Source organism: Ascidia mentula, chromosome 9 (genome assembly GCF_947561715.1).
Source record: "Ascidia mentula chromosome 9, kaAscMent1.1, whole genome shotgun sequence".
Lineage (NCBI taxonomy): Eukaryota > Metazoa > Chordata > Ascidiacea > Phlebobranchia > Ascidiidae > Ascidia > Ascidia mentula.
The window spans coordinates 4,793,349-4,895,716 of record NC_138574.1 but is presented as its reverse complement, the minus strand read 5'-3'; the positions used below and the strand labels follow the sequence as shown (position 1 = coordinate 4,895,716).

The following is a 102,368-nucleotide window of genomic DNA, read 5'->3' as shown; positions in this document are numbered from 1 at the left end:
CATGAGTAATTTCCCCAATCATGTCTGGTTAAATTTGTTAGCTTTAGCAAAGGATGATATGCATCAACGATACGACTTGGGCAAGGTATTGTCCACTTAAATGTCGTATCCAGTTCTTCATGATAAGGAATACTGCAATTCAAGTCAAGGTTTTCTCCTGTCAAGGATGGCCCATTTTCCAAAGACACAATTTTAACTTCGTTGGACCCTGAAACAAACAAAAACTACAAAATCTGCCATTCTTGCATCGCTAAATATTAAGGTAATAAACTTACATTTAGATTTTTATAACGTGTAACCTAGCAGCTGCAAGTTTGTTACCTCAATAATACTGTACACATGAACATGGTAACGCAAGCAAATCAAAACTACTTACGTGTGTTATCCAAAACAAGCACTTGAACAGGTGAAGAAATTCCAACATTTCCAATACTATTGTTGGCCATACATGCTATACTGGATGATTCATTGAAATTTCGTGTTGTTTCACATGAGCTTTGAACGTAATTGTTGCCACCGATGGCAAATTTGCATTCAGCTTTTGGATTTGCATCGTTTTCACATTTCATTGTAACATTTTGGGCAAAATTTAATAAAATTTGGTTTCCGGACGTGACAACGTTCTTTGATACTTGTGCGGATAATAGTGTGTTGTAAGGTTGATCTGTGCATAAAATATAAATGTTTAATTAACACTGCTGCGTTATTGTGATGTTAGTGCAACTTACAATGCACATTAACGAATATTTTGTTGCAAGTGATTCCAAACAGATCAGACACAGTACATGTATATGTTCCAATGTCATGTCGAGTGACGTTTTTAATGAATAATGTTTTGTTCTGATGGAAAATTTTTGGCGTCGTCCAATGAAATGTTGCGTGAAGTTCTTTTTCATAAATTGTATCACAAGACAACGTCAACGAATCTCCTTCTTGTACTGGTTCGTCATTACCGTCAATTACAGGATGTCCTGTATAATCAATTGTTACCGACAAAAGCACCAGAACAAAATATATTAACTTTGGTTTATACATACTTTCTTCAACCACGACAAAATAAACACTTTCACTTTTGTCAAATCCAGCGCAGTTGCTTGCATTGCATGAAATCGTTTGTGATTGTTGAAATTCATGGTGAATTTGGCAGACGTTAGAAAAAGTATATTCCTCATTTTGCCATGAACAATCGTAAACACTCTCAAGTGCATCTTTACAGTTTAAATTGATAGTTTGCTTGTTATTTAGTAATATGTTAGTTGTTGTTGTTACGATATTTTCGTCGTCCTTGTACACAATCTTCACGTTACTTGGTGTTTCTGAATATTATCGTTATGATATTCAGAAAATGAGAGCACAAATAAATCTCAAAAATTTACCGAATACTTCAACTGTTTCATTTTGTGATCGACCAGTTTCGCTGCGAATTTCAGTAAAAGGTGTTAAAGCTTGGCAGGAAATTGTTAGTTCGGAGATGGTTGTTTGAAAAACAACTGATTCGTCCTGCAATAAAAATTTAAATGCAAAGATATAAGTTACATTATACATAAGTGTTAGAAATTACTTTTTGAACGGTGGTTGAATTGTCCTCAAAGTAATAAATGGTTTTGTTTCCTTTTGGAATTGTATCTTCATACGAGCAGTACATCGAAATTTCGCTTCCATGTTTTGGGCAACTTGGAGTGCTAAATTCCAACTGAACCTTGGGTGCTATAAACCGATTTTACTTTGCTGGCGCAGTTACAGGGCACAAAAATCAGTATATTTATTAGATTTACCTTCCCAACATTCAACAATGTGAGAGTTTTTCCATTGACTGTTTTCCAAACATTGAGTTTTGTTGTTGGTGAGATGTGTTGAGTTTGATGGGAAAAACAACTTCCCAACTCCATTACAATAAAACTCCCCGTCAGATTGATAGGAATAATTTTGTGAAGAAACCTTCAGGTTTCCTTCCAAATCATTTGGACATTCTGTCCAAAAACAGCTAAATTTCCTATAGTAGGATATGCGATATAAACCGTAGTTACCTTTAACGGTGATAACAAATTGACATGAAAAGCTGGAAACAGTCGCAAAAGTTATTTGTGTTTGATTTTCCTTTAAACTTAGAGGCCGAAAAGCCATCAACAAAATTTGTACAAAACCATTTTTTCGATTGCATTCCGTTAAAAACGATGTGGTGTTGAGTGCGTTTTCTGTCCTCTCACAAGTATTTGTATAGATATCCTGTTGGTTGACCCCAGTGATATTGATCGTAATTGTATAAGCCACTGTTTTGGATTGTACGGTCGTGTTGTATGTATAAAGAAGACCTTTAAAATTCAGTGACCAATCGAGTTGACTTGGAACAATCCATGGGTCGGATTGATTAAAACAATCTGGAAGCAAACGATAAAGATTCGTTTTCAAAACTGACAATACTCCGCGAAATTAAGTATAAACAACAACATATAAAATCTTTGTAATATTTTTTGTTACATGTACTTACCTGTGTTTGTGTTCTGTGATAAAACCTGATACGTGAACAGAAACAGTACAAACACACCTATGTACATTTTGAAAGTAATCTTATGTTGTTCTTCAACTATAGTGGAAAACTGATATTTGTACCAAATTTATTGTTAATGATATAATTTATAGCACGTTCTTTATCTGTTTAATAAATAATTTAGTAGGAATGCACCGAAAGTTCGGTTTGACGAATTTATTCGGCTGCAACTAAGGTTTTTTTTAAAGGGATCTCACATTTTCGCAGACGCATGCATGGTGCTTTTGCTCGGGTTTTTCAGAATACCGGCGTGCGTGTCTGTAATAGAGGTAGTTGCGTTACGTTACTTAAAAATTGTGTAATTTTCACTGTATACCGGTACAGTTTAAACGTTGTCAGGTGGTAACAAAAAATGTACGGCGCACAAAAATGAACACCTACAGACGTTGGTACACATGCCAAAAAATTTTTGCTTTTATAATATTTGCTGTAACATAGACATAGTTAGAATCTTTAATTTTCCGAACAATGTGATGTGTTTGGTAACAATACTTCGTATTTGACAACAATTAAATATAAATTATTAATCAAAAAAAATAATGTGTAAACTGCACATAAAGCGAAACGACGAACCAACTTGTTTTTTTTTTCCTGTTCCAACCAACGTGTTTCATCAATTTAATCGTGCTGCAATGAGTAATCATGAGACATGTGTTTATACTTCAACCCACTTTCGCTTTACGCTAGTGAGTAAATACAACTTTTATTATGCGGGACTAATCATTTACAGAAAATGTCTTTCACATATATTCCTATTTAATTAATCCGATCACATTACTGGCTAAACGTTTTGTACAAAAAATAAAACATGAAAATGTTTCCCTACTAAAATAACTACTGGAAGCTAGTTGTCCATATTGCATTCCCTGGTCTTTTGTCATATTTTTTAAGATCAGTATTTAATGTTTGTTCATGCTAATGTTTAATGTAAACAATCAACTTTACAGCATAACATATCAAGTATAATATGAAAAGTTCTGCAGAAATGTTACATACTAAGCATTCGTCTCCAGAAAGTTTGCATTAATTACATACCTAATAGTTAATTAGTTTTCAGGCGCTAAAAATTAGTTCATAAGTGAAGCTATGTGAAAACTCTTTTGATTAAAATTATCTATTTGGAATAGGTTAACTATTGTTAATTCAAAAAAACTAAACACCACTTTGTACCGATCGATTAACGCAATTTAACCCCAGTGAGTCCCAGCAAAATGACAAAATGTGGTTTTTAGTTGATTATCTGCTTTAGGTAAATTTTTAATAGTTAAACGGTTAAATTCTTTACAAAATGAACAATTTTTGTATGCAAACACTTCCTGGTTGTGGCTCATGTTGCAATAAACTATAGTCACCTTAGGCATATTGTGCGAAAAAGAATTGCAACAAACAAAACTAAGATAAGTCATGGAACTGGCAAAAATATACGTTTTCCAATTGAAGTACAAACTGCCGCCTAAAATTATGTGAGACCGACCGTTTCAAGCACTGTAACTCCAACTTCACTATACATGCTGATGCTGTCACTCATTGTAACTTTCTAAATTGACCTCCTGGCATAAAAGATACGTGGATTTTATTTTAACCTAGAAGGACAGTTCTTCTAAAAAAAGGGGGCTACGACCTTGAAATGTAACTCATGCGCCACATTGTAATGCTTACGTGATGCAATCATTTCGCGCTGTGTGATTTGAAAAAGGGACCATTTTTCTACTTACGTCACACGATTTATCGGGTCATCGATGTCACAAATTTACTTTCTGTTTTACAAACGACATACAGATCATGTTACTTCAATTCCAAACCAGCGAGCGCACGATTAATTATTTCAATATTTATTTTTATTTATCTATTGATTGGAGAAATGTTTTTACCACCTTGTCTGACCATTAACCATCAGCGAATTGTTTGAACGTTAAATACCAGTACATTACCTCAGGTGCAGGGAAATTTGCTGTACCATAAAAAACTTACCGTAGATATGTTCATTTTTATTTATGTGTTGTTGTTGAACCTTCGGGCTTGCTTAATCATGTTCCACTTCAGGTATCCAGGATATGGAAAATAATATGTACATGAGAACATAAAACCCAAACAATGAACGCTTCCACCTCAGTTTTAATCACGCTATATCTCCACAACGCATTTCTTGCACGAAGTGACGTTAATGCTTTGCTGCGTTTTTTTTACCTCGCCAAAACATTCGACATTTCAGTGAAACTCAAACGATTTTGAAGAAGCTTACTATTTATAATTTGTAATTGAATATACACTTGAACATGGCAAGTGAATTTACAGTTTTCCTTTATTAATAGCGTTTCAGGAACGTTGAATGAGTAAACGTAACTCTTCTTCATTTAATTTTATACTTTAATATGTTAAGTTGGCAACAACTGGTAAGTCTAAAGTTGTTAATTATCGTTGCCTCGCGACTTAGAGTAGCCTAATCAGTCACTTTTCAAGAGCTAAGTGCAAACAAATGTACAGCGTAAAAATGTTTACGACAAAGTTTAATTTGAAAGGTTGAAGTCGGTTTATGGCAATTATGTGAATGAACCTTTTTGTGGCTTTGTTATTTAAGACAATATTAAGCCTCTACTGTCCAAACATCCATTGCTAGTTACTAGCAAAAGTCAGTCTACTGCGACAATTACTCTGTTACACCATCTAGTGTAGGAATCAATTTCACACATTACTTAATCTAACCATTATTCTACCTACTGAGCTACACAATAGTTCGCGGGTGCTGCATCATCACACTCATACAGATGCTGTATCGGCTTGTCAAATTCAATCCAGTGGTCTTCTGATACCTTTTGCAATTAACTGCTACACTTTCGACGTTTAATTCACAGAATGGGGCTATTCATCAAGTGTTCAAGTGTATCTGTTTATTGTATATATAAGCATGACAAACACATAAGGATAAATCACGAAGTTAACAGTTAATGTCATCTTCTTAGGGAAGAATGGTGATGAATAATCCGTTACTGAGATAAGAATTTGCTTATCCGTTACTGAGTCTCTGTCAGTCATAGAGAATATACAGGTGATTCCAAGAAATCAAACTCTCATTCTTCTCAGGGAAGATTTGGATTCCTGGGATAAAAAAGACGAATTTTAGTCGGGTTCACATTCTAATTCTCTGTTGACCCGGATGCTAAAGGCGATAAACTTTGGTTTGTTGTTGATTAAAACTACACATTTTTCTTTTTACCTTGGCAGAATTTGGCTATGATGACTAACAAAGTTTACATGTCTTCCTGCACGAGTTCTTGACGTGATTAAAGTGGCACCAGATAATAAAAGATGGACAAGCACTGCATTGAAAAACGGCTATCATTAATTTGAAAAATGCAGAATATATGTGCCTCTTACGGGTCTACGTCGATGCATGCGGTGGTAGCAGTTTGGGCCGCTGTGGTTGTAGTTTGAGCTACAGTGGTGGTCGTTCGATTTCGAAAGTATGCTGCACAAAAACAAATATTTTTTATGCTTTGAAAAGTCTTTGACTACGGAACGCGTTACCTGTGCAGCCATATTTTGCATTGATCTGATGGAGGTCTTCAGACGAAAAGCCATTTCGTTGGGCCACTACAGACTGGTTTCTTCTACAAATGTATACTGGTTCTTGATTAGTTGTTAAGATAACCAAAAGATCGGCGCTCCGCAACCATTTTTTCACTTTTGAAATTTGGCGTCAAACATTAAACAATATGTAACATTAAACACAGATATATCTGGAGATCTGGATTAGTTGGCGAATCGTTCAACTGTTGCAAAGTCCAAAGTTGCCAAATACAACAAGTTATTTGCAACATTTTCGAAAAATCAAAAAATCTACGGTTGTTTTAACCTCACGGTACACCTGGCTTCGTCTTGCAGTATACCAGTTCCTTAAAACAAACCTTCGTGTGTCCTCATGGGAGTTTATGAATAGTTATATATCGAATGTTTTATGAGTCAGCAAAACGTTTTACAATGACTTGTCAAAAAATTGTGACTGTTGCTGTGAAATGAAACAAATGCAGGGTTAGAAATTTTGACGAAGTTTAACAATCATTTTTGACCTTAAATTTCTTGGACGTATGGAAGATTCTCGAAATACTTAAAACTGTACTTGAAAGAGTCACCTATTGCAAATTTAGTCCTAATATTCTTACAAGGCATCCACGATAGTAGGCAAGTGAGTTCTATTTTTGCTGAAGTAATATCCACCGTAGTGCATCACCGACCCAAAGTCATAAGGCGAACCATACGAATTCCAAACGCTCGGCGACATCTTTTGAAAGCTTCCCGCATGTCCTGCATGATGCCAACAATTTCACTCGAACCACAATTAACCGATAAAATAAACACACAAACTGCGCAAAACCTGCTTGTATATTGTTCCAAAGGATTCTTACGTAGTTATCTCTGTCCGGACGTGACTGTTCGTGCCAGAAACCGAGTGCGTGCATCAGCTCATGTAAGACTATACCAATTATTTCACAACCCGGCGAAATCCAAACCTGTTAACACTATTGGTATAATGTAAAAAGTCATTTATCTCGTTCTTTTGTGCCCGTTTTGTATGTTTTTTGAAAAGTATTTGGTAACTTTATCTTTTTTGTTGTAATTTAAAATTTTATAATATCCGTTAAATTAATCAGATAATTCTCGATAAAACCCATTACTTTTTGTTTTCCTCCAACCATTCCAATGAACGATGAGCATTCGTTAATACCGCTGGTAAACTCAATATAATTTCTTTCAGTCGTCCTTTGAACGAATCTGATGCAGGTTTTATTATGATACTCCTCCATAGCTCTCATGATAACGTTGTGTTTCCGGCTACCTGAAAATGGAAATTTATATATTTATGTATGCTTTTGTCAATGCTTAATCCCCTTCCTTACGAATACGCCCTTAGTGGCTTTAAGGCAGCTTACCTATTGGGATTAAGCTGTCAAAAGTGTATGGTACTGCAACACTGTTGAATGATGGCCAATCTTTTGTGGAATTCGAACTTCCCCTGTTTGTTTTAGCCGGATTAAAGCTTTGCCCTTTATACTGTCGTTCAAGGTCGCCGTAAGTTCTTCCTGTAAGAGCATGACAATCTATATTTTAAAGCATGATGGTGTATCGTACGGTCTAGGAAGCTTCAATTGCCCCTACCAAATATGTTCGTCCTATGCGTAGTAAAGAAGTTGATTAGAAATTATTTGTACTATATGTAATGAAATCATTTGCTACTTCTATTTAATGCTTTTGGTCATCTTTGGATAACGTCGTCAGGAGACACGTCATATCATAGTTTACTTGCCATCAATCCTGATATCAGATTCAAAGATTCCTTCCGTCTCGCACTCGCACATAGGGCAGCCACGTTTATCTTTTTTGTAATCCAAGAGGCACACGTTAGTGCATTCTGGAGTGGTGGGACACTCATGCAAATATGCAGTTCATATATTCATGCAATTTGTTCATGAATCAAACAGTTGTGGGCGTGGCTGTGGGCGTCATCCAGTAAATGGGGTAGCTTCAATTTCATACAGCTGATTTTTTCCTTGTCTTTTTTATACATTGTCTCTGTTATTTCATGGAAAAGCTTTATATGCACTGGCAGAAGGCTTGTCTATTCAATTATCAATATATATTGATGTTATGCCTTTTTTTTCATCAACTTGCTGACATACACTACCAGTTGAACACATAAAGAAACAAACAAAATTTTTTTTTTTAGAAGTGCTGTCAAATTCATCTGCTATCAGTTAGCAAACGTCTGAGCTGTGTAACAAAGCTTACAAGCCTTTTTACAAGCAATAACTAACAGTATATATATAACTTATACCAAAATAACTCTCCAAAATTTCAGTTTACTAGACAGTACCGTCGCTCAAAAATTTCAAATGTAGCGATCCGTTTTTTTCGCTTCATTGCGTCTTGGTGTTCACATTGATTCAGGCAACAGTCAAATTATTTTAAAATTCGCACAATTTCGGGAGTTATGGACGTTTTTATAAAGGGTACTATGGCTTGAAAGCTGTTTTAGTAGGGGTGGTTGTATTTTTAGGTATAACTACACGAAAACATGGAGTTATTGAACTGGAAAAGCGATGATTGTGTAGAGTATGAATTTTCCTATCATTTTTGTGTTGAAATTTTTAGTCTAGCGTTTGTAGAAATAAAGTTATAGGTACCTGAACTTAAGAAAAATTTTTTTTCAAAAATTTTTAATTTTTGAAAAGTGATTGCGGGGCTTAAAGGGTTAATTAACTCCTTAGCTAAGCGCGACTTAACTTTTGGCGGGAAATTTTTGGTGAATTGACATTGTTTTCAGGTTACAGGGCACTTCTTTCGAAGATGCTGTGCAAGAAAATTTAAAAATATAACTTTTTAAGAGTGTAGTGAATTAAATTTCAAGACTTTTTATTATTTTACCATAGGTGAGCTACAAATTAGGGCTTAACTTTTAAGCACTATGCCGAAACCCCGCTTGACTTTAAGTTCTAGGGTAAATGGCAAACACGCAAATAATTTGGATTACTTTTGTTGGATTTTTGAAAACATTTTAATATTTCCACAGTGAAAAGTACAAGCAGCACAGATATGTTAGTAGGTGCAGATGCATTACTATGACAATACATAAAATAGTATTTTAGGTAATTTAAACTGAAACAGCAATGTACTCACAGATCCAGTGGAAGGTTACTTGTGATTACCATGGGTTGAGGTTGAAAACCGAATATTTTAATACAAAAGGTTCATTTGCTGTATATACGAAAAGGAATCCTGTGCTTTATGAAGAGATATACTCCCAAGTCTCAACCTATGAAAATTTTTGTAAATCAACTTGTTAGATCTCAGCTGTTGTAAGTTAACACAGGATTTCCCATCACGCCCAAAGAGGCATCCTGTTCTGTGATCGTTGGAATTTTTGATTCAACCCAGACGCCTCGCCAGTACCCATATGAAACTGGGTATTAAAAATAAAAGTGCATATGCCAGATATAGTTATCACAGTTACAAGCATGTATCTGCTTAAATCATATATTTACATCATAATTACTTTAAATGTAACATCATTACACAATCCGCAATTGTGAACAAAAATGCTCACTACCTAAAAAAATGTGCATAATGGTGGAGTTTGGGTTTTAGTCAGTTAAGGTTAGCCACACTTATGTAAGCGTTCAGCTGACATTGGGTCACCCCATACTAGCTAGTCGGCAACCACACAAAGCGTTCAAGCACAATACAAAGTAATGGCCTAACGGTCAACCACATTGATACACAAGGGACGTTCAATTTTGTGATGGAACTTGGGATGTTATTTGTATGTAAAAATCCACTAGGTGTCGCACACGCATACACACAAAGAGTACTCGTGGGGTCATTGTTTTCAGCTTCACATGCTTTGCAGGTGTCTTTATCATTTGTGCCATTAAGGGATTTTCCAACGATTACTTTTAACATTTCTGATCTGTAGTTGTGCGTACAAACAATTCGTATGAGACTTTCTCCAGTTGCTAGCCATTTGGCGTACACACATATCATAACTCCACAGCTTGATTTATCAGGCTGTTTTGTCTCTGTGGAGTTTCCAAAGTGGAAATTTTCCCACCAAATTTTAGCGGGGGGAAAGATTTGTCGCACAATTCGATGGAGGGAAGCATTTGTTGACTATTCTGACCGTACAAATAACAAAGTACATGCAACAAACAATGCAAAGGGGCTAATGGAGGGAAGGATTTGACGCAGAATTTAGCGCAGGGAAAGATTTGTCGCACAATTCAATGGAGGGAAGCATTTGTTGACCATTCTGACCGTACATAATACAAAGTAGAAGTAATGCCATGCTTACGCATAGCAAGGCGGGATCGCCCCACTGCGCAGGCCCTTTATATGCAACAAACAATGTCCAGGTACTTATAGAGGGAAGGATTTGTCGCAGAATTTAACAGAGGGAAATATTTGTCGCACAATTCGATGGAGGAAAGGATTTGTTGACCATCAAATGTCAAACCTTATGAACGAACAAAAAGTATATGCAACAAAAAAATGTGGTGGCGTTGATGTAAGAAAGGATTTTTTCATATCATTTCCGAATAAACTGTAAATACTTGTAAAATATTATGTACAGGGACATTTACATCCCGATCCTAACTTGCAAAGACACCCTTTTCGTTATGCATGTCTATCATTCACTATAGCCTAGCACAGTGCTTTTCAACCCTTTTACAATCTGTCCGCACTTTTCCGTGTCACGAAAGTGTCTAACCCATAAATTGTACTTTCAAATTAACCTATAGTTCAACACCAGAATATTTTAGATGCGTAAAGAGCATTACTACAAATAATAGGTCAAACCACTACTGCCTGCTGCAGTTACAAATTGAATTTGATTAACGTAGGAGGAACAGCAAAATTATATTCGCTGATTAACCCATATTGCATCAAAATATCCAAATGTCGTGAATAACGATTTCAATCTTTCGAGAACCGACGACTCAACCAAATTTTGTGATGATGCGCTTAAAGTTTGCCGATTTGCTTCGTACTGAGAGCCGGAATGTTACAGAGAATATTGTTAAACTTACTTGAACAACATGACGAGGGTCGCACGTTCCTGAAAAATAGTTGGTACAGTTCCTATACGGCTCTCCAATACATGTTGGCATTTGGTTTCCACTGCAAACACAGAAATATCTGCTCTTCTGCGTACTAAAAATGTCATCCACACTCATCAGCATCATGTTTGCCATCCGCACTACATATTTTCATATTCGCTCTAGTGCGGGTGGTTCCACAGGTTGAAAAGCAGTGCCCTAGCGTGTTTACAGGGCGACGTCCATCGCTGCGTGAATGCTTGCCTTTACATCATGTGACGACAAACGGCAATTGTAGCCAGTTTTGCAACGCGACAATCGCGCAGTACTTTATCTTAAACTAGTTGATAAACAATGGTATATTGGTTATAATTTCGGCTGTTTTTGCTGCTAAAATTATTCAAGTGCAAAAACAACAAGTGGAATATGGGTGACCACTAGGAGGCGATGGTGGTACAAAGAGGTTTGTCTGTTCTTGGTCATTGGGTTGCTAAGCTACGATAAACACATTTCCCAAACTTTTTGTGCTTTATTTAGAATTATTTTAGAACTGTTGACATTTTATCAGGAATCACAATATTTTATTGTTCTTTTAGTAAAAAAAATGTGGCTAGCCTCTAACGTCCTATAGAGCCTAACCAGAAAAGATCATTTTAAACATTAAAAAAATACATTTTAATTGCACCTGGGCACCACTCAAAGTTTATGCATCATGCTCCAAAATTACATTGGTCTAACACGTCGAATATAAAACCATTGGCAAAAAAAATTAACGAAAAAATACATTAGTGGTTGATTACGCAGTAATATTACATGCAATCCACCGCGCAGATCCTTGCTTGGCGATCACAGCTATTGTATCGCGATCATGAGGTTTTTAGGCTTGGCAGCCTAGCTGGATCAGCCACTTTTTCCTGACAAGTCGGAGCGAGATTTGAAAAATCAAGCTGCAGGTGAGGTTTGAACTCACGATCCTGGGCTAACTAGGCCCAACGCTCTACCAACTGAGCTACATGAGCTCAGAGGTTTCACGGGGTATATTGTGGCCAAGGTACACTGATGCGCAAGCGCACAACTTGCCAGGCAACCTTCACATATACGTAGGGGATCTCTACCACCGTATCCGATAACGCAGTAATATTACATGCAATGGCATGATCGCCCCACTGCGCAGGTCCTTGCTTGGTGATCACAGCTATCGTATCGCGATCATGAGGTTTTCAGGCTGAATTGCCTGGGCTAAGGATCAACTGCAAAGCACAAAGGTCAAAAGAAAACAGTACATACGCCTGGACAAGAACAAAAAAAACACTAGCAGAACACGTGCGCGGAAGCAAACAGTCAATCACTCACGCAAGCGTAGAGCGCGCAAGGCTCAGAGCAACTTGCGTACCACCGTCTTGTCTTGTCTTAATTTCACGACAGCTAAAATATTATTATTTAAAGAATTTGGTAAATAACATTTAACTAGTCTGCTAAAATGGAAATCTTTTTTTCATTACTTGATGATGATGATGTGGATCTTCTGGAAAAAAACAACATCAATTCAACACATGACTGGAAAAACTCTCTTCCAATTATGGTTGCAGTTGTGTGCCTCCATAACTTTGCAATTCAAAAAAGAGATGTTTCATTCCTTTTGAAGCCAGTGATAAAGAAATCAACATCACACTATCTGCAGAGGTATCGTTGGTATAACAGAATGTTTTGTTATTCTGTATGGCTCATGGTGAAAAAAACTGTAACTGCAACAAGTGTTTGTTTTGTATTGAACAAAAAGTGCATTAGTTTCAATGATGATAAAGTTATCGACAAAAATAAACTAAAATTTATCCACTTATTGTGTATTTATATAATCATTCATGCTGTAAAAAATAATCAACTTCATTTAGCCTTTTGCCTCGACCTTGTCAATCTGTCCTGCTGTCCTACCTAATACATCACTTCTCAAGGTTTTTTTTGTTGAAGCAGGACAGAGGCCCTTCCTTGAGATCAATATTAGGATTGTAGGACAAAAAAAAACACTTAAACAAAACAAAGCAATAAGCAAGCAGGCCCTCTTGTTCATTGTAAAGAATAAATAAGGGTGAAAACATGAAACAACAAAGTTCAATAAAATGAATAAAAATTTTATTGGTCTAACACGTCGAATATAACAAGTTTCTCATTAAAAAAAAACAAGTTTAAAAAAAACATTCAAGTTTTTAATTTTTTATAAATGTATTTTGTTTTAAATGAAGGGAACGTGGTCAAGTAATTTTCGACAAATTAACCTTAGTGATGTAACAACAACAACAAATTCCACTAAGGTTAAAATAAGAAAAATCCTAATATGTAAATGAACTGTTATATGCACTAATGTGAAAATGCATCAGAGGTAACCTACAAGAATCAACAAAAAAAAACACATATTAAAAAAATAAAACACTCTGCTGCATCTTCATGCAAGAATACATACAAAAATTCACAAACCTAGCTGCCATTTTAAAAGCTGAACTTTAGGATCTTGTTCGACCTTTTCTCTTTCCTCCTTGCACATCTCTTACTCCTCCTTCCGGACCTCCCTCTCCTCTTGGTTGCAGAGCCACTGATGTTGTTCAGCTCTCTGCACCATCTCCTTATCCAGCATCTCCCTTCTCAGATCAGCATAGCTGCGCTGAGGGGCAGACCTTGCAGAACTGCAACACCCTTCAGCATTGCTTGGGGGTGCTGCAGCCTGCACAAGGAAGACATCAGGATCCACCTGCGCATAATCACTTACAAGTTCTGCCACATAATAACTCTTGCATAAAAATCTTGGTGTCTAGAAAACACTTCGTCTATCACTTCCTTTTTTTCTTGACCTGTCATTGACCAACTCTACCATAACTGTTTAATACTATCTGTCATAAAATACTTGATGATCTAAGTTTGAGCCCTCAAGACAAAAAACCTTACTAACTTTCACTTGATCAGAGCCAAGTTCCGCATCCTTGTTGAACAGGTTTGACAGCGGGTGTACCCGTGCGGATATCATGGCTACAAATGCAAGCAAAATTATTTTAGCAAATGATAACAAAAAATTGTCACACGGTTTGTATGTACCCGAGACCCTGTTCGACAGAACATCTGCTGGCTTGTTGCCTCCAGTTTGGGAAGTGGCTATTTGCTGCGTAGATGGCATATTTTAAGCCATTTCAAAAATTTTTTTTTAAATTTCTGTTATATACAAAATAACAAAGGTACACCTATCTGCAAATACAAGAAAACTTGTTAATTCCCCCAATAAACTGGACTGTGACGACCCAAACTTGCAAATTATAATTATGTAGTTCAACTTTGGTAAAATAATAAACAATCTTAAAATTCAATTCACTACACACGAAAAGAGTTTTTTTTCCACTTTTGATGCACCGCATCTTCCAAATAAGAAACCTGTGAAGTAAAAACACTGGTACTGCCTATCCACCACCACCGACTGCTTGACTGACAACCACCTACAATCGCTACGATCTACAATTTCCCGCCAAAAGTTAAGCCGAGATTAAAGTTAAGCGGAGTTTCTGCATAGCAATTTTAAGCCGAGCTTAGATAAGCTGCGTTTGAAAGTTAAGCAAGGATTAAATTAAGCGGGGTTTCTGCATACCACCGGTAGGCAACATGTTAAAAGACAACAGTTGGTCATACAAAAGGGTCCAGCAATGTAACTCAAAACTGAAAATAGGTTTTGACCACCAGGCATTATAATGAAATATTAATCTGACGTTCTTCTGCTGATAAAACAACAAATATACAACTGAGAGCTGCAGACAGGGTGTATACACGCACTGTTTCGACCTGTAAGGTCTCATCAGTGCAGCTGTTGATGTGGCACTGTGCTAGCTGGTAGACTAGCAGGCACACAGATTTCCACTTTGTGGTACCTTTCGGTCAATCGTCGATATTTTGGGTACCAAACTAGGTACCCCTGTGCGTGTTTACACCCTGTCTGCAGCTCTCATTGATTATTATGGCTCATTTGCGCATAAAATATACAACTTTTGTTTAAAATAGATTGTATTTTCTGACGTTTCGCGTTGGTATTCGTAGTTAAGGTTAAACACGCAGCATTTAAAACAATAAAATTGCAACAAACCGAAGGCCAAAAGAGTTCATAAAGGTTCATTCGCGTTCAGTGTGACACCAAAACAAAACAACCGGTATAATCATGTTAATTGCCGCTGTTACGCATCACTGATTGCCGCAGGCCTTTCGCTCGTTGCTGTTGGCTCGTGCGTGCGTGGACAGTAGGCTTTCATTTGTCATTACTCGTTGTATACCCCGCATCATTATTTTGAATCATGTGATTGGTAGGAAGGAAATATTGTGTTTAAAGCGGAGTTAAAACTCCCACATCTTGTGGCTTAACCAGGGAAAATCCTTATGTTTGCACAGTGTATTTGCTCTTAACCAAGGACCTGTCACATAACATGAATCAGCATTTCATGGTTTTTATCCTTGCAAATGTTTTAGCTCACAGAGTAAAAGTGTTAAGTTGCAGGTTGCGGTTTATGTTTACTTTTTTTTAGCATGTGACCTTAAAAATATAAGTTTAAACCGTATCTTGTATTGTAGATAGAAGTAAAATATTTCTAGAACATGGATTCCCGTTGTATAAAACTTCACAAACATGCAAGCAAGTTTGCGCGTTTCTACCTAAATTCAATTGTCAGACCATCAGTTAATGCAGCGGCCAAAATTAGACCACCACAAATTCACGGATCTCTCAGCTTTTCTACATCAAGGTAAATAAGAAGTTTCATTTAACGCATGTTATGATGCTAAGTTTGTATTAAAATTAATTTTGTTTAACAATGGTTGTTTACCAAAACCTAGCATTAGTATTGTTTGTTGGTGTTTAGTTTCTATCAAATTGAAAGAAGACCAGAATCCCCGAACTTAAAAGAAAGCTATCACCATGCAACTTCTAACAAAGCACTTTGTGGGTTAACTGTTGGCAACTTACTACAACAAAGTGCTGAAAAGTTTCCTGACCGGGAATTTGTTGTTTTCTGTGAGGGAAACCACAGAAGAACCTTTTCCCAGTTTTTGGAGGAGGTGCAAAAATATAAAAAAGTTTAATTGTTTTTTTTTGGAAAAACTCCATTGATTTGATTTGTAGCTGAGTAAAGCCTTTTTAAATCAATCTGTTAGACAGCTCTTTGAAAGATGTTTTTATTTTTATCAGAAAAATGGCGAAATATATTTTGGCAGGTTGATTTAAAAAGGCTTTACTCAGCTACTATAGATACGGTATCAATCGACAGGCTACCAGGGTGGCTTGGTTCACCGATCCGGTGTTGTTTATTGTTTTTTAGATTTGATTTGATTTGAGACCAAATTAACTTTTTGACAATGTTTTATTTTCCAACAGTTACATTTTTGTAAATTATTTGAAAATTTTCAATAACACATAAGTCATCAGTTGTCTTGAACTACCATTAAAATGTTGTTAGGCGGACAAATTGGCAGCCGGTCTTTTACAACTGGGCATACAGAAGGGAGATCGTGTTGGAATTTGGGGACCTAACACACTGGAATGGGTTCTAACTCAATTTGCAACAGCGAGAATTGGTTCAGTTTTGGTAAATAAAATTGTACAACAAAATATGGTTTAATTTAATAGTCTGCCCTTCTGGCACAATGAAAATGTAACTTTATTGACTGACGTTTCGCCTGTTATCTGACAAGGCTTTCTCAGGGTAATGATACTGGTACAGCACACAACCAACACCAAGAAAACATACCACCACGAAAAACTATAACGCTAACATTGCTTGTGAAATCATGTGATGTTATCAAAAGGGCGGGAAACAACAGTTACAGCAAGTTATTATAAAGCCCTGGGAAATAGATGCACTGTTCCCTATCATTGACGCAGCGATTGTTGTTATGGATATGTAGTGCTTTTAGGAAAAGGCGCTTTGTGTGATCCACCTCCTTTTGCCTTGTCGAAGGCAATTTGATGACCTTTTAAGGCAGTATGCTTGGCCAACGCTATCTTACTTGCGTCTTTTGAAGAGCAGACTATTACAATATGCCTGGCAGCAACAGAAAACATTATATTTGTGAAAATATGGTTTGTGTGGCACTCCATTGATAAAATTTTGCTCGTAATTGTAAATATCAGCCTCAATACTTTTTGGAATTTGCTAATAAGCCTAATTGTATTTCAATGAAGTTTTTTCCTCAAATTTATTGCTGTTTGTTTATGTTCAAGAAGGTTGGTAATGTGTGGTATGATATCAATACTTGCAAAAGTGTTTTAGTGCGATCATACGAAAAAGAAACAATAACATTGCAGGTCAATGTAAATCCTGGTTACCAAGCTCATGAAATGGAACATGCTCTTCACTTGGTTGGGTGTAAAGCCTTGATTGCTTCGGAAACCTATAAGACACAAAACTACTATGAACTTCTTCACAAAGTTGCACCAGACATTGAGAAATGTCAGCCAGGACACCTTAATTCCAAAGCGTGAGTATAACTAAGCATGTTTGATTTTCCACTAAAATGTTATAATAATAGAAAGAAAAGGATAAATCTAATTGGGTTTATGTTGTGTTCAGTTCTCCCAGGTATGACTGGATAACTGTACTTTCTCTAACAAAGCGCAGTATTTTCTGTTTTTGTTTAAGAATCAACACCAACAGTCTGTAATAAAAAATTCAAATATTATAATGTTAAGTTAGTCATTGTGTGTTGTACAGTGGTTCAACGCTAGTGGTTTTACCTAGTTTGGTGTATATGCAATAGATAATGGTGACTGCATAACCACAAACTCAATAAGAGAAAAAAATCTGTGGCTAGTTAGCCGGCAAGACTATCCATAGTCACCAGCTGCACTGATGAGACCTGACAGATTAAAGCAGTGTGCACTGTCTGCAGCTCACTATTTATGCATATTTTATTATTTTAAAGCTTGCCTGACCTGAAGACAGTGATAATGATCAGTGATAAACACCTGCATGGAACATACAAGTTCCATGACGTCATCTCTTCAGGAGGACCACGGGAGGTGGCAAAAGTACATAACATGCAGAAAGACTTTCAGTTTGACGATCCAATCAACATTCAGTTTACATCGGTGGGATGCCAGTGTTTTTTTTTGGTTATCATTAAAAAAGATGCAATTTTTTTTTTTTAACTTTCGTTTGTTTTTGCGTTTACCGCAGATTGTTTTGCATAAATTGCTCACAATTAATTGATAATTTCGGTTTATTTTAATAACGTGGTAGTAATATTCCTTCTGTATTTTCAGGGCACGACAGGCCGCCCCAAGGGGGCGACATTGAGCCATCACAATATTGTCAACAACGCCATACTGATCGGAGACCGTTTGGGTTTCGACGATGCGGTATGAACATAAATGGCAAGTAATAAATCATAATTTCCTAATCAAAATGTGGTTTCAGCCTGATCGAATTTGCTGTCAAGTTCCACTGTATCATTGTTTTGGAATGGTTGGAGGTATGATGTGTGCGCCTACACACGGAGCAACTGTCGTCTTTCCAACATCTGGATACGACCCAGCCGCAACTATTAAATCACTCGTCGAAGAAGAGTAAGTTTTATAAATGACATTATTTGTATGGTCATGTGTCCTTGACATCGAATACTGTTCACTAAAATTCTCAATTACATTCGAGTCTAACAATGACAACAGGTGAAAGGTTTTCATATGGTATTGTAAGTAAGCAAGAACAAACTTACCATCAAAAATTTCGTACTTTTTTTGCAAAAAACTGTTGCCTAGTTTTTTGTTGTTTCATCAAAGAAAAGTTTTGTTATATGACACCCATTGAAAAACTAAGCTCAAGTTAAAGTCAAGTTAAATTTACGCCGGGTCCGCATATTTGTTCATTTTTTTGAAGTAGGTGTGTGACCATAAATCTGTTGGGAACCTTTGGTCTTGTTAATAGAAACCTGCCAGGCCAACATGCTTTGTCACCTTTTCATTGGGGCCGAAGTTGTTTGTTTGACACTGAAAGTATTTATTCTTTAATGTTTCACACATATAATTTTTATTCACAGTTGTACGACTGTTTACGGTACGCCTACGATGTTCATTGACATATCGGCACTTCTGGAAGCTCAAAACGGCAACAAATACACTTTTCCTAGTCTGAACAAAGGTAAGCTTGTAGCACATTACGTATTAAACATATTTGTTGTAAATTAAACGAGGCAACGCGTTCGCGTTTCAATTTGAAAATTAACTGCTTTAAAATAATAAATGTGAAACATTACAGTTGGTGCTTAGCTGTTTGGTGGTATTTGTGCCATCAAGTAAGTTGTTTGTGTTGATAAGTACTTGTTTGTATCTATGTTGCGAATATCATAGATATTACGTATGACGATATAGGTTTGAAAAATACACCTCTTTATGTATACCAGTTACGCCTTGTATGTGATGTATGTCTGATTTTAGGAATAATGGCTGGGTCTACTTGTCCGGCTGAAGTTATAAACAGGGCTGATCAACATCTGGGAACAAAAATACAGGTGAGTCGAATAATCTTCTGTCGGTATGGTTTAGTTAAAGTTGTCGGTGTTCACTTGAAATTCTTTCAACTTTTGTGTTGGTAAACGTACTGCTCCATTTTAAGCAAGGGACAATTTTACTAAAGATACGTTAGTTTGCATTGTGGATACACAGTAGTATGTATATCGACGTTTTTTTAGAAAAAAAGGTCTTAATAGTAGTTTTAAACATCAATATTTTTTTATTGCCGTTCATGCGTTTTCCCCCACTGAACTAACGTTTTCTCTCAAACACAAAATACCGACCTATTGCGACTTTGTGACGTCACAATTACCAATACTATGATGTCATGGGGTTTAAATTGTTTCCTGTTCTCTCTGCGGTTTTGCTTTCCTTTTCGATGGGAACAACTGCACCCTATTGTCAAATATCAAATATATCTGACATTTCATCTTGTCGAATTCCTGTCGTATGACGCAAAGCAACATCCTGAAAAACTTTTTTTAAATTACTCCTGAGAAACCTTGCATTGTTTGCTACTTTAAATTTTCCCCTTTGGTTCAAGTGCTTGCATTTTATGCAATCGATATCATAAAAACGATTGCGTAAAAATGCAAGGCAAATCGATTAGTATAAAAACGTATTGGCAGCGGTCAACCTTTGAATGCTCTACGCACCCAAAAAAACGAATACGCAGGTAGCTGCGACAAAGTAAAAAATGCGCTACTCATGCCGAAGCAGACGTTTTAAACACTACTGTGTTGATCATCAGCACTAGCATTTAATCCATTTCAAACTAGTAAATTCCAAGTTTTTTGGCACCTTTTGTAACTATCTTCTAAATACAATAAAATTCCGCCCGAAAAAATAACATTTTGTAAAATTATATTGCGTGTAGGACACCAATATATTTGTCAAATTTATTAAACTTGCCGTATCAGTCTATATGTGATAAATTCTTTCTCTGATTGGCACTCTTTTGCAAAAGACTGACTTTTGTATTGTAAATGGTACACAAGCTTTCGCGATTTTCCTTCGCTTCGTCAGGTGTAAATAAACACAATGCGATACAAAAAAACAAGCGCAAGGCGGTCGAAGAAAAAAGGCACTGTAAATGATAAGCTGCCGTTAGTTGGCGTCGTCGTGTTGCTGCATCGTTCCTGCGGCATCGTCGTGTTGATAATGGCTCAGGAATCCCCAATCTCTGTTGAGCCCATCTTTGATGGCATTGAAGCGGTTAATGTGGTGTTGCTCGGCCGTCTCCCTTGCTGATCTTGATTTCCCTTTAACTTTTTGCAAGACCATTACCCGCATGTCGTCGACGCTATGCTTAGGCTCGTTGAAGTGTGCCCCCACTGGCTTTTCAGTGTTATTATGTCGGACATCGTTCTTATGGCCATTCATTCTCTTTCGCAGAGTTTGCCCTGTCTGTCCAATGTACAGAGCGCGGGGGCAGCGTGCACATGTTATTGCGTACACCACGTTCGTTGATTTGCAACTGAATGATCCATAAGAACGATGTCCGACATAATAACACTGAAAAGCCAGTGGGGGCACACTTCAACGAGCCTAAGCATAGCGTCGACGACATGCGGGTAATGGTCTTGCAAAAAGTTAAAGGGAAATCAAGATCAGCAAGGGAGACGGCCGAGCAACACCACATTAACCGCTTCAATGCCATCAAAGATGGGCTCAACAGAGATTGGGGATTCCTGAGCCATTATCAACACGACGATGCCGCAGGAACGATGCAGCAACACGACGACGCCAACTAACGGCAGCTTATCATTTACAGTGCCTTTTTTCTTCGACCGCCTTGCGCTTGTTTTTTTGTATCGCATTGTGTTTATTTACACCTGACGAAGCGAAGGAAAATCGCGAAAGCTTGTGTACCATTTACAATACAAAAGTCAGTCTTTTGCAAAAGAGTGCCAATCAGAGAAACAATATATTTGTGAATGTAATATTTTCGTATTGTTACGTGTGTCTCAAGATGTCAAAGCAATAATTGGGACAACACGACGTTGTTGTACTTCAAAACAGCTTTGTAATAACTATAAATAGCGGTTGGAACTTGAAACTATGTCCAATTTGTCATGGAGCATTATTAACATTTACATCACATTGTACCGCACCCTATAGCCTGAAAGAAACACGTAATGTTTAATTATAGGTTTAAACGTAGCTATCTGTCGGCTTTTCAGTAAAGACAAATATATTAAGCTGACCAGCAATTAAGTGCGGCAGACAGGTAGGTGACTACTGTTTCGACATATTAATTCTCATCAGTGCGGCTTGGTGGGATTCTTGTAGTCAATCTTGCTGGCCAGGCAAAGACTTTGTGGTGACTTTATGATCAGTGGCATGGTCGGACAACATACTAGGCGCAGCCACCCGGATAAAACAATTTAGAAACACTATGGCCAAGCAAAAGCTAAACCATAATAATATACAAGTAGTGTGGAGCCAATAATATGAATTCGTCATTGTCTGTACAAACAACACAAAGGTGTTGGTTGTTGCATCAATTTTGCTTGGCCATTTATCATCAGCTCTATCTGAACTGGCGTTGTGAGGTTCTTTGACAAACGTGACAATGTAGCAACTTGCTAGTGCCGGATGCATTAAAAACTTGTATGGATGCCGGTTTGAGGGAGGCGTAAAAGCTTATTTCCATTAATGCGCTACCAGGTGTTGAACTTGGCCCATTTGGCACTGTCCGCCCAACGGGTCTGACCCACATGTTGTTCTTGGCACAAGTTGCAAGCAGCGACATATTTCCCAGAGGGGTTTCATGAAAAATGTTTGCAAATCGTAACTTTGTGCAAAGTGCTTGTAGATGTGTTGAAGGTTTAACCTTGCTGGTTCGGTGTTTTCAATATAGCTTTGGTACCATGGTCAAGTTTGTCTGCTTTTCGCATGACGCAGTGTGTCTTTATTCGGAAACTCTTTGTTCCCTCTGCGACCATGGGATTATGACCCAATAATGCAGGATGGCTTCCTGTTGCGATTACCACGGAGAAACTGTCGATTATTTGAACCTTGCACAAAACTGGTTGTTTTGTCAGACACACTGCAACACTTTCGACGAGACTTTTGCCTTTTACCAATTTCCATATTATCTTTAAGATAGCCTTTAAACAAACGTACTTTTGTAAATGCACATTCATAATGTTGTTTTTGCAATCTTGTCTTTACCACTCACGAGGACGCGCTGGTTCAGGCAACTTTTTAATCTGCGGGATATCTTTCTCAACTAAATGCGTCCCAGAAAAGAAAGAATCCCTGCGTGAAATTGTCACCGCGGAATTGGGTTAGTGGCGTAAATGGCCCGATTGTGGTAATCTTTTTCTCACAAGTTTTCCAGCTGTTTACATTGGTCGTCTCACCATTACTTGCATCGTAATTTACTTGAGGAAACGAAGCGATTTTATTTCTTGATTACTCAAATTGCTGCTGACAAATCAAACCCTCTTTCACTTGTGAGTTAGTTGATGTTTATTTTTTAAGGAAGAGGCACTGTAGAAAGTGCAAGCAAGCCCAAGAGATTTTTTTAATTTGTTGCTGATGAGAGGAAAGAAATTGTTGTCAGTCAGATTAGAACAAACACTGCAAGCTTTATAACTGTACCTTAATGCTTTCAGAATATATTCAGACAGTAAATTCAATACCTTAGAATGAGAGATTTATTTTTTGGGTTGTGTACCTTAGTATTATGGTACACGACATTGGCCGGTTCATGCCCGGCGCAATGCACCTGCAGTAAACCAAAAAAGCATGTTGCGTGTGCGGATAAACTTAGGCACGTACCTGAAGGGCTGCCTGTCTACGCACATGACCTCGTTTTAAAAGGAAATCGCATCCAGTTGCTGCGGGTTGGAGATTTTGCTGGACTTGGAAGTCTAAATAATTTGCTTTTGAACGGCAACGAAATAGTTCGTGTTGAATCTGGAACATTTGGATCTCTTAATCGTGTGAAGTTGGTCAATTTAAGGACCAATAACTTGACCAGATTGGAATCTGGAATGTTTGACGGACTCCCAAAGACGTTAAAAACTCTTTACTTGCACGAGGTAACGTGGCATGCCATATTGTTTCCATTGTGTTATCACGAATTCGCAACTAATATTTTGTGCAGAATCAAATCTCCACAATTGATTCTGGTGTATTTTCTCCACTTTCGAAAGCAACTGTGCAGGTTTTGTCGCTTAAGCTGAACAAACTGACAGTAATTAACAAAGAGGATTTTGTCGGACTTGAAAAGCTCAAAAACCTTATTCTGGACAACAATTTAATACAGGTTTGTATCATTTTTTTTAGTTTTTCCTTCCGGTAATTTATTGAATGCAATTATGTCGTAGTTTCAAGTTAATTTTTATTATGATTTTTAAGCAACCCCAGGGCCTTCCAAAGTGTTTTTTGTTACAGAGCATTGCTGCTGAAGCCTTGAATAGCCTTCACAATATCCGCAGGTTGTCACTAGACAGCAACCGTTTGACAGAATTTCCAAACGGCGTCAACTTGCCTTTGCTATCGACATTGTCGCTGGCTCACAACAGACTAACTTCATTGCACAATGGAGTCTTTTCAGGTAAATATGTACGAGATATGTCAGTGTTCCCAATCTTCATGAACCAGTGACACACTTACCCCTGACAACATGTGATAACGATGCACTTTAATGTTTTTTTTTTACATATATTTGTGGCGTTGACCCTTTTTTTAGAAAAGAATTCGCTTGCCTAAATACAACAATTCGTTTTTATCACTGCAGCAGCTTAATGTTCACGCAGTTTATTATGGAAACAAAATTCGTCCAATACTTCCAATTATTCTTGCGATGCCCCAACAACATTAAGACGACGCACTATTGTGTCGCGAAGCACCATTTAAAAACCTTTAGAAATGTTAGTCTATGTACCACTGTTAGTCACAGACTGCAATTTCACATAAAAACGTCTCGTATCAAAACGCAGTTCATCGGACTGCAAATTATCACACAAGCACTCGAATTAGTTTTTTGTACACAAACATGTGTTGTATTTCCAGGTATGATTCGTCTAACTCACGTAAATATCTCTTCAAACAAAATCAACTTCATTGACGAGGTATTTTTTGATGGTTTAAAAAAGTTAATGACGCTGGATCTGTCCTCGAATCAATTGGTGACGCTGGCAGATCTCGGAAATGGAAAACAGCTAACCAATCTCTATCTTGACCCTAACTTGTGGCATTGCGATTGTAATATACAGGTAAGCACATTTCTATAAGCCGACATTGCAAGTTAAAGCTAATCTGATAGTTTAGTGACAGTCCAGTTATGCCTTTTTGTGTACATTTGCTACTGCAGTTTGTAGTGTACAAAATAGTCCAAACTTTCTTTTTTTTAATATGCCTTTAGAATATGCGACGTTGGATAGAATCAACCGATTATGACGTCACGTGTGCCTCGCCACCTGATCTTGCCGGGCAAACTCTAAAAAGTTTTACAATTGAAGAACTCCGGTGTCAAGCTCCTCACCACAAACCCAAATCAACCGCATCCTCTCCAGTAACAACTGCTTTAGCACCTCTCGCGCAACCGGTCTTGACCGGTTCTAACCAGTTTTTCTGCCCGCCAAAATGCGTGTGTGCGATGGACATTCGCCACATTAACTGCAATAGAAGGGGGTACGCCGCTGTTCCCAGTAAGCTGCCGAGTACCACTGCATTGCTGGACTTGCGTGACAACAAGTAGGTTTATCCCAAGCAATTTAAACCCTGTTATGTAGCAAAATTGTCGGTGGTGCAAAAAAAGTTAAAAAGTGTTTTTGAGTGAAAAACATAATTATTTTGTTCTGGGTTTTTTTTTGTGTCATTTGTCGGTCATTGACACAATTTTTTTATAAATGACACAAAAAACAAAAGCCGTTTCGGACACAATGTCCGAAAGGAAATTGATTGGTACATTATTCGAGCGTCTCATCGGTAGGCAATAATAGCATCAGAGCTTTGGCGGCATTTTATAAATTAGAACCAAATGATATCGAATCAGAATGGTCAAACTTGAAATTTGAAGTAATGCGCAATTGCCAAACAGAAGATGACTGGCGCAAAGTGCTTATGTGTTACTTGTTTTTAATGCGGAAAACGCAACTGTTGAAAGGGGGTTTAGCCTATTAACACGCTTAAAAACCCCAATAAGAAACCGTTTGCAGTGTTGCACCTCCGACACACTTTTTAAAGAATTTAACTACGACAGTGCATATGCGCAATGGTCAAGTAGCGCGAAACGATTGCGCTATAAATCTGATGCGTAATATTGTGTCTTTGCTGTGTTGCGCTTGTTTATGTTGCAAAGTTGTTGTTAATAAACAATGCGTTTCCTTATTTCTTTTTGTTATATCCACAAATTAAAAATATTATATCGTAAATGACCAAAATAAATTGAAAATGTCCTAAATTTTTGCTGGCATTTTGGTCATTTGACATAAATTTGTTGGTGAAAAAAAAAACTCAGATTTTGTTAATGTGGTATTCCCCGCACTTGAAACAAGCGGTTGGTGTTTTGTATGTTAAAATGTTTCCTTTTTTCAATCAGAATCCGGGCGTTGGAATTAAATTCATTCGTCTGTCCCCACGTCATATCAATTCATCTTCAACGCAACGGGCTTCAACGAATTAAGGCCCAAGCATTTCGTCATCTCTCCAAGCTTGTTTACCTTTACCTCAATCGGAATCAAATCAGTGACATAGAGGCTGGCGCTTTCGAAGGTTCGTTACATTGATGTGGCTTTAATTTTTGAATGCATAGCAATCACAATTTATTTTAATAGAAATTACACATTGCGAAACTGAATTTACTAATTTTTTGTTTAGGGCTGGAAAATTTGTCGTACCTATTTCTTGATCACAATCGAATTGCGTCTATTCCGAGTGGCCTCTTCCGCCCTCTAGCGTCGATCTACGCAATTTACATGCGCCGCAATTATGTGGCGGCACTGAGTAGCGACTCACTGCAGGGTTTAGAACACCTCCGCTGGTTTTACCTATCTGGGAACAGGTAAACTAAACCACTATCTTAAGTTCTTAAAATAATCATTGTATCAGCCATAATACTTACTAAGCTGGAGACAGTAGTGCACACTATTGCGACCTATGCGGTCTTGTTAATGCAGCTTGTGACTCTTGCACTGAAATATCTGGTAAACTAGCCAGGAACAAATTATTCCACTTTGTGGTGGTACGATCCGTTGAGTGCACATAACTAGGCCGAACAATGGAGACGAGCCAACGGTACCTTACCAACTACTCCAGTGTTACAGTGACGAGATGCACTGACGAAAACTTATGGGTCGAAACAGTCTGTGCATTACCTCTTTCAGCTTAAATATTTTTCTAATTGTGCATCAAATAACATACATTTTTTTCAAAAACAATTTCTAATTAAACCATTTTTGAAGTTCAACATATTTTCTGCCTACGTTTATGTCTGTTGGTTATTTCTGCTGGGTAATTCTGTGACACCAGCAAAATACATGTTGAACTCTAGTGTTGAAATTTGTGTGTATTTCTTTCAGATTAGCACATATTGATGACGATGCTTTTAAATTTTCCCCTTCGCTTCAACGTCTTGACCTCGGGAGCAATGAGATATCAACTTTTCCAGCCAAAGCTTTAACAGGTATAAAATAAAATGCACTCTTTACAATAGAGCAGTGGGTATGCTTGTAGCAGTTCCCAAGCTTTTCGCGTAGGACGTCCTTGGTTAGATTCACGGCACTTCCGAGTTATAAATCATACAGATTTGTTCGTACGTTTACAATTTTCATTCGCGGAAGGCTGGCATTGCATAACTTGTTATTTGCGTTGCACCACCCCGCCCTCCCCCCAAAAAATAAAAAGTCAAATTTTCCTTGTTTTGTTTTCTTTATTTAAATTGTTACGCGGCGACCCTTGGAAACTCAAAACGATGCACCAGGGAGTCGCGGCGCACAGTTTATGGACTGAACTACTGGCCTATAGGATTGTGAGTTCAAACCTTTCCAGGAGCCTAATTTATCCCTTCGCCAAGCAAAAGTGACATAGTGTATAAGCTGCAGACAGATGGCCACTGTTTCGACCTAAAAGGTCTCATCAGTGCAGCTGGTGTGACTATAAGACGACTTTGCTGGCCAAACGGCCAAGCAAAGACTTCCACACATAGGTCTAGCGTTGTATAATATTGGGCAAAGAACTGCAAATCAGCTGCTGTAAGATGTCGCAAAAGTGAATGTCTGCTGCTGTATATTTATGGAAAAAATTTTGAATTATTTTCTCATTTAACTGCGAATAAATGAAGGTTTATTTTTGACCATTTTTTTTCTTTGCGTAAAAATCAACGCCCTTCCATTTTCCTATAGATCTTACTGTGCTGAATCATCTTGATTTGAGCGGGAATTTCATCGACGTCATTCCTGCGTCACTTTACAAATGGTTGACACAAATTCAATGGCTTGATCTGTCCTCCAATCAAATTCACGCAATCGAGGGTGGATTTCTTGACAAACTCCTCGACCTGAAATCCCTCAATATTTCCGACAATCTCTTGCGCCACCTACCGGAGCTGCCTCCAATTGCTACAGAGGTACACATACATTGATTTTTTTACGATTTATAAAAACACGTGAAATGGGTTGCGAAGATAATGTAGATTGTTTGTGTCGAAATGTGCCGGAAGGCTTCGAAAAAATACCACATGAAGATACTGATTACATCTTGAAAGGGGTGTATTTGTTTTGTGGGCTGTCATTGTGACATTGCAAACACTTGCTGTAGCTGTAGCTTTCCTTTTAACTGAAGGATTCAAAAAAGTATACTTTTAAACCCTATGCTAGTCATTGAGCGTCAAGTGCATTGTGCACACCTAAATCTTTTAACATATTTGTTTTCCTTCGCAGGTAAAACTTTCCAATAACACATGGTCTTGTGATTGCAAATTGATTGGTTTGTACAAATGGGTTAAATCCCACCAATCGCAAGCGGTCACGTGCTCTGCTCCAACCAATCGTGTTGGTCAAAATTTGGCGTCTTTCCAGCTGTCGGATTTTGAATGCAGTTCTCCCAGAAGTATGACTTTCTTGTGTAATTATCCACGAAGTATATTCGTTATTAACAACTTATTTATGATTACAGCCACTAAACATACTGCGCCACTAACAAAACCCACTGTAAGGCGAAGGAAGAAGCCTGGTCGCGTCAAACCGAAGAAAAACAAAAAAGGAAAGGCTGGGTCAGGCTAAAAGGATATCCTTAATATAATGTCGTCCGTTTTCAATTTTGTCAACTTGTCTTGAACATGTAGCGTTAACTGTGATACTTATGCAGTAAATTGAATTCGTTTTTGTATTATCGATGTGACGATATTCTGGAAATAAAGTACACTGTCCTAATGAAAAGGTTGGTGGTTTGAATAAAATGGCAGATTGTGTTTTTGTTCAAACTCAACTGTTTACCACGAATAATATTTGTGTTTGCCACTTGTGACAGATCCACTGCCTGTCACATGTTTTTCCACACACCATCTCGTGTACCTTCTGAATAACCGACAAAAAACACAGCAAACCCATGAACAACCGAATATAGTCGTAGGATGGTTATCCACTATCGACCCTTCCCGAACCCCAATTCCGGACTCCCACGGGTCTGTCGCTGTACTCCTTGTACCTGCCACGCAAACAAATCAATCAGACGATATGTTTGCGTGATATCGGACGGGCAAGCGCCTCTAGTTTCCCCGTGGGAATGCATCGACTGACCTTGGTGAAAATTACTGGCAGGACGCCCTGACAGTGATGTCGCGTCGCCGTGTGTCACCAAATTAGGGCCACGGCGATTGTGGTCCTGCGCCTGTGATTCGGCCTGATGAAGGCGACGCGTGTGGTGTGTGTTCAGTTGTTTATAGTATTAGACCCTAAGTGTCTTAGGTTGAAGGTTGAAAAGTGATGTTTTTTTGGTTTATTTCTTTACGAGGTTGAAGCTTACTGAACAGAAACTGTATACAAGTGTGTTGTGGCGTATTAGCATTAGGGAGTATGGCCGCTAAACTGATTTGAACTTTTCAAACATAATGATTCAGTTGTTGTTCTTGGTAGTTGTTGGGAGGAGTATTTTCTACTGAGATTTACAAAGACAAATACTTCGTTGTGTTGTATTTAGCACAGGAAGTGGAGTTAAGAAGTAAATTATTTCAGGTGTTCATTTCTTTGTCAATATGAGTTGTTAATCTCCTATTTTTGTTAGTCCTACACACGAGTTATGTTTTGCGTTTTTTTTTCCTATTTATTCATATAAATTCTTTCCGTGTATACAGGCTTTGTTGTGGTTTATATGTAAACAGGTCGGAAACTGTTGTATTATTATCGTATTCCCCTTGCAATTGTCCTTGGCCGCTTTCTTGGACGGAAAACCTCGATTCTTGTTGACAGAAACGCATCGTACGTTTGGCGCAGTCGAAGGCCACAGACTGCTCAGTGCTCCCCCAGAAACAATCTCGTATTTAACGAATATCAATCACTGCTGCCCGCACACTGCGCCTAATTTGACCCGAGTTGGACGTCGTGCGGGCCACGCTGGCGTCCTGGCGGGGAGATAGTGGGCCCATAAGAGCTCGGAGCGTTCAGTCGCGGCCACATTGGAATCAAGGTGCGGAAGTGGTCCGTGCTGATCGCTTCCTAGTGAACAAACTTTCCCAGAAAATAGGCAGAGTAGTAAAAAAGGCCTTGGCGCTGTAAGTACCAGCAAATATTTTCTGTTAAATGTAGGTTGCTGTGCATGTGGTCGAATGTGGCAAGTTGAGGCTTAACAATTGGGCTGTTCAAAAGTTAGCGTCAATCGTTTTCCCTACATTTTTAAAGGCTGTATCAGCATTGGAAATGATTTATTTAAGCTGTAAGAAAGTTAAAGTGCTTTAGAGGAAAATTGGCAATTGATTATCGACTTTTTGATGGGCGTTTGTCGTGCGGCTAGTGTGCTGTTACTTGTTGACTGCTTTCCATCACCAGTAATGTAACCAAGTTTGGTCCACTTCCGAGTGTATGTGACAAATCTTAAAGTTGATGATCATCACTTAAAAGCAACAGACAGCTGATGTGTTACGCTGGGGTTTGTTGCATACCTTATTTAGCTTTAACAGTCAAATGCCCGCTTTTATCTATTGCATCGAAAATAATTCTCCACTCCTGCTGCATCGCTGAGCTATAAAGTAAATCTTATTGGTCAGTCAGCGTGCTGGTTAATGGCCTTTCCGTGTTTATATTCATGTCAGACAGTCCACGTTTGATGTCGAGGTCTTAGCATAACGCTTGGCTGTAAAATCTGACTTGGGCATCTCCCAGTGGAGTTCGTCAAGGTGCATGTTGTGCTGGTAGTTTATGCTATCAATGTTTCAAATAAGCTAACTGGAAGATTGTCAAATATTGGTTGTTGGTATTGAACTTAATGCAAACACAAAAATGAGGCGAAATTTTGTAAACGTTGGTTTATGTATTTCTGTGTATGGTTCAAGCAGCGATTATATCAGACAGCTAGGTAGGAGTTGATTTCGTGTTTAAAACCTCATGTATGTGTGGCGAGATGCGTGTTTCTTAAAGATATCATCGCTGTCTGAACAATTTAAAGATGTTGCGCGATCGAAAGCCTGCCAGAGTACCTCAGTTTAATTGGATCCAGTTTTGTTTTATACTATGCATTTACTACATCTTGGTCTATCTATACCAATAGTTTGTTTAGGCGTTTTGCAGATAAAACGATAACGCATGTTTTCTGTGTGGTGCAGTGAAAACGTACAGGCGCGGACGAAATAGGTTAGAAATGTTTGTTTCGTCGCTCGCTGTGCTGCTATGCCTTCTCTGTGTATCCGAATCCTTTGACTATCCAAGTTATCTGGATCCGGATTATTCAGCCCCCAGTTGCACCTCTTGCACGAACGATGCATGGAACCGGGACCTATCGCTCATCCACCCGAAAGCGCCGTGTCAAGTAGATTGCATCGATCTCGAAGAAATTGATGATTCGGTTCCAGTCGATGCCCACGTGCTTATTATTCGCTCTGGCTATTTCAAGAGCTTGACCTACAAGGATATGAAAAATTTCACCAAGCTTGTGCAGTTGCAAATAGAGTACAGCGACCTGCAGAGGATCGAAGTTGGGACGTTTCGTGCGCAGACCCAACTTGAGGTATGTGTTCCAAATTTTAATGTTCGTTCGTGCAGTTTTTTTGTTAATGGAAGTATTTGCTTCCGTCGAAATTTAATACCGTTGTCCCAGTTTGCTAAATCGTGGGTTGTAATTCCTGAGATGCAGCCATCAATCGTTTATCTTAACGTGCCTTAAATTATTGCGCGTTGGCGTGCGACATCTGTCGAAATTCGGACATGTTTTGTCATCGTTAGGTTCACCCCAAGGGAGTCCCGAATCGTTACTTACGCTACATTAAAAGCACTGGGAATTATGTTTTTCACCAACTTTACGAATGATTACTTATTGTTAATCGCGATTTTCGGTTGTTTTTGAACAAACTGAAAGGATAGACACCGAAGATTTATCTGTAACTGGGTTTAACCGTAGTGCATATTACGTTATAGCTCGATATATTTTTGGATAATTGATTCCAGTATTTCAGAGCTTTATTTCAATTAAACTGTTTTTTCTGGCACAATTAAACGGATACTTTTATTCACTGAAGTTTCACCCACTGTTCAACTGGGCTTCATCAAGGTCATGTTGCAACACATAAACATGTATCAATAAACGTAAAATACCAGTTTCTGATGCCATTGGCCGTATAAAAGTCTACATTTATTTCTGCCAGTAGAACAGATTAATTAAGATACAATATGCTTGACATCAACAGCAACACAATATTTCCACTTTAATTTTTCAGACGCTCAGTATTGAAGGCAACAACGTAAGCTCAATTGAAGCTGGTACGTTTGAAGGCCTCAGTCAACTTACACACCTCAGACTTCACAACGAAAGAATCAAAAACATAACTTCAGGCAGTTTTAAAGGATTGGGAAAGCTTACAGACCTCGTTATTAGCATTACCGACCTTCAAAGGCTCGTGGATGACGTTTTCGCGGACGCAGAAGCCCTGCAAACCATTGATCTAAGCGACAACAAAATATCAAAAATTTCTCCGAACGCCTTTCGTAATTTGCTGGCGCTGGAGACTTTAAGTCTCCAACACAACTACATAACCAGAATACCTACAATTCAATTGAACATTTTGCCGCGACTGGCGACCTTGAACCTCGGCGGGAATCCGATTACCCAGATACAGCGTTCTTCTCTCAAAGGCATGAGGTCCCTTAGTAATCTCAACCTCTCCCAGTGCGAAATAACGACGGTGGCGAAACGATCTTTTAACAACAAAAAACTTCACAGCCTCGACCTCAGCAACAACTTACTTCACAAACTTCCAAATCTCGGTCGAATGCAGCGACTCCAAACTCTAAAATTAGATGGAAATAACTGGACATGTGATTGTAATGTGTTGCCGATGGGAAAATGGCTTCGTCGTAGCGGCTTCGGAAATAAGACGGTAGTATGTAAGTTACCAGACCCCCTTAAAGGGAAAAACATGCTACAGTTGTCTGCCGACGTCCTTTGTTCACTCGAAACACCGCTACCGATTCCACCGACGCCCTTTGGCACTGACACCCCTCCGACCGAACCCACGTCTGTTGATTTCGTCACAGAAACGGTTGTTACGTCTTCGGCGGCTGCGGACAGTACAACAAATAGAGAAATTTCTGATGAAGTGATGACGCAATCTGGGGAATACCCGTTTACTGAGGCTGTGAAAGTTGACGACTCGACCGAAAAGTCAGTTTTCACGATACCTTTGCAAAATTTTCGCCCTATGGACAACACAGACGGAAACTACGTGGAAAACAACAGAACCAGGTCTTCTCGCGTTCCTCCAGTGTCACACAAAATCGATACCCCTGTAATCGTCGCTATTATCGTTACAATGGCTTTTGGTGTCGGCGCTATAGTTGCAATGATATCGTGGCGCATCGCGTCCCATTGTCAACGGCGAAGACGTCACGACTTTCAGCGTGGCGTGGAAATAGCTCTATCTGGCGACGTGTCTCATTCTAACGACAAACCGCGTCGCCAAGTGGTGAGGAACGGCAAAAGGAAACGGTCAACCGCTGTGACAGGCGAGAACGGCACAACTGTTGTGATCGATGAAGCGAAACCAACTAAAGACAATGACGTAAATGGCAACGGTCACGTGACTATGATCGACCACTGCGACCCACAGGGTGATTTGTCCAATGGTCGTCCGGCTCCACAATCGAACGGCCACACACCGAAGCTATAGATTAGCACTTGCAGTGAACGCAGGAACCCGTTTTGCTTCAAGGTTGCGTTTCAAAATGACAGAAACTTGAAAAATCCACTGTTTGTTAATTTCCTACATTGGAAGTTTCGTTTCAAGCGAAAATCACGCGGTTTTGATGGAGAGATCAGACTGGTTTCCATCTGTGATGGTCGTGCTTTGTTCATTGTCTGTATAAAATACCTAATTTGGCTTTGAACTGCCTTCATTGCCATTTTGTTCGTGTGCTGCATGCCACTTGAACGAGTTAAAGTTGGCAGTTTCCATACCAGTTCAAATCTTCTTGTTAAACTTTTAAGACATCAGGGTAAAATGTTTTTATCAAGTTGCCAAATATGGTTAAAACTAGACCCTTGGAGATTTGTTGCATTATTCAAAATACAAAGCAATGCTTTATCAAATTTCTTGTGTGATCATCTGCATCATTTGTGTCCGGTTATTCGATTTCTTCATCAGCTCTTAATGACCTGCATCAAAAGTAGATGCAGACAAAAGACGATTTTCTCGTCAAACAAATGCATCAGTATGTAATACGATGTCCTCGCGAAATCATTTTTTCTTTTCTTTGTTTTTTGTCGTTGGTGTTTTAATGACAACGCTGTATGTCCTTTTACTTTTGTATCGAATCTGTCAGAATAAGAGTTATCGCGCGTTCTCCTCTCCTTTTTGTTACTTTTTCTGCCGTGCAATCGTGTTTTTTTCTTTTCTTTTGTCGCAAATAAACTTTAAAAAAATCCCCGTGTGTGTAAAAGTGTGTGTTTCCAGCTGTGTAACTTCCTTCCATCACAGGATGGGAGAGATCTTGTTTCAAAAATTTTCGTTCATTTTTTCCAATCTGGATCCTTGTGTAAGTTGATAGCACAAAATCTCAGCCGCCGCCACCAATGTAGCAAAAATAAGCCAGTCTGGCTGGCGCCCTGAGGTCCCTATTTCTCTGTGTCAGTTGGCAATACCTTGTTAATTGCTTCCGCTTTTAAAAAAGCCTTTAAGCCCTTTGAGGCTCCTGGCGTGTTAAATCGGTGTGATACTTCGTGAAACTTGATCTCCATACCCTGTTTGCTTGTTATGTAGCGATTTTCGGGAGTTTTTACCTGACAGGGAATTTTCCAATCTATTTCAGAAGACATGACTGTTTTGCATGGCACGGCCGTACTGCACCTTCCGCGGAGACGTGTGGTATAGATAATATAAATTTCTTTCAGAGGACTTGTATCTTTGTAAAGGAATATGTTTTAAAAAAGGTTGTGTTTGTAACGACAATTAAACGTCCTGTATAAAATTGCGGCAAAAATCGCCTGGTCCATTTATTTAGGGAATCGAAAGCTTCTTGATATCAAGGCCAGTACAATACATAACACAACTCATTTTCCTTGTAATACGAACATGTATTTAAACATGTTTGGAATCATATGTTGTCGAACGTTCAATCCAAAATGTTCTATCGCTTCCGTGTATGTGTGGTCGAGTTGTCTGGCCCGGAAACTTTTAGTTGCCATTGGCTCGCAGCTGGCCAATCACAGTCCAGAACCATGGCAGTGATTTTGCTGTGCTTTGTAGCAGTCAGTCGTTGGTACAAGCACGTTGGTCCTGGGGTGACCTTTTGCTTGGTTTCGTGCCACTGACTAAAGGTCACACTGTTCTAAAATCAGGTCGTGGATTCTTGCTGGGTCGTTTGTGAATCATCGTTGGAAACTGTCTCGTTTTGTGTCGTGAAATTTGTGTATTTGTACGAATTGTAACCACCAGTATTCGTTATCGTTGGTGTTTCTCAACCTGTTTTGTTAAACAACGAAATTTAACACCTCAAGTTTATTAGATGTGGCATAAAACAAAACAAAAAAATTGAAGAGTTGCAACTAACTACAAAACTTAAAGCGAAGTTACACAAAGCAATTTAAATTTAAAATTCTGCGTTTGATTAGAAATTATCTGTTGTCAACCACTCTTTGTGAGTTATTTTGGATACCTGACACAACAGTACCTGACAAGACAAGACAGATCCGTCAGTACCACCTAGCAAACAAGCTGATTCTAGTTGTCTAAATGACGCTTTTCTCGTGGTCTTACCCTGTGCATAATTTTTATAAGAAAACGTTTCTATTTACCGATAAACACGATTGTCAAACTCATTTTCCTCACAAATACATCAACCTCCTTTTTTGCCCAGATTGCCTACGGTTCAACGGAGTTGAGTCCAGTCGTAAATCTGGCATTCCGGGATGACCCTCCTGAAAAACGGCTGACTACAGTTGGCCGCACCTTACCACATACTGAGGTATTTGTGGTTGGTAAAATGTTACACCGGCCTAGCTTCTAAGTCGGTATCCAGCTAAACCAATATATATTTACGCAGTGTGGATTAGATAGTTTAGATATCTGTAAATGATCGATTTAACAGGCAGTGAATTGGATCTAATTTGCACCAGTTTATATGCTTTCACGGCAAAACAACTGTACGATTGTTCGTTTTAAATGTATATCGCCAATTTCGTTTTGAACTATCAACAATTTTGTGCCGAAAAACATGCCGTGGATATCATAAACTCCACTGGTCCTTTAGTTCCTGGCCATTTTTTAAGATAATATATTGGTGCAGAATAAGGTGGTTGATTCGGACGGAAAGGTGGTTCCAGTCAACGAACCAGGTGAGATAATGTCACGTGGTTATTGCGTCATGCTGAAGTATTGGGGAAATGAGGCGCAAACCAACTCAGCTATTGACGAAAGTGGATGGTACAAAACTGGGTATGTAGGTTATCGTTTGGCCATAATTGAATTTGTGATTGAAAAATAAGATAAAACCAATGTTCACACGTTGGAACAATGTTGTAAATACCCACTAGTAATTTTCATGGGCCAGTTTTAGGTAACTGTGTTTATTGTGTTGCATACTATTTGAGTCACTAGAAATGGCTATCAATATTTGTTTCGGGCAAGATTGTCTACAATAGTGGCCTTGTCTGCAGCTCACTTAATCTTTGTCTTTTCCAATCACCTATTTCTTCAATTAGAATCACACTCACCCTTTTTGGAACATATAAAGTAATTTTTGCTTGGTTAAGTATATGGCAATGGAGAAACCATTTATATTGCGTTTATCATAGATCACATACCTCTATCCTTAACTTTATCCTCAGAGATATTGGCCAAATGGATGAGGACGGATACATGAAGGTGATCGGGAGGATCAAGGACGTGATCATCAGAGGAGGAGAAAATATTTATCCAACAGAGGTGGAAGATTTCATCCACACTCACCCAAAAGTTGACGACGTGCAGGTAACAGAAGTTCACCTGTCATGAGAAGTTGATTTAAGTTTCTAATCTAGGATAATTGTTTCTAATACAGCGAGTTTGGTATCGTTTGTTGAAACTCTGTAAAACTGCTGCGCAAAAAAAAGGAAAACGAGTGCTCAAACGTCTCAGAGCTTATCGTGCACTTGTGTTAGATCTGACTTTGGATTTTGTCCTTTAAAAAACCTTTAAATTTCTTTGTTTGGTGTGGAGCACTGAGTTGCTTTTTAAATGCAATTATTAGGTTTACAGACTTCGCAGTCCAGGCATTGCAGCCTAGCTGGATCAGGCACTTTTTCTGCATGAAACATTACTGCGTTTTAAAATGCTAATTACACACCCGTGGTTTTCATCGTGTAGGGTATAAAATGGTCCTTGCGCTTGTGTTGTTATTATATCCAATTGAACTGTATTTACTGGAACTGGAACTGGAAGACGCATCACGTTGTGCAAACCTACTTCCATTGACCTTTGCTTGTGTGCAGGTGATCGGTCTTCCCGACAAACGACTGGGCGAAGAAGTTGGTGCTTGGATCAAACTCAAACAGGGCGAACACGCAACAGAACAGGAAATCAAGGATTTCTGCAAAGGAAACGTGAGTATTTGTAGCGTCTTGTTGGGCTGCAGATAAAGAATTTGCCATTCCGCTTTAGGATTGTGCTGAGAGGCAGCTGTTTCGATGATCGTTGGCATCATGTTTATTAGCCGCTTGACATTACATTTATATCTTTTTAGCCGCGTACACCCCCTTTACTATGTTTCTAGTCGCTTGGTTGTTGTTTTTTTATTTGTACTGCCAACTTCATGCATTGATATAATGTTTTTGTTGCTGCCAGGCATATTGTAACTTAATAATCTGTTCTTCTGGTATATATAAAAACGTAACTTTGAGACTTAAAAACGTCTCATTACCCTGAGGAAGCCTTGTTGAATAACAGACGAAACGTCGGTGAATAAAGTTACGTTTTTATATATGCCAGAAGAACAGATTATTAAGTTAATGCATTGAGGTGTGAATAAAACGATTGTGATAATTTGTCAGAGTAACTGATGAATTTATGACAAATTTACAAAATTAAAAATAATTTGGAACACTTTCTTGACCACTGCGTCAAGTCTATCAAGATATTGCTTTACACACAACTTTGTACAGAAAACTAGAACTAGATTTAACAAGATGATCTGCATGCTTGAAAAACTTATGATAATTGGTTTAAGAAAGCTGAAACAAAAGGCCGTTACTGGTTTAGTGACTTTACTGATTTTTAAATAAACTTAAAACTTCGTTTGTCCAGGTGGCTCATTTCAAGATTCCAAAATACATCAAATTTGTTGAGGAATATCCGATCACAGTAACTCGAAAGGTAAGCTAGCGCCACCATGCGGTTAAGCCTTAAGGTCATTTTACTAAATCATTGAACATAAAAAACTGGAGAATTTTTTTGTTGAACCGAAAGTCATGTTTAGCTTTGTGGACAGCATATACATGTTCATGTAAAATACCAACCCCCTAATCATTCGATTAATCTTACTAAACATTGTGATGTCGGATACTCATTCGGAAGTTCGTGTTACCTCCTTTTCGCGCACGAGCTGTCGCAAACATTTATGTTTGCTTAAATTTAGCAATCACTTATATTCTGGGTTACCATGAGCCTGGATCCTAAAATAGTAAAGCTGCTTTTCGTGGCTACCCTGCTTATATTGGTTCTTATATTTTTCTAAAGGAATCCTTTAAAATTGTCAAATGCCACCACTGGATATAAATGCTTGTTGTTTAGGTGCAAAAGTTTGTCATGCGTGAAGAATATTCCAAAGAGTTGGGACTGGAGATATGAGCGTACAACATTCCGCCTAACTCTTCAATCTCAGAACTTAATCCTTAACATGTGCAGTATTTCAACATTCCTGTGTGGTACCAACATTGTCGAACAATTCTTCATATTTTTTAAAGAGTTATGCAAAGTCATGTAACGACCACTGACCATGTCTTATGCAGTTAAACGTATTTTGCTTGTGACGTATTTTGGCTTGTTTGCGGTCTCTTATCAATGCGCATAAATTTACATCCTTTTTAAATGTAGGACTATAATATTTAATTTTTTTGTGTCACACTTTGCAGGTTTAGGCATTTGCGCTTAAATGTTAGTATTGCAGGATAGAAAAACGAGTTACTTTAATTAGTATTACTGTAAATATTACGTTTACGTTGAATCAGATTTGTGTTTTAATTGGTAAATTACTCCGTATCATATATTGCGTTGTTTGTAAAATGGATCTTTCATAAACTACTGGTGGCAAAATGTGAACCGGTAACTCTGAAAATCGACGAAGTATTCTACAGGTTTTTTGTATTTAGATAAGACCCCGCGTAGTAATCATTATTTTGGTGGTGCAGTGTTTTCTCAATCCGTTTTTAATTCATATGTTTTTTTTTAAATAATGGTAGCTTATTAATTCTTACTCAACTTTTGTTGTGATTGTAAGAATATGCAAATAAAATTACCAAATAAATTTCTAATTGTTATGGAATCGGTTCGTCATCTACCCATTCATCCATTTCGCTAATGAAATTTATTTTCAGTTTTGTTGCCTTTCCTCTGTGCATTTTAGCCCATTTTCCCCGTACTGAAAATCGCATAATACGAAATACGGAGAGAATCAGTGGAACAATATGAAAGTGTGTATTGCAAAAATTTCAACTTGGGTTCGCGAGAATCGACTTTAGTTTCTTCATAATCTTTTAATGTCGGCATTGAAGGAAAAAAAAGTTGGAAAAAGGTTAAGAAAACCTTTAATGTATTTAGAGGAAAAACTCCGTATAACAAAAAATAATTAATTTTTTTTAACATCGCATCGTAATAAAAACTCACTTACCGTTTTTGCCAAAAAAATAATGATTTTGTTCAACAACTAATAAACTAAGCTGCTCTTTTTTTTGCTGTAAAGTTGTTTGTTTATCCGACAATAGTTATTATCAGCTTGATCGAGTGTTGCACGATATATCTGAGCATAGCGCGGCGTCGAAATTCAAACGAAAGAAAAAGGGAAAGTCGCGCGTCTTGAAAATCGATTGATCGCTGCCCGAATGGGGACAGACACATCCCAGATGTGTTGCTCAATCGGGCAGGAGTTAAATGTGTATTTCTCATTGAGATAGAGGATATCAGTTGAAGAAACATTTTTCGACTGTTTTTTTAGCTTTGTTTAGAAAAAATATTGGCAGTTTGCTCGTGTTCTTGCGATGCAGTTTTGTTGTGTTGTTAGATAGAGCAGTCTGCCTGCGGCACGACAAAATGTATACGGTATTAATGCCATTGAGCTGTTTAGAATGTTAGTTTAATTCGTTTTACAACAAAATGTTAAATATACCAAGTTAACCTTTTTTTCTCGATTTTCCCCAGTTACAGTGTACAAATTTCAAAGGTTATTTAAAAAAAATCTGGGTCATAACTAAACACATTGCGCACCAGAAGTGATATGAAATATTCATGCAATATGGTAAAAATCAGGACCAGTATCGCCTAACAGGTGATAGTTTCATGTTTTCTTAATGAGGCGCCCGCCAAATGGCAAACGTGCTTGTGGTATTGTGTTGTTCGATCAAACCCTTCTAAATCGTCTTCGACGCCGCTACAGTAAAGATAAAAGTAATCACTTGTTGAGAACATTCGAATTACTTTATTGATTTTGTTGCGTTTTATTGCGTTCAACATGCATTGCTTCCACCTTGCCTTTACACAAATATGTTAAATTGCAAACATAAATGCTTGCGTCAAATCAATCAAATCATGAATGTTTTTGGATGAACTTCTACTAAATAAATAAACAGAATATGTAGTAGGTAAAATGGCATGGGCATCGATAAAACCCATGAGGTTATAAAAGAATCATGCACTCTTTGACGTAGGATCGAAGCTGATTGCACATAAAAAAAATCAAAAATGATTTATACACATATTAATATCCATAGCTTACATAAATAAAATCATTAGCAGGCAAGCTGTACCAGTCAGTATTTCCCGGCTTGAAATATTATCACATGTATAAAATATATCTAACGTTACAGAGATGTTGTCGAATTAGATTTCTGCTACGTTTTATTTTCCCGAATCGCTGAGAGTAAGGCAAGACGAAGATGTACCAAAGCGGCCAAACTGCTGATAAAGTAGGGCAAACGGTTGTGCGGAGGGACATTTTCTGGCAATGCATCGAAAAATGCATGGAATCCATTCCGACCAAATCAATTGAAAGCAGCGTTCAACCCCTTGCTGAACAGGTAAGCCACGGCGTGTCAAAATTCAAGATATATGTTGTTACACAGGTGTTTTGAAAACCATTGCAAAGTTAATATTTTTACCTTCGTGTACGCACGGTATACGTGATTGCACCTTTTAACATAAATCCATATTCGCTTTTACGTGGGTCGAGACAAGCTGTCGGATTTTTTATTCCTTTTGTGGAGTTATTGTAAATCCCTATATTCGGACGCAACCACCTGCCTTTTAACCAGGTTGTAACGTAAGGTGAGATGGGGCCAATTTGAACTATTTTTGTCTTGTAGCGTCGCCTTTTTCTGTTTATTTACCCTTACATAACGATGGAATTAGTTATCCAAAATTGGGACGAAAACATTACGGTAGCCACAGAGTTGTATGTAGGTCGTCAGTCATTCAGATTGTGGCACTCTTCAGATGCAATAAACCCTAATCCGTTAGGATGGACAGCTCAAGACTACTCGATATAATCTTTGCTTAATAAGGTCGCATGTTTGAAACGATTGCCTTTAACTGAACTCTGGTCACTGCAATTGCGACAGACCGGCAATTTTAAATGTACAGGTTTTAAAACTAATGGTATTAAAATAATTTTGGTTGTAAACCCAAGGCAAAAAACCTCGATCGATCAAAAACCTATTTTCTGACGTCAGCACCGCGATGCAATAATTACTTGTTATTGCATTCACCCAGTAAATCAGATTTGACTGATTTTAATCCAATGTGGGCCGAAGGACCAAATGTCTTTTCCATACAAGCCAACACATGTAACACTAGTACAGTTTAAACTACGGACAGTAGAACACTACGTGGAACTCCGTTTAAGGGTTTGTGGCAAAGAATTTTATGGACTCTTAAATAATTATTTTTTTTTCTCAAAAAATCCCACTAAAAACACAAAAATTGATCCCTAAATGTTCTGCTGTATTGTCTAGAATTCTACTGCAAGGGTTGGTTGTGCATTTAAATACTAGATTTTATCTGGGTAATAGATGTTCTGGTGTCCGGCTGGACGATAAACAGCAGTCTGGCAAAGTCGTGTGAAAATTCATGTCAACTTACAATAACAACTCGCTGTTTATTTTTGTTGTTTGTTGTAACTATTGACGTTGTTTTGGAAGCAATTTTCAACGATATTTTCTGTTTCGCAAAGCTTACAACACAGGTTTTTTAAAAAACATATATAGTCCACAGTACACAATTGAGCCTTGTCATGTCTTTAAAAACTATTTTGATTGTTTGCTTTGGAAAGACATATTTTTATTAAGGTCAACATTAATTGTCTGGAACAAACGCGCTGTTCGATTTTTTATTGTGAGAATGCCCAAGAGAAATCTCAGTGTTACAACGTGAACTGATGTTAATCTCTGAATTTTTGCGGCAAGCACGCGTCACAAATTGCTGCAATCAATTGCCGGTGGCCCAATTTGATTAAAGCCGGAAGGTCGGGCGGGCTCTGAGGTCGCATAACACTTTGATAAATGCTTTTTGAAACTTAGACTGAGGAAGAATTTAATTTAACGTCCGTTGAAACGTTTTTGATTCAAAATATTTACCGAAAAATTAAATTGTGTATAGTTTCTATTTGGTTCATGTACGGATAATTTGTTTTTAGGTCACTAAACTTTTACTTCCGATCATCAAGTTTATTCTTATCGCTGCTAAACTGAATCCAAGTCACTTATTCGTAACCTGCGAACACAACAAGAAATGTCACCGTAATTCGATCTGTCGATTTTTTCGCGACGCTGCGTCAAAACACGGTTTACGATTCACTTAAATCCGTCCACATGAAAATATACCTCAAACTGACCAATTTTGCAACGTCAACTTGCAAGAACGAGATATAGATCATGATCTTTATGTAAGAATCCGACTATCTCGTTCTCGTGTCAAAGATTTTGCTTGGGACAGAATAAATTGATTTTATGTCTATTTTCGATGGAACTTCTGTGCGAGCATCTCTGCACTGTCACATAAAAGTTGCAGGAACTCTTAGCGCAAAGTGCTGTATTACCACAAAACATGGTAAAAAGGATATAGCCGGTTGCATTATATTGTCTAGAAACACATGGTTTTACGTTTTCAACTATTAAGTTGATGTTTGAAAAAGTGCAATAAATGTCTATAAGAGGTAAAATCACTCATATGTCAGAATAAACAAATAAAAGATACCACCGAATTTATCACGCAGATGGCTGCATTGTTGCGTCACAGAGGTCCCGCATCATCATCATCGATGACGTCACTTTCGTCTTCGACCACAAGAGCTTTCACAACAGACCAAGCTGTGCACGTAAGTGTAATCGTCTGCTCTTATCGGCAACGCGGAAAACGGCAGTATGTCTGCAATTAAACTTTAAAGTATTCACTGCTGCAATATCCATTTGAGAAGTACATTTCGACGCTTTTGCGCGGAAAAGCAACCTCAAAAACGTTTAATTATTCATGGCGTGTCACACAAACGCATTTTCAATTCGGCACTGAAACCACGGCGATCAAACGAGTTACACTAAGTCATATTTGCGGTTTCAAGACTCTATCTGAGCAAGTTCCACCGCTTTTTAGTTTTTAAAATGCTTGAGAACAAAAGTGAGTTAAAAAAGTTGGGGCAAAATTTGTGATTTGTAATCCTGTCTGGAATTTTAATTTTGTAATTTCACGAAAGCCACGATATTTTTCCTTTTCGTAGATTTTTTTAAGATTTTATGTGACGTTTACTTGGTGTCGAAATTAATAAGCGCGGTTATGTACGATCGTTCATCATTACTCCGATCTTGCACCAGGTTGTGTCTAAAGCTGTGACAACATTCGTACGTGCCGGACGAACTGTCGCCAACGATAATCCATCCATCCAACCCGAAATGGAAACCGCTTGTGATGACGCAGTCATGGCAGGTTAGTGACGTCAATATGATTTGAATCGCTAGCGACCTGATGTGCATAATTTGGGAAATCCGTCAGACGTTAGGGAATCTTTGTTTTGCGCTCCAACGGCATTTGATATCGTTGATCTTTTCCGTTCCCAAAATGACGCGGTAGCGATTTGAGCTTTGGCGCCCCCATGAGGATTCGCTCATAAATATTTGATAGGCGAAGAGAGCATTGATCTAATGAGATTATTGGCATAGACAGCCATCAGTCGCTACGCTATTTCTGAAATACACTGAAAGGAGGATCGCTTGAAGACCTTTTAAATCGTAAACGCCCCTTTGAAATCGAGAAGAAAAAATGGAAAGTCTGAGCATAAACCCTTTGGGGGATTTCGAATGGGAAAAAGCACATTGGTTTCATATTGAAATCGTCATAATGTTTATTATTTTCTGTAAAAGTCAATTGATAATCAAAACTGGTAAAAAGTACCACCCAATTTAGCTCAACTTTGGTTCCTCGATTGATTTGATAATTTTACGACATGTAGTTGTGGTACAAATATTCCATTACCCTTCAGTACGTTTCGAGAACAAAGCGCACAAACTTGGCGCAGAAATATGTCAGTTGACATTCAGAACATTCGCCCCTTAAGTGAAGCAAACATTTTCAGCAACTTGTCAAAACGAACATGCTAAGTGACTCTTGTCGAACTGCTGAACAACTAAAATACTCAACAAAAGATCGCACTAAAGTTAATCGTGTGCCGCTTTTTGTGGTTAATTTTAGATATCTAACCGGTAAAGACATATCCGTCGGTACCACCAAGCAAAACTGGCTGATTCTTTTGGTATTTATGACATATTCCCTTGCCGTTTTGTAAACATATTGCTTTCCTGCATAGGTGAGTCGCTATGTCGCGTTTTAACCGCACGTTCCACTTACTCACACCAATTTGGCATCAGTCCAAGCACCAGCAGCGGAACCAGCCAAAATGGTACCGACAGCGGAGTAGATGAGGACTTGGATGACGACATTTCTTACGATGTAAGTTGCAGTATGTTGAGTTACAAAGTGTGGCATCTGGTACTGACCGTCGAGCACATAAACCAAAATGGCGATTGGTTTGCTAAAATTGTCATCTCTGGCCCCGGGTTTATATTGCAGTTATCAAATAAATTGAACACTGTACATTTGCCATTTTGTGCCTAGTTTTACTATGTAATGTTTTGCTACTATATATATTTTTTTATTTTTTTTACCCCAACGGGGATGTGAACCCAGGAGATTCTTGCCACGAATCCCGATCGGGTTTTTCTTCTTGATATATGAGTCGAGCGCTCGACCCTATAGTATAGATTAGCAGTGATTCTTATAATATGCGACAGGGCGCCGGGGTGTGTAGTTTTGAGTATTGATGGTCGTCGTACTACAATTTAAACATGGAAATTGAATTTTGTTCAGAAAAAGTTAGGGAAATACAAGTTAAGTCAGCCTTCGACTGAAAATTGAAAAACATGAAAAAAATCGTCCTGACAGTTGCACAATTGGCCGCGAATCAAAAGAAAATCAAAAAGCAAACCTTAACAAAATAACAACACTTTTAAATAATTTGGAACGAATGCCCTCAGTGCATTACAACATTATCGACCAATGAATCATTCCATACTTCCCTTCGGAAAAAATATGACACAAAATCAATGCCTTGTGTCGCCAGCGAACTAACGATTACCTGCTAACCTCATCACATCTTTATGGATACGATAACGGACTTTGCCGTTTTCATATACACGTGACTTAGAGACCTTCAGCGACGTACATGCATATTGCATGAGCGTTCTGCGTGATTTGTCAAGACAGTCTTTTAAATACGGAAGTCTAATCAATTCTGTGACATTCACAAAATATTTCCATTATATGGTGACGGTACTTTGGATCTGTCAGAATGATCTGCCCCTCTCTCAAGAAACAAATTTTCTCTGTAAAGTGCCCTTCACGATTGATTCCTCGCAATAATTTGGAGGAAATGTTGGGGTAAACAAGGCAGTAAACTGGTACAACAGATAATATTTGAAAAAAATGCTCAAAAGGTTACAAAAAGAAGCATATGTTTTTTTATAAGGTTATGTGGATTTACTTGTCTTCACGCCAGCAACACCAACTATAACTATTTACCCCATTACAACATCTCAATTACAATAGTATTTTTGGAATAAAACAGTCTCTCTGACAAATCAAAATTGACGGGACACTAATTTTATTCGACTGCATGGTAAAGAAAACAAAAAAAATCCGAATTACAACAATCTTACTAAATTGCGAAATTAAATTTCCGTTTTTTTACCTGCTCATCCATTAAATACCTGACCATGGGTCAAATTGTTGTCGATTAAAACACATAAATTTCAATACCCTTCCTTTGACAGGTTTTCCAATTGTCACTGAACGAGGCAGACCCGACCACATCAAGTCGTATTACGCCGTCCAGAGATACATCTTCCAGTAGTTTCGCTTCTGCTTGTGGTAGGTTGGAAAAGCATGCCGATATTAGCGCCTCACCTTCAGAATTCGCCGTGAATTCAAGTAAGGTCAATAAAGAATAACAAAGAATTGAACTAATTGTAACACGCTCTTGAAGTGTGGCATAACCTCGGGGAAATCTTTTGACCTGGTTTATTTTTTTTTCGCATATTGTTTTCCACACTTATATTGCTGATGTGTTGTTGGGGTATTTGGGTAATCTACTTGATAAAAAAACGTAGGTGCGAAAATAAAATGTGCTTGGGATTTACATTTAGGCTGCTAAACTTCCGTTACCTTGGTACGAAGTTGTGACGCCTTATAGCGGCCAATAATTCGACCGGCAATCCCACTACTTTAAAACTATAAACGTTTCTTACATATAATTTTTCTTTGTAAGTACACCATAAAATGCGTTACATTTCGAACAAATTGCGATAATATACTGCGGAGAAAAGAACGACAAAAACTTAATAGTTCTGTCGTTAAAAAAGTTCTCTCTGCAAAGTGGCAATTTAAAATTGTTTATCAGGTTAAAGGCGGCCGCTTTCCGAAGGAATTGTCGATAAACTGCCTGGTATCGACCGTTTAAGGGTAATGGGAGAATTGGGAATTCAAAATCGATATTCTCTTGGGTTAGATTGCACCGACCTTGCCACAACTTGATTTCATCAAAGTCGAACTGCAGATTCACCACAAAATAAGAACGCTTGCGTTTCCGCCCAGCTTATTTCGATGTTTCTGGTTTAGAATTCTAAAAATGTAAAAAATAATAGTAAGCGAGGGTAGTAAAAACTTCCATGGCAAAAATGTTCTTAAAATTATAAAACAACTTTCGGTTTTACTAAAGATTTTGGAAACTATCCGTCTTCAGCATCACTGAGACTCCCAAGTTGTCAAAGTGATGAAGAAATAAACCAATCAAACCTTGCCACGTCATGTTACGCCCTATTGGCGTCGGTCATTCAAGTTCTCACATTGGCTGATAGTATTTTGGTCGATGAAATCATGCAGTGCAAGAATGAGGTAACTTATTAACTCAAGAAACGGGAAAACACTGGAAAAATAAATTTTCATGGAAAATGTAATGTTCTTTCGTGATTTATGGACAGTTTTTTTACTCACTATTAAAGTGGGTATTGTAGTTCTCGTTAACATGTAATAGAATAAGAAATAGGTTAAGATGATAAATATAAACATTGTTTTCATTATCTTGTTGAAGTGACCCTGAGTTTAAGACAACCGCATTTTTCAATTCTGTTGGATTTATTAAAAACAAATTTACCTAGAATCTATACAGTATAGTGTACACTTTTGTCTGTAGCTGACTCAATGTTTATTCAGTTTTACTTATTTTTGTGATGTTTTATTTTTACAGGTTTGCAATGCTCTAGATTACCTTTTGGAATGTAAACATTTTCATGCGTTTTTGGAAAAGTTTTCCGCATTCGGCAAAACGATGGTAAAGTTGGCTCACTTCACTGGTGCAAGACAAAAAGTAAATGTACGATAATAGTAATGAGTCCAGTTTCTTGACCTTGTCTTGTTTCCATGAACCAGGACTTGAGAAGCGATTTACTGAGAACTCAGATGGCGTTCACGCGGTCGGCTTTAGAAAAAGGAACCCCGGCGTTACTTGAAACTTCAAAAGTAAATAAAAAATATATACATATACTCTCTGTTCTTAAATACTCTTTTTTGGGAAAAAACACAACAAGAAGTATATAATTAAAATACCACAAAAAATGTTGATGCGGTTTTGCTGAAATAATTTGCCATTATTTTAGGTTTGGTTTCATTTTCCATCCTCCCGATCAAAAGCCCTCAGAAATCACGCTTTTAGACGAATGAAACGCGCCCTCTATCGGCTACAACAGATTACATGTACAAACACGAGGTGGCGACAAAAGGGCACATGCAAAACATCCGAATTTTTTGCAAGGTAAATACAGTTCAATATTAGATAAACAAAAACGTTCTTAGTTTTGAAAAATAAAATTTTTTTTAGATTCAGTGCCGAAGATTTTGACTTGGATCCTAGTGACGATTCTGCGTTTATTTTAATACGACGTTTACAGGCAAGTATTTGTTCTTGGATAAAAACTAAAAAAAACTGTGAAAAGCTGTCCACAGAGACCTTGGATGTAACTCTTATCATCGGCCCAATATCTAATACAATCTCACATGAGATTGCTAATAAAAACATGCACGAAGCATAAAGAAAACCGCGCCTGAAATAATACTTAACCAGAGTGCAACAACGTTCAACTTTTTGTAGACACTCCTGAGAAGATTAGCAAGTCCTTCGAACAGCTGTTACGACTTGTCGAGCAACTGTTTTCCTGATCACAGCGACGGAGTGGATGATTTGTCAAAAAAGGTTAATTTTTTTTATAAAGTTCGGCGCTAATGCGCTTTTCTGCACGTTTTTTTGTTCAAAAAGTTTTGGTAATTACTGGCGGTTCACAAATTTAATCAGTGTTCAATCACGGCCTAATAATAAACCCGAAGCATTAATGGTTGTTTCGCTAAAATTTGAAGATTGTTGATTGTGTGGAAGAATTTACCAACTCGCCGTGCGCTGAACATTCACAACGGATCAAAATATTTGGAGCTTGTTCGATGTTTCGCGACGCATTGGATTGCTGTTTGCAGGTAAACACAAGTGATATGGTTGTTTGGCGGAAAATTGGTTAAAACTACAATATATATTCAAATTTTTTCGACGTGATTGTCATCCCAACTTAATACATGCACCCACGTATGCAGTGCAGACGAAAAGTGCAAGACAAAAACCGGGAGGAATCCTTGAAAATGTTCGAAAAAGTTTGCCGGGAACTGAAGACAACTGTAAGCAATCCTTGGACGCATTGCTTTCGTATTTTTTTACAAATACGTGTTTTAAACTTATATAAAATATTTGCTCCTCGTTGCAAGTTTTCAGTTTGAAACATTATAATTTTTTTTTATTTGAAATTGCCATCCATAAAAACAATTTTGACCGAATTTAGCTCTGGTTTAGGCATTGTCCCGATACCAACGACAACAATCATTTAAATTAGGAATTAAGTTGTTTCAAACAATTGACACCACCAGTAAAGCTTACTTCTTGTTTCCAGAATCGTTCAGAATTGTTTACAACATAAAATATTTCAATCTTTCGTTGTTGCAGCTTCGAGATGCCGCCATGCTCCAATCATCCAATATCACCAAGGTGTTCACAAACCAAAATGACCAGCAAGATCCCGCCAACGCAATGCTCACCTCCGTACACCATTTATCTGCCCAAAGCTTGGATCGTTTCAGCAAGGCAGCATCGAAGGTACGAAGATTTTTCATCATTTGATTATCGCGTTTAAGCACATACGGTCGCGCGGCAAAACTTTCAAATACCATCTTTTTTGCTATGAAGGTTTTTGAAGCAAGTAAACTTCTGGCACATTGCTTTGACGACGAAGGTCATGTAACTACTGCACATCACGTGACGGAAAATTTGGCGGAATTGTCGGAACAGGTGGATTGGCGTTCAAACGTTGTGAAAATATATTATTTGTCAAAGGCTCAATATTAAGTTCTGCACGGTGGATTTATTAAGTACACAACAGCATACCATAAATAACAGACAGCGGGACGTTATTGCGCCATGTTTTAAGTCATACACAGTATGTGCAAAAATCTTATTGTGTTCTGTGGAGTAGCACATTTCATTCCTTGTTACCATGACATTGTCTTGTGTTAGGTGACTCAGTCGTTCCTGCTTGCTACATCTCTTCCAACTCAGCGTTTGCCACAACATTTGCTGGCTGAGCTGGTGCAGCAGTGGCGCTCCCTCGTCACAAAAGATTTAGTTGATCTTCTTGCGCGTGCGCAAATGGAAAATCGTTCAAATTTGATGGTCAACAACTCCAGATCACCGAACACCAAATACATTGGGGTTTGTTTTTATTTCTATGTTTTTATCATTTTTGTGCGTTCAATGTCATTGTTTTTTGAAACTATTGCTACAATACGGCTTCTTCTGGCAATAATTTTATCAAATGCCTTGCAGCATAAAAAGTAAACTGTTTTTTGGCACGTTTACCGTTTATTACGTCACAGCATGACGTATCCATTGATGTCTCCGATCAGAAGACGACTGCTGCGAGACTAGGACTAGAAATTAAGTTACTTGCCAACCAGTGTAGAATTGAGATGCAGCAGCTAAGAAGAAACCAACCAAGCGGTTTATACAACTCCCTTTTCCGCCACGTTTCAGAGGTAACACAGTCAAAAGGTTTTGTGGCAACTCTCAAACATCAACTGTACATGTATAGTGGAACGACACTACCCATTTTTATGTAGACAGTTAATAAAGAAATGCACTAACTTTTAATATGTTCGTCAAAACGCACTAAAATATTTAACACCTTTGCGTACTGTGGTTAAAAAGTTTTAGATTTCAAAACATGGTTTGAATATATACAGAGGTCGCACTATCCCGATTGTGATATAGATTCAGACCAATCTAATGGTGTGCTGTGTGTTGCAGATTGTCGACGGGGCCTGGAATATCTTCTTATTCACGAAGGGGGAACCCCCGTTACGTACAACAGTCGACTTTTTTAAAGCTTCGGGGGAAATTTGTTTGCTTTCGGGAAACATCGAATCCGATATAAAGCATATTTCTGATGAGGTATAAACACGTTTCGTCTTGTAATTCTGTGGCTTTCAAATTAGTTGCTATAGATATATTGAAAACACTACTTATCTAACAAAACGTTTCTTATGATAACTTGCTTATCTGAAAAAGCGAATGTATTTTTGCAAGGAATTTCAATATTAATGAGTTTACGAAAATTACAATTGGTATGGAGCTACCTAATGCATAAACCTGTAGTTATCAACCATTTATGCTTCATGCTCCCCTTCAGTAACGTTCGAGTGGCCCCTCCCAATCACCAAAAAAACGCAAATGGCAAATCAAAGTATATTTTTGCAGCAGGACGAAATCAGACACAATGAACTGAACCACAAACTCGACAAGGCACGTGACCTTCTTTCGGTCATGCGTGAACACCTGCAGACGGCGTCACGCTCCAATGCGCACGGAAAGATGGCCGTTTTATCCAAGGTCATGGTCACCTTGCAAGCCATCAAAATCAACCTTGAAGTTGTTTCCAAAATCCTGGTGGAAATCAGTACTTCATCTCTTCAGGTTTGGAAGCCTTACCGCGAGTCTGTTTGCAATCCACTAGAACTTAAACCATGTATAATATCTCTGAATATAGGTTTTAAACATCAGTGGTAAGAGTAAAAAAAAATTTTGCGAAACGATTGAATTTATGTAAAAACATAAACCATTGCGATAACAAGTCAATGTTATGATACTATCAGAAGTTTGAAATTGCAGTCAGCCAATTTGTTAGCAATCTTGAAAAATCTATTTCGCCTGCATAGTATCTGCAAATACGAAATTGCAAGTAAATTCAGAAACTGAGGATGCCCGTGCAGGCGAAATGGATTTTTCAAGATTGCTAATCAATTAGCTAAAAGCAATTTGAAACTTCTGATAGTTTCATAACATTGACTTATTATCAAAATAGTAAATTGGTGTCGCTGATAAAATACAATGCCAACCAGAGGGCTAGATTTTGCAAAAATTAAGGAACAAGATCAACCATTGCGTTTTCGTATACAAGGCGAGATTTCTTTAAAATGAAAATACATTTTAGTTTCCCAAAACTAATCATGAAACAACAACAGCTGAATTCTTATCGAAACGGCGTACAGCAGGACTGTTCCAGCTTACGTTCACCACTGGATGTATTGCACATATTTAAACCAGCATCTTTTTTGCAGAGTATGTCTTATTCGCGAGATTCTGTACGCAAACAAAAGCAGCGTTCGAAGTCCCTAACTCCTCGTCGAAGTCATAACGCACCCCGTCCAATCACAACCAACACTTGCACCACGCCGACCAGAAGATGCGCGAACTCAAGAAGTGAAAAATATCAAACCTGGGATCTTTATGGAACTAAAATCACCACTAAAAGTTCCACTTCCAAAGGAACCAAAGATCAAAAATCGCGCAGAAGTTCTCACAGTCGAGGTCACGCTGTGTCCACTCAACTGTAACGTTTTTGTGTACTTTTGTAACAAAGTGATTTATCAGTATTAAGTTGAATAAAACAATGTTGAAAATATGGTTAGGTTTGTGGAAGCCTTTTTACCGACATTCGAAACTACGATGTTGAAAATCCACACTAAAGGGGATATATAAAATGTAACCAAGGTGTTCCCAACTTTCATAAAGCGACAAAGCACTCATTGGTCAAAAGTTGTCATGACGATACATTCGTTTCTACATCCACAGCTGAAAGGCGCTATCTTCGCAGTATAATATGGCCGACGAAAATCAAATTCGTAAAGTTTCTTTAATAATAGAAAAGTACTCTGTACATACTCATATGAACCAATCCCAAACAATATTAAAACGACGCAATACAGTCGTAAAGTCTGGTTGCGAAATCATCAAAGTAAATAATTTACCCATGTTTTTTTATGATGTAATGCTGCACAGTGTCAACAGTCCAAAGGTGCGGAGTGTTTAATTGTGGCACACTATGCAAACAAAACTGCAGTTGTCCGTTTGTTTCTTGAAATGGGTTTGAGGCATTTGTAATGCACGCAGTATTATGCTCAATTTGTGACAACTATTAGGGAAGCTGGGCAGTGTAGGCTAGTTAGTTACTATAAGTATTGAACTGGCGCTTACGCAAATAAAGTCAAATTTCAAAACAATGTCTGTTCACCTGACTGGTGGTTAATTCAAATACAGTTTTTATTAACCAGGGGCGGAGAGGGATAGAATATTTAGCGAGACTCAAATTTTCGAAATCAGCAATTATAATAAAATCGAATCCGAAAAGTAAAGAACAGAACGCAATTGCACAACTTTCCGGTGCACATAAAAGCAGTTATCATCATAAATTTTTAAGAATTATGGAATACGGGAATATTTTTTCACAGCAGCATTTCACTGTTGTGTCGTTCCTCTGTTAAGCATCTTTTCATAGGCCCAACGTAATCAACCACCTTCAAGGGTGGTCAAATTACCCGCTACAACAATAGGCCAGCGTAGGCCTATACGCTGCTGATATAGCATATGTGTAAGAGTTACCAATACACTGTATTACATGGGACCACCATCATTGAGATACCGTATTGTCGAACAGGTGAATATCGGGGTTTTGACTTCGCATAACAATGTCCACTGCTTGGTATGGAAGTTTGTAAGACCAAACACATTTAATAGTCCGTGGAATCATAAGCTTGTGCGTGGGCTGCCCTACACAGTTCTTTGGTGTAAACGTCACACAAACTTGACGGTAATTGATTATGAATATCACCTCAGAGCGTTTTATGTTGCTTGCTGTATTCCGATACAAATAGGGCATAGCCTGTGGTTGTAGGGAAACAGGCCGCAAAGTTTTGCTGCCTCGGTCGGTCTTGCCAATGCGAAACTGTTGGTGATTTAGCATTGCGCAATACAGGCCTACTCAATATTATGTTTCATCTATATATCACATGTATTATATTTACTGCAGGTTATGTACTTTGAGGCATAAATTCTCTGTACTGCAGAAAGACAAAATATCAGTGAGTATTTAAAAGTTGATTTCATTTTAGGCTTTGAAGAAACAATCGCAAAACCAAACGGGGGGTTACCCTTGTACAAAAGTTTTGTATCCCTTGTGAAAACAATTGCGATTGGATAATCTTACCATCCTGGCTGCCAGTTGCTTCAGATGGGAGGTGGTCAAAGTAACATAATGTCAGAGGCAAAATTTAACAAACATATTCTTCGTTACCTCAATTGCAAACAACATGAAGTTTTGAGGTTGAAAAGGCAATTATACCAATATGCCACCATCAAAAACATTTCAGAAAATGAGGGAAAAGTTTTTTATACAGTAAGTTAAACTATTTCTTAACAAACTTTTTTTTATTGTATAAATAGCAATTATTGTGCAAAAAAATTGTATTGCATTTATGTACTCAGGTATAATATTTTGTACAAAAAGCATGGGAGTTTGTGTTGGCCTACAACATTAGTTTTAAAACCCAATGTATGGAAAATTTATGCTTGCATATATACTAAAATACCACTACAACGATATTTATAAAATTGATTATTAAAAAATAATAAAATAAAATGATAAAATCTTTACCTAAAAAAAAGGAATGTGTTTGTTTTCGTTCTAATTTCTTTGTTTAGAAGATAATCATAATTAAAAAAAAATTATTTAACTTATGCAGTGTACCAATAGAACAGCACAGCAAGCCTTCAAAATTTTGCAAGATTTTGTGAGAAATTTTGTTTCAACTGAAATAGTGCTTCCAGATTTTATTATTGCAACAGAAGCAAAGAACATGCTACAACAAAACCTCAATATTGAAATAACTTTAAATTGTAATAAAGCAAGGGTCACTGGAAGAAAGGAAGATGTAAAACTAGTAAAACCCTTACTAAACAAAATGCTGGAGGTTAAACGTCTACAAGCTGAAAAGTAAGGGTTTTTTGATAAACCGTTTTCCTACTTGTATGTTTTCATCTCCTTTTTAAATTATTCAAAAATAAAATAAAATTATTGAGTAATATATTTTTTGCCTTGGGCTGCTTATGTACAACAGTTTCTACAACTCAGAAATATTTAATCTGTACAACTTTTAGACACTTGAAAAGTATTTGGCCCCGTCAAGAACATACTATTGTTGCTCCCAATCATCAGCTTGCAAGGTTTATTTGTGGTTCCATCTTCCATTATGAAGTTCTGAAAGCTGATGTCACTTTATATGCAACTGTTGTAATCCAAAGAGACAGGACGGCTAGAAACAAATTTGTTTTCAGATTCAGGGCAAAAAGGAAGGTAGTTTAATAAATGCATTGATTAATTTTCTTTCTGTTTACATGACAAGAATTTGTATTCAATATTTTTCAGAAATTATTTGCTTCTAGCAGCCATTTTGCCGCATTTTGTGAAAAGAGGTTAAAAAACTTCTTGGAAATGTACAAATGTTGCTTTAAACATTTCCACCCCAATTACTTATCATTGGCAAAAAGTATAAACCCTTCCTATTTTGAGCCAAGATATTCTAACTGTGAAAGTCTTTTGGTTTATTGGTATCAAAACCAACACAAGGTGTTTATTTGTGGGTGGAGAGATGAGGTGGATATCAAAGTTAAGGAATTTACCAAACACATTTGTGAACTTGTGCACAGGTATTTACATACTGTAAGTGTAAATTAGGGTTTCCCAAACTTTTTTGGTCGCATACCCCATTTTGTGAACCTGTTTTTACTCGAACCTCCTGTCTTACTTCGCATCATTTTGCAACGTATTCAACGTCGAAATTTCTACAAACAACATAAACAATAACGAATATCAACAAGCGATAAGTGTGAAGTCTTACGTCATAGACGCGTAGCGAAAGAAACAAAAGAAAGAAAAAATGTTTAAAACAACTTTGAAATCGTAAGACACAAGGATAGAGTAAGAACCATGTACGTATTGTAAAGCTTACGAAACCACTTATGAATCCAGTTATGAATCCCTGCAGTGATTACTGCTTATGCACTGGATAAAACATACCAAATTTTTTTTGAGGCATCATTACAGACCCCTGAGAAGTCCATGTGGACCACGGTTTGGGAATCCCTGGTGTAAATAATTAGGAAGTTATGACAGTATTTTAGTATACCTGTAGAATGACAAGCTCCATTACATTTGTATTGTATTAGTCCTGAATAATTTGTACTGTATTTAAGCATTTATGAAGTAAAATTATATGTTTTTATTTAGAAAGATTGTGCCATGCCTTCATGATAATAAGACTGTTGATAATCATTTAATGATTAACACAAAACCACTTAATAAAACAGCCACAATAAGGTAAGGGCCAAGTGTTAAATTTTACTTTTGTGACCACTTAAACAAGCACTTATCTATTTCACCAGTCAAAACAAGTCTAAAGTTTATGACGGGCAGTGTATTGTATTACAAAAGCCATCCCAAGAGGAGGTTACATTGAAAACACCTGTTTTCCAGCAATGTTCTGTTATGACAAAGATAAAACCCGAATCCAAGGTTGAAAACTTGGAACATTCAGTGGTGGCACCAAATCACATAATTGCCAGATTTATAAGGTATTCAGTTCATCACTATGAGCTTTTAAAAGCAGATTTTTTCCTGCATGCCACAGTGGTAATTTGCATACAAAAAAACACCAAAGATGAGTTTATCTACTGCTTTAGAAAAAAACAGCAGGTAAATATCTAAAAAAGCTTCCATAGTGTTACTAAATTAATTGTTTTGTTATTTTATTATTTAGGAGGAAAATGTTGGGGCTTTTGGAAAATATTGCAAAAACAGATTGGATAACATGTTAGAAAACTATATAAGCCGATACAAGTATTTTAACTCGGAGCACCTTGCTATAGTACAAGCACGAAAACCAATGTATTTTGAGAACAAATCTGAAGTTTTGAGTTGTAGAGTTTTGGTTGAGTGGCATTTGAAATTCAATGAGGTCCTAATTGTCGGTTTGAAAGATGAAGTGGAATTAAAAGTAGAGGAAATATCTGAAAATATTGACTTTTTTATATCGCAGTACAGGTATGTTACAATTTTGCAATTCATGTTCATTGCATTTTTTTAATTTGATGAAAAGTTCCATGTAAAAGTAATTTAGACATTATCTGAAATTGTTAGCTTTCATGATTTTTTTAGGCCAAACTCAGAAACTAAATCTCCTTTAACTAATCATACTGTTGGGGATTTTTGTAAATCAAAAACAAGGGTCTTTACTGCAAAAAACAGGTGGGTGATTTACTTGTTTTCATGACAAAACATTTTTTTTACATCATACTTTTTATAAACAAAAACTTTGTAGGCGTGGTAATTCACCTTGGGAATATGTAGTGGTTGCTCCAGACCAAATGGTTGCCAGGTTTATCAGGAACTCATCAAAACACTATGAAGCTCTTAAAGTGAAAGTGCAAGAACATGCAACAGTTGTTATCTTTTATAACATACGAGCAGGCAAACTTGTGTACAGTTTTCAAAGAAAAAAGGTGATATTTTTAGTAGTAATTTAGTGATTTCTTATTAAAAATCAAAAATATCAATAGAATAATGGCAGCATTAATTTATATTAGCAGGTATGTGTACCTGGTGACAATTTTTCAAGATTCTGTGAAGAAAGTTTGAATGCTGTGTTGAGCAATTACAATAGCCTTCAGAAATATTTCAATAGGAAACATCTCATGCTGGCAAAAGAAAACCATCCTAGGTGTTTTAGAAACAGTTCTGAAAATAAAAACGACAATACTTTTATGAAGTTGATCTTACACCAAAACAAAGTTTGCATTTGTGGTGTCAGAAGTGATGTGGATGCAAAAATGCATGAAATTGTTGAACATATTGATCAATTTAAAACAAGGTAAACCCACTAACAATCTTGCTTAGAATTATTACTTTATTTCAATTGTCTGACACTGACTTGTTTTGTGCAGAAAGAAAACACCTGTTGTAAGTAAGATTTCAAATTGTGAAAGGAATGAAAATCATGTACATCACTCTTTTTTGTGTGACAAAAGTGATTATAAAGGTTGTAACAATTGAACATGTATATAGAAATTTATTTTTGATTTCCTAGTTCACAAAAACATGGCAAATAAACTAAAATTGTATTTTTTAAATTTTAACTAACTTCAATTTAGATTTGCCACGAACATGGGATGATATGAATGGTCAGACTGTTTTGAAAGTAAACTTGCCAAAATCATCACTTGAATATAAGAAAGTTGTCAATCTCTTTATGCGGAGCCAACCAAGATCTACAACAATTGTAAATGTAAGTAAAATAATTGCATGCAGCTTATACTGAGTTTGCACTTTTCCGGTATATCTCCATGTGTAAAGTCCCTAAATGGCAAGTGCATATGTTTTTACATTGTTGCTGAAGGTACAAAGAATCCAAAACCCAGCTCTCCATCAGAAATACACCATTCACAAAAATAAAGTTAAGAAAAACTTGATTTCCAAAAATCCTGTTGACAGGGAACTCTTTCATGGGACCAACCATTCAGTTGTAGATAAAATCTGTGCTGATGGCTTTAACCGAGGGTTTTGTGGCAAAAATGGTAAGTCGTTTTGCACACTTGTAAACCATTGTTCGTTTGTTTGTGTTTTGTAATTTAGGAAACCTCTATGGAAAGGGAGTTTACTTTGCCACAACCTCAAAGTATTCACAGCGCTTCACAGATTCAAACATGGAGAAAGTCATGATTCTTGCACAAGTGTTAACTGGAGATTTTTGTAAAGGAAATGCATGTCTGATTGAACCACCTATCAAGCCTAGAGCCTCATCATCTCACAGATTATATGATAGTGTTGTAGACAGATGTAATTATCCAAGACAATTTGTCGTGTTTGGCGATGACAGTGTCTACCCATTGTATGTAATTACTTTTAAACTTTTTTCCCATCCTTAAATAATTTTTGCACTTTGCTGCAATGATATTTTTGCACGTACAAAATCCGTTAGTGTTTTCTTGACTTGAGTAAACTTTACAGATTTTATATTAATGTTTTGTTTTTATTTTGAAGTGGGAATTTCTGTTCTGTGGTTTTTCTTTCTGTGTTGTTCAACAACCAACTCTATTTATGTGTAAAAAAGAGAATGTATATCAGTTTAATCATGAACTTTACAATTCTGACAAGCAGAAAACTATTTATTTTGTTGCAATATTTCAGGTTACATTATCCATCATAGTGTAATTAATCTCATGTACCTTGTTATTATTATAAATACACCAGGTGAATCGTCATTAGTTTTTAATGAATTTATTTTTGAAGAGTTCAAAATAAGATCGTTCAATTATCTTTGTGATACAGTTGTATGATAAGGAATATAGTACAACACAGGATACAGTAAATTAACATTTGCATACAAAACAAACACTGTTATAGTAGCCGGAGTAATGCAGATGCCATGAAACTTCAATAAACACACAAATTTAGCAGAGAACAAAACACTGTTGCAAAATATGATGAAGAACAGCTGTAATTGCAATAAAACACGTAGTACAAACTAAAAAAAAGTTATCAGATATGTTGGGTAGGCACTGGCATCATTAAATACAACAAATATATAAGGTGCTGTAACATCATTCACCACAGAGTCATACAATCTGTATGCAGCTTCGGTCCCTGACTTTGAAGGTGGTGCATTATAAGACCCACTACCAAGGCAGTAATCTCCAGTGAGTACTTTGGCAAGAAACATTTGCTTGACTCCACTTTGATCACAATAGTCAATAGAAAATTTTGAATTCTTTGCAAAGTAAACTCCTTTTCCATAAACCGTAGCTAGCAACAATAAATTGAATTCATGAAAACGTAGGACACCAATATGAAGGGTATATACTAACCATTTTTGCCACAAAATCCACGATCAAAACCTAGATCACAGATTTTCTCTGCAACTGAATATGAGGTTCCATGGAAGAGATCTCTTTCCACAGGATTTTGGGTAAGCATGTGGTGCTCTATGTCTCTCTTGTGGATCTCATATTTTTGGTACAAAGATGGATTTTGAATTCTTTGAATCTATGTCAACACAATAGTGTATTTATACATTTTGCAGCATGTTAGTATTTACATCAGAGTTTTACTAGTCAAACTAAGTGTGCCAACCTTATCTATATGTGTGTATCTTGGACCACTTGCTGCAAATAGTTGGACAACTCTTTGGTACTCATATGAACTTGCAGGAACAATAACTTTGAGAACTTTGTTTCCTTCCATATGTTCCCAGTTTGGTGGTAGGTCTGCAAAACAAACAAAAATTGGTGCCATGCAAATAAAAGCTGGGCAATATATATTTAAACCTAATATAGCAATACCAGGATGTTTAGATTGTCATTTATTTCATTCAGTTGTAAAAATTATAAATTGGACAATGGTATACCCTGATTTTGGACAAAAACTCAGGTCGTTGGGGTAAAAACTGTTTGCATACAACAGGTCACTATCTAAATAGGTATTCTACCTTGCCAATCACTGACGCTGCGTGAAATATTTCCCTGTAGTCCATGATAAAAAAAATTTTTTGAAGGCAAATTAATTTTTATATCAGAACCATAAAGAGTCAGTGTACATTCTGTTTCCCTTCTCTGCAAATGTATTTCAACACAAAACTTGTTTTAATTACTTTAGGTAGAAAAAACAATCTTCTGGCGGCAAAAGTACCTCATGTGCATCTTCAACCAATCTTCCAACTCTTGCTGGCAAGTTTAGATTTTTACCTGAAACAGACCACTTCCAAGTACAGGTTTTTTGATACATGAATGTAGATTTTTGAAATTCAAAAACTAAGTTTTTAATAAATTCCTCCATTTTGCGGACATTCTCTGTCAAACCATACAGTGTGACCTCACACGGGCTGTATAAAAAGTAAAGATGCATTTTTGGTCAATCCTTGGAAAAAAAATCTTTGATAATTGACTTTCATAACATGAGCTTACTTTTGTTGGTAAACCACAACACAATATTTCATGGCAGTCTGATATATGTCAATCCACTCATGTTCAGTGAATTCCTTAATCTCCTCATATTGCAAAGGTTGATGACATGTTGCTTGTTTAATATGTTCTTCAACTAACTTGTGAACCTGTTTTTGTGAAAAGTGTCATAAGTTTTGGCCACATTCCAGGCTATTTAACTTTATTTTAAAACCTAGCAAGTATAAGTAAATACCTCCAGAAGCTCGGAATCATTTGTGCAGCAAACTGACAACATTTCTGGTTCTAAAATTTGGTTTAAAGTTTTCAAGGTGTTCATCTGTTGGGGCCCGATCTGTCGCAGTGCTGGGTTAATAAAACACATAGATATCAGAAACATGCACAACAAATTTGATCAAAGCTTTCATGAATTTTGCTGCTTGTGGCCATTACCAAGATACTGTTTACTAATACTTACATACATTATATCTAAATTTAGTTAATGTGTAGGGCAAATAAAAATATGACAATCGCAGTATCAACAGTCATTTTACTTGTGGCAAATGACCTTATATCAAATTATTCAAAGTATGTACAAAAAAATATCCCACTTTTTTCTTTAATGTTTGATAAGTAAATTTAATAAAATAAACACTCAAAACTCCCAAAACAAAAAAATAACATAACTAAATTGTCATTTTCCCCCAATCATTGGTGTTGTGCACTTACTCTTGGCTTCAACAAGATGTCGTTTAAAGCTGCTGACCACTGCCCCTTCAAAGATAACAATCTTTATGGTTTTTACCATGACAGGGTTGGTTTCGGCAAACATATCAATTGCCTTGGAAAATGCCTCACCCACATCATTTATATCCAAACCAATTGCACCTGAAGTGAAAAAGATAAAAAAAATGTAATCCCTAATAGATTTAACTGATAATATCAGCACAGACTTCATACTTGTGTGAACCTGCTATTGGTTAATGACCAAGTGTTTCGCTTGTAGCAAAATCATGGTCATAGCACAGGTTTTTGTCACTAAAATACAGAAGCGCATTGAAAAACAAAACAACGGAAGTCCTGTGTTGTTCAACATTATGTTCAATGTATCGTTTTTCCAAACCTTAGCGGTAGCGGCCATTGTTTGCCTGTACTATAGTAGACTCGGTTGTTGGCTCACAACAATCCGAATCTTTGTCTATTTGGCTCATCCCAAGTAGTTTATGCAGGTTTGAAATCCCAAGAATTCAAAATTTTGAAATTGTTCAAAGCATTTAAATTATGCAATTATGCAAAAATACACTATAATTAAAAATTTTGGAGTCTTATAGGTTTTTTAAATTCAGCTACCTGCACCAATTGTTGGAATTGCCACTGATGAAGCTTTTATCAACTCCGCATATTCCAGTGCCTCCTTGATTCTTTCAGCAAGAGGTTCAATGGAGTGTGGTGTGACTACATGTACCACAAATTTACACAGTAAATTCCATCCATCAGTCACTCGCACCATATTTGATTTTTGCACTGGTGAATTTTTGCACTGATCCTGGATCTGTGGCCCAGCTTTTTCAAAGATGGCCTTGGAAACAGTTCCTGTGGGAAAAACATGCTGTTTGGGATTGACATTAAAAGATAATGCTCTGTTTAAGTTATTTTACCCCAATCAAGGTGAAAATCTTTTCTACATCCATTTATTATAACGTCTGAGTTGTCTAATGTTATGTCACCCTGACAAATTACAACTTTAATTTTTCCATAAAAGCATTCATCTTTTGGGATGACCACACTTGAAGTTTGAACTCTAATTGATTGAAAGGAACATTTGTTAACTAAATAACCAAACAACTATAATGTCAACTTACTTTTGGTCTGTAGCAGAAGGATCTTGCCCTCTTTCCTATAAAATGCATCAAAACATAAAAAATTTAAATAGAAAATAAAAATGTGGCAGTGTTACACAGCTGACCTAACAATAGCAACAAAAATATCTTACAAGTTGCTTAAGAGTTAGTGTGTGACTGTGCAAAGCCCAGAAAATGGGTTTTCAAAGCTATACCTTTACAAAAACTTTGCAGCATTTTCTTTCTTCAAGTTCTGTGGTGAAGTTAACCCAATCAACTGAATGTAAATACGCAGACAGTCCTGGAGCAGAAACCTCAAGTTCAAATAAATGATATTTGGCAGATAAAGACCGAAACATTTCTGAAACTGAAAACAAATACAAAAATAATTATCAAAATTGGGTTTAACGAAAGTTATACTAAATACTTGCAGATCATCACAATTAAAGATACTGTTTTGCAAATACAATACCTCACACACATATTTAAAAAAAATAAATTGATGTGTTTCTTGACTGCTATAGTTTATAGCAGTTTAAAAATTAGTGAACTTTGTACATATCTAGATGCTCTTGTTTTCTTGTTTTATTTACAAATAAAGTTAACTTTAAAATAATTCCTAACTTTACCTTGTTGCACATGTTTATGTGGGCCTTCAACCATACAGACAGTTGGTGTAAAACTTATTTCAACTGATGATAGCAATTCCAAGGAACATCGATTGATAAAAAACTTTGAAAGTTCTTCTTCACACTGAAATTCACTTTTAGTGTGTTTATAATCATCGAGAAAAACTCTGATATTGTGCATGAGCTTCTGAATTTCCTCATGACATATTCCAACTACACTTATCATTTCGTTCTGAAAAAAAAAGATTTGTTTGTTTATTTTTTTTGTTCATTGTCTCTTTAAAATATTTGACTACAATTTTGCTTTGAATCATCACAGCTAAATGTATCAGTTTTGATCCAATAGAAATACCTTTAAATAGGGTATGCAGGTAAACAGGTGGAATATCAGATTGCATGAAACAACTGCACAGGTCACAATGTTAGAATGTGGGAAAATAAATTTTCACAAAAAAAAAAACAACTGCACTAGATCGCAATCTTTTTGATTACTACACTTAAGTGTTCTTGCAAATATTTTACTTAAATAAAAAAGATGAAAAATGCAAATTCACTGTCACCTGGACAAACACTTGTGTATCAATCCTTGTATCAAATACTTCTTTCCATTCTTTTAAATCAAATGTCTCAGGTAACACATCTGTTGCTTCCACAGCTTCATGCTTGACAAACTGCTCCAACATTTTAGAGGCAATGTCAAATTCCTTATTTCCGTTCGTAACCAGTTCAACATCATTATTGTAAATTAATAAACCTACAAAATAGAGGATAAACCTTTAAAAAAATACTATAAAATAAATATACCATTTATAACATGTCCATTGTAAATCATTAAACCCACAAACAAAACACAGCAAATAAATGAAACCAAACATTACTACAAAGTAAATACCATTTGAGTTATTCTTCAACAAATATTCATTGATTTTACTCTGCAATTCACAGGCAATAGAATCACTTTCACTAAAAATCTTCTTTAGGAACTGAATTTTGAAATGGTCACTGATTTCAGGAGATTTTTGAACTAACTTTTTATTCTGCAAAATATTTTTTTTTTGTTAATTTATTCATCACATTAAAGAAATTTATAACCAACCAAGTCGCGAAGTTCACATTGTATTTTCTCAACATCTTCGTCAGCTCCTTGAATTTCTATTCTCTGTTGTTCAACAGAGCAGTGAAAAGCATCATTCCCGTACTTTGTCTTAAGGTGTTTCTCAATTCCACAATTAGTGTAAATCCTGATAAAATGTTTGTCTGTTTTAGAAATCAATTCCTACTTTATAACATTAGTTTAAGACAGAGTTTTCTATCTGGAGGTTGTGATTTTATGAGGGTTTGCATGATGAATGTTATGGGTCACAAACAGTACACCAATGTCACAAAAACACAACATTTGACTGTAATATTTCACAAACTATGTCTCCAGACACTAATGATGGGTAACTATATAGACAGCGAAGTTGTTCAGCATTTTATTAAACTGCTATTAAATAAATCATCCACAAGTTACAGGACTGTAAACCACAAAATGCTCAAGAACAGTTTAATTAATTGAAAGGGGTCACTAGTGATAAGTGTGGGGTGCCCTGGTTTAAAAACTGTTGTGATCATTAAAGTGTAACATTTTTCGTACCCTGTATCGTATGATTTCGCACCCTGTAAACATTCCAACATTAATTGCACAGGAATGTGATTAGCCGCGTTCCCTATATAACCATGGTTGCATTACCCAATGGAGAGTCTTAATTTGTACATGCTATTGCTTGATGCTTTAGTCGAATACCAAAATACAACAGAAACTAAGAGAATTTTATACTTACAAGATAGCTTGAGTGGAACAAGTCTCTTTCAATGTAGTGACTTTCTTTGGTGTAACTGGTTTAGCAGAAGATGATTTTCTAAGTGCATTTCTACAAATCATTTATGGACAAATGGTTACGTGCTAATTACATCACATCGTAAAATAATATTTTGCAAAATTCATCTCAAATTCATATTAAATGCACACAATTTCAAAGTCGCTGTTTAACTGTCTGGAAATTTTAGATAGAGCTTGCTCAATTACAACAAAAAAGGCAGCTTTACTTACATTGCTTTCTCAATGTCCACCATTTTCTTCTCGCATTTATCCTTTTCACCAATAATGAAAACTTGATTTTGGCGAAAGCGTGCAAACACATTGCGAATTATGTCTCCTTGCTTGGTAAACAGATTTGGATCATTTTTGCGGATTCTGTGCAATAGATCAGATCTTTCTTCCATTTCAATAACATCATATTGATCAAAGAATGTTCCCACATATGAAGAGCAGTCACTAAATACACCTCTGTATCCCTAAAACGTATATAATTTTAAGAATTAGACTCTTATATTATACATGTTTTTTTACTAACACCACATACCACATGCAGCTCAATAACAATTTTTCCACCTCTAGGGTCAACAAGCACATTTCCTAACTCATTCAATGCAGCATTGATTGCTTGGAGATTGCAATCAACAACAAATCGGAGAATTTCCGTTTCCCTTCCAGTGCATTTGTACACAAAACATCTATTTTGAGATATTTCATATTGTGACAAATCCCTGATCATAGCCATTTGACAACTGAAAAACATTCACAGCACAATTCAGTTATTTTCAGAAGACAATGGTCAATGTGAAAGTAATTGATATAATATACAAAAAATAAAATACAATAGCATATTATTTCCAATAAAAAGATATTAATTTTTATGCTTACCACCCATTATCAAAGCATGTTAAAACCAGCAATCATGCTTCACAAAATAAAATAAATGTGTTATTCAAAATTATAAATTTTTTACCGCTTTTTCAGCTCTTGAATCTTGCTGTTAATATGACTTTTCTTTTGGTGCACTGCACCATTTTCCCCAACAAGACAAACAGCAGCACCTTCCACTTTTATACAAACATTGACATTGCCATGAAGTATATCACATTTACGGTGTATTTGTTTTATCAAAACATCATCACAGTCAATTTTGCACCCAGAATATTTTTTGAAAAAAATATTCACTTGACTTTTACAATCATTTTCAAATGAAACCTTTTCTTGTTCAGTGACCTAAAACAAAAATATAAATATTAAGTGCTTTTTTGTTATTGTGGAATCTACAGGAAAATACCTGGTTTATAGTGTTAAAATGAACAAAAAGTTCTTCTGATTTGAGCTGTATTGATACCCTACTTATAGAATGCATATTTTGTTTCAGTTTTTTGGTATGATGTTCACTTTCATTAATGAACTGAGCTACATTTTGATCCATCAGTTTTAAAGAGAAATGGTGTTTATAAGTCCTACATAAAAGGAAATTTCTTTTTGCATGTTGCTGTAAAAGTAACCAACAGAAAAAAAAGGGAGTATGATTTGAAAGTTTAGTTTCAATGAGGAAAACATCTTCTTACCTTGGTACCAGATTTTTTAAATGTTCTGTAATTTCTTCTATTTTTGAAGTAACTTCTTCTTTTAGGCCACAAACAACAACTTTGTTATTATACCATTGTACAAAAAGCTGATGATTTTCCTCATGTGACCTATCTTTGAAGTAGGAAGGATCCTTTGCAAAAGCTTTATCATAGTGAATTTTATTGAAGTATTTTTGTTCACTCATGAATAGCTTCAAGGCATTGTTTAGCTTCTCTTGGCAATAACTTGCAAAGTCATGAACAACCACCTTAAAAAAGATTGCAGAATTACAAATAATGCAACCATTGTGTAATCATACATGCCAATTCAGGAACTATGTTAAGATGATATTGGGTGCAGATTTATGCCTTTCGTAATTTATACTTACAAAAGTTCAAAAAGGTTACAAAAATTAACACCTGTCTTTCTTTTCTGTAGCTGTAAACAAATTTATCTTCAAGTTTTTTTTCTTTGCGAATGTACACAGTGGCAAATCCTTCGACATCTTCTTGAAGTGCTTTGTAATGTTTTTCAGAAAACTTAATAAACATAGCAACCTTCTGATCTGGTGCCTTTGCAACATATTCACGATATGATTCGACAACACTAAAAACATATCATTTTTCAGCAGGACATTGAAAATAAAATTATGCACTATGAGCAAACAACATTCCTCACCAGTGCTCCGAAGTTATGATGTCTTTTTCTAGACTTTCAATGATTCGCTCATGTGTATGTGAGTCCCCTTCATCATTATCAACACAATTTCTAAAATAAACAATTGCACTAAAGTGAGGTTTTCAGGCTTGGCAGCCCAGGCAATGCAGCCCAGCTGGATCAGCCACTTTTTCCTGACAAGTCGAAGCAAGATTTGAAAAATCAAGCTCCCGGTGAGGTTTGAACTCACGACCCTGGGCTAACCAGGCCCAACGCTCTACCAACTGAGCTACAGGAGCTCAGTGGTTTCACGGGGTATATTGTGGCCAAGGTACACTGGTGCGCAAGCGCACAACTTGCCAGGCAACCTTCACATATACGTAGGGGATCTCTACCACCGTATCAGATGACGCAGTAATATTTCATGCAATGGCATGATAGGCAGGATCGCCCCACTGCGCAGGTCCTTGCTTGGCGATCACAGCTAACGTATCGCGATCATGAGGTTTTCAGGCTTGGCAGCCCAGGCAATGCAGCCCAGCTGGATCAGCCACTTTTTCCTGACAAGTCGAAGCAAGATTTGAAAAATCAAGCTCCCGGTGAGGTTTGAACTCACGACCCTGGGCTAACCAGGCCCAACGCTCTACCAACTGAGCTACAGGAGCTCAGTGGTTTCACGGGGTATATTGTGGCCAAGGTACACTGGTGCGCAAGCGCACAACTTGCCAGGCAACCTTCACATATACGTAGGGGATCTCTACCACCGTATCAGATGACGCAGTAATATTTCATGCAATGGCATGATAGGCAGGATCGCCCCACTGCGCAGGTCCTTGCTTGGCGATCACAGCTAACGTATCGCGATCATGAGGTTTTCAGGCTTGGCAGCCCAGGCAATGCAGCCCAGCTGGATCAGCCACTTTTTCCTGACAAGTCGAAGCAAGATTTGAAAAATCAAGCTCCCGGTGAGGTTTGAACTCACGACCCTGGGCTAACCAGGCCCAACGCTCTACCAACTGAGCTACAGGAGCTCAGTGGTTTCACGGGGTATATTGTGGCCAAGGTACACTGGTGCGCAAGCGCACAACTTGCCAGGCAACCTTCACATATACGTAGGGGATCTCTACCACCGTATCAGATGACGCAGTAATATTTCATGCAATGGCATGATAGGCAGAATCGCCCCACTGCGCAGGTCCTTGCTTGGCGATCACAGCTAACGTATCGCGATCATGAGGTTTTCAGGCTTGGCAGCCCAGGCAATGCAGCCCAGCTGGATCAGCCACTTTTTCCTGACAAGTCGAAGCAAGATTTGAAAAATCAAGCTCCCGGTGAGGTTTGAACTCACGACCCTGGGCTAACCAGGCCCAACGCTCTACCAACTGAGCTACAGGAGCTCAGTGGTTTCACGGGGTATATTGTGGCCAAGGTACACTGGTGCGCAAGCGCACAACTTGCCAGGCAACCTTCACATATACGTAGGGGATCTCTACCACCGTATCAGATGACGCAGTAATATTTCATGCAATGGCATGATAGGCAGGATCGCCCCACTGCGCAGGTCCTTGCTTGGCGATCACAGCTAACGTATCGCGATCATGAGGTTTTCAGGCTTGGCAGCCCAGGCAATGCAGCCCAGCTGGATCAGCCACTTTTTCCTGACAAGTCGAAGCAAGATTTGAAAAATCAAGCTCCCGGTGAGGTTTGAACTCACGACCCTGGGCTAACCAGGCCCAACGCTCTACCAACTGAGCTACAGGAGCTCAGTGGTTTCACGGGGTATATTGTGGCCAAGGTACACTGGTGCGCAAGCGCACAACTTGCCAGGCAACCTTCACATATACGTAGGGGATCTCTACCACCGTATCAGATGACGCAGTAATATTTCATGCAATGGCATGATAGGCAGGATCGCCCCACTGCGCAGGTCCTTGCTTGGCGATCACAGCTAACGTATCGCGATCATGAGGTTTTCAGGCTTGGCAGCCCAGGCAATGCAGCCCAGCTGGATCAGCCACTTTTTCCTGACAAGTCGAAGCAAGATTTGAAAAATCAAGCTCCCGGTGAGGTTTGAACTCACGACCCTGGGCTAACCAGGCCCAACGCTCTACCAACTGAGCTACAGGAGCTCAGTGGTTTCACGGGGTATATTGTGGCCAAGGTACACTGGTGCGCAAGCGCACAACTTGCCAGGCAACCTTCACATATACGTAGGGGATCTCTACCACCGTATCAGATGACGCAGTAATATTTCATGCAATGGCATGATAGGCAGGATCGCCCCACTGCGCAGGTCCTTGCTTGGCGATCACAGCTAACGTATCGCGATCATGAGGTTTTCAGGCTTGGCAGCCCAGGCAATGCAGCCCAGCTGGATCAGCCACTTTTTCCTGACAAGTCGAAGCAAGATTTGAAAAATCAAGCTCCCGGTGAGGTTTGAACTCACGACCCTGGGCTAACCAGGCCCAACGCTCTACCAACTGAGCTACAGGAGCTCAGTGGTTTCACGGGGTATATTGTGGCCAAGGTACACTGGTGCGCAAGCGCACAACTTGCCAGGCAACCTTCACATATACGTAGGGGATCTCTACCACCGTATCAGATGACGCAGTAATATTTCATGCAATGGCATGATAGGCAGGATCGCCCCACTGCGCAGGTCCTTGCTTGGCGATCACAGCTAACGTATCGCGATCATGAGGTTTTCAGGCTTGGCAGCCCAGGCAATGCAGCCCAGCTGGATCAGCCACTTTTTCCTGACAAGTCGAAGCAAGATTTGAAAAATCAAGCTCCCGGTGAGGTTTGAACTCACGACCCTGGGCTAACCAGGCCCAACGCTCTACCAACTGAGCTACAGGAGCTCAGTGGTTTCACGGGGTATATTGTGGCCAAGGTACACTGGTGCGCAAGCGCACAACTTGCCAGGCAACCTTCACATATACGTAGGGGATCTCTACCACCGTATCAGATGACGCAGTAATATTTCATGCAATGGCATGATAGGCAGGATCGCCCCACTGCGCAGGTCCTTGCTTGGCGATCACAGCTAACGTATCGCGATCATGAGGTTTTCAGGCTTGGCAGCCCAGGCAATGCAGCCCAGCTGGATCAGCCACTTTTTCCTGACAAGTCGAAGCAAGATTTGAAAAATCAAGCTCCCGGTGAGGTTTGAACTCACGACCCTGGGCTAACCAGGCCCAACGCTCTACCAACTGAGCTACAGGAGCTCAGTGGTTTCACGGGGTATATTGTGGCCAAGGTACACTGGTGCGCAAGCGCACAACTTGCCAGGCAACCTTCACATATACGTAGGGGATCTCTACCACCGTATCAGATGACGCAGTAATATTTCATGCAATGGCATGATAGGCAGGATCGCCCCACTGCGCAGGTCCTTGCTTGGCGATCACAGCTAACGTATCGCGATCATGAGGTTTTCAGGCTTGGCAGCCCAGGCAATGCAGCCCAGCTGGATCAGCCACTTTTTCCTGACAAGTCGAAGCAAGATTTGAAAAATCAAGCTCCCGGTGAGGTTTGAACTCACGACCCTGGGCTAACCAGGCCCAACGCTCTACCAACTGAGCTACAGGAGCTCAGTGGTTTCACGGGGTATATTGTGGCCAAGGTACACTGGTGCGCAAGCGCACAACTTGCCAGGCAACCTTCACATATACGTAGGGGATCTCTACCACCGTATCAGATGACGCAGTAATATTTCATGCAATGGCATGATAGGCAGGATCGCCCCACTGCGCAGGTCCTTGCTTGGCGATCACAGCTAACGTATCGCGATCATGAGGTTTTCAGGCTTGGCAGCCCAGGCAATGCAGCCCAGCTGGATCAGCCACTTTTTCCTGACAAGTCGAAGCAAGATTTGAAAAATCAAGCTCCCGGTGAGGTTTGAACTCACGACCCTGGGCTAACCAGGCCCAACGCTCTACCAACTGAGCTACAGGAGCTCAGTGGTTTCACGGGGTATATTGTGGCCAAGGTACACTGGTGCGCAAGCGCACAACTTGCCAGGCAACCTTCACATATACGTAGGGGATCTCTACCACCGTATCAGATGACGCAGTAATATTTCATGCAATGGCATGATAGGCAGGATCGCCCCACTGCGCAGGTCCTTGCTTGGCGATCACAGCTAACGTATCGCGATCATGAGGTTTTCAGGCTTGGCAGCCCAGGCAATGCAGCCCAGCTGGATCAGCCACTTTTTCCTGACAAGTCGAAGCAAGATTTGAAAAATCAAGCTCCCGGTGAGGTTTGAACTCACGACCCTGGGCTAACCAGGCCCAACGCTCTACCAACTGAGCTACAGGAGCTCAGTGGTTTCACGGGGTATATTGTGGCCAAGGTACACTGGTGCGCAAGCGCACAACTTGCCAGGCAACCTTCACATATACGTAGGGGATCTCTACCACCGTATCAGATGACGCAGTAATATTTCATGCAATGGCATGATAGGCAGGATCGCCCCACTGCGCAGGTGCACTAAAGTGTTTATGATTTTATTTTGAAATGTTAAAAATTGAAACTACTATCCCAATTTGACAATTAACGATATGACATAACAGTCAAGATGTGTTTGACTTCCAACCAATACTAATAGAAGCACAGTAAGGTGGTACTTACTGACTAACATTTTTAGGTAAAGTAGAGACATTGCAGTCTTGATTTTGTGGCAATGAAAACACACCCCTAAAAAGATTTTTTTAGGCATTGGCAAAAAAATTACACAAGGTTACACTTACTGATTAACATTTGCAGGTAAATTAGAGACATTGCAGTCTTGATATTGTGGCATTGAAAAACCAAACCTAAAGAAATGTTTTTTAGGCATTGCCAAAATAATTACACAGGGCGACACTTACTGATTAACATTTGCAGGTGAGTTAGTTTCATCAGAGACGTTATGTTGAGGAGAAGAAACAGGAGTAATAATCGCAGGTTGCTGCAGTGGGCTTGGTTGACTACAAGTCAAACATTTTGCTTAGTTCATTTAAAAAACATCCTATTTGTTAAGGCCACAGTTAAACCAAGATTTTTTGAGAGAGTTGAGGCATAATATTTCCTCTGAGGATTTCAATCATGAAATGTTTATTGTATGCAATAACTTCATACAAATTTTTGGTTTAATTCTGCCCTGAACATTCTGATCCAGTTTATGGCAAAAATGTTGTGTGGAGGCAAGTATGAAATGTGATGAAGTAGTTGTTACCAAGGTAATCTTAATCCTGAAAAATCGCACCAAACATGAATAACAGAGACAAAATTACACGGCTTGCACATAGCAATCACATGTATGCGATTTGTGTACCCTCTGACAAATTATTCAAAGGATGCCTCACCCTATAATTCAAACAATGTAATCTCAATGGTCTCGTTGGTATTATAGGACATTGCCTAATCAAGGGATAGAATATGTTACAATGAAGGAACCAGTCTTGGATGGTGATATACTACATTGCAATAACAAACCGCTTACTAAAAAACATTTATTTGGGTCTTAAGACAAATCTTTGTTGCGCATTCTAGAAAATCATTTGGCTATGTTTTGTGCAATATAGTTATATACTTAATGCATGTAAAAATTCACTAACAATTTGTCTCACCACTGAGAAGATGAGGGTGATTGTGTTACATCAGTTCGAGGTTGACTTAGATTGCGCAACGTGTTTATTGCCTTGTGAACTTCGTTTTTGGTGCCTGTAATTCTAACTTTACCGTTATAAAATTCCTCATCCACATTGCTCCAATGACTGAGCACATTTTTGGCAGATTTCAAATGTTTTGGTTGCACATCTTCTTCAAATGACATAAAACCGATGATGAATTCATCCACCAACCTTACGCAACTGGCCTTTGCCTCATCTGGCGATGTCTAAAGATAATTAAGTTTTAGTTTTTCCATCGTATTGGCAGGTATAGATGATAATGACTTATTATAAGAAAAAACATATATTTTCATTTTCACAATAGAAAGTAAATTTATCCTTTTAGGTTTAAAAACAATACACTCCAACAAAATGACCGAAATGTTGAAATGGAATCGCCTGTATATTTATTTGTTTTGCTACATTGTGAACATGATATAAAAATCACTTGTGCAAGCAGAAAGAAAGGATGTGGTGGAACATATTTGAATGCTTTTGGATTTTTTTAAACTTACTAAGTTTTAATAAGTACACCACATAAATTCTCCGTCATACAAACACAAACTTGGAAAAAACAAATAAAAATAACATAATGATGTGTTATATTTTACCCCATTATTCACTTGTAGAATGATTTTCCCATCTGTCTCCAGGATTTCTTTAACACTGGCAACGTCACCAAGTTTTAGGCTCAGACGTTGTTTTATGTCAGGTCTTTTCTTGATGTAACCAAGAACATATTTATCTTGCACGACTTCCAAGGGTGTACTTTGTTGGCCACCCATAATGCTTGACCACAACCTTGTCAACATCGTTTTCCATAAAAGAGGTTAGTCAACAGATACATCCACATCTCACTTCAACTGATAATAACAACACGAACACGGCACTTGACAAAGTTATGATAATTATCAGTAACTACTTCCTAATGCTGGGATTCATGGACAAGTGAGTCATCTCAATACTGAAGGTAGTTTGACAGAAAATGCCTTGGTTTATATACAAGTTATATTCTCAGGGGTATATTCTTTTCTTAAAAAAATAAATTTTTGCAAAGCAGAAATTGCCAAGGAATATAAGCATGTCAATTTACACTTAAGCGAAAAAACGTCTGGAATTAAAGGTATTTTGTGCATCTGGCAGCAACTTGGCTTTGGTGTGCACTTTTGCTGCTTCGATATTGCGGAAAATCACAGCATATGAAACAAAAAACACTAAACAAAATAATAAATATGTTCTCCTCATTCTCTTGGTTAGTTTCAAAAGCTTGTGCGAAAGATATTTTAACATTTATGAAACTTTCCCAACTTAGTTAAACGCGCTAACAAACAAGCATATTATTCGACATTAGTTTAGATACCCTGTCATTTATCTTATCATAGAGAGTAAAGTCTTAATCGCCGCAAAAAAAACGCACACACTAATCTCTTTATTCAACTAATGCATTATTTATGTCCGCTGCATTGTGACGTAACAAGCAGTCACAACCATGAATGGTTCGTTGAAGGCAGAGTCACGCGAAACTAAAGTCTTCATCGCGGGAAAGCCCCTAGTAAGAAGGTCGTGTAGGACTTGCATTGCACTTATTATTTTTATAAATAGGCACTTGTACTTCATTATTACGGTCGCATTTAAGATTATTTTTTTTTTTACAACCTTATCCAATCTGACGCAAAAATTTATATATGATTAAATTTGATTATTGAAGCCATTATTGCGTCCTACAAAGCATCCTCCAGTATTGACTTCGGGTGTTGTCCTGTTAGCTGAATAGAAATCCAAATTTTGAAAATAACATTTAACACGGTTAAACAGCATATAGAAAACAATATCATAAGGTGCAATGCCAGGGCATCTAACTTATGTAGTACCGGATTAAGGCTCTGGTGGCCGTGCAGTGACACGCGGCGTTTTTCATGTAAAACTATCTTTTGCATTGCTTTGCCATAACTACTGAGTCGCCGTATATGATTGAAATGTCCTCTTAGTGTTTATCATCACAAGTACCCTGATATAACCACGTAACACTTGTCGCATTCTGTGCGATATGTCGCAAACTAAACCTTAAAGGGTAAACATGTTTGATAGTTATTGATTAAACGTGGGTTAGATATAGTTACGTAGTGTACCTTGTGTAATGCGTTTTAGTAACCTTAAGTAGGCCTATATTCAGCCCAAAGACAAATTGTGACAAGTGGCCTAAAAATAGATTATTTGCATTTCTAAAGAATTACGAATTCGATTCTACATTTTTATTTTGTACGATTCCACTGTTGCAAAGCACTGCTGTTTGTAGTAATTATTCACTGCGCAGATGAAAAATACACAAAAGAACTCATGTCACAGTTCAACTACAAGTAGTGGTCCTTATACCATTTAGCAAACTTTAGTCCTTCCATGTTGTTATTAGTTTATAATTTAATTTAAGTTAAAACTCGGTCTGTACTCGGTACATGTTGTTGTAAGTTGTCACAGATAATTTCGAATGACTTGGCCTAAGATTACGCAGCAACCATACGTTCAGTTGCTTGTGGTTAGTTATTTAACACATTTCGGGTTAGTCACCGTTGTAACTGTAACGGGAAGTACTTCGTCATAATTGTGTGTTGCGTTTTAAGGCAACAACGGGAATCCACATAAGCAGGTGTGGAGGCGAGTAACTGTTTTGTAAATAGAGTTTAAAAAGGAAAATTGGAATTGGTCCCAATTTAAAGTTGAAACGTGTTGGCCAGAAATAAAGATGTCATTATACACGAAATGTTTTAGAGATAAAGAAGCTGTCATTACAAATGTAAGTGATGAATTCAAGAACTTTCTCAATTCCCCCTTACAGTTTATTCCGACAGTTTCGAAATCAATTCCTAAATTGTGATTTTAAAGATTTTCTGACCACACCTATTCAAAAAGAATATTAAAGACACATACAGACGCATTACACAGGGCTCAATATTACACCGGCCGAAATGTGGAGAAATAAGATAGTAAAGGTGCCTGTAACGTAATTTTACGTTACATATAATCGTTGCATTTATGGAAGTAGGTTGCATGGCCAGTATGTCATTGTTCGGAATTTCTCATCATTGGTTTGGGTAAGTAGGTCGTCTTGCCAGGCGTGTTCATTTCAAACTGTAGCGTTAGCAATGGTTGTGTATTCACGTGATTTGTGTCCTATGTGTCCTTTCCAACTTTTCCAACATGTGTAGTTTTCAAGCAACTGTTGCGTTGTCAAGTGATTTCAATGGCTAGTTTGAAGTGTTTGGTTTGGTAGTTTAGAGTCTTTAAGTTTTTCTGTGTGACTGTCCTGTATCGTCTTTCAAACGAACTGTCTTTGTTAAACTGTCCGCTGACCGTTGGTCTTTTGTATTCTCGCTTCATATAATGGGTGTGCGTAGTTTGCAGTGATTTAGTAGTTACTATTTTGTGATTCGGTTTTGTTCAATTCTGTCTGGACGTTTGGGCGTAAATTCACTCAGTTTGGCGTTGGTATAATTGCGCATGTTAATTTCGTATCCAAAATTGTTCATGGTAAATAAATACTGATGTAGTGTTTGCATCGAGAGTTAATTAAGTCAGGTTAGGAAAACACAACAATTAGAATTCACGTGCGATCTAATGTCAAATGCGCTAATCAAATAGGATTTCCATCGATCATAAATAATATTGTTAAGATCCGATTCGAGACTTATATTTGACATTATAGGTCGCAACAGTGCCTTTTACGTCAAAAAACGTTGACAACAAACATCACTGTGGTGGCAGGAAATAATTATTTCGTACTGAGGAGCTTATTGTCCGTAACAGTAAGTAAGAGTGCGATAAGAAAACTGAAAGAAAAAACAAAAACTAACATTTACAGAAACAGCTGTTTGCTATACGATTGCTGTTTTGAAGTGACGATAGTAGTACTGTCATTACAAACTTTAGTGCAGTTATGTTTCATAAGCTATGCAGTTTTATGCTCAAAAGAGCCATAATAGCCAATGAGAAGTCAATGAGAGCTGTCTATTATGGCTCTTTTGCGCATATAATGTGATTTGGGTGAAAGCCGAGCCGATAGCGCTATTGGATCCCAAACAGTTGTTTGGCCACAGTGCGCTCTAAAAACATGTTGAAACAGTGTGTACACCTGTCTATGCAGTTTTGTTTGAGTAATTCAAATTAAGCTCAAAATTTATTTTTTATTCGGATTTTGAGCGGTTGAGCTTAGAAATGTTTGATGTGACTTTAATAGTAAGATTAATACTTTTGGCGTCTTTCGCTTTGCTTTGTGATGGACACAATATAGAAACCAGTAACCACACACGAGTGAAGCCACCTTTTATAAACAAACAATTCGGGGCTTCCGTACAATTAGGTAAACTAACTTTATTAAAACAACTCAGCAGGAATAGTATAAAAAACAGGTTGCAGTACAAAATACGATATTATTATTGATGGATCACAAGGTTTACTGGCTTCACAGCCAAGGCATTACAGTGTAGCTGGACCGGCCAGATTTTTTATGGAACAATGCAAAATTACACTAATAACAATAGAATTTGGGAGGCTTCGGACGCCGCTTCGAGCATCGGAGTAAACTCTCCCCTCGTGACAACTCCTGCGCCGCAGGTGTACGCAAACTGTCAGGACTAACGATAGTCTCAGGGGTGACAGTGTCGCGCGTATCGGCACGACCGGACACTTCATCATCGGATACATCGCGTGATGTTGGGTGATCTGCTGGTTTATCTCCTGGCTCGTCATCTTGTGATGATGCGTATCGGGGTCGAAGTTGGTTAATATGTCGTCTCCATATCGGGTCTCAGGGAATAACTTTATCGCGAACATTTCGACTTCCGCAACGTTTTACGACCAGTGCGGGAACCCATGTTGGGTTTTGGTCACGCCGTGGTCCGTAATACAGTGCATAGCAAGGATCACCGACGTTGTAGTGGAAACATCGTGTTTAACTCCTTGCAACTGCTTTTTCAGGACATCATGCACTGGAGAAGGCATCATGGTGTCAATTTTTGTTCGTATTTGCCTTCCGTTTAAAAGTTCGCTTGGAGAGTATCCGCTACTGTTTGGTATACGGCGGTATTGCATGAGAAAAGTTCTCAATGCGTTCATGGGCGGCTCAGAAGACTTTCGTAAAGCCTTCTAGAAAGTTTGCACCAAGCGCTCCGCTGCCCCATTGGTCGCAGGATGATAAGGTGCGCCTGCAAGGTGAATAATCCCTCCTTCTTTGCAGTAGTTTCGGAACTCCTCCAATGTAAACGATGGTGCATTGTCGGAAACTATTGAGTGTGGATATCCAAAATGAAGATCCGAGACAAAGGCAATAAAATAGTGTGGTGAAAGTAAGTGAAGTGCGAGACTTAAAAGCAATGTACTTGGGTAAAACAATATGTTAAATGAAGTGGTACCAACGAAAGAAAACAGTGAAATTACAAGGTGCCAGAAAGAAAGGTGAAAACAATGAAATACAAACAATAACAATAACTAACAAAACTGTAAGGTGACGTGGAGGAAACTAAATTCGTTACACTCCCCCAACCCAAGAGTTATCCTACTCCTGTTGGACATTGGTCTACACGTGTGTCTCCGACGAGAATCGAACTGGCCGGCGTCGGGTCCGTGTGGATCTTTTGCATCCGCCCGAATTTTTCGGTGAACTCGATACCTCTCCATTGTCCACTCGAGTTGCATTTGGCCTACATACATACACCAACGTGGGTTGTTGATGTTCAGCCTGCGGAAGTTCCGCCGTTTGCCCAGTGGGCATTGGGAATGTATCTGTGGTCGGTTTAAGCCGATTGAAATGAACAGTCTGTTGTTTACCAGTCCCATCTTCAATGACATAAGTTAGGGTAGCAAAGGATTGGAGCTGTCGTAAGGTACCGTTTCAACTGAGCAAAGGCCTCCTGGCATTGGTCGTCCCACTGGAACCGCTTTCCTTTTTCTGCATAGTCACGAATAAATTTGCGATAGTAAGATGTTAGGCCTAAAAATTGCCGGATCTCCTTCACATTTTTTTCTAGCATCATTTCAAAGTTTTTGGAAATAGCCAAATGTTGATCTTCAGATGTATGTGTTTTTAATGTTTTTTTTCCAATTCGCAGTATGTTTTAACCACTTTTCTTTGTTTTCTGTCCTCTGCCACAATAATAGGACGTCACAAAGCAACCAGTAATAGATAGGGGCCAATTTTACGGGTTATTGACCACATATGCAAGTTTTAGTGGGGTTTTGAATCAGGCATTTATCTGGTGCTGTGGAAAATTGGACTAAACAGGCAACTAAAACTTCAGGGGCTTTGTTTGCAGAAAAATGAATCGTTTAATGGACTATAGTTGTTTGTGTTTTTGTGAAAGAGCTAACCTTCGTGCACGCATTCTAGTGGTCGCCGGAAAGGTGCATTTTTGACCCCTGGGGGCATTTAATTCCTTCCAAAAAATGTAATTGGATTTTGCTGAAAATAAATCATTTAGGTATCCCATCTATTATGGTTCAGTGCTAAGTCCATCTCTCCCCTACACGATAGCATCAAAGTTAGTTGCTGAATAATTGTCTAACAACTTTTATATGCTAAAAATATTAATTAAAAAAATCTGCCACTTAATAGTTCATGTATCGAAATATATCATGTCATTAAAAACAAATACAGAAACTAAATCATTACATCTATTTCATTTGTTTTTAAAAAGTGCAAAATGAGATTAAAATGAGCAAATAATAATGATACAAAACAGTTATTGAATGAGGAAACACAGAAAAAAACAATAGCATAAAAAGTGATACTGTAGTATCAGTTGGGATATGCAGATGTCATGAATGTTTACTGGACACATAAACATAGCAGAAGGCAGAACATTATTGTAATTAAAGTTTAGGGAATAGATGTAACTTTGATTGCACAAACTAGAAAAAAGTGATCAGATATGTTGGGTAAGCACTGTCATCATTAAATACAACAAAAATATATGGATCTTTTTCAACATTCACAACACAGTCATACAGTCTGTGGGTATCTTGGGTACCAGGCTTTGTAGGTGGTTCAACATAAGAATTAAGACCAAGACAGTAATCTCCAGTGAGTACTTGAGCAAGAAACATGTGCTTTACTCCACTTTGATCGCAATAATCAACAGAATATTTGGAATTCTTTGCAAAGTAAACTCCTTCCCCATAAACCGTAGCTATCAACAAATTTAGTTAAAGTATAATTCTGAACAGCAAAATGAAATGTATTCCTACCATTTTGGCCGCCAAAACTGCGATTAAAACCTTGATGACATATTTTCTGTGCAGCTGTTGATGAGGTTCCATGAAAGAGGTCTCTTTCCACAGGATTTTGGGAAAGCATGTGTTGCTGTATGTCTTTCTTGTGAATCATATATTTTTTATACAAAGCTGGAATTTGAATTCTTTCAATCTAATCAACCAAAATCATATATGACTGATAATAGTGTTTATGTTGATCTATACAACAAACTGAAATTGATAACCTTTCGATCACCGCCCTTTCAGTAGTATATTACTTTCAATGTAATAATAGTGTACACTTTTGTTAAAAACAGGATCAGCCTGGCAAAAATACAGGAATATATATTTTACCATTGTCAGTTCGTCCAAAGTCAGTTAGAAAACATTTCAGACCTGTCACAAGAGTACGGTTGACAAGTTGGTGACACAACACCATATTGTGACACATATAAGCCACTTGCCCTCGCATATGTATAAATTATTTAAATTTGGTTGTTCGACAAAAGTTGAATAAAAGCAATCAGCTTTGTTGGGATTATATTGCTAAACTGACCATGCCCATAGGGTATGACTTCCTGAATTTTACCATGTTCATCCTGTTTTTACCAGAAATGTAGTAAACACATCCACAAGTTTGAGTATATCAAAAATAACATTTCAGTTGTGGTAATAATGCAGTCACCTTGTCTATACATGTACTTGCTTTGAATAACTGGACAATTTTATGATATTCATATGAACTTGCAGGTACTATAACTTTTTGGATATTATTTCCTTCCATATGTTCCCAGTTTGGTGGTAAGTCTGTGAAACAAACAAAAATTGGTGCCCTGCACATGTAAAGATGGGATGTATAGTCAAACCTGGTATAGCAACACTAGGATGTTAAGATTATCAGTAATTTACTTAAAATTTGTCAAACCGATGTTTGCATACAACAGCCCACTATATAAGTAAATATTCCACCTTGCCAGTCATTGTTGCTGCGAAAAATATTTCCCTGCAGTCCATGATAGAGAAATTTTCTAGAAGCCATGTTAATCTTTATTTCAGAACCATAAAGAGTCAGAGTCAGTGTACATTCTTTTTCCTTTCTCTGCAAATATATTTGAACAAATTGCTTGTAGCTTCTAATTACTAGTACAGCAATAATGTTTTGGTAGCATCAGTACCTCATGGGCATCTTCAAGCAACCTTCCAACTCTTGCTGGTAAGTTGAGGTTTTTACCTGAAACAGACCACTTCCAAGTACAGGTTTTTTGATACAGAAATGTTGATTTTTCAAATTTAAAAATTAAGTTCTTGATAAATTCCTCCATTTTGTGGACATTCTCTGTCAAACCATACAGTGTGACCTCACATGGGCTGTATAAAAAGGAAATGTGTTCATGCATCAAATATATTTGTCAGGTGTTTGACAATAATGAAAAAGAACATATTTAACTGAATTTACTTTTGTTGGTAAATCATAACACCGTATATCATGGCAGACTGATATATGTCAATCCATTCATGTGCTGTGAATTCCTTAAACTTGTTGTTTGGTAAAGGTTTAAGAGAAATTGTTTGTTTAATATGCTTCTCAAGTAAGTTCTGAACCTAGAAAGTAACCATTATTTGAAATGATACATAATTTTATTATGTGTAATTTATTTTACTTTAACTTATCAAAATTAAATAAATACCTCATACAGATCAGAGTTATTTGTGCAGTAAACTGACAACACTTTTGGTTCTAAAACCTGCTGCAAACTTTCAAAAGTGTTTTGCATCTTTTGGGTATCAATGAGCTGAAATGCTGGGTAAAAAAAAGACCATGGATGCCAAAAAACATACAAAACACAATAAATTGTTCAAATTTGCTTTAGGATTGCAATATTTTAAATTTGTGACATGGTTTTTTTTATGACCAAGATAATGTTTGATAATACTTAAAACACTTTTTTATTTGAAAATATTCATAAGACAAGTGTACACTCAAAGTTTGGTAATTTGTTTGGCAGCAATTAAAAAGTGTATCAATGAACAAGATCTTAATGTATGTCAAATGACTATAACAAGATCCTAATGTATGTCAAATCATATAAAAGAATAAAATCAGGTTTTTATTTCTAAGATTTGTCCTTATTGTGAAAGTCAATACAAACTTTCTTATTTTTTGGCATTTTTAAGCATTTTTTTTTCAAACTTTCTCATTTTCAACATGTTTTGGCTCAAGAAAAATTAAATGCTGAAAACCAGCTGAAAAGGCTTCCGGAAGAACCCAACTTCCAAGCTGGACTCTGTATTAAAGGCAGTGGTACCCAACCTTTTTGTAGTCACGAAACATCCTTATAAAATCACTAAATCTTCTCCACATGAAAAATATACCTATAGATCTGGTGAGAAACTAAGTTGTACAAACAAAATATAGGTTGTGACATAGCAAGTCAAACAGGTTAGAGGTTTCAAAAAACAAAAATTAATAAACAAAAGAAAACAGAATATAAATGAAAATGCTGTCCTTGCTCATTCACAGACCCCTTGGAAACATATCACATTGGCTGTGAGGAACATGAACCCATGTTGGAAATATATGCAATACCATAACTGTTTTACCAATTACATCCCAAAGCAAATATTTTCTATACCCAGGTGCTTTTGTTTTGTAAAATATGGGAATGTTAATGCACTTACCTTTAGCTTCAAATAGTTTCTTTTTAAAATTGCTGACCACTGCACCTTCAAAGACAACAATCTTTATGGTTTTTACCATGACAGGGTTGGTGTCGGCAAACAAATCAATTGCTTTGGAAAATGCCTCACCCACATCATTTATATCTAAACCAATTGCACCTGAAATTTAAAGAATAAAATGTAAACATTGTGCAGCAAACAAGGCATTAATTAATATTTTTCTTATAATCATTGACTATGGTCAGTTTAAACAAAGCACAGCTTTGTAGTCTGTAACGATTTTCTGTATTTAAATTAGTTATTATGTATTCAGAAAGTTTCTGCCAAAATAATGCAAATGCATTAACTTTTCTTTTCTGCTGTTCAGCTTTTAAATCCTGTCAAACGCAAAATAAATTTTAAAATGTTAATAAATTTATTTAAGTTACTTTGTTTCAATTTATATATTTTACCTGCACCAATTGTTGGAATTGCTACTGATGAAGCTTTTAAGAGCTCCGCATATTCCAGTGCCTTTTTTATTCTTTCTGCCAGAGGTTCAATGGAGTGTGGTGTGACTACATGTACCACAAATTTAGAAGGTAATCTCCAATGGGTCACTCGCACCACATTTGATTTTAACACTGGTGCATTGTCACATTGATGCTGGATCTGTGGCCCAGCTGTTTTAAAGATAGCCTGAGAAACAGTTCCTAGAAAATAACCGTGGTGTTCACAATCCATAGTAGTATTGTTTAATTGAAATTTTACCCCAATCAAGGTTAAAATCTTTGTTACATCCATTAATTATTACATCAGAGTTGTCTAATGTTATGTCACCCTGAGAAATTACAACTTTAATTTTTCCATAGAAGCATTCATCTTCTGGGATGACCACACTTGAGGTTTGAAATCTAAATAATTCAATGCAACAAAAATTACAAACATAATGTTTAAACCTACAATATTTTTAACTTACGTATGTGCGGTACAATCTTGCTGTGTTTTCTATAAATGCACAAAAACAAAATGAAACTAATGTCAAACTGGGGTAGCACAAAATGACTGGGTGGACTAACTTTTATATTTACAAGTTGACAGGCTATAATATGATGTCCCATGAATAGCAACTAATACAAAGCTTAGGAATTTAACTTACAGTTTTGTTAACTTATAACATTAAAAATGCAGTTTTTACTAAACTTAAACAAAATTAGTAGTGGGAATATCCATCATGGGGATGTGTGATAGAATTTGCAAGGGAAGAACAAATGGGGCAGGAAAAAACTGCCAGTAGGCTTATGGTTGGACAGAATGTTGGGGAACTAGATGTTTGGAGATGAAAATGACATGTTACAAACCTTTGTGAGTTTTCACAACGATTCGCCAATGCAATTATTTGTGCTTTGTTTGATTTTTTCTAAATTACTGTGCTTTATTCAGCAATTATGATGCTTTCTTTATTTTTTTGCAATTATTTTAATTCTCGGAAATAAACTGACTGACTGATTGACTTTGAGGCTGGGAACCTGCCCCTGTCTATTCATGGCTATGTGTCAAACCATTACCTTTGCAATAACTTTGCAGCATTTTTCTTCTTCAAGTTTTTTGATGAAGTTCAACCAGTGTTTAGTATTTAGATATGCAGAGATTCCTGGAGCAGATACTTTAAGTTCAAGTGGATGATAATTGGCAGCTACAGCCTCAAACATTTTTACAACTGGAATCAAATGCAAAGAATTAGGAAATGAGAATACATCAGTGAGTTTATTTCAAAGTTTACACAAACTAAACAAATGTATGCTGAAGTTTAAAAAACTTTTTTAAAAACGAAACACCTCGAACACTCCAGGCTAATTTTGAAAAAAGTGGACTTCTGTATCAATTTCTTTTTTACCTTCATGATGGTGTTGTTCTATTTTCTATTTACAAATAAACTTATGAGAAAATTTGACTCCACCTTGTTGCACATGTTTCTGTGGACCTTCAATCTTGCAGACAGTAGGTGTAAACCTTGTTGTTATTGACTTTGGCCATTCCAAGGAACATCGATTGATAAAAAACTTTGAAAGTTCTTCTTCACACTGAAATTCCCTTTTAGTGTGCTTATAATCACTGAGAAAAACTTTGATATTGCATACAAGCTTCTGAATATCCTCATCACATATTCCAACTACACTTATCTTTTCGTTCTGGAAGATAACACAGCTTTTTTAAATGGTTTTATCTTTAATTTTTAGTTAAGTTTTGATATAATTGTTATTTAAACATAATTTTAAAATAAAAACAGAAAGTATTTCAGACAAACTAAAACCCAAACAGTGGTTATACTTAACAATATTTACCATAATACTAGCTATTTAAAGGTTTAAAGATGTTGAAATTAACAGTAATATTTGAATGCATTGTAAACTTAACAGCTGTCCTAAAGCAATATAAACTTTCTTGCAAAATACAAATCTACTGTCACCTGAACAAAGACTTCAACACTTGTGTTAATTAGTTCTTTCCATTCTTTTAAATCAAATGTCTCATGTAACACATCCGCTGCTTCAATAATTTCATGCTTGACAAACTGGTCCAATATTCTAGAGGCAGTTTTAAATTCCTCAATGCCATTTGTAACCAGTTGAACATCTGTATTGTAAATCAGTAAACCTACAAACAATATACAGCTAATAAATAAATCCAAATATCAACATAATGTAAATACCATTTATGACATTTTTCAACAAATATTCATTGATTTGAGTCTGTAATTCACAGGCAACAGAATTGCTTTCACTGAAAATCTTCTTCAGAAATTGAATTTTATAATGGTCGCTGATTTTAGGAGTGTTTTTAATTAATTTTCCATGCTGTAAAAAAAATTTTCTTTCACATAAAGTCATAGGTTTTTCCTCAAACACACCTATTATAGATATTGGTTATAAAACAATCACACAAACATAACTAGTCAGCACTGCATTATGGAAACTAATTGCAAACCAAGTTGTGAAGTTCACATTGTATTTTCTCAACATCTTCTTTGGTTCCTTGAATTTCTATTCTCTGTTGTTCAACAGAGCAGTGAAAAGCATCGTTCCCATACTTTGCCTTGAGGTGTTTCTCAATTCCACAATGAATGTAAATCCTGATAAAATGTTTGTGCATATTAGTGAAGCATTTTTATCTTTTGCAATAAATCTCACATCTTTTCACAGTTTACAACATCTTGGTGCATACAGAAATGAGAGATACATGTACTTACAAAATATCCTCAGTGGAACAATTTTTCATTACTGTGGTAAGTTTTGATGATGTTGCTTGCCTTGCAGAAGGTGGATTTCTCAGCATTTTTCTGAAAATCATGTCAGGTAAAGTATTATTTTGTTGGACATTACACGTCATTGCATCATCACATCACAAAATCGTTACATGTCATAGCAATCATCACATCATAAAATATTAAAGCAAGAAGTGTTTCTTGCTATCACAAAACAAGGCAGGATTGTCCCACTGTGAAGACACTTATTTGATATGAGCTGTTGAATTTTTACCAATAGGTACACTGGCATTGCAGTCAGGGCATTTTAGCCTAGCTGAATAAGCCATTTTTTTGTGCAAGTTAAAGTAAGATCGAAAAAATCTCCCAGTGAGGTTTAAGGATCCTTATGTAAATGTGAGAGCAAGTTGCGCACCTACAGACTATTGTATCTTGACCACAATATACACCTCTAAACATTGAGCTTCTGTAGCTCTGTTGGTAGAGCGTTGGGCTTGGTTAGCCCAGGGTCGTGAGTTCAAACCTCACCGGGAGCTTGGTTTTTTTTTCTGCAATGCCAGTGATCATATATTGTAGCATTGTATGTTTTGTAATAATGCACATTTTTTAACTTTACCTTTGTTTAAAAATTACTCTATTTATCCATAAAACCTATTTGATTTTGGCAATATCACTAACATTGCTTTCTCAATGTCCAGTTTCTTCTGTTTGCATATATCCTTTTCACCTATAATGAAAACTTGATTTTGGTGAAAGCGTGCAAACACATTGCGAATTATGTCTCCTTGCTTGGTAAACAGAGTTGGATCATTTTTGTGGATTCTATGCAATAGATTAGATCTTTGTTCCATTTTAATGAAGTCATATTGATTAAAGAATGTTCCCACATATGAATAGCAGTCACTAAATACACCTCTGTATTTCTGAAACATGTATTTTCAAGAATCAGACTGCAATATTATACACAGTTTCCATTAACACCAAATACCACGTGCAACTCAACAACAATTTTTCCAGCTCTAGGGTCAACAAGCACATTTCCCAACTCCTGCAATGTAACACTGACTGCTTGGAGATTTGACTTAACAACAAATCTGAGAATTTCAGTTTCCCTTCCATTGCATTTGTATACAAACATATTTGGAGATTTTTCACATTGTGATAAATTCCAGATCTCAGCAATTTGATAACTGAAAAATATTCACACCAATTTAGGGATTTTCATAAGACAGTGGTCAATGAAAATTAATTAATATAGTATATAAAAACATACAAGAAAAAAAAATATAAAAGAATATTATTCACAAACTAAAAAATAATTATTTTTATGTTTACTACCCATTATGAAAGTATGTTAAAATCTCCTTGATGGCTTCACAACCATGCTTCTTAAAAAGAAAAAAGACTATATGTGCCTTTAAAATTATGAATTTTTTACCGCATCTTTAGCTCATGAATCTTGTTGTTAATACGATCCTTTGTTCGTTGCATTGCACTATTTTCCCCCATAAGTAAAACAGCAGCATCTTCCACTTTCACACGAACATTGACATTGCCAACGAGTATATTACTTTCACAGATAATTTGCTTTATCAAGACATCACCACAGTCAATTTTGCATTTAGAATAATTATTCAAAAAAATTTCCACTCGATTCTTACACTCATTTTCAAATAAAACCTTTTCTTGTTCAGTTATCTACGACAGAAATATGTTGAATAATAAGTGCTGTTTAATTTAGTTTTTAGTTTATATAAAATACCTGGTTTATGGAAAAAATTTTTACAAACAATTCTTCTGATTTCAGTTGTATTGATACCGTACTTATATCATGCATGTGTCTTTCCAGTTTTCGGGTATGTTGTTCACTTTCATGAACAAATTCACCTACATTTTGATCCATCATTTTTAAAAAGAAATGGTGATTTTGATACCTACAACAAAGAAAGCATCATTTTATACTTGTGTTACTTGAAGGATGAAGTTTCAGACTTCACTTCAGACAGAATTTGTTTCTACTTTGTTAAAATTAAAGAAACATAGACATACTTAGATACATGTTCGGAGATTTCTTCTACTTTTGATATAACTTCTTTTTTTAGGCCACAAACAACAACTTTGTTTTGGTCGTTGTACCACTTTATGGAAACCCACTCATTTTGCTCAGACTCAAAATATGAAGGTTCCATGGCAACAGCCTTTTTTAAATCATGATTGTTAAAGACTTTGTGTTCACTCAGGAAACGGTTTAAAGTACTGTTCAACTTCTTTTTGCAGTATTTTGGAAAGTCATCAACAGACTCCTTTAAAAAGTTGCAAATAAAATTTTATAGGCAAAAGTAAACAACAGTAATTTCCATAATGCAAGAGATACCCAAATAATTAAGATAAAGCATGGGTGATTCCACGCATGTTTTCACATTACATGGATGAGTTTACTTGAAATTAAATTATTTTCTACATATTGCAGTTAAGTCATGTTTATTGGCCAATAAACTGTAACTTTACATCTCAAAAATTACTTCAAATTTTATGAAATTTATAGTTAGGACATAATTATAGACAAGTACCTTTACTTTTTTTGTGTACCAGTAAACAAAAGAAGTTTCTTCTTTTCGAATGCATACTTTGGCAACTCGCAAGACATCATCCTGAAGTGCTTTGTAATGATTTTTTGATGTCAAAATAAATCTGGCTACAGCCTGGTCTGGTGCCTTTGCAACATATTCACAGTCTGATTCAGTAACACTAAAAAAAATGTTTGTCGTAATTGAAACAGAAATGATATAAACATGTACTAACACAGAAACAATACATTATGTAACAGATAATATCAATGCAATTAATATTTTGGTTTCAAGATTTTTATCCAGTTTAGGGTCTTTTTAAAACTACTTTTGACTGATCTTGATATTAATTTAATATTCAAAGAAATACTAAATTTAAAAAATCTTTCATTTCTGACTTGGTGATAAACTTGAATGGGTGAATATAATGTTCAATACCCCCTACATAAAACTGACAGTCCCTTGCAACTTTACCACTGTATACGCACTCTGAATGATGAGCTTGTATAGCTCAGTCAGTAGACCAATGCGCCCCATATGGAATTTGATTTACCTTAAATTACGTTATATATTTTACATAAATTTTAACATGACCTTTTTTTTTTTTGGTCACATGTGGAAATCGTGGAGAAATGATATTGGATAAAAACAGGTAGAGTCAGCACATAATGTTACTTGAGTCAAAACATAGAAGATAAGGACACCTGGGGGCTAAAACGGCTTAAAATGCCTAAAAATAAAGGTTCATTTTTACAGGTAGGGACAAATCCCAGAGACAAGGACATTGGAGCTTCCTAAGAGTTCACCTTTCAAAATAAGGATGGGCCTTGAAAATAAGGATGGTAAAGCTACCCAGCTTATGATTAACACACATCATATCATACTGAAAGTAATAAATAAATATGAAAGATGAGCAAAACCATCACCAATGCTTTGAGGTAATAATGTCTTTATCTGGCTCAATCTTTTCCTCTGATGTAACAGAATCCTCGGCTTCATCATTAATGGACAGATTTCTAAAAATAAGTATAATTTTCTGTGTGTCATTACTTTTATTTTAACAGTAATAAACTGCCAATCACTTGAAAATGAAGAGAATCACTTTGAAGTAATACTTACTGATTATCACTTGCAGGTTCATTAGAGACATGGGAGACTTGCTTTTGCTGAGTTGGAATAGTAGTAATAATTGGAGGTGGTTGGATTGAGGCTGGCTCACTATAAGCAAAGTCACTTAGTTGAAAAAAAGTTCCTAGTTTTTCCAAAAAAATATGTTTAATATGATCAGAATTAAATTATTTGTGTTTACTCAAGATATTTATCAAGTTCCTATTCAGTATTTTTGAAGATAATTGCAAGTAAGTTACTTTAGTTCTGATCCAGTTTCTGGCTTTTAGGACAAAGTACAATTCCAGGTGATGCCATAGTGGTCACCAAGATTGTCAGTCATAAGTTACATACTAAGAACTAACAAGCCAAGCAAAAATCCAATCGAGCCATAATTATTATATCTGAATAGCATAGGAGAAACATGCAATATATTACATTAAAATTTGTTTGTAGATGTCTTACCTAGTTAAAGATAATGGTTGCTTTTGGTCAGGTTGAGACTGACTTAACTTGCGCAAAAAAATTACGGCTTTATAAACATCATCCTGGGGACCTGTGATTCTCACTTTATTAAATTCTAAGTTCTTCATTGTGTCTACGTTAATCAATTGTGCAAGAACGCTGTCCAGAGAATAAATGTTGGGTTGCACAACCTCTTCGAATGACATGAACCCCATCATAAATTCATCCACCACCCTCTTGCAACTGGACAGTGATTCTTCTGAGTTAGCCTAAAGATACTTAATTTTAGAATTTTATGTAATTTCTTAATAGTGTAAAAAAAAGCGCCAAATCCGATGGGAGGGGGGGGGGGGTGCAGGTCAGGGGGCGACAAGGTTTTTCAAAAAAGTTTGAGTAGGCCAAAATGCCGGTCTTTCGGAAACCGCACGCCTTAACACGACGTTAGAAGATTTATCTGCACAATCTCAAACCCACTGTCAAGCATTGTTACAACACGTAACAATCAATCCATGCAGGGCCTAAATACAAAGTGTTTCTGGGTCTAGCGAAAAAAACGGGCGGTTGGTTGGAAACGATTATTGCGCATAAAGTGAATCGCTCATTTTTTACACGACCGCACACAACAAATGTTGACTTAGTTTTCGGTAAGTTCGCTTGGATAGTTGAATTCGTTTTGTTGCAAAGCCAGCTTCACACACAGCATATTATGCCAATTGCTGGCCCGCTATTTGTCCGTTTCGTCATAGGCATACACCGATCTCGTGTGTTCATCGGTAACGCCGCCGTTTCGGCTAGTATGCAACTTTTTTAAAAATGAAATTTTTGCTAATAACATATTAGACGTCACAATACAGCCGTACCCCTGGAAATATGAAACTAGATGCCTATCAATTAATTTAAAGGATCGAAAGGTCGGAGTGAATTTAAACTTTTAAATGTAGTCCATGTCTGTGTCATTGCATTTCAATTTAACTCATATAAATCCGTGCAAACAAGAACGCTTCATGAAAGTAAACAACAGATTAGGAACAAAACTATGTAGATAGCTACGTTTTAATTATTTTATCCTATTCCTCACTTGTAGAATGATTTTCCCTTCTGTCTCCAGGATTTCTTGAACACTGCCAAGGTCACCAAGTTTTGGGCTCAGGCTTTTAAATACGTCAGGTCTTTTCTTGATGTAACCAAGAACATGTTTGTCGTACACAACTTGGTGTGTACTTTGTTTTCCACCCATTGTGCTTGACCATAACCGTGCTACTTACGAATAAAGGTCTATCAATAGACAGATACATTCGTTTACCTTTAAATATAGAAAGCTCGAATTTCTTACACAGCATTCCCTATAGCGGGAAACATGCGTGTTGCTACAAGCGTTTGCTGTCTCCGTGGGTTATTTACCGACAAACACAAGCCACTCGATAAATCTACGTTAAATATTAAGCAGAGAGAAGCAAGTTAAACAAAAAATTGCACGCGGGTTACTCGGCCATCTTACCAGGTAGTGGCATGTTTTTTTCACAAGTTATATTACATAGGCTTAATTTCTATCTCAGTGACAAACCATGTGTTGCGACTCCAGTCCCTTGATTTTGCACAAACGTTTTTCTGTCGTCGTGCGATTTTCTTTTGAAGTTGTTGCAGTCCTAATATCCTTTGCGGCTAATTTTTATTGTTTATTTTGCCGTACATGCGGCTTTAAAATACTGCAGTCACAACTGTGAAAGAGGTTCAAAAGAAAACATTACGTCATGTCATCGACAAGACTAAAACAGAACATGTGCGCGGTAGCACACGCAGTTAATCAGCAGTAGGGCTCATACGGATTAGGGCAAAGCTATTGACGTCGGCACACGCCCACAAACACAAAGGAATGAATATCTGCTGTCGAAGCAGTTTTCCTTCGCTTTTCGAAACTTAAGAAAAAACTGCCAACCAATCGCAATAAAATCACCTAGGTTTTCAGTGTCAGATACAAATTATATTGCTCGAATAATCAGCCCAACTGTATCGCCGTGGAAAGCGCAACCTCTTGTTGTCAAGGATAAGGTTTCTGGGAAAAGAAGAATGTGTATTGACTATTTCCAGACTATAAATAAACACTCTGAGTTATATGCATATCCGTTATCCCGGCTTGATGACATTGTTAACAGCCTTTCGAAATACACTTGGTTTTCCACGTTTGATCTCAAGTCTGCGTATCATCAAGTTTCAATTTGTAAGAAAGACAAACCGTGCACGCCGTTTGAACATGATGGAAAGTTTTACAGAATTCCCTTTGGAAATCCCTGCTTTTTAACAAGTTATGGACACTCTTGTTCAAGACTGTCATCTAAAAGAGACGTATCCATACTTGGTTAACGCGACTGTGACTGTGATTTCAAAGGAAGAACATGATAGCAACGTAAAAACCTTTTTGAGTGCCAACTTTACACTAAATGAGGTGTTACGCTGCCCTTGGCAGTGCGGGTGGGCGTGACTCCTGCGCCCGGACAGTGTAACAGGGGGTTTTCTACAATAGTCGTAACGCGCAACCCTCTTCCAAGAAAACTAACAAATCCGCTTTATTCTGACGGAGCTGCGGTTTCTACATAAACAGTTGTAGAATTAGCGACCAAAAACAAACACACAGAAATAAGCAAATTCTGCTTACCGAATTATTATAGCACCAGAGTCACAAATTTCGGGAGGTTTCAGATCAACCAATCAGCGGAAAACAATGGCACTTAAATTATCTTTATGCAATAGGCTATTCAAATAGAAAATACATTTACAATAGGTCAGCAGCACTGGTAGACAATAACAAGTCAACAGCAGTGGCAGGCAGCAGTGTTCCACTAAGACAAATGTTCGTGTGACGCAACAACGGCACATTGAGATGACGTCAAACAATCACAACATAGAAAACACACACACAGCATACTAGTGGCGATGTAACACTCCCCCCCAAAATGTGGGAATAACATGAAACATTTTTACAAACACATCGCCAATATCGTGCGCACCGCGGCAAAAAATCAGTGTACGAAGGTATCTTCAGAAGACCGAGCAGTTACCCGGAGTTCATCTAGCAAACCGAGCTGACATCGCTCGGAAAGGTTGAGGAGGTCTCATCAGAATCAACGATGCGACACAGTTTTGTGATAGGGCGCCGAAAGACACCGCTGCTCGTCCGAACGAGCACAATGCGAACTTTTCCATTTTCATCGGGGTACGTCTCAATGATTCGACCGATCGCCCATTTTGAACGGCACTCAGATTCGCACACAAGTAGGACGACATCATTTTTCTTAAAGTTGCGATGAGAATCATGCCACTTGGGACGAGCAGTGATAACCGGCAGGTATTCTCTCATGAACCTCTTCCAGAAATGGTCAGCGAGAAACTGCACCTGACGCCAACGCCGTCTTGTATAGCAATCCTTTTTCTCTGCAATCGTCGGAGGCAGGTTGGGCGATCCTCTCATCAGCAGGAGATGATTCGGGGTCAGCGGTTCTTCGTCCCTATGATCAAATGTCACCGGGACAAGGGGTCTTGAGTTGATTATGGATTCAGCTTCCACAAACAAGGTCTCCAAGACTTCATCAGACATCACCTGGGAACCAGCAAGCGAGGACATGATCCGACGAACAGAACGAATCATACGTTCCCAAACGCCACCCATGTGGCTTGCAGCAGGAGGGTTGAATGACCACGACGTCTGTTTCTGAAGCAGAAATTCAGAGATTTGAAGCTGGTTCCATGCTTGCAACGACTCTCTCAGTATTTTCTCGGCACCAACAAAATTTGTGCCATTGTCGCTGAAGATATGCTTTGGTGCTCCGCGTCTCCCAATGAAACGACGAAGGGCAGCTATAAACGAATCAGTAGACAGACTGTGGGCAACCTCCAGATGAACAGCACGGATTGTAAGGCAGGTGAATATGCAACCGTAACGTTTCACTTCGCTGCGACCCTGCTTCACCAGAAAAGGACCGAAATAGTCAATTCCGACATTGGAGAACGGAGGTTCAGCGATTCCCAAGCGAGCCGACGGCAGATCGGCCATCATCTGCCGACCCGGTTGAGCATTGCGGCGTCGACAAGACAGACATTTTCCAAGCACGCGCCGTACGGCAACACCGCCCTTGATGATCCAGTAGTCTTGTCGAACTGAAGTCCAGGTGTGTCCCATCCCGGAGTGTCCAACTCTTTCATGATGGGCCAGGATTAATAGGTCAGTCAAATGCGAAGAATGGGGCATGATTGCAGGATGTCTCGCGTTGAAACTTATCGGCGCTTTGTCTAAACGTCCACCAACACGGAGCACTTGATCAACCAGAACAGGGTTTAACTTGTACACAGAACGACTGCAGTCAGTCTTTTTCAGTCGAGAATTTCCACTTAATGCAGAGAGAAGTAAAGCAAAACTTTTCCGCTGCTCGTACTTGACAAGTTCCAACTCGGCGATCTTCAACTCAGACAAGCCAATGTCAGTTGACGGGACAACTGATAATTTCCTTCGATGTATCAAAAACATCTTAAATCTCATCCACCAGGCCACGGCTTTCTTTAATCGGTGTAGGCACGAGTAACGTTCAATGATTCGATCCATGGGGTGCTTCGGCTGATGTACGTTAACAGTACAGGAGGCTGCAGCCTTCCCCATCGGATTAAATTCCTCAGGAATATCGGCAGCATTTGGCGGTTGCGACGGCCAGTTAGTTTCTGGCTCCAGGAGAAACATTGGGCCTTTTAACCAGCGACTCGAATTGACAAGGGCATCAGCGGGTAGACCTCTTGAGGCATCATCTGCGGGATTTAATTTTGTAGGAACGTGTTTCCAATTCGTAATGTCGGTCAGTCGCTCAATCTCTGCCAGGCGATTGGCGACAAAAACTGGAAACCGTTTGGTTGCATTTCGAATGCTTAACAGAACAGCAGTGGAATCACTCCAGAAAACTGAACTTTCAATGGGCAAGTCTAGTTCCTTTCTCATGAGGCGATCCAACCTCGCAGCGAGCACAGCAGCGGTGAGCTCCAGTCGAGGGATCGTCTTCGTGTTCAACGGGGCAAGTCGGGATTTTCCAATCAGAAAAGAACACATCACTGTCCTGTGATCGTCTTCGATGCGAAGATATGACACGGCGCCATACGCATACTTAGATGCGTCAGCGAAATGATGCAGTTGATACTTCAATGGAGGTTTCAGTTCCGAAGACCTGAAGCAACGTGGAACGACAACATTGCTTAAGTGAGGCAACTCAGCAAGCCACCTCTTCCAGTTATCGGATATCAATTCCGGAATGCCGTCATCCCAATTCAGTTCCATTCTGCACAAGTCCTGCAGCAATAACTTGGCCCTTAGAATCACGGGAGATACGAAACCCAGAGGGTCGTAAAGTGAACTGACAGCTGAAAGGATTCCTCTACGCGTGTGCGGCCTGCTCGGCGGTTTGACTTTGAACCGAAATGCGTCCTCCGCAACAGACCAATGAACACCAAGGACTCTCTGTTGCGTAGCATCATCGAGGCAACGCGATTTCACAACCTTTGCTCGATCGTTTTCGGGAACCGACTCCAAAACGCGCTGTTCGTTAGAGAGCCACTTTGTCAAGCGAAATCCTCCTCTGGCTAGCAGGTCTTTCAAACGAAGACGAACAGCGATAGCAGTTTCTATATCCTTGACGGATGCGAGGCAGTCGTCCACATAAAAATTGCGCCGCAAAACGGATTCAACCTGTGGATCAAAGTTTTTACCGAATAAATCTGCGGTCTGCCTCAGACAGAAGGTGGCGCAACTCGGAGAGGACGTTGCACCAAATAAGTGCACTTTCATCCGGTGAGGCGTCGGTGTACAGGTCAGATCTCCACCGGGCCACCAGAGAAATCGAAGTGCATCGCGATCACGGGGTTCCACCCGAACCTGGTGGAACATTGCCTCGATGTCGGCAATCAAGGCAACCGGCTGACAGCGAAAACGGGTTAGCACGCCAACCAAACTGTTTACAAAATCAGGACCTTGCATCAGTGCGTCGTTCAGTGAGACGCTTCTGCTTCGGGCAGCACAATCAAAGACCACACGAAGCTTGTCAGGCTTGTGTGGGTTAAATACTGGGTGGTGAGGCAGGTACCAGATGCGATTGTCTGTCACGACCTTGTTGTCGGGAATTTCTTCGGCGTATCCTTTGGATATGTACGTTTGCACCGTGTCTACATATCCCTTTCGCAGAACATCGTTGTTAGACAATCGTCTTTTCAAACCGACCAGCCGCTTTTCCGCCATCTGGCGGCTGGGTGGCAACTTTTCGATTCCAGGTCTCCAGGGTAATGGGAGCTCAAAATGTCCATCTTGGTGCTTCACCGATGCCTTCATCATGTCATAAACAATTCGATCTTCCCTGGATGTGGGCATGTCGAATACTGATGTCCCGTCGCCAAAGTCGCTCTTCCACAAACACTCTATCTCCCGTTGGAACATGACTTGTGCAACCTTTAAAAAACGGACATGTGCTTGGCTCCTTGCAGACGAACCAAGTGCGGGACCAAAGAGTGACCAGCCAAGAGATGTCTTTACAGCACAAGGGGTCCCCTGCGGTCCAGAACGTGTACACTGTACGTGGAAGGCTGCGGGGTTATCGGCTCCGATCAGTATCGTCACAGTTCCCCCTTCCAGGCGACGCAGGGGCAACTCCTTGAGGTGATTGAACTCCGCAAGCTTCTTCGCATCAGGGATCCTATTCGGCGACACGGGAATTTTGTCGATGGACAGCACTTCCGGCAACAACAACGGCTCTCCGTCATCAAGCGGCATGACGGTGAAGGACACAGTGGAGCCTTGGTACACTCGCGATTGATCTGTCAGAGTGCTCAGACAAATCTTTCGATCCTTGGATTGCAGACCAAGTTTATCAATCAGACCTTGTTCGCAAAATGTAGACGTAGAACCTTGATCAAGAAAAGCGTACGTATTTACCTCGATGTCGTTGTGTCTGACCTTTACGGGAACGACGTTGAGGTAGACTCCGCAGTTGTCCGTTGTAGCTTCCATTATCGTTGCCGATTGTTCTACCGGCGGTGGCTTCGGGGCAGGGTTCTCTGTAATCTTGCCGGGTCGCCTCTTCTGAAAGGCGCCATGCAACTTTGTGTGGTGAAAAGTGCCAGTGCAACCTTCTACCGAGCATGGCTTGCGAATCGTGCATTTCCCGCAACGATGACCTGAAAAAAGGCATTTAAAACACAATCCATTTGTGACAACAAACCCGCGTCTATCCTGGGGAGACATTCCGTCGAATTTCGGGCACTTGGACAGGTCGTGAGGCTTGTTACAGCACGCACATGAAACGGGAGTAGGTGGGTTTTGACTTCGAGGCTGACTGGATGTCGACGACGAGACGTTGTACGCAGCAGCACGAGGACCCTTCTTTACCGAAACAGGGACGGGTTTTTCGTGCACGCTTTCGTAGACAGCCTCGACACCGAACAACGAGTTGGCGATGCGCGCTCGCTCTACGACAAAATTTGTAAAGGCGAGATATCCGGCTTGGGATCCAGTCTCGTCGAGCACTTGAACGGAACGTTCGATCCACTTCTCTTGAAGCCGGAACGGCAGTTTTCGAATTAGCTGTCTTAACGTATCCAAGGAGTTCAAGCTCGCGTACTCCTCAATATCTTCGAGTGAGCTGCGACACTTTTCTAAAAGGTCAGAAAATTCCATCAGGTCTTTTGGTCGACCTTGCTTGACTGGCGGAAATTGTTTGAGCCGACGTTCACATGCGTTGGCAATAATATGGGGTTGTCCGTAATCGTATTCAAGTCGGGAACGGGCTTTGGAGTATCCTGAGATCTTATCCTTGCTGTAGATCTCAAGTTTAGCAGCAATGAAGTCTTCGCAGAATTGCAACAAACAAACTAGCCGTGAATCTTGGGACTTCGTTCGGCTATGAACATGGGACTCAATAGCACGAACAAATGACCAGTAGTGCAACGGATCGCCATCAAACTTTCTGACCGCGGGCTGGGGCAAAACGATTCGCTGTTGTATGAAGTCCTCTTCTGGGACGTATCTACGCGACGGAGAGACAACATCCTGTATGTTCGACGGAAAGGGATCAGGACCTTGATATAACTTAGCAACGGGTGCGCTGACAGATTGCGGGAAAAACGGCTTCGTATCCACGCAAGTTGGGTGTGACCGTGGCACGACAGGGACAGCAGGTTGGTACGCATTTACCGGCGCAATATTTAACTCAGGTCGAAGCCCCCCGACAGAGGAACTTGTCACGGGAGGGTGTCTTGGGTCACACAGCAGGGGATCTCCAGCAATGGATTCTTCCTCCCACGCACGTACTTCAGCCTCGGCTATCTCAACCTCATCGTCGACCTGTTTTCTTCTTCGTTCAGCATCAAGTTCTGCTTTACGCCTTGCAAGGTCAGCATCAAGTTCTGCTCGACGCCTTGCAAGGTCAGCATCAAGTTCTGCTTGACGCCTTGCAAGTTCAGAATCTTCATTGACTTGACGCTGTGACACCCGAGCCAATTGAAGTTTAACACGAGCGGCTATTCTTTGACGGGTAATCGAGGAGGTGGAGGAAACAGAGCTATGTACGTCAACATGTGAACTCGACGATCGGCTTGATATAGTCTTCCGACGCCCAGTTGACTTCTTGGCGTTGGCAAACCACTCCGCAACACGAGAATCGAGTTCACGTTTTGCGCGCTGGCAATCCTGTCTTGCTAGAGCTAATTCTTCGCTGTTTTCAGCAAGCGGCGCATAGGCATCAATCAGGTCGGAAAAACACTTCTCCAACTGTGGCAGGTATTCTTTAACAAGCACAGCGTTGTCAATTTTCAGCATTAACTCTTCAACACGCAGACAAGATTGTTGCCATGCGTGCGCGCAGCTTGATACTAGCAAAACCGCCGGGTCCTCGACTGTGGAAGACGAAGACGGTGAAGCAGAATCACACATTTCAAATAGTAATAAATCCCAATGGTAATAAATCCAAACAGTTCGAAACGGACTGAGATTAAATCCAATAATTCAAAACGGGCTGAGAATAAATACAATAATTCAAAACGGGCTGAGAATAAATCCAAATAATTCGATGGCTGAGAATAAATCCAATAATTCGAAACGATGTTACGCTGCCCTTGGCAGTGCGGGTGGGCGTGACTCCTGCGCCCGGACAGTGTAACAGGGGGTTTTCTACAATAGTCGTAACGCGCAACCCTCTTCCAAGAAAACTAACAAATCCGCTTTATTCTGACGGAGCTGCGGTTTCTACATAAACAGTTGTAGAATTAGCGACCAAAAACAAACACACAGAAATAAGCAAATTCTGCTTACCGAATTATTATAGCACCAGAGTCACAAATTTCGGGAGGTTTCAGATCAACCAATCAGCGGAAAACAATGGCACTTAAATTATCTTTATGCAATAGGCTATTCAAATAGAAAATACATTTACAATAGGTCAGCAGCACTGGTAGACAATAACAAGTCAACAGCAGTGGCAGGCAGCAGTGTTCCACTAAGACAAATGTTCGTGTGACGCAACAACGGCACATTGAGATGACGTCAAACAATCACAACATAGAAAACACACACACAGCATACTAGTGGCGATGTAACATGAGGAGAAAACTGTTTTCAACGTAACTAAAATCAATATTCCTGGATACATTGTTGGACATGGTACCATACGCCCGATGCTGATCGATTAAAACATCTTCGTTCTCTCATGCCACCATCAAACAAAGGATCTTTGCCGCGTGTACTTGATTTGTTTGCATATTATTTCAAGTGGATTAAAGATTTCGCAAATAAAGTTGGGCTGAGACAAGTCAAAACATTTACTCTGGATAGTGCGTCTGTTCAAGATATTGAAAATTTGAAAATGGATATCGAATGTGCGGCATTGACAGCCATCGATGAGCGTCAGACTTTCGTAGTTGAATGTGACGCATCCGATGTTGCTATCTCCGCCACACTTAACCAAGGAGGACGACCTGTTGCGTTCTGGTCTTGTGTTCTTCGAGTAAGTGAACGGTTTTACCCGGCAGTGGAAAATGAAGCAACTTCTATAATAGGCCCGAGGACTGTCAAATCGTTCCTTCCAGATCTCTCTGCTGTTGCAATTCACTTTCCTCAAGCTCTCGTTTCAACTTTCTTCTCGCTTATCTTCATCTCTGCGCTCTTGTTGTTTTTTGAGTAGTGACTGAGCAAGCCACAGCTGTTCTTTGCTTTCTACTTGTCTCAGACTGCATGAAACGTTGTTGACGCAATGCGGTTAATTAGGCCCAGATGTTCGGCGGTATGAACTCGGGTCCATTAACTTTGGAGGCGATGTGCTAGGGTCTCCTATGCTTGCTTTAGCTATTAATTCACTATGTCGTCTGAGTTCCAAATGGTAAATGGTATAGGGCTTGTATTTTTGTCGAATGGCGCTTGAATGTTTCTACTGTTTAAGCACATGTGCGCGCAATCAATAAAGTTTACTCAATTCGCCATGATGTTAAACGTTTTGCATTTAGCTCAGCTTTAGTATTTTACAACCACAAGGAGGCGTCAAGAAGGTCAATTTAAAATTTTGGATTATCCAGATTTGGGAGGTTCCTTTACTAACGTTGAAAAAAAGTGATGTAATACATAAACAACGTGCAACTATCTGTTTTCAAACTGTTTGCAATCCGCAAATGAAGAAAATTAAGCAATATTTCACACAAGAATTTCCTAAACCTCAATATTTATTTTATATACAAAAGGAACTCAAAATTATATTACAAGAAGTACGGCAACCATATCAAACATTTGTGTGAACGTTTTGTAAATAACGAACACCCTACTAATAATGATTGCTATGGCACCGTTAAAATAATTGGCCTCGATTTTCTGTCCTTATTATATCGTTTACTGCCGTATGAACCGTCGTGCACATTTGCTTCTGGTATACCCTGAATATAACATGTTAACTGAACTGGTAGGGGCATCAGAAAGCAAGAAATAAAAGATAAGAAAAAGACAGGTGACATAAAAGACGAAACTGCTAAAAATCAAGCGTTGAACATAAAAACGTTGTTAAAACCGAGGTAAAAGCTTTTTTACATTAATTCGATTTGCGTTGATTTTATTTGACAATTTGTCTTCAGCTATATCCAAATTTTCGCTGTGCGGTTCTTCAACAAATGCAACATCAACAATGCTCAACGATTGGCAAACTGATTCTTTGTCTGTCTCACGTATTGTTCCAGGCATATGCAGCAGACGGCGGCTTGGTGGGTGTTTTTCTGTGTAAAAACTTCGCAGTAAACACAGACACGGCAAATTTGTGTCGGTCAGTGCTCACTGCAG

General features: G+C 38.1%; 9 protein-coding genes across 15 annotated transcripts; 5 read left to right on the top strand and 4 right to left on the bottom strand.

The window, feature by feature from the left end:
- Positions 1 to 5,446: 5,446 nt before the first annotated feature.
- On the bottom strand, positions 5,447 to 9,816 carry LOC145913472 (hatching enzyme 1.2-like). 2 transcript variants are annotated; one of them, XM_083001140.1, is made up of 10 exons: positions 9,221 to 9,816; positions 7,847 to 8,116; positions 7,477 to 7,622; positions 7,222 to 7,382; positions 6,921 to 7,056; positions 6,709 to 6,850; positions 6,074 to 6,156; positions 5,924 to 6,014; positions 5,763 to 5,865; positions 5,447 to 5,644 (listed from the first exon to the last, which is right to left on the bottom strand). In XM_083001140.1, the coding sequence occupies exons 2-9, from the start codon at positions 7,900 to 7,902 to the stop codon at positions 5,787 to 5,789; spliced, it is 894 nt and encodes a 297-aa protein (XP_082857266.1). In that variant the 5' UTR covers positions 7,903 to 8,116; positions 9,221 to 9,816; the 3' UTR covers positions 5,447 to 5,644; positions 5,763 to 5,786. The 2 variants fall into 2 exon arrangements, with proteins under 2 accessions (XP_082857266.1, XP_082857265.1); XM_083001139.1 differs by having other exon boundaries at positions 7,847 to 9,816.
- Positions 9,817 to 15,734: 5,918 nt separating this feature from the next.
- Positions 15,735 to 39,963, top strand: LOC145913164 (medium-chain acyl-CoA ligase ACSF2, mitochondrial-like). Its single transcript, XM_083000725.1, has 15 exons — positions 15,735 to 15,899; positions 16,017 to 16,212; positions 16,611 to 16,739; positions 17,459 to 17,631; positions 18,076 to 18,241; positions 18,416 to 18,511; positions 18,570 to 18,718; positions 19,189 to 19,289; positions 19,586 to 19,659; positions 36,175 to 36,282; positions 36,604 to 36,752; positions 37,145 to 37,286; positions 37,787 to 37,897; positions 38,598 to 38,666; positions 39,084 to 39,963. Exons 1-15 carry the CDS (start codon positions 15,754 to 15,756, stop codon positions 39,138 to 39,140), a joined length of 1,866 nt encoding a protein of 621 aa, XP_082856851.1. The 5' UTR covers positions 15,735 to 15,753; the 3' UTR covers positions 39,141 to 39,963.
- LOC145913710 (uncharacterized) lies at positions 23,317 to 28,899 on the top strand. Its single transcript, XM_083001456.1, has 11 exons — positions 23,317 to 23,712; positions 23,778 to 23,939; positions 24,068 to 24,230; positions 24,689 to 24,891; positions 25,041 to 25,372; positions 26,220 to 26,392; positions 26,498 to 26,681; positions 27,199 to 27,302; positions 28,021 to 28,244; positions 28,558 to 28,726; positions 28,793 to 28,899. Exons 1-11 carry the CDS (start codon positions 23,317 to 23,319, stop codon positions 28,897 to 28,899), a joined length of 2,217 nt encoding a protein of 738 aa, XP_082857582.1.
- On the top strand, positions 31,439 to 34,727 carry LOC145913165 (uncharacterized). The gene is made up of 2 exons (XM_083000726.1): positions 31,439 to 31,834; positions 32,541 to 34,727. The coding sequence occupies exons 1-2, from the start codon at positions 31,469 to 31,471 to the stop codon at positions 33,987 to 33,989; spliced, it is 1,815 nt and encodes a 604-aa protein (XP_082856852.1). The 5' UTR covers positions 31,439 to 31,468; the 3' UTR covers positions 33,990 to 34,727.
- Positions 39,964 to 41,440: 1,477 nt separating the features above from the next.
- Positions 41,441 to 53,084, top strand: LOC145913914 (alpha-catulin-like). Its single transcript, XM_083001684.1, has 20 exons — positions 41,441 to 41,581; positions 43,774 to 43,875; positions 44,366 to 44,477; positions 45,355 to 45,497; positions 46,877 to 47,033; positions 47,821 to 47,996; positions 48,349 to 48,468; positions 48,531 to 48,620; positions 48,758 to 48,912; positions 48,979 to 49,085; positions 49,268 to 49,350; positions 49,512 to 49,625; positions 49,740 to 49,820; positions 50,143 to 50,292; positions 50,383 to 50,484; positions 50,710 to 50,904; positions 51,069 to 51,227; positions 51,499 to 51,642; positions 51,949 to 52,164; positions 52,809 to 53,084. Exons 1-20 carry the CDS (start codon positions 41,441 to 41,443, stop codon positions 53,082 to 53,084), a joined length of 2,823 nt encoding a protein of 940 aa, XP_082857810.1.
- Positions 53,085 to 54,721: 1,637 nt separating this feature from the next.
- LOC145914745 (uncharacterized) lies at positions 54,722 to 59,894 on the top strand. 4 transcript variants are annotated; one of them, XM_083002580.1, is made up of 14 exons: positions 54,722 to 54,922; positions 55,372 to 55,519; positions 55,684 to 55,879; positions 55,952 to 56,232; positions 56,813 to 56,902; positions 56,968 to 57,277; positions 57,342 to 57,625; positions 57,740 to 57,829; positions 57,903 to 58,083; positions 58,168 to 58,451; positions 58,525 to 58,619; positions 58,732 to 58,865; positions 58,977 to 59,154; positions 59,213 to 59,894. In XM_083002580.1, the coding sequence occupies exons 2-14, from the start codon at positions 55,383 to 55,385 to the stop codon at positions 59,503 to 59,505; spliced, it is 2,553 nt and encodes an 850-aa protein (XP_082858706.1). In that variant the 5' UTR covers positions 54,722 to 54,922; positions 55,372 to 55,382; the 3' UTR covers positions 59,506 to 59,894. The 4 variants fall into 4 exon arrangements, with proteins under 4 accessions (XP_082858706.1, XP_082858705.1, XP_082858704.1 ...); XM_083002579.1 differs by having other exon boundaries at positions 55,354 to 55,519; XM_083002578.1 differs by having other exon boundaries at positions 55,269 to 55,519; positions 58,171 to 58,451.
- A 135-nt stretch (positions 59,895 to 60,029) lies between these two features.
- LOC145914744 (uncharacterized) lies at positions 60,030 to 74,659 on the bottom strand. Of its 3 annotated transcripts, none has more exons than XM_083002574.1 (29): positions 74,344 to 74,659; positions 73,691 to 73,959; positions 72,950 to 73,048; positions 72,830 to 72,895; positions 72,711 to 72,776; positions 68,097 to 68,186; positions 67,838 to 68,024; positions 67,418 to 67,686; positions 67,138 to 67,309; positions 66,817 to 67,076; positions 66,391 to 66,595; positions 66,078 to 66,322; positions 65,809 to 65,898; positions 65,082 to 65,226; positions 64,878 to 65,022; positions 64,546 to 64,739; positions 63,986 to 64,217; positions 63,572 to 63,723; positions 63,378 to 63,412; positions 63,174 to 63,316; positions 62,866 to 63,108; positions 62,245 to 62,403; positions 61,772 to 61,881; positions 61,540 to 61,685; positions 61,265 to 61,457; positions 61,065 to 61,188; positions 60,710 to 60,843; positions 60,445 to 60,622; positions 60,030 to 60,382 (listed from the first exon to the last, which is right to left on the bottom strand). In XM_083002574.1, exons 1-29 carry the CDS (start codon positions 74,542 to 74,544, stop codon positions 60,105 to 60,107), a joined length of 4,830 nt encoding a protein of 1,609 aa, XP_082858700.1. In that variant the 5' UTR covers positions 74,545 to 74,659; the 3' UTR covers positions 60,030 to 60,104. The 3 variants fall into 3 exon arrangements, with proteins under 3 accessions (XP_082858700.1, XP_082858701.1, XP_082858702.1); XM_083002575.1 differs by having other exon boundaries at positions 65,809 to 65,886; XM_083002576.1 differs by lacking the exon at positions 74,344 to 74,659 and having other exon boundaries at positions 72,719 to 72,776; positions 73,691 to 73,831.
- Positions 74,660 to 80,479: 5,820 nt separating this feature from the next.
- Positions 80,480 to 92,121, bottom strand: LOC145913674 (uncharacterized). Its single transcript, XM_083001414.1, has 27 exons — positions 92,115 to 92,121; positions 91,037 to 91,305; positions 90,584 to 90,682; positions 90,391 to 90,480; positions 89,468 to 89,645; positions 88,947 to 89,200; positions 88,660 to 88,831; positions 88,336 to 88,595; positions 87,886 to 88,087; positions 87,576 to 87,820; positions 86,883 to 86,972; positions 86,621 to 86,765; positions 86,346 to 86,490; positions 86,103 to 86,290; positions 85,593 to 85,824; positions 85,201 to 85,352; positions 84,612 to 84,640; positions 84,404 to 84,546; positions 84,106 to 84,345; positions 83,654 to 83,812; positions 82,663 to 82,775; positions 82,431 to 82,576; positions 82,150 to 82,342; positions 81,944 to 82,073; positions 81,660 to 81,781; positions 80,969 to 81,146; positions 80,480 to 80,910 (listed from the first exon to the last, which is right to left on the bottom strand). Exons 2-27 carry the CDS (start codon positions 91,252 to 91,254, stop codon positions 80,633 to 80,635), a joined length of 4,401 nt encoding a protein of 1,466 aa, XP_082857540.1. The 5' UTR covers positions 91,255 to 91,305; positions 92,115 to 92,121; the 3' UTR covers positions 80,480 to 80,632.
- Positions 92,122 to 94,103: 1,982 nt separating this feature from the next.
- On the bottom strand, positions 94,104 to 99,986 carry LOC145913913 (uncharacterized). The gene has a single exon (XM_083001683.1). The coding sequence runs from the start codon at positions 99,984 to 99,986 to the stop codon at positions 94,104 to 94,106; it is 5,883 nt and encodes a 1,960-aa protein (XP_082857809.1).
- Positions 99,987 to 102,368: the final 2,382 nt, after the last annotated feature.

Bases quoted from the DNA above. Each gene is read 5' to 3' on its own strand.
- LOC145913472 (XM_083001139.1), bottom strand. From the start codon at position 7,902: ATGTGCGAGTGCGAGACGGAAGGAATCTTTGAATCTGATATCAGGATT. The intron at 7,057-7,221 runs GTAATGGGTTTT...TAGTGTTAACAG, and splicing joins TGGTTGGAGGAAAACAAAAA to GTTTGGATTTCGCCGGGTTG. The intron at 6,851-6,920 runs GTTTTGCGCAGT...GGCATCATGCAG, and splicing joins TTGGAACAATATACAAGCAG to GACATGCGGGAAGCTTTCAA.
- LOC145913164 (XM_083000725.1), top strand. From the start codon at position 15,754: ATGGATTCCCGTTGTATAAAACTTCACAAACATGCAAGCAAGTTTGCG. The intron at 19,660-36,174 runs GTGAGTCGAATA...TTTTTTGCCCAG, and splicing joins ATCTGGGAACAAAAATACAG to ATTGCCTACGGTTCAACGGA. The intron at 38,667-39,083 runs GTAAGCTAGCGC...CTTGTTGTTTAG, and splicing joins CGATCACAGTAACTCGAAAG to GTGCAAAAGTTTGTCATGCG.
- LOC145913710 (XM_083001456.1), top strand. From the start codon at position 23,317: ATGAGAGATTTATTTTTTGGGTTGTGTACCTTAGTATTATGGTACACG. The intron at 24,892-25,040 runs GTAAGCACATTT...ATATGCCTTTAG, and splicing joins ATTGCGATTGTAATATACAG to AATATGCGACGTTGGATAGA. The intron at 28,727-28,792 runs GTATGACTTTCT...TTATGATTACAG, and splicing joins TGAATGCAGTTCTCCCAGAA to CCACTAAACATACTGCGCCA.
- LOC145913165 (XM_083000726.1), top strand. From the start codon at position 31,469: ATGTTTGTTTCGTCGCTCGCTGTGCTGCTATGCCTTCTCTGTGTATCC. The intron at 31,835-32,540 runs GTATGTGTTCCA...TTAATTTTTCAG, and splicing joins GTGCGCAGACCCAACTTGAG to ACGCTCAGTATTGAAGGCAA.
- LOC145913914 (XM_083001684.1), top strand. From the start codon at position 41,441: ATGTACCAAAGCGGCCAAACTGCTGATAAAGTAGGGCAAACGGTTGTG. The intron at 50,905-51,068 runs GTTTGTTTTTAT...ATTACGTCACAG, and splicing joins CGAACACCAAATACATTGGG to CATGACGTATCCATTGATGT. The intron at 52,165-52,808 runs GTTTGGAAGCCT...TCTTTTTTGCAG, and splicing joins TCAGTACTTCATCTCTTCAG to AGTATGTCTTATTCGCGAGA.
- LOC145914745 (XM_083002577.1), top strand. From the start codon at position 54,758: ATGGGAGGTGGTCAAAGTAACATAATGTCAGAGGCAAAATTTAACAAA. The intron at 57,830-57,902 runs GTGGGTGATTTA...AAAACTTTGTAG, and splicing joins GTCTTTACTGCAAAAAACAG to GCGTGGTAATTCACCTTGGG. The intron at 58,084-58,167 runs GTGATATTTTTA...AATTTATATTAG, and splicing joins ACAGTTTTCAAAGAAAAAAG to CAGGTATGTGTACCTGGTGA.
- LOC145914744 (XM_083002574.1), bottom strand. From the start codon at position 74,544: ATGTTGACAAGGTTGTGGTCAAGCATTATGGGTGGCCAACAAAGTACA. The intron at 68,025-68,096 runs GTGAGGAATGTT...ATATGTTTTTAG, and splicing joins ATCATAACTTCGGAGCACTG to TGTTGTCGAATCATATCGTG. The intron at 67,077-67,137 runs GTATTTTCCTGT...TTTTTGTTTTAG, and splicing joins ATTTTAACACTATAAACCAG to GTCACTGAACAAGAAAAGGT.
- LOC145913674 (XM_083001414.1), bottom strand. From the start codon at position 91,254: ATGATGGGGTTCATGTCATTCGAAGAGGTTGTGCAACCCAACATTTAT. The intron at 88,832-88,946 runs GTATGTCTATGT...TCTTTGTTGTAG, and splicing joins ATCTCCGAACATGTATCTAA to GTATCAAAATCACCATTTCT. The intron at 88,596-88,659 runs GTATTTTATATA...TTTCTGTCGTAG, and splicing joins AAATTTTTTCCATAAACCAG to ATAACTGAACAAGAAAAGGT.
- LOC145913913 (XM_083001683.1), bottom strand. From the start codon at position 99,986: ATGTGTGATTCTGCTTCACCGTCTTCGTCTTCCACAGTCGAGGACCCG.